Source organism: Barbus barbus (genome assembly GCF_936440315.1).
Source record: "Barbus barbus genome assembly, chromosome: 12".
Classification (NCBI taxonomy): domain Eukaryota; kingdom Metazoa; phylum Chordata; class Actinopteri; order Cypriniformes; family Cyprinidae; genus Barbus; species Barbus barbus.
This window is the reverse complement of record NC_136740.1, coordinates 23,781,335-23,925,513: the sequence shown is the minus strand read 5'-3', so window position 1 is coordinate 23,925,513 and position 144,179 is coordinate 23,781,335. Positions and strand designations below refer to the sequence as shown.

At 36.9% G+C, this 144,179-nt stretch overlaps 1 protein-coding gene across 1 annotated transcript; it reads left to right on the top strand.

Annotated features, from left to right (window-relative positions):
* Positions 1 to 45,717: 45,717 nt before the first annotated feature.
* Positions 45,718 to 113,839, top strand: LOC306877912 (adhesion G protein-coupled receptor B1-like; the record flags this gene model as incomplete). Its single annotated transcript, XM_079429951.1, has 31 exons — positions 45,718 to 46,435; positions 58,907 to 59,065; positions 59,300 to 59,374; positions 59,837 to 59,941; positions 61,280 to 61,447; positions 62,841 to 63,020; positions 63,383 to 63,712; positions 67,133 to 67,234; positions 67,444 to 67,550; positions 67,636 to 67,830; positions 67,925 to 67,993; positions 68,439 to 68,547; positions 70,622 to 70,765; positions 75,999 to 76,074; positions 76,892 to 76,994; positions 77,800 to 77,843; positions 87,483 to 87,609; positions 92,190 to 92,293; positions 93,587 to 93,689; positions 93,841 to 93,991; positions 94,202 to 94,271; positions 94,513 to 94,579; positions 95,411 to 95,496; positions 98,955 to 99,053; positions 105,320 to 105,491; positions 105,602 to 105,697; positions 105,785 to 105,824; positions 107,945 to 108,597; positions 112,414 to 112,449; positions 112,548 to 112,706; positions 113,645 to 113,839. 31 exons carry the CDS (start codon positions 45,718 to 45,720, stop codon positions 113,837 to 113,839), a joined length of 4,842 nt encoding a protein of 1,613 aa, XP_079286077.1.
* Positions 113,840 to 144,179: the final 30,340 nt, after the last annotated feature.

Below are 144,179 nucleotides of genomic sequence, written 5' to 3'. Positions count from 1 at the left end.
ATGGACCAAAATCTCTGAGGAATGTTTCCAACACTTTGTTGAATCTATGCCATGGATAATTAAGGCAGTTCTGAAGGCAAAAGGGGGTCCAACCTGGTACTAGCAAGGTGTACCTAATAAAGTGGCCAGTGAGTGTATGTTGCCTAGAGGTAACACGGTAACCTGGAGGGTTAAAACAGTCCATGTGACATCAGTGGTTCCACCATAATTTAATAAAACTACGAGAACACTTTTTTTGTGTGCAAGGAAAACAAAAATAATGACTTTATGCAACAATTAGTGAGGTTACATTAATCCTAGACACAATTATATTGCATAGAAAGTCATATGTGTTCTGAGAACGGAATGTCATTTGGTTAATGAAAAATAATAATCCCACTGATCGCTTTCTAAATTTATCCAGATCCCCCCCCCCCCCCCCTCTTCGTTTATACCACCACAACTTAAAACTTAACTACATCATTGCTCCTGTTAGCTCTAGATTTTCCTGTGTAACACTATGAACAAATCATCCTTTTCAGTTATATTTTTGGAACATTCTTGTTGGAAGTGTTTACTGAATCATGTCTATATAATTAGAGTGCCTGTGATGCAGCAAAAATGGCTTTCTGTGGAATTGCACAGGTAGATGATTTCATTAGTTGTGAGGATCATTAGTGGGGGGGCTCTGATTGGCATGTCAGGAAAGGGGAGGGGGTTGAGCTGCAGACGAGGCATGTCTGATTGGTAGCTTATAAACATGGTCTGCTGAGCTGCCTGATTGGTTTGATGATGCCCAGGGCCACAAAGCCGAATCATATGCATCTATGAATGGGACTCACTGCAGAGGTTTCGATTGGCTATTAAGATTATACGTTGACTATTTCTCATAAAACATCCCTTCGATTCTATCAGCAAGGATGCTACTAGAAAGATATTGATGCATTTGTTTTACTTTGTTTTCTGTTTTTTATTTATTTTTTATTATTATTATTGACTGCTGTGTTTTCTAAAATCACGATCCTCCAGCTAGCATTACCATTTAAGAAAAATAAAAATTCTCAATTGTTTCTATGTGAACTATGTTATGCAAATTTCATAATACAATACTTACTGTACTGTATGATCACAATTGTAGGCTATAATTTGTTTTTAACGTATTTTTGAAGAAATATCTCATAAGCATTGACAAAACAACCTTTAAGTGTTAAAATGGTCTTCTGTGTCTGTTCATACTAGGTTATCTGTGTTCAAAAATCTAAATGTACACTTTTCTTTTGACGTCACTCCTTTTTGTTTGCCTCCACAAAGACTCTATAAACATTAATCTTTTATCAGGTTAGAGCATCTTGTGGTGAATTATGCAATGTGCAGTCCAATTCTCCCCAGGCGGCTTCACCTTGCTTTAATGGATGACATCTCAAACTGGCCCCACTTGTCATCTACTGAGAAGCAGAAAGTAGTGAGAGTGAGAGAGTGTGTGTGTGTGTGTGTGTGCGCATGTTTTTGTGACAAATGAGGACATAAGTTTGTATAATAACAGGTATGGCATAGGTATTACAAGGAGAAGGTGACTTTTCAGGACATTGCCCCATGTCCCCACTTTTCTTTTCAAAACTCTTATAAATCATACCGAGTGAGTTTTTTGTTTTGTTTTGTTTTTTGAGAAAGTAGAAATGCAAAGTCTCCTGTGAGGGCTAAGTTTGGGTGTAAGGCTGGTGTAGGGCAATAGCACATACAGTTTGTACAGTATAAAAAGCATTACGCCTATGGGATGTCCCAACTTTTCACAAAAACAAACATATGGTCTGTATATATGGTCTGTGTTTATTCCACATAAAGCAAATTGTATTATTTATTTTAAAATAAAATGTTAATATGAATTTTATTGTAATATTACAAAATGAATATCTAAATATTATTTTGCTGAAAATTTGCTAAATTCTTAGGCTGTTCAAGGTGAGTTTGTTTCTTCATCAAAATAGATTTAGAGAAATTCAACACTACATAATTTGCTTAACAATGAATCATCTGCTGTGAGTGGGTGCCGTCAGAATGAGAGTTCAAACAGCTGATAAAAACATCACAATAATCCACAAAACATAGATAGAGAATATACATAGTTCAAGCACTGTTTATGTGGCAAAACAGTCAAATACATTTCTAAACTAATATGTTGGTGTATTTTAATGTGAGAGGATAATAGGGGATGGGCTTGGATTATGGACTCCAGAAAAGATGGTTTAAAGTTAAAAAGTATTAATGATGGATTTGTTTCTTACAAACAAGCATTTTTTTCATTTCATTAGACATTAATTGATGGAGTGGAGTTGTGTGGATTACTTGTGGATTATTGTGATGTTTTAATCAGCTGTTTGAACTCTCATGCTGACGGCAGCCATTCTCTGCAGAAGAAATGTTGAGCAATTGATGCAAAGCGAAATTTCTCCAAATCTGTTCCAATGAAGAAACAAACTCATCTACATCTTGAATGGTCTGAGGGTGAGTAAATTTTAAGCAAATCTTCATTTTTGGGTTAAATGTTGCTTTTAAGTTTTATTCTAGCGGCTAGAATAAAGTCTAGCGGCTACAACGAGCTACTTCATGACGTAACTTCTGTTACGTCATGAACCCAGATAAACCCCGCCCCCAGGAACATGCAGTAAATGGGGTGAGGCCATGCTGTGCTGCTTTAAAGTAGAGGAAGAGAAAACTAGGGGTGTACGTAAAAATCTATTCATATATAAATTGCGATTCTGTCTTCAAACGATTCTAATGGATTCACAAGTTTCAAAATCAATGTTCTTAAGCAGCAGTTCTCAATCCTGTTCCTCGCGTCACCCTGCTCTGCACACGTTCTGCTCTGCATCTCTCTCATTCAGATCATCAGCTCAGCTCCAAAAATTAAATGTTCCATTTATACACTTATTTTCACTAAGCTATGAGAAGCGTTATACATGGACATGCATTCGGTTGCCGTACTGTAAGCTTTAATCAGGATAAAACCGTTTATTAAAATCAAACAGAAGCAGTAGCATTTACAAATAACAGCATATCTAAAAGTATGAGACAACAACAAACAAAAAAACATACCATTAAAAGCCGTGCTTGCACAGGTTCGGCGATCCTCTTCACTAATATCCACCTCAATCGGGCTCAAATAGATAAGCAATATAGACAACGCCATTGTTTACAATACAACCGGAGCACATACCGCTGAGGTGAGGGGAGGGACGTTCAGAGGCGCACTAGAGGTGGTTTAGCCAGTCAAAACAGACTGGAACAGATAACCAATCAGAGCCCATCGCGTAATTCTGAGGGAGGCTTCAGATGACTTTGAATAAAGTGCACAAATTGTATGGACTACTTTAATGATCCTTTTTTGGAACACTTGATAAACATCAATTTTACAGCAGCATGAACATTCTTCAAAACATCTTTTGTGTTCCACGGAAGAAAGAAAGTCAAATGGATCTGAAGCAACATGATTTTTTTTTTTTTTTTTTTTTTTGATGTGAACTATCCCTTTAATATTTCAACAACAACAAAAAAATCCCTTGATCTTTATTTCTCTTAATTTCTGTGCTTCTGGACAACAGCCTACTTCATTTCCATTGGACTGTTGCATTAAAACAGGATGAACCTGATTTAATCTACACAATTTCACTCAACTATATCTCAACCCAAATTCTCTCAATGAACAGACCAATTTCCATCAAGAGCTTTGAGAATTGCAGACTAGTTTCTCATTAGATAAAACATCTACAGCCGTAAACCAAAAGTGCAGGTCACAGTCAAATAACCTTACACAGAGACACAAGAAATTATCAAATTTAGAAAAGCATGAAAAGTTTTCTTTCTTACTGTGTGTCTGTGAGATTGAAGTGGATGTGAAAATGTGAGAGGTGCTAAAGCTTGTGTTTTGAAGCTTAAGGAATTGCACAGCAGCAAAATGGCAGTGTCCTGTGAATTAGCTTTGGCTGACTGATCCTGTTTAAGATCTGTTGTTAATTAAAGGTGTGGAAGGGTTCCGTACCAGCCTCTCACTGCATCCATCACTCACCCAACTCCAAGAATAGGAAAGAACAGGGCGAGAAAATCCCTCCTGAATAGCTAAAGAGAGACAGAACAGATTTTTTAAAAGACTCTCCTTGTTCTCACATTTATCAAGCTGTTTTACAGTCAAATTAAACAGCACTACTCTTCTCCATGAAAAAAGAGGAATCAGAAATGATTATTATTATTTTTTTTTTTTATGTTTTGCCTAGATGGCAGTGAGCTAAATGGAGATTTATTTGAAGAAATAGTTAAGCCAAAGATGAAAATTCTGTCATTGTTTACTCATGCTATTCCAAACTTGTGTCTAGTAGAACACAATAACAGAAGCACAGCAAAAATATTTATGCTGCATTAATTTATGCCATATAATTAAAGTCAACAAAGACAGGTGCTGTTGAAAATGACAAAGCTCCAAAAATGACTAAAACTCTTTCATTAAGTTTTATTATTTTGATTTAGCATCATATTGATCAAGTGTCAGTAAAGACTTTTCCATTGTTAGAAAAAATTCTATGTTCTTTTGAGCTTCAAGATTCAAGATTCAAGATTTTTATTTGTCACATAAACAATTATACAGAGTATAACCAGCAGTGAAATGTAGGTCAGGTCCGCTCCAAGGACAGTGCAATTATATAGTATACAAATATTATGAAAAAGAAAAGTAGAAAAAAATTAAAGAATAAAATAAAATAAAATAAAAGATAAAAAAATAAATATAAATGTAAATATAAATGTGCAGGTCAGTATGTTGTTGACTTAAATAGTAATAAAGAGGAATGTGCAACAAAAAAAAAATGTGCAAAAAAGTTGTACAGGGTATGTAAATAGCAGCAATATGAGGTAGAGAAAAATTATGAATTTCTTATTGATATAGTGATATTTACATGGAGTCAAGTGATGTTATGACACAGAGTTAGAGTTTAGGAGCCTGATGGCCTGGGGGAAGAAGCTCCTCCTAAGTCTCTCAGTTTTTGCCATCAGGCTACGGAAGCGCTTACCAGATGGAAGCGAAGTGAATAGTCGGTTACCAGGGTGATTAGAGTCCTTAATGATTTTGAAAGCTCTATTTTTGCAGCGTTTGAGGTAGATGTCCTGCAGAGAGGGGAGAGCAGACCCTGAGATGCGCTCAGCTAAGCGCACAACTCTCTGTAGTGCTTTGCAGTCCTCATTGGAGCTGTTTCCATACCACACTGAGTCAATACACTTTCTATGGTCCCTGAATAAAAAGTTTTCAGGATTGCTGGTGAGACCCTGAATTTCCTCAGCTGTCGCAGATGGTACAGTCTTTGCCTGGCTTTCTTAACCTGTGTTTGGATGTGTGTAGTCCAAGTCAGGTTCTCGGAGATGTTTACACCGAGGTACTTGAAGCTACTCACCCTCTCCACAGGGGTCCTACTGATCATAAGAGGAGTGTAGGGCTGCTGCGGTCTCTTCCTAAAGTCCACGATCAGCTCTTTAGTTTTGCTCACATTCACAGAGAGACATTTGTCCTGGCACCATGATGTGAGTCTCTCTACCTCGTCCAAGTATGCGGTCTCATCGTTGTTGGAGATGAGGCCCAGAACCACAGTATCATCAGCGAATTTGATAATGGATGTGGAGCTGTGAGAGGACACGCAGTCATGCGTGTAGAGAGAGTAGAGCAGGGGACTCAGGACACAGCCCTGTGGGGCTCCTACGTTCAGAGTGATGGCGTTTGAGGTGAACTGGCCAACTTTCACCACTTGAGGTCTGCCGGTGAGGAAGTCTTGAATCCAGTCACAGAGTGAGGAGTTTAGGCCCAGGTCTGTGAGTTTAGAAGCCAGCTTGATGGGGACTATAGTGTTGAAAGCTGAGCTATAGTCAATGAATAGCAGCCTTACATAATTCCCATTGTTGCTGTCCAATTATGTGAGGGAAGAGTGGAGGACGTGAGAGATGGCATCGTCAGTAGATCTATTTGGGCGATAGGCAAACTGAAGAGGGTCCAAAGTATCAGGGATAGAGGAGCAGATGTGGCTCTTTACAAGTCTCTCAAAAACCTTCATGACTATAAATGTGAGGGCAACTGGGCGATAGTCATTCAGGCAAGAGGGTTTATTGCTCTTTGGCACAGGGATAATGATGGATTTTTTGAATGAGGTGGGAACCACGGAGGTAGCAAGGGACTCATTAAAGATAGAAGTGAACAAACCAGCGAGCTGATCGGCGCAGGACCTCAGAACACGGCCGGTTATCCCATCAGGTCTGGCTGCTTTCCTGACATTCACTTTCTTTAGCGCCCTCCGAACCTCATCCTCTGACACGGTGATTACAGGATCATCACTGCTCTGCCTGCTGCTTCCTGATGCGCTGGACGGCAGAGACGCGCCGCCGCCGTTGCAATCGAAGCGGCCAAAGAAGATGTTTAAATCATCGGCCAGCAACGGATCTGCTTTCACCTCCGCGGAGGATTTGTTTCCGAAGGCACAGATGGTCCTCAGTCCCTTCCACATCCGTCGAGAGTCATTGAGCTGGAAATAAGACTCAATTCTCTCTCTGTATCTGTGTTTAGCGGCTTTTACTGCGCGTCGGAGAGCATAGCACGATGCTTTGTACTCGCTCATATTCCCGGTCAGAAGAGCCTCATTGTAAGCGACAGTGCGTGTGTTAACCGCATTACGGATTGTTCTGTCCACCCACGGTTTCTGATTGGAGAATGTCCTTACAGTTATTGTTTCTGTGGCTTGCTTGGTTAATGTGTTTACAAAGCTTAATGCTACATCTGTGAACTCGCTGACGTCAGAAGAACTCGCCCGGAACATGTCCCAGTCGACGTCATCAAGAGCCACCTGCAGCATAGCCTCTGAGTGGGAGGACCAGTGCATCACTACTCTCTGCACTGGAGGACCCTGAACGAGCCTTTGTTTGTATTCCGGTGTGAGGAAAATGGCGGCATGGTCTGATTTGCCAAAAGCTGGTAGTGAGTGGGCTTTGTAGGCATTCTTGAACTGAGTGTAGCAATGATCCAGTGTATTTGGTCCTCTAGTTGGACAGGATACATGTTGATGAAAGTTTGGCAACGCCTGCTTGAGGTTGGCTTTGTTAAAGTCTCCCGCGATGATAAAGGCACCGTCAGGATGTTTGTTAATGTAGCCGCTGAACATATCGTGAAGCTTAGACAAAGCCAAGCCGGTGTCTGCCTGTGGTGGAATGTACACAGCAGTAACAATGATCGATGAAAACTCCCGGGGCAGATAAAATGGGCGGCAAATAATGGAAAGATGTTCCAGATGAGGCGAGCAGGAACGCGACAGAATGGAGATATTCCTGGGATCACACCATTTCCTTTTAATCATGAAACACACACCTCCACCCCTGGATTTACCGGCCTCTGCTGTTCTGTCCGTCCGAAAAACAGAGAAGTTATCACTTGGCATAACAGCAGTGTCCGGGACCATGGATGAAAGCCACGTTTCGGACAAACAAAGGATGTTACAGTCCCTAATGTCCCGTTGGATATTAATCCTGGCTCTAAAATCATCCATCTTATTCTCCAAGGATTGGACATTTGCGAGCAGAATGCTCGTAAGAGGAGGACTGTGAGCCCTTTTCCGGAGTCTCGAATTCCAGCGCGTTTCCCGCGGCGTTTCTTGATCCTTCGCCTCGGGGGGTTATTGTTCATCTCTGCGTTCTGAAAAATCTCCAATGGCCACTCTGGATTTGTGGCTAAAGTGTCCTGGAACAGGTTAGTGTAGCGGTTTCCAATGTCCAAAAGTGTTTCTTTGTTACAGGTGATCAGTGCCGACGTGAAATGTGTAAAAAGAGAAAGTAAAAGTAAGTAAAAAAGTAAATAAAAACACAATCTTAGCAGAGCGACCTGGACGGCGTCCGAACTCAGCGGCGCCATCTTGTCAATGAGGTTTATATTTATCAAAGAATCCTGAAAAACTATTAACCTGACTATAATTAAACTATTAACTATTATTAAACTTTTAACTATTTTCAACACTGATAAAAACAAGAAACGATACATGATTGCCAGCATATTAGAATGATTTCTGAATGCTCATGTGATCATGTGACTCAAGATTGGTGTAATGGCTGCTGAAAATTAATCTTTGCCACAGGAATGAATTGCATTTTAAAATATATTAAAAATAGAAAACAGTTTTTTTAAAGCTGTACTAACATTTTACTATATTATTGCTTTCACTTTTTTTAATAAAAAAATGTAGCCGTGGTGAGACAAATCTATTCTAATTGAATTAATTTATATATTACATGTCAAATTAGTTCAACTAAACAGTGTCTCTGTTCCATTTTCCAAGGCAAATCAGTCAGCAGGTTTTACAGAAAAAGGTTAAAAATAAACTCCAATTCTCCTGGTACAATCAAGAAAGGCCAAAGGTACGCAGATGAGGAAAAAGTCAATGAAGGAGATTAGAGACTCGAAATGAAAGGAGATGAAGTGAGCAAAGAGAGGAAACAATTATTAACATACCACATTAAACACTGTTCCTCCCATCAGAACTGATCGGTAGATGTGTCTACTTGCTGAATTTAGTGCCACCATATGTTTGCCGTTTCAAGTCTGCAAATTGATCTCATCTGGATTATTCTCATATTCAAAGCTATCAGATTGTTTCATGTGGAACTGATTCGTTGAGTCTGTTGAAATTGCAAGATGTCTTTCATGTGAAATATGCTAGCTTTTGAAGTTTTCTTGTGTGTTGGGAATAGTAGATCAGCAAGATTAATAATATCCATCCATAAAAAGGAAGTCCGGTGGGTTTAACCCTGAGAACCGTCCATATGCATAGTGTGAAAGTGTTTGTTATTTTCAGCTGTGACAGCATATGGCCCGGCTGTTTGTTTATATCTATGTGTGTGTATATATATACAGGTTTTCCCTGAGAGAGCGAGGATTGTAATGACCTCCAGGCTTTCACAATCGCACATGAAATGCTTACTCTGTTTCCACAGCCATGACCTTTAAAGCCTGAGGTCAAACTGTCTGACACTCATCCGAACAAGGAGATTCTCTTCTCTCGCTCTCTTTGGAGGGAAAACAGTCAGAAAGGGATGCTGAAGCAAATAGAGCAGAGCGAGCATTCAGCTGAATGACTAGTACAGCACATTTCAGCACAGGAACAGAGCTACACCCTGCCAAGTTGCATCTGACCCATCCACAACATGCTGGACTCAGAAAGAAGATTTTTTCCTCTTTAGAGATTATTTTTCTTTTCTTGTTGCATCAAATCAGGGCTGCAGTTATCATTTCTTGGGCCCCGGACAAAGCGGTCATCACGGCCCCCAGCTAAATCGTGCCCTCTAAGTTGAACGAATCAGTTTGTTCAGTTGAATTGCTCAATCACTTTCTGAACCTTATAAACCGGTTCGGTGAGTCAGAGATTTGAACTTGGACTCTTGAACAAATCCATCCGTTCTACTGAACTGTTCAATCCGATTTGTGAACTAAATCAATGATTCAGTGAGTCAGTGAGATGATTTCTGATTCTTGAACAAATAAGATCATTCAGTTGAGCTGTGGTTAGGGTTAGGAACAGTTAGGTTAACAAATTAAATTAAACAGTTTAATCCATTTTTACCAAATCATTGAGTCATTGAGTCAGTGGACTAAAATTTGATTCTTGAACTAATCTTGAACTAATTTGTAAACCAAATCAATTGATTCCTTGAACCAATGAGCTGAATTCTGATTCTTGAACAAATCAGTCAGTTCAATCGAGCTGTTCAATCCGATTTACAAACCAAATCAACCAATTCATTAGATAGTGAACTGACCTCTAAATCTACAACAAATCAGTCAGTTAAACAGAAACTGCCTTAGCCCAGTCAGGTGTGCCGTGAAAAATTATCCATACTTCATATCTGTATTATAATTCGTCATTATTATTTTAAATCAGAGGGTTTTAAAATGTTTAACCAATGCCAATCATTAAAAAGAGCTTGTCAGTAAAACTTCGTAACGCCATTGGATCCTCAAGCTCTCAGCGAAAGCTCGTAAATCCACCCCGCCTCCTTTCAGATTGAGTGCCGCGCACAGCCTGGAGGAAACAGATCTCCACTTTTTCGCAATGCAAGAGTAAATAAATAATAACTGATGTTTGAATAGTACAGCGTTTTCTTTACTCAGCATGCTCGTCCAGGGCGCCCTGGGCACTAGTGACTCACAGGGCGGGCCAGGCCCCCCATTGCCCGCCCATGGCGCCGGGACTGCCGATAGACCACCCCCCCTTCTACAAAGACTTTAGAAAAGAAGACACAACATTAAAAACTGAATGCCATGAATTAACAGTTTTCACGTTAGATCCATGTATACGAGAAGTAGAGAGTTCCATCAAGATAATGGCCAACAAATACACAGTCCAAAGTCCAGAGATTACACTTAGGAGAAGATGACAGGTTCATATAAAAACTTTTCATTGGAGTCAAGTAAACCCTATGCAGCAATTTCCAATGAATCATTTGGTGATTAGTGTTTTAAGAAGACAATTTAAACATACCCCATACCTGATCAGAAAATAAAACATGCACATCCACATTAAGATCCTTAGCCCAAACAGTAGTAATAAAGGTTTGTATGAATGCTCAAGAAGATAGATGACTGAAGCAGAGGAGGGAGATTCCTCAGAAGGAATGATTAGTTTGCGCAAAGGGTGAACAGGCAGTTGAGAGATCCAAGGCACCCCATACGCCCGTAGGGCCGATCTATTACGCAAATACATAAAAAAGGTGGTGCCTGGCAGATTATATTGAGTTTTGGAAGGATTTTAAACCACTATCATCATAGATATCTCCCAGAGTGTTTACTTTACTATGAGTCCATTGGGGACAATTAAATGGAGTACTGCCTGACAAAAGGTTATTATTGTGGAAAATAGGCAAATGCCTATGCCATTTTGTAGCTAGTTCTGAACGTCTTTCAACATCCCTCCATGTGGAGAGGAGGTGGGTTACAATGGGACCAAACTGAGATTTACACTGCCTAAGCAGAACTCCCGAAAAAACAAGATGCTTCAATTTATAAGGATAAACAATAGATTCCTCAATTGCTCTCCAAGACACAGAAGCGTCAGGATCAAACCAAACTGCTAAAGGGCGGAGGGAAAAGACTTGAGCATACAGTCTAAAATTAGGGAAAGAAAGACCTCCATCATTGCAAGGTAGTCAGTTTAATACGAGGACGTTTCCCATCCGATATATACCGTGAAACACATGCATCTAGTTTTGTTCCAGTGGCCAACTGCTCTGGGTGTGTGTTCACGGTGTGTGTTCACTGCTGTGCGTGTGCACTTTGGATGGGTTAAATGCAGAGCACGAATTCCGAGTATGGGTCACCATACTTGGCTGTATGTCACGTCACTTTCACTTCAACCGGTGGAGCGAGAGGAATCATGGAAGAAAAGAAATTGATACGTGGGAGAACATTCATTTTAATCACCGATATACGGGCCTGAAAAGAAGTAGGAAGACGAGACCAATTTTCCAATCATACCATTATTGTTTTTTGAGACTATTTCCTGCAGGGAAGGAAAAACATCTATCCCCAAGTACCAAGTACTTAAACTTTTGAACCAATGGAATAGATCAGCAAACAAAGAAATATGATGATGAGTATTCTGTATATTTATGGGAGAAATAGTTTCAGATCATCGTACCGCTTGAGCTAAGGGTTCAAAGGATAGGGCAAATAACAGAGGAGACAGCGGGCAACCCTGACGAGTACCTCAATGTATAAAGAATGGGTTAGAGCGAACAGCACCTGTGAGAACAGTGGCTGCTGGATTGGCATACAGAACTTTTATCATATTTATGAAACTTGATCCTAGACCCAGATGCTGTAGAACTGCCCATAAATAGTTCCATTCTAGCTGGTCAAAAGCTTTCATCACATCTAGAGATAATACTGGGCAAGGAGAGGACAAACTTGTCTTTGAAGTTATCCGAAGCTGAACGAGATTGAATGAATCCTGTTTGGTCATGATGAACTGGCCTATTCTTAAATTTCTCTAGACGACGAGATAGTACTTTAGCATATAATTTAACATCAGTCCCTATCAAAGAAAGTGGCCGGTAACTAGAACAGGAAGTCGGATCTTTAAATTTTTTTAACAAGAGAAAAATAACAGCTATATTAATGGATGGGTGAAATGAGCCTTGAGTCACTGAAACATTTATCATATCTAACTTGAGGGGGCCTAAATCCGACCAAAAAGTAGTATACAATTCCGAATCTGAATCTGACAGCCTAGGTAAATCAAGGTTGGACAGAAAAGATGCAAAAGAGTCAGGGTCACCATCAGCGGAAGAAGCATAGAGGCAATATTAATGTCTTTTGGGTCTGTCATAATGAGCCCAGATTGGGATTTCACAGATTAAATATTAGCAAACTTTTCATTGTTGCGTAATCTTAGGGCTAAAAGGTGGCTTGGTCTACTCCCTTGAAAACAGTAATTCTGCCTGGATCTTTGAATCAGGAATTCTGCCCTGGATCTCAGTAATGAATTGAGTTCAGACCTAACGTCATGCTTTTACTGAGTATATTGTCTGAGAAGCAACGCTGATTATCTCTAGTCAGATTCTGGAGCTGTCATTCCAGTTCATCTATCTTTTTGTGTCGGTTTTTCTGAAGGAAAGAGGCATATGAAATTGAGTTATTCCTTATAAATCCTTTAACTGCATTCCAAAGTGTTCGAGGATCATCCACTGAACCTTGGTTAATTTCAATAAACTCAGCAAATTTATTTCTGAATTGACTGCAAAATGTTTCATCCTGTAACAATTTAGGGTTAAACTGCCATCTAGTGGCACGAGATGGCCAAGGGATCAAAGATAATCTGCACAAATTTCCATCATAATCTGACAGATAAGGAACAGATATCAGCATCACGAACAGCTGAAGATAAAGAAGTATAAATTAAAATATAGTCAATTCGCGAATAGGATTTATGAGTAGCAGAAAAGAAAGTGAAAGATTTAGCTTTAATAAACACCAACTGTCCACCAACGAGGATGAGGTTACACATTGCCGAAGTTTGTCAGAACACAAAGCTTGAGAGTGTGATTCCTTTGGTCCAGATCTATCTAGGATATGCAACATTACAGAATTCGTATCTGCATCCAATACAATTTCAAAATCTGAAAACTTCAAGAGATAGGTTGACAAAGCAGAGAACAAAGTAGGGTCAAGAGTACAAGGGGCATACACTGAAAAAAATACAATATTCCTATTCTCCACTATTGTTTTTATGTGTTATTCTACCATTTGTATCACAACCATTCTCTAAAATAGTAATATTTAAAATCCTCCGCACCAATATTAGGACACTATTGATTTTAGTATCCGAAGATGAGTGAGATACCACTTCATAAAACTTATTATTACACCTGTGTATATCCTCCTCTTTCAAATGGGATTCTTGAACTATCAATCTTTCTTCTTCGCAAAAACTCCTGAAAACCTGAACGCTTGTGAGGGCCATTTAGCCCATTAATATTACAACTCAGAATATTAAGGTCAGTCATAGGTATCAAACAGAATTACTGCATAATAAGACAAAATACAAGTTTGAAAATAAAACCAGTTGAGTCTACAATTAAACCACCCCCCACCCTCCCCATTACCATTCAAAAAAACATTAACACATTCCCATGAACTATGGCAGATCAAACCAAGAACAAACCTTGATCTGCCAGCACACCTTAATATGGTCCGTGGCATCAACAAAAACCTGCACATTACTGTAGCACCAACATTTGCCCCCCATAGTCACATATTAACTGTGTAGTATTTCTATTTAAAGAAAGAAAAAAAAAAAGCAATGAACTATGAATTAAGAAGTGAACAGTGAAAGACACAGTCACCTAACCATTTAGAGCATCTCTTCTCCGATTAGACAGCAAATATCCAGCTGGAGTTCACTGAGAGTTGGTGGATGAATGGGATCTGAGAAAATCTCTTCCTTCTTCTGGGGAGTGTAGCATTTTAGGTTCACCTTGATTGAGAATGACCTTCAGCATTGCAGGATACAGGATACAATTCTGGATGCCAGCGTCTCTCATCTCCTTCCTAATTGGCGCAAATGCACTTCTTCTTTTTGCGGTAACGGAGAAAAATCTGGAAAGGAAGACAGCGTTGCTCCGTCTGAAGTTTTCACCGGGGCATGAAGTCTGGCAGCCCGCAAAATGAGCTCCCTGTCCATGTACTGCATCAGTTTAAAGATGAAAACCCGTGGTTTAGAGCGATCTAAGGAGAGCCTTGTGTACACGCGATGCGCTCGCTCCACTTCAATCTCTTTGCCCGCCAGAGACGGGAGCCACGTCAGTAGCGATCTTTTCAAAAAGCCCATAGGGTCGTCCTTTTCGGAACCTTCAGGAAATCCAACCAGATGCAGATTGCTGTGCCTATTGCGATCCTGTAAGTCCACAACCTGTTGCTCGAGCGCGGCAACACGTCTATCGTGATCTGTAACAACTTTCTTTTGTTCTCTCATCTCCCCTTTAAGAAGATCCAGTTTAGAGCATATCGACTGAACAACTGACATGTGAGAAGCGAACTCGTTCCGCATCGCTGTCAACTCGGTTCTTAAAATGTCCTCAAAGTGTGTAACAGTGTTTGCCATTTTGTTCACCGTATCACTCGCGGTCGGTGGCTTGGATTTCTTCTTAATCGGAGAAGCCAATGGAGACAACTCCTGCTGTTTATGACTGCATGCCATCAGGTAAAGCACCACCAATTAATAAAACTTAAAACAAGACGAAAAAATCAACAAAAAGAGGCCAAACGTACGGAGCTCTACTCAAGTGCGACTAGGTTCATGAGCATGTCACGTGACTCCCTCTGAATTTTGATTCTTGAACAAATTCAATCGAACAGCATAACAGAAGCTGTGAACCAAATCATCGGTAACACTTTATTTTGATAGTCCACTTTAGACATTCTACTAACAGTAAGTAACTTTGCAACTACATGTCAACTAGCAGTCATTAGTGTATTAGGAGACTGAATGCTTAATATCTTCTAACACTTTATTTTGATGGATCCACAACATAGAACATACTGACTATTAGAAACTTTGCAAGTATATGTCAACTTATTCTACTAACCCTAAACCTACCCTACTGAGAGTTAGTAGACATGTAGTTAGAAATTAATGAGAATTAGTTGACATGTAGTTGACATGTATTTACAAAGTCGTCGTCTATAAAAAAAGTCGTGACGTATTGTCAAGTATGGTGACCCATACTCGAAATTGGTGCTCTGCGTTTAACCCATCCAAGTGCACACACACAGCAGTGAGTAGTGAACAAATCAACACACACACCGTGAACACACACCCGGAGCAGTGGGCAGCCATGCTGCAGCGCCCGGGGAGCAATTGGGGGTTCGGTGCCTTGCTCAAGGGCACCTCAGTCGTGGTATTGAGGGTGGAGAGAGCGCTGGACATTCCCTCCCCCCACCTACAATTCCTGCCGGCCGGGGGCTCGAACTCGCAACCTTTCGATTACGAGTCCGACTCTCTAACCATTAGGCCACGACTTCCCCACTTTTTTTTTTTTTTTTTTTTTTTTTTCTTTTTAAAATAAAGATAAAGTTACTTAGTTAGTAAAATGTCTAAAGTGGACTATCGAAATAAAGTGTAATCAAATCATCCAATGCATTAAATCAGTGAGTTGAATTCAAATTCCTGAACAAATCAATCCATTCAAATGGACTGTTCAATCTAATTTGCAAACCAAATCAACAGTTTTTTGGATCAGTGAGCTAAACTATGATTTCTGAACAAATCAGCACATTCAACTGAATAGTTTGATCCAATTATTTAACCAAATCAAATGGTTTATTGAATCAGTGGATTGAACACTGATTGTTGAACAAATCAGTCAGTTCAATCCAATTTGTGAAATGGATCAACTGGTATATTTAAAATAATAAATCACAAGGAAGAACCATTAACTGATCTGGTTCACCAGTTCAGTTTATTCGATAATCCAACTGTTAATAAGTGCAAATACTATTTTGCTAAAGCTATTATGTGGCTTCAAGTCTTTGGTGTACTTAGCGCTTTTTTTTTTCTCTCTTTTTTTTTTTTTTGTAGAATTACATTTTCTAACTATTATTTTAACTACTTCTCTAACAAGGTGTTATATGTGTGTTTGTGCATCTGACGGTCCATATACGAGATGTGCATGCAAACACTCACAGGCAGAGGCAGATGGCTGCATTACTCATCTGAGACTCTAAAACTGACACGTATTTTCATCCCCCTCTCCTTCTTCCTTTCTCAGCAGAAACGCAGCCCACAGTGCTGTGCGTTCACATGTCCAAACCTCCCCCGTATTCCAGCAAGACGAGACGCTTAGATAGAGCAGGGACTGCTGTCCTAAAGCCTCACCATCTTTGCAACAGCCATACCAGTGAAAAAAACAAACACCTTGGCTATAAGACAAACAAACAAACATGTCAGCAAACCAACAAAGCCACTTGCTTCATAAATAAGGCATGATTAAAACGCTTTTTTGATAAATACCGAGCCATGTTGTACATGAAGGTTGTGGTATGAACATTATACTGATGGCAACAGATAACAGACAGCATTTTGTGTTGCAGTTGTATTTTTTATTTGTTTATCCCCACGTCTCACTAGAGTTTTTATGCACCCTAATCTGAATCCAAATGATTAAAAACCTCAGGGTATGGTTGGGGGATTTTTGCGCAAGTATGCCAGCAGATGTGCCTTTAATGTCTATAATAGGATTTCTAACAGGATGTGAAAATGACAAGTTAGATGGTACTAACACAGATAAGACATAATTCAAAACTGATGCCCTTTCTACATTCCTGACTCATCCAGGCCGTAGTTATCTCTCTACTAGATTATTGCAGCTCACTCGTTTCTGGTCAGTCTGCATCTGTCATTTGCCCCCTTGAGCACAACCGAAACACTGCCTGCTGCCCGACTTGTATTCAATCTGCAGACATTTTCACACGCTATACCTTTGTGGTAGGAATAAGACTCAAGACAGCTTTTCTGGCCTCCAGTGCTGCAGTCTCTTGTTGCCTGTGAGCTGTGATTTACTAAAAGTTGCTTTTCAATGTGAGAATGACCTCCCAAAAACTATCAACCACCAACTCACTGGCAAAAGGTCTGGGCTATCCTTTCAAAGCACACTATTGAAAATAACAGCTAAAATAGTATTAATCTCTGCTGAAGCAGCACATGCTGTGGTTTTTGGAAGCTGGTATCCCACCAACAGCATTGTGCGTCATTCAGAATTGAATTGAGAAAGTTGAATTTAATTTGAATTGAGGCTGAAGAATTACATCTTCTATAATTCATATAGCATGCATAATTATTATTGCGGTTTTTGTCGAAGCACAACATCAGCTGCACCTTTTACTTTAAGCTATTTTAGGCATTGCTCATTCTCGTGGACATTATTTTTATTTCTGTCTACAAATCAGAATACACTCTTAAAAATAAAGGTGCTTAAAAGGTTCTTCACTGTGATGCCATAGAAGAACCATTTTTGGTTCCACAAAGAACCATTCAGTCAAAGGTTCTTTAAAGAACCATCTCTTTATTACCTTTTTATAATCTGAAGAACCTTCTTTCACCACAAAGAACCTTTTGTGAATCCGAAAAGTTAAAGGTTCTTTATGGAACCATTTACAAAATGGTTCTTCTATGGCATCTTGAAGCACCTTTATTTTTAAGAGTGTATACACGTGAAAGAGTACAACACTGACATAAGATCCTGTGTTTGGATTAATCTGCTTTGTTAAATATTTTAACAAAGACAAATTTATGGCAATATGGTGATTAAATTGTACCTTATATAGATTGATAATACAGATGCTGTGAGCTGAAAGTGTATATAGATTTGTCTGGGTTGGTGCAGGGGATTGAAGTTGACATTACAAATATATGCATTTCAGTGTATCTCTATTTCATGTGAGAAAAGATCTAGAAAGCTTTACTCATGCTCCTGCTCACGGAAACACGTTTTTCTCCTTCAGTCTCACATCAGAGGGTTTTCCCAGCTGTGATGTCCAAGCCACTGGTATAGATCTATATCTGAAAGGTAAAGTCGATCAATGAACCCCAAAAGGATATCTCATGGGGGTAATCCCAAAGGGATTTGGGATTTGTACAGAACTATCCACCCAAAAATGAAAAATCTAGAAATATTTACTCACACTCATGTTTTTCCAAACCGTTGTGACCTTTCTTCTGTGAAACACAAAAAGAAGAACGTTCTAAACTGAGACAACTCTCAGTATTTTATTGTAGCTACCACATGAGAAAAGAATAGGAAACCTTGTTTCTGCTGTTCTTCTCACATCTCACATCAGAGGGCTTTCCCAACTATGATGCTTTAACCAAGGGCAAAACTAAAATAAATAAGAGTTATTGGAATATGAAGACATGACACGTTGATGTTAATGGCTGGACAAATATACAACAGTGTTACAGTGTTACAAATGCCTTCTTTCTTTGAAAAACAAACTTGCAAGGTACTGCAGAGCACATGGTTTAGAAATGCACATAATTCATCATTTCTATATTGCATAATGTTGGTCTTATACAGATTATGTTGCAAAGAGTTCACACTTCCCTACATGGCACAGGTTGCCCTGAATGCCAGATGATCATTTGCATCCTTTGCGCAACAGGAAAGCGCGTCTGGTGCCATGACGACATGTTTTTGCGTAATATTGCTCTCTCCGCTTCTGTCAGATCCTGATCGGTTCCATGAAGAGCAGCTTTAGCATCAGAAGCCTCCCACTCCACGCCCTCGAGCTGGAGAACCCAGAGTCTCCAGCTCGAGCGCGCGCGGTGAGCAGGTGGCCGCCCACGACCCTAACGCTGGAGAAACCGCATTTTCCAAGCTCACCTCCGGTGGTTTGGCGCCAAAATATCTCTTGCGAACACAATTTACATTGAAATTGACGTCGCATGTTGCTGTATATCACGTTTCCCCACTATAATTTCATAAATGTTCATAGAAGGGCATTTTTGTCATTCTTAAGTGAGGTAGAACCCGGCTTCGTTGAAAGATGTCTCACATACCCACTCACTAAAGCATAATGAAATAAATTACAATAATTGAAGATAAAAAAATTATATATATATATATATATATATATATATATATATATATATATATATATATATATATATATATATATATATATTGTTCCTTTTATTTTTCATATATACATGCATGCATACATATACGTATATCTATATTTTGTCATTTTATTTAAATTTATATACACACAAATGTATTCACTCTTTATCTAAATCTAATATATTTTCGAACTAAATATATACATAATTTAAATATAAATTATAGTAGAATCGGCTCTGAATGGGTTAAACAACTGCCTCCGTGTGCGCTCTCTCTCTCTCCCTGCCTTTCTCTCCGTGCGCTTCATTTTCACTTTCTCATCGTTGTGTCTCCTTCATTCTGGTGTGACCCACGCAATGCTGTTGCTCCACAAGGGGGGGCTGCTGGATATATCCTTTAGTGCCCAATTGCCTGCCTTCAAACACTGAATCCAGTTTGTGTGGACAGAGCGGGCGAGGAGAGGAAGACTCTCACTGCCTCGACACGCACCAAGAGACCACTCGACCCGAGCCTGGGCTACGTTCTCCGCACACCTCCCTGGAGCCTTCACACACCACTTCAGGACTTTTTATCCGGAAAACGGGACAATCATTACGACTTGCGGGTTGGATTAAATAATAAACATTTGGGAGACAGAGTAACATTATCAGAAGTGACAGAACAGAAACACTCATTAACAGGATCCGCTGTGAATTTATGGATGCTTGTTGCTTTTTTCGGTCCTATGAGCACCTCTCTTCCACTGGAGCAAACAGACCTTCTTTTGTGTCATTGTTCAAGCAGATATTGCCTGTTGAAAAAATGAATACACCGAACTTATTCTGAACAATTTGAAGGAATAGTCGAAGGCTTTTTATGTGCAGACAAACAGATGGGACATGCCAACTTTTTCGAGGTAAACCCTCATTATGATCTATCTTGAATGTGATTAGAGACCCTACGTTTGCCCCATTTCAGCGCCACTTGACATTGTAATTAAATGAAATGCGTTTGCTTACACATCATAATATATTCAGCAATTTAATCACAGCCTTATATCAATTATGCATTTTCTACAATAATTGAGTGATATCTCCTTTTACGCACACATTGATGGAGACTAGGGTCATTCTCATCAACTCTGTTGCATCTTTTGTGTACTCTTTATAAGTGTTACATCAGAGAATTACACGACAAATCTGTATAATTCAGTTTGTAGAGGATTTCTGAACTCATATCAGTGCTTGTCGTTCTCGTCAGACAGCGTTCGCTCTCCAAGGTACCAAAACTGCGGTGTTGACCAGTCCGGTGTCCAGTGGACAAAACAGTTTTGACATAAGAACATGATCTTAGAACAAACATATTTGACAATTTTAGCTTCGCTGGAAGCAGCTAAGCATGTAGTGTCTGGTTTTTATTATTATTATTATTTATTTTATTTTTTTTATTATGTTTTTTTTTTACATTGGCTATGCATTGTGCGCAATAGTTGCTGCTCGGATCTCCCTTGTGGAATGGGAATATACCTTCCAGTCTCGTGTCTCCTATCCCTCCCCTGCACAACAATACTCGCAAAACTCGTTCCAACATAAACCTGGAAGTTTTTATAGTTGTTTTTTTCCCAAAACTTAAAAAATATATATATATATATTTGTGTTGGTCACTTAAATCGATTTACCATACAACACGTTGCATATATTACAATGCCGATGAGATGGGACTCTTGTATGCGTTTGGAGCATTTTTATGGGATATGACACATATTCCACTTTAAATATTATTACAGAACCTGTCACTTGATATTAAGAGCAAACCACTTGTGACGTAGAGCCACTAGTGCAGCGTTCAACAGCACATGGAAAGAAAGAAAAGGTTGATAGCTCGTGTTTTGTCCGCTTCAGTGACGATGCAAAGTAGTTGATTTGCACGTTCTTGCATGCAAAATCACCAGTAAATAAATAAGATAATTTAAATAAAGATAAATTTAAAATTTAAAATCAATAAATAATGACAAAGTAATATGTCATTATTCTTATTAAAATAATACTTGCAATATACAATATAAAACCATGAACAATGACTCCACTGCTGCTTCTCTTTTCGGCTCTCTCTATCTCTTGCTTCTAAACCGTCTTACCATATGCTGCTTGCAAAGTCTAAAGCAAGCTGCATGCGCCATTACACACCGACAGTATGGAAACTTCTCGTTTGGTAATAATAGATGTGGTTTGCTGGTGTTTGGCGGAGAGTTACTGATGCTGAGTGAGTAGAAGTTCCGTATTTGTACAGTAGGGGGGACTGTGCCAGCGCTCAATTCCCTCCGTGGGAATAGGGGAATAAACGGCGATCACGGAGCAGGAGATGCCTCACTGCGCACTTTGAGACTCACCAGAGCCTCTGACTGCAGCACACGCGACCTCAGCCGAGCTCCACAACAACAGGTTACGATGCTGCTCGACCTGTGTGCTCTACTCAAAACCATACGAAAAATATTTATAGTATATATTCTATCAGCATCACCACAGCAAAAAGAATAGGAATGATTAGACACATAAAAAAATGCAATACTAGTAATAATAAGTGGTGAAATAATATTGTTAAACTCGCTGCCAAAATGTTATCATATGCCTTTCTTTGGTATTCCCAGCACGGTTCATTGGCCTAAGTCAAAAGAGCCCACCTCAATGTGTCTGTGATATTCTGGTGCGAATATATGGCTAGTGAACATTGCTATATGGTTGCTAGGGTGTTCTGACTGGTTGCTAGGGTGTGGTTAGGAAGTTGGTAACGTGTTATGGGATGGCCTGAGTTAAAAGACTCACTTCTAAGTCTTTATGACACTTTGATCTGAAGATATGCCCCCTCTGATCTCCATTTGGAATTGTTAGCCTTTTTTCTAATTCCTGATAATTTTCTTCAATAGGCCATATGATTTGAGCTAAAATTATATGATTTGAATAAAAAAGCGTCAACAACAACAATAATAAAATAAGCCAAATGAGTTTAGCTCTCAACAATATTAATAATTTTAATAATAAAAAAACTAGAAAATGAGCCATATGAATTGAGCACTCAATAATACTGATAATTAAAAATAAAAATAAAAACATGATTCGAGCTCTCAATAATATGAATAATAGTAAATAATAAAATAAGCCATATGGGTGGATCTCTCAATAGTATTAATAATTTGAATCATAAAACAATAAGCCATATGATTTTAGTTCTCAATAATATTGATAATTGTAATAACAGATACAAAAAAAAACATGATTTGAGCTCTCAATAATATTAATGATTTATAATAATAATAATAAAATATGCCATTTGATTTGAGCTCTCAATAGTATTAATCATTTTATAATAAAAATAATAAAATCAGGCATATGGTTTGAGCGTTTAATAATATTAATGATTTGAAAAATAAGAAAAATAACAAAATAAACCATATAATTTGAGATATCAATAATAATAAAAAATAATAAAAACCTTTTTGCATTTCTTTGTGTATCATCACCACAAAAAACACGTAATGATTCTGTCTGATTTCGGTGAAATATGCATGTCACAATCGTTGTGTTAAATCTAAATGGCACAGTCATATCAGTTCTGCCCGACTGCTTCTTTTAGATACATGTCTGCCGTGAGTCTCCGGGGAGTTTTGAGCTTAAGAGGCAAACACAGAACGCAGCGCTTGCCCTGTGGCCACAGATATTTGGACGGCAGGGTTTTCTTCATCTGAGGAAAGGAGTAGGGATGATACATTGAGAATAAAAATAGATCATGCCGGAGCAGGCTGACAGCATAGTTCTGAATCATGAGCTGGGGTGAAATTGAGTAAGCTGGCACTATTGGCTTTTTGGAGGGCAGCCATGCATGCCTTTTAACCTAGATGTCCACCTTTTGTCTTTCTCCTGTACATCCTTATTCTGTCATTCACTTCCTCTTCTCTTATAGGCTATGCCTTTCTCAACTACCATTCCTCGTCAAGCCAACATGCATCAGAAGCCACATAGCACATTTCATTAAGCAATCGCAGCATGTTTGTGCATGCATAAGTCTCTCAACTAGCCTGTTTGTGACAGGTTTCTCTTCCCAACATACACAGAAACATTTCACACGCTCTCTGCTTTGGTTTACACAACACCTCATGTACTGAAAATACTGTTTGCGGTTTTCATTTACAGAAACTTGGAAGGGAATTCAATCCATAACGACAGTCAATCAACAATGAAAAAATGCTGTCATCACTGTCTTCTGATGTCTCACTCATTAAGCTACAATAAACATTTTGGTCACACTTTATTTTAAAGTCCAATTCTCGCTATTAACAAACCATTAACAACTACTTTTGCCTTAATAAACTCCTAATTTGCTTCTTATTAATAGTTAGCAAGGTAGCAGTTAAGTTTAGGTATTAGATAGGATTAGGGATGTAGAAGGTCATGCAGAATGTGTGCTTTATAAGTACAAATAAAACAGACAATATGTTAATAATGGCATGCTAATAAGCAACTAATTAATGGTGAGAATTGGTCCCTATACTAAAGTGTTACCACTTTTTTTTAATACACTACAAAAGTAATTGTTTTTAACGAAAAGTATCTTCTGCTCACCAAGGCTGCATTTCATTGATCATAAATACAGTAAAATATTGTTAAATATTATTACAATTTAAAATAACTCTTTTCAGCTTGAATATATTTTAACATTAAATTATTCCCGTGATGGAAAAGCTGAATTTTCAACAATCATTACAGTAGTCATTGTCACATGATTCTTCAGAAATCCTTCTAATATGCTGATTTGGTGCTCAATATTTTTTTTTATTATTATTATTATCGATGTTAAAACAATTTGTGTTGCTTAATATTTAGAAAAAAAAATCTGTGATACACTACCATTCAAATTTTTGGGGTAAGTTTTTTTTTTTTTTTTTTTTTAAGAAGAAGAAGAAATTATTACTTTTATTCTGCAAAGACACATCAATTTGATTAAAAGTGGCAGTAAAGATGTTTATAATGTTAGAAAAGATTTTTATTTTTAATAAATGCTGATTATTAAACTTTATATTCATCAAAGAATCCTAAAAAATGGCACACAAATATTAATCAGCAAAAAGTCCTTTCAAAATTGAAAATAACAAGAACCATTAATAACTCAGCATTCATAAATGATAATAATTGAGCACAAAATCGGCATATTAGAATGATTTCTGAAGGATCATGTGATGCTGAAGACTGGAGTAATGGCTGCTGAAAATCTGGGAATAAATTACATATTAAAATATATTTAAATCAAAACTTAAAAAAATATATATTACAATATTACTATTTATTAAATAAAATAAATGCAGCTTTGGTGAGCATGAGAGACTTTTTTAAAAAAAAAACATAATTCCAAACTTTTGACCGGTGCGGGAGAGATTAACAGGAAATATTTGGAAAATGGGGAATAGAATTGGAATACTTTACAGACCAAACTTCAACCTGCTCCGGCCACATGAGCACCACACTCAGTGCATCCTATGCTATGAGTCCAATCAAGGCTAGATCCCTTAAACTAGGTTATTTTGACCTCCTGTGATGGAGTTGGTACAGAGAGAGGGGCAGGTGTTGAGGGAATGAGGTCGGTATGTTTACAAGGTGCTAACCGATTAGTGGTGTGATTGTGCACAGGAGCCTGTGGCCCCTGGCCATCCTCGTTGAGCACAATGATCAGGTTTGGAACATTGTGCATTTGGCCATTCGCACTCTAATTAGAGTCAAAATCAGAGCCTGTGCTCCTGCCTAATGAATCTTAGACAGAGAGCTGAGAGACAGGGAGAGCAGGTTTGGAATGAGGTGGCGAGAAGGACACAGTTCCCAGCATCCCATCTGAGCTCCTTGCCATGAAAGTGTATTAATGGCTGGCTTTTCAAACGCTGCACAGATGGCTTTGTGACTGTGTGTGTGTTTGTTTCGGTGTGGGTGTGTCGCATGATGCAACTTTGGTCGCTTAAGAGTAAAAGAGTAAATGTGTGTGTGTATTATGGATGTACAGTGAAGCCATTTTGTATTTATTGCAATGACAAAATGATCCATATGAGATTCGTGTGGAAGTGTGTCAATACTGATTTAAAAAAATAAATAAATAAAAAGAGAAAGAAATCAGCCTCATCAGTCAAAAAACATGCTGCAAGCTAGACATTTGTAATGTTGAAAAAGATTTTTGTTCAAATAAATGCTGCTCACTTTTTATTCTTGAAATTAATGAACAAATGAATGAATGAATGAATGAATGAATGAAAAAATGCATCACAATTTTAACAAAAACAGTTTTTGGATAATAAAAGAACCAGTGTTAATAACTGAGCGCTAATAATAATTGTTATCGTGTTAAACTGAAGACTGCCATCACAGGAATAAATTACATGTTAAAATATATTCAAACAGAAAACAGACATTAAAATGTGTAAAAATATATCTCAATATTACTGTTTTATTGTATTTTAATCAAATAAACAAAGGTTCTATTCTAGGTTAAATCTTACTTTTTTTAATTAACAGTTTCTTTTTAGGAAATAAGCATAGTATAAAATTAATAAGCGCTAGAAAGCAAGCGAGACATAGAAGCATGTTATTGTGTATCTCACTCTGAATATTATAAACATTAACAGATATTTCAAAAACAATAAAATACATATGATATTGTATCTTAGTTCAATGTCACTCTTGGCAAGACATGCACACACACACACACACACACACACACACATACACACACTAAGGAGAATAAAACATGGCTTAAAACATGGCTCAAATTTGATTTGAGCCTATCACAATGTGCACATTTCCAATTCCTGGCTTCACAGACTCACCATTGCTTTGTAATGATAGATATGTTCATTAAAATCACCTTGTCATTGTGCTTGTGTTTAGTTTTTTTCTATGATTATATATATATATATATATATATATATATATATATATTTTTTTTTTTTTTTTTTTTTTTTTTTTTTTTTTAGTTAATTAAAAATAATTATATTCTTGTCTTTCTAAATAGGGCATATTGTACAAGGCATACCTTGTAAAAAATAAAAATAAATAAATAAATAAATACAAAATCATCCAACCCATCTTCTGAGATCCAACACAATGTCCTCTTCTGTGATTTTAGGCAATCTGCTCTATCTAGGACGAACAACTCTCTCTACCAAAATCAACATGCTCATTGACTCGTTCACTAGCTGTCGGCCCACATAAAGGTGAAGAACATGGAAAACTGGTGAGGCCTTTGTGCCTTGACTGAGTGCAGAGTCAGAGGGGCTGGATGGTGTTTCTCCGTGAAGCAGCGATCTCACAGATCTGAGCACAAAATAAATCTGTGATTGCTTCGGGGAGGGAAACACCTTGTTTGAGAACGCTTTTCTCACACACATACACACATCTCTCTGTGCATTGTGTTTTTGTTTTTTTACCTAAATTATACAGTGAAACTCCAACAGTGGAAGGATGGCAGATGACACAATGTGTGAGGACACCGGAGCTGTATGGCACATTTGTCAGCTAATTATAGACGGCAGAGTACGACTAGAGCAAGATGACGGAAAGCTTTTTCTTGGCTATGCATGTATTCATATTTTTAAATGTCAAATGCATGTGCACAGAGGCATTTCATTGTTTCAGTGGCATCCATATGGATGTCACAATCAAACCACCCCTACACACTGTAAATCTTATTTGTCTGCTCTCCTCTCAGCAAAGCATCAAATAAGGCCACTGTTCTTCTAATGTGAAGATGATATAGTATGTGTCCTTTCAGCACACGGTTAAGCTGTGATATCTTTCTCACTATTTATGAAGTGAAAATTAGCCTGGCAGACATTTGCAGGACTGCGCTCTGAGATTTTTGTTGTTGTTGTTGATGATCTGATACATAATTGAATTGGAGCATCTTCCAAAGCCATGCTATTGAGATTTTCCGTGAAGAGTGAGATTGCGAAGTTACATTCAAATATACAGCGCACTCCAAAAATTAGTGTAATTTTAGTGGATGCATGTCCGTTTCTCGAGTTCACGTAGTAATCACAATCATATTTATGATATTTACAGATTTCCTTTGCTTGAAAAGTATGCTTGTGCAACCTTTCTTTAAAAGAAATGCTACACACACAAAAATACACATATCTATACCACTATATACAACGAAGGGCCAAATGGGAAATAATAATAAGAAATCTGAATATATAAATGTATATCTGTCTACATAGATACAAATCTCAATAAATGCAGATTGTGAATACAGAAGTAAATCCGAATATATAGTTATAAATGTAAATCATGAATATACAATTATAATTCTTAAGAAATATTTTGAATATAGAAGTAAATCGGAATATATATTTCTAAATCCTGAATATCTAAATGAAATCTGAATATATATTGTCTAAATCTCAATATAAAAATGTGTTTATTATCACACATGTCAATACACAATGTTCTTATTGATTTTTTTTTTAAAGAAAATAGTATGCCTATATATTCTGTATACATGTATCATGCAGATATTGTGCTATATTATATTTATTTATTTTTTTGGACAAAATCAAGTCCCATCCTATTTTTTCTTGTTCAGGAAGCTGTTTCATTTGCATATACGTAACTAAGTCACAGTAGACAAGACAATCACAATTTCCATTTCATGCTGACTTTAAAAAGATAAAATGAGTCAGTTAAACAAACGTTACAAGAGAGAGAGAAAACACTACAGAGACAAGGAGAAAGCTATGATACATATCACAGATGGCAAGCATTCTGCTCCTTTGTGATTTAATTTCAAATATTCGTTTGACCCTTTGATTCGTTTGAGCAACCAAGAACATTAAAAAAAAAAAAAAAAAAAAAAGACAATAGAAGGCAAAGCGGCTTGCTTTTAACTCTAGCTCACTTTTTATCATTCTTTTTTTCCTTTCCTCTTCAGTCATTTGTTTTCAGAAAAGACAGAGTGTTATTCATGCTAAAACTGTTTACACAAAGGGAGTCCCTGTCTGCAAAACTGAATAGCTCAAAATCGTTACATCCTGGAGTGCCTACACAATTTTGAACAAGAAATCTCTTTTAAAGACTTTTCGGGGCTTTGTGCCGCATCAGTTTAAGGCCATTTTGTGTACAAACTTCAATCAAAGGGGTCTGTAATAGTGAATGAATGAATGAAGTCGCTCTTTTTCCGGCTGTCTATGTTCTTTTGTGAGAACAAAGCTGTCTTTGATGTGAAGTGCATGCATAATCCTCAGTATCTGACATTGCATCTCTGTCGCGGTGTAAAGCCCCCTCAAATCTCAGAAGGCCTGCATCTCCGGAGCCGTGTCGTTAACTTCCCCACTGCGCTGGTGTGTCACTCTCGGCACCGCTGTAGCGCTTGAATAGCTGTCAGCGCTGTGTGTTTGCTATTGTGATACCCGACTCCATCACTGTAACTATTTGTTACCTGAAGACATGTTTGTGACTTTGAGTCACTGTGCGTCAGTGTTCTCTTTTTGTTCTTTTTTTCTTCTGTTCCGTCGTCGTTCGTTTTTCAATTCCGAGTTTATAGTGGCCTTTCAGCATATCTGTTACTACAACAAATTTAACAAACTCACATTCACAACTTTTCGACAATTTCTCAGAAACCCTGCAGTTGTCACCGTTATTTTTGGCCAATTGGTTAATTTTTGGAATTAAATTTGTCACTAGAACTTTATTTTTAATGAAGTTCCAGACCACGTCAGTAAGATCTGTCACTACAACAAATTCCTTGTATGTGTAAACATACTTGGCCAATAAAGCTCATTCTGATTCTGATACTGATTCTGATTCATATTGCGGCAGACGTCCTTTCTCTCGTAGCTTTTTATCAAGTCAAGTCTGCTTTATTGTCAATTCTTCCACATGTACGGCACATACATACAGAGAATTGCATACAACTATACAGATATACAAATGTGGACATTGTAGAAAAATAAAGAAAGTTGTCTGTGAAAAAAAAATAAAGATGTCTGTGTAGAAATAACAAGCAACAACAACAGATGAACCCCAGTGTTCCTCATCTGTGATTCTTTTTAAATGCTATAACCGAATCAGTCTTTTGAACAAAATACATCTGCAAGTAATTAGACTTGCTTTTTTCTTTGTGTTTATAGTAAAAGTATTTTGTATTTTTCTCCTTCGATAAACAAGTAGAAGGATGAGAAAAGGAGAAGAAAAGTGAAAACATCTGCTCTCTGAAGTGCAGACTGTCCAATCTGGCCATGTCAGCCTTTCTGTAGACTCTGGTGAAGTAAAGCGTTTATCTGTGGCAGTGAAAACTCTTTCTTTCCATCCCATTAATTTCCAAATTCTGCACAAGTGTGTTTTTCCTCGGGCAAACGGCAGCTGCAGCTACTGTTTACTCCACATACGATGCAGTGTGTATGAATGTACAGGCCCCAATTTAAAGGGCTATGTGTCTGTTCAAAAGTCAACGTTAAAAATCAATTTTAAGACTGCCAAAATTAACGGTGACAACTGCAGGGTTTCTGAGAAATTGTCGAAAAGTTGTGAATGTGAGTTTGTTAAATTTGATGCAATGAAAATATTGTGTACATCTTTTCCTTGTGGGCTGCATGCAAAAACAAACATAAAACACAACCAGTGTAGTCTGATTTATGAACAAATGACACTTAAGAGTCAATTATTTTAAGCAAAATAAACATGAAAATTGAAATGTACGCAAATGAATCAGAGTCGTTTGAAATCAGCATAAAATCGAATCGATAGCTTGAGAATAGCTTGACAGGTTGTGGAATGTGTGTTTTTATAACGTAACAGTGTGGCTAAATGCCTCCTCTGCAGAAGAAGATCAACGCCTGCTTCTACATCACTGCCTATTTAGCCCCACCCACCGATCTGCGCACTTAGTGTAAATAACAAGAGAGACAAATGCAGGTCTATGCAGAAACCAAACGATAAAGGTGACTCTGAAGAAAACAAGACACTGTGCAGTGCCAAGCTGTGGAAAAACACAAGTCTTTGCATTTCCTTCCTTCTGATCCCAGTATTTGGAAAGAGTGGAAGAACTTTATTTTTAATGAAGTTCCAGACCACGTCAGTAAGAACTTGGTCCTTTGCTCACTTCATTTTACCAAGGATTCATTGACAAACAAGGCACAATTCGACGCAGGGATTTCAGAAAGATTGAAACTAAAAGATGATGCTATAAATTAGATCTGATGTCGCACCACACAAGTGCGAGTAACTGTTTTTAATACGTGATCACTATTGCTTTTTTATACATTTTTAACCTAAATCACACCATCTGTGCAACTATGAAGGATGTAGGCTGTCAAACACAGACACCTGTTAGACAATCATAGCAATGGGTGTTTACTTCCGAGACTACAACCCTAAATTATGATGTTTTTCATGTAAAAATCTTGATAACATTATAAGTGGACCTCAGAGAACAGTACTTAATTAAAACAGAACATAATTAAAAGGCAGTTCATGGCCCCTGTAAACACAAAAACATGTTCTAGCAATAGAGCAAAGTAAATTATACTTTCCCTTGCACTCATACACCGCCCATGATAAAATGCATTTCTTTAATGACGCTGAAAATTTAGCATTATATAATATATAAATATTGTGTATCGGTTTGTGATTGAACCATACCAGATTAACCTGGTGTTCAAGGTTGGCTAAAATGCACCTGTTTTATAGCTACATTTTTTTTGTGTGGTTTGCTTCTAAAGGGCTTATTCCCCACTTCGCTCTATCTTGCAAATGTCAATCTGTCCACATTGTCCATACAGATTCTTATAATAGGACTATATATCTTTTCTAATGAGTGAGAACGAGGGAGATTAAACCAGCTGTAATCTCTCTTCGTCTTTCTCTCGCTCTCAGGTTGGGACAGTTTGATGGATGGAGCAGGTCATCTCTCAGGCATTGACAGTGATAGCCTGTGTCAGCCCTCAGATAGTGACATGGCTCAATTGCTCTCGTTCCCTCCCCTTGTCATTCTCCTGCTCTTTTAGTATTATCATTACTGTACTGCGGACAGATAGGGTGGAGTTAGAAAGAGGCTTTGGATTACTCTGTATGTCTTTGCTGGCATGAAATAATGTCCCACCGGTACTGTCAATGCGTGTAATCATCCATATTCCCCGGTGGAGTCTGCATGACTTGGCTTCTCACTCACAGCCCTGCTGGGAAAACCAGGTCATACAGCATAAGGTGGTCAAGCTGGTTTTTGGAACATGGTAAATAGTTTTTTTGCTGGTTCAAGATGGTCTACGAGCCTAGCCAGGTCTTCACCAGCTGGTAGTGCAGCTGGTCAACCACCTAAACCAGCTTGAACCAACAAATGACCAGCTAGTAACCAGCTGCTCTGTTCAAAAACACTGATACTGCACAAAGCTGGTTATAGCTGGATGTTCGTTACAAAAAGCAGTAACTTTACCATGATGCTTCAAATTAACAAAACACATTTTTACATTGAAAAATGGCAGTGCAATGGGAAAACATGCTAGGTTTTGACACATTTTTTTAAAAGTTGAACTTGTTATGAACTTGTTTAACCTTAATGCTGCATTTTCGTGTGAAATTATGTAAAAGACACAAGAAGCAAGCAGTCAAACTCATCTTGTCACAAATTTACATACACCGCAATGCAAAATGTGTTCAGTGTGAACGGCACCACAAACCATTTTTCTTATGGTTATTATGAATGACTTTTTAACATACCTTTGTTTATCAATTTTCAAATGGCTTTTATGTGTAGATTTTATTGTTTTACCAATGTCAAGACTTTTAATCAAAATCACTTTTAATTAAAAAAAAGCATTCATTTCCACAGTCATTTCCACTACATATTTGGCCCTAATAAAGTATCTTAGGGTACTTGGTTAATATGAAGAAGTGAAGAGAATGGCTGAGGTGAAATATGAAATGTGAAATAAAACCAGTGTAAATATGACGTGTGAATCTAATATTTCTATTATGCATGATTTCCAATGAAGCTATGGTTTAAACAAAGTTATGAAAAAATTTAAAATTGTATTAATTTGTGTCTATTTGGGAAACATAAAATGTAAACTTGAACAAGACAAAGTCTTGGCCATTTTATTTCAAAATATAAATATTCCAATACATAATTTCAGATGAATAGAATTGTCATGTGATGCAATATGCAATGTTGAACAATGTTCACTGATAGATTAAAGTAGGTAGATTTTGTTGTTAGTAACTCTTAAAAATATCATCTGTATACTGTATACTCAGAGCTGAAGAAACACCAATATATTAAGGCACTGAATGATCATATTAATTTAACAAAAAAAAAAAAAACACATGGCATTGGCTCAGTACTTTTTTTAAGTGAGGTTAAGGATACAAGATCCTAGGGGCTCCATATGGACGAGTGCATGCCTTCAGAGACCCCTCTGTGAAGTGTCTGCACGGAGAGCTAATTGTTGACATTGGGTAATTGTGCCCTGAAGGTCTGTTGTGTTTTATTTAGTTTTGTGATGAGCAACCACGGCAGGGCCCTCAGGCTGAGCAGGGCAGAATGGAGACAAATAGCAAAAGAGAGATGGAGAAAGACAACGCAGGGATAATTCCATAAACTTTTATTGCTTCGATGGCACCGCGATCAACTCAGCAAGCGGTTAATGTAATTATCCAGTGAGCGTAATGTTAACACACTCATCGACTTTTTGTTTGTTTGTAAGACATCTGCATGCCAGTGCCATTGACCCCACGAAAGAGCTCACTCTCTGCCTCCGTATCCCTCGTTCACGTCTCGATATTCATCCGCCTTGTTTATGTATTCATTTATTCATGCCCATGTAGTGAGATGTTAGCCGCCGTTGGCCTACAGGTAAAGCTCGTAAATTTCCTGCCATTGATTTGTAGTAGATATGGATTTCCTTTCTCTCTCTCTCAAGTGGTGAGGTGAAATAAGCTTTGTTTTGTGGGCCGGCCTTGAGTAAATCTGCCTGTGACATTTTGATAGCTGAGATGTACTGGAAAAAAAGCAAATATCATTAGAGAAGGGGCCGGATTAAAAGCTGTCTCTCAAACGCTCCATCAAAACGGATGTGCGAAGAGAAGCTCAGTTATCTGCACAGATAACTTGAATACAAAGAGAAACGATGAGGGATGGACTCGTGGGCTAGTCAGTCCGAGAGTCTTTCAGTAAACAGCGAGTCGTAAATATTTCAGCCGTCACGGCAAAGTGTCGACAGCTGTTCCCATCTGCATGTTAATGAAGGCAGAGGCGAAGGACCCCGGCTCAATGGGTCCCTTCAGCTCCCACACTCTCTCTCACGCACACACACTCCCACACCCAAACTCTCTCTCTCTCGAGGTCCACCACGGCTCTCTATCACTGGATGGGCATTGTATGCCCAGAGCACCCTCAGTCCCACGTATCTACAAACACACTCGTGCGCTTGTTTCTCTAGAGCAGCCGTGAGGTCAGTAGGCTATAGAGACAGAGAGAAAGAGAGACACAAAGAATGGAATGGATCACAGGTGTGGTTGAGTGTGAGGTCAAGTCTAGGTGAGTTAAAGATACACAATTTTCCTTATTACACTCAAAAATATAAATTTTTAAAAAGATTTATGTATTTGAAATGCATATACAATTTGTATTACACATTCTAACATATATGTGATGCATGTTTGTCAGTCATACTTAAGTTAAACAAGTAGGATTTCTGTAATAGAAATAAACAAGGTTTTTTTTTCAAACTTAATTAAATATTGCTTCATCCACAGCTAGCCATTTCTGAACTATGTTTGTACATGTTAACTGAATAAATGTAATCGTTTTCGGAGCGTAGAAATCTTACATGTTTCTTAGCTGGAAATGTTCATTTGACTATTTTAGTTACTGAAATGTGGACATTTTTTAAAAAATAAATAAAAATATAGTGATTCACTGACCATCCACTTTTAATTTTCCTCTTTGAACATAGATGGCAGTAAATTAACATGCATACTTATTTTTTATTATTTTAAAATTTAATCTAAACATAAAAAAATGTTTAAAAAAGTTTTTGAACAAATAATATTATATTATATTATATTATATTATATTATATTATTGTGTATTTATGATACTAAAATATTGTATGTAATTTTATTTAGATTAATGTGGTACAAATGTTTTTTTGTTTTTTTTAATAGTTAAAAGAATACATTTTTTAAACCAAGAAAGTAATTATTTAAATAATTCGAGTTTACACTGTTTACATTTAGTATTGTACATTAAATAAAACAATACAATTATTATATTTCATATGTACATTACTGAAATATTTATTTATTTCTATTTTTATTTATTTGTGTGTGTGTGGGTGGTAAAACCTGAAAACCACAAGGATAGTAAAACCTGAAATTTGTGACCGCAGGAAATAAAGTATTAAAAATAGTAAATGATGTTTATCTGAAAGTGTAACAATGCAAACAGGTTTTCTGTAAGGGGTAGGTTTAGGGTTAGGGTTGGGTATGGAAAGTCCCCACAATTCACAGAAACAAACGTGTGTGTGTGTGTTGAACTCATTGAACTCATATCTAAATACGTAGTGGTTTATCAGTGGACAAGTGGACGTCTTCTCCTATCTTTACTTTTGTAAGTGGTTGAAGTAAAGGAACCTGCAAATATGGAATGAAAATACAGTGTTTGACTAAAGCATTAACAAAGGCTATTATCTGCAACATTAAGGCCTGATTATGTGTGACATCTCTCCCTTTCTCCCTAAAAGAGTGGCATTTAAACGTAGGACATGTTATCCAGGATAAACAAAAACCATTCAGATATATTTTTTGTGCATCATAGAACCATGATGCAATACTCAGTTACGGTTGTCCTTAGGAAACTGACACCCCCTTTCGTCTCCCGCCGCAGATGTCCCCTATAGTCATTGGGTGAGAACTGTCTCAAGCTAACAGAGTGGGATTGTTAGTTCTGTTATGGAGCTGATGAGAGCCATACTGTGTCTGTGTGTGTATAAGAAAAAGCATGCAATGTTTGGCCTCAATGTCACCCGGAGGATGATGTGAGGTCATTTAGTTTCTCAGCTGCTGGGGTCAAGACCTCAGTCTTGCGTCCCTTATGTGCTATCAGAGCTATGTACAATAATACTGACCGAGTGGATGCTTTTCATTTTTAATTAGCTAGAACGTGTCTTTTAGGGCTCTTTCCCAAATGGCAACCTCAGCCCTTGCGGTCCTCCTCTGAGTCTAAACATTGTTGCATGAGCTGTTGAGTAATAGTCTGCTAATAGGTATGTCAAGCAGAAGCAATGATATACAAAGAAAAATAAATCAAATAAAACAAAAAGAAAAAAAGAAAGGTTGATGCATGGATGGATGGATAATGGATGGATGGATGGATGGATGGATGGATGGATGGATGGATGGATGGATGGATGGATGGATGATGGGCAACTTATAGATGGATGGATGGATGGATGGATGGATGGATGGATGGATGGATGGATGGATGGATAGATGATTATAGAGTTAACCTATAGAAAAAGAGATAGATAATGGACGGATGCATAGATGGATAGATGGATAATGCATACTGAAAGGTAACCTATAGATAGAGATGTATATGGATGGAGGGGTGGATGGACAATAAAAGGTACACTGTAGATAAAGAGACAGATAATGAATAGATGGATATACCAATGGATGGATGAACAGAATGACAAACTCATAGATATACATATAGATGAGTGGATAGATATATACATGTTAAATGATGAAGGATATATTATGGATTGATGGATAGATGGATGGATGATGATGATAGGTAACCTATAGATAGAGAGATAGATAAAGGATGGATGGATGATGATAGGTAACCTATAGAAAGAGAGAGACAAATAATGAATGGATGGATGGATGGATGGACCGATGAATGAATGATGATAGGTAACCTCTTAGAAAAAGAGACAGATAATGGATGGATGATGGGTAACTTTTAGATGGATGGATGAATGGATGAATGAATGAATGATGTAACCTATCGAAAAAAAAATGTATATAATGGATCGATGGATGCATAATTATAGATAACCTATAGATAAAAGAGATAGATGATGGATGAATGGATGGATGATGGGTAACTTGCAGATGGATGGATGGATGATGATAATGAATAATAATGATAGGTAACCTATATCAGAATCAGAATCAGCTTTATTCGCAAAGTGTGCGCAAACACACAAGGAATTTGTTGTGTTTTTTTAGAAGCTCTGGTACATACATGCATACATACATACATACATATCTGACATGAGAACAGAAACATTTAAATAAGACTTAATAATAATAATAATAATAATGTGTAAGATCATTTACTCATTTACTCTATGTATACAGCAATTTAGAAAAATATGCCTTATATATTTACAAAGTACTAGGGAGAGAGTCAATAATTAGAGATGGGGAATGAATTACAGGACACAGGTAATAATTCCTGTGTTAGTTGTTTAGGCTGGAGATGGCATGGGGGAAAAAATTGTTTTTTATGCCTAGATGTTCTAGTGCACAGAGATCTGTAGCGTCTGAGGGGAGAAGCGCAAACAGGTCGTGTCCAGGGTGAGAAGGGTCTGTGATGATGTTACCTGCCTGTTTCTTCACTCTGGAGTAGTACAAGTCTTGAAGGCTGGGCAGCTGGACACCATTAATCCTTTCTGCTGACCTAACAGTCCGCTGCAGTCTTCTTATATCTGATTTGTTGGCTGACCCAAACCATACAGTTATAGAAGAGCACAGGACCGACTCAATAACAGCAAAGTAAAACTGTGTCATGTGCGCCTGTGGCAGGTTGAACTCTTTCAGTTGACGAAGAAAGTACGATCTCTACTTTTTCAAGATGGAGTGGATGTGAGTATCCCACTTCAGGTCCTGGGAGATGGTGGCGCCCAGGAACCTGAATGACTCCACTGCAGTCACAGTGCTGTTCATGATGGTGAGTGGGGGTTTCTCCTGAAGTCCACTATCATCTCTACAGTTTTGAGCGTGTTGAGCTCCAGGTTGTTGTGAGAGAGACAAATAAATATTGGAGAGACAGATAATGGATGGATGGACAGATTAACAAACCCATAGATATAGTTAAAGATGAGTGGATCGATATATACATGTTAAATGATGATGGCTATATCATGGATGGATGGATTAACAGACCTACAGATATACAGATGTATGGAAGGATAGATAAATGTCAAATGATGGAAATATCTATAGATGGATGAATGGATGGTTTAGCAAATATATATATATATATATATATATATATATATATATATATATATATATATATATATATATATATTTGCTAAACCATCCATTCATCCATCTATATATTTGATAGATGGATGGCTGGTTGGATGGATGGACCTATAGACAGAGATCAATGGGTGGATGAAGGATAAATAGATGAATGGATAGAACATCAGACAGGCAGACAGACAGAAAGATAAAGATTGATAGATAAAGAAGCATGAAAGAAGATGATGAAATCAAGCCTATGAAATGTGGTTCCTGCAAAAGTGAGTTCAGTCTGACAGCATAAGGCCTCAGGGTACGAATCCTTTATCCCTGCTCTTAAAGCTCAAATGTGCTGTCTGACTCATTTGCAGTGGACGTGATATGGCTTGATTGGATTTGATATTCACTACAATTCCCTCTCATATGTATCTGATTATGTTCAGGCACAAAGCACTCATTATCTGTGGGATTGATTCTGATGGAGAGAAAAGACGACAGTCTCGACGCCATCTGCAACAGCCCCACTGTGAGATGTGTGAATTATGAGCGATTAGCCATTTCATTTGCTGAACTCTCCCAAACACTCTCTGCACACTGAAATGCACTCTCACACACACACACACACAGAGGCCAGTGTTTTTCCCAGCCACGCTTGATTCATTTTGTCACCCTGCTTCCCGGAAATAAAGGACCCCTTTTAAGCTAACTGAGCCCCTGATTGTAAATGTTTGTGACGAACTATCGCCGCAATGAATGTGTTTATCATTAACAGCCCATAAAAGTGTTTGTAAAGCCACTTTTGTAATTTTCTTTGTTTGGCACCACTATAATCCGAGTTACAGATGTTGTAAATTCTGCCGGCATGAAACCCAATTAGGGTAGTATTCAGCGGCGTATTCTTTCCAAGCCCCTGCTCGGGTGTTGTGTACGGGAGGAGATAATTGCTTTCTTTCATGTGAGGGGATGATGCCACTGGCTATCTTCTGGACGGATGGACAAAGAGCACACAGATGTGGAAGCTGGATAAGAGGACAAATTATTTCTTTAATGAACTGTTGGTTCACATATATAATGAATCGGGAAGGTAATGAAGGGGCTGAGGTTTCAAATCTGCGCATGTTAGCCAGAAATTAAAAGAACTTAAAATAGAGTCACTGGGTTTCATTCACTAAGTCTTCTGCAAAATTAAGATAATTTAATAATTTAATAAATTTAATAATTTCTGCACGCAGAAATTATTCTTATGCAAAATTTTCACCGGATTAACATAGGTTTGGTCTTTTTCTCATTCTAATTTTGATGAACCTGGATTATTGTAATCAAGGAAGTCCACAATTATAGCAATTAAGATAATATAAGCCCAGAACATCTCCATAACTTTCCACATAATTACTCACAATTATATCCTTTTGGTCAAAAACATACTTTACACAAGTGAACAAGTGCAAAGGTCCAGTACTGCATGCACTCTAGGAGGCAATAGACTTACTTTTGAACGTTAATAATAGGATAGAAAAATTTAAAATTATAGTAGAAAAATGTATTGGCAGATATTTATTCTTTTTTTAAGCATAAACTCAATTATGTTCAATTTCTCAGAAAACAAGACCTTATGTCTTCATTTTGCATCTTAAGTAAATGTATCCTGATTTAAGAATGTTTATTTCCACTAGAAAACATGACAAAAATCATGTTTCTTAGGGAAGTCGTGGCCTAATGGTTGGAGAGTCGGACTCGTAATCCAAAGGTTGCAGGTTTGAGTCTCAGGTCCGGCAGGAATTGTAGGTGGGGGGAGTGAATGTCCAGCACTCTCTCCACCCTCAATACCATGACTGAGGTGCCCTTGAGCAAGGCACCGAACCCACAACTGCTCCCCGGGCGCCGCAGCATAAATGGCTGCCCACTACTCCAGGTGTGTGTGTGTTCACTGCTGTGCGTGTGCACTTTGGATGGGTTAAATGCAGAGCACTAATTCCGAGTATGGATACTTGGCCACATGTCATGTCACTTTCACTTAAAAAAATAAAGAGGAGGTTTTTTTCAGTGCACATCAAATTTATAAATGTAAAGACTTCCCGCTAAGGTTTAAGACCTTTTGAAGCCCTAATTTGTGTAAGAGTGAATACATTTTTTTTTTATCAATTTAATCATTTTTAAGAACTACAGAAATGTGTATTAAGCAAAAAGAAATAAAAATTATATTTGTAACATTTCTATCAAATTTATTTATTTATTTATTATACATTTTGGTTTAACACATTCAATGTTTTTTTAAGTTCATCAGGAGGTTTGTTGATGTGTGGTTTGAGCTGGTTCAGAGGTTTTTATTTAGGACCTTAAACGCATCCCAAGATATATTGTACTGTCTGACAAAAAAAAAAAAGCTAATGTCAGCCTTGACTTTTATACAAGATCTCACGGGGCTCATGTCATACACTTTGAACTGCAACAATCGTAAAAGACATTTAAAACAGCACATTGTGCACTTGGTTCAAGAGACTACTAAATATTTTATGTCAGCTTCCTAGCCATGGACATGTCCATTTGTTTATATTTTATCTGTCTCCTACAGTCTGTCTCTGTTGTTGTCTCTGATGTGGCTCTTCAGCTTTATTCATTTCTTCAGACAGTTAGACGCCTAATTGAAATTAGCGTCAGGTAAGCACTTGTCTGTGGCAGAGATGACAGAGAAAACAAACAGTGCTGGAGCAGGCATGCCAGGGGAAAGAGAGCATGCAGATGCAGCCTGTTAGATCATCACACAAACAGATGTTCAGTTTTCTCTCTTCCCCCTCAACATTTCTCCTTCTAACACTCTCTCCATCCCCTGCCAGTTTGTCCATCTCCTCCTCTTTGTCTCTTCAAATTATGATGTCAACCTCTGAGAGATTGACGTCAATTGCATGAGGAAACAACAGGTTTGGTCTAGGTCAAGTAGGTCTGTAACACCTGGAGAAAGTGATCTGTTAGCATTCCCATTCATCTCAATGGTTCATGTGGCACAGGACCTCTTGGAAGTACGTCATTTGAAAACACTTGAAATCTTGAAACCACAGAAGCTTTTGAGCCAAACACATGAGCCATAAATGCCATGTGACTAATCACTCCGGAGCCACAGGAAATTATGTCATGACAACAATGACTGGCTGTTGGCAATGATACACACAGTGACAAAGGCAAGAAACTGGGAAAATTAAATGTTTTAAGAATATTTTAGCCATTAAGAGCCAATACTAAATAAAATAATAAAATTAAATTCCAAATGGTGTAGTCAACGCATCTATCATGCAGAACTACTGTACTTTTAGGTGTACTTAAGTGTACAGCGTGTCACTGGAGCAGTACCCTCAAAAGGTATTAATATGTAATATACTAGTATGCATCCATAACATATTATTATGCATCCTTTGGGGTATATTAGCAGATACTGTCTCAGAGAAAAAAAAATGTTGTCCTAACAATTATGTATCATGTTATCTAGCCCGATCTTGGACCCGTTGGTTTAGGTTAAGAATTAGACATACTGTACCTTCCATAAAAATCTGAGATTAATGGATTATGTGTATGAGATCAATAATTGTGGAGACAAAATAAGAAGTACAATAAATTTAAATACAATAATGCCATGCAAGAGCTGTAAAATTCTATATTCATGGCAATAGTACAAAACATTTCCAGGAAACAATATAGTGTGTTTTTAAGGGTGTGAAGATCTCTTTCCATATCCACTCTCCAAATTAAAAATTTAAAGACCATTTTAGCTTCGTTCAGTAAATCTTCCAGGCAAGCTCTGATCCTATACCTCACAGAAAGCTTGAGACAGCAGAGAGAAGTCTGCTCTGCACCTCTTTCAAGAGCAAGAATACTGCTACCTCTGATCTGTTTACCTAACTTAAGGTTAGCCCAGGAAGCACTGAACGTTGAAATTAAAGAGAGTCTATTCAAACCATATGATTCTTTTTTCTTGCATTGAACAAAAAAGGGAGAATAAGCGGCTCTTTTCCACACAACAAAGACATGATTTACAAAGCCAAGCTCCAAAAATAGTCCCTACAACCCCAAATGTGCTTATAATGTTGGTGAGGAACAGCATTTGTTCTAATGCAAATACAAATTTGTTGTATGATTTTAGAATTCTGTCATAATTATCTATCTTATCTTATATTATTTTACCATGAAAGTCAATGAGATCCAATGTTGCTAGAACCACAACGTTCTTCAAAATATCTTCTTTGGTGTTCTGCAGAAGAAAGAAAGTCATTGAGGTTTGGAACTACATGAGGATGGTTAATAATCATTTGTGGGTAAACTATCACTGTAGGAGGACTCAAAAGGACTTTGAGAACAAAAGCACCTCCATCTGACATTAACTGTTTTCTGATGCAAGATCCCTCCGTATCCTGTACTTTGTCTGATAGGAAAAGCAACGGTTTATAAGTTGATGAAAGAAGGCCTGGCATTTAGCACGGTAAACACATTCATCACCAGGGACAGATAATTATCTCTTTAATTCCACGACCGCGTGAGGCCTAGCGCTTGTTGTCACAGACGCTGGAGCGCAAATAGAGGAGAATGAGGTTGGTCTTGAAAGAGGCAGCAGTGCTTGTTGCCTTCTGTTTGCTCAAATAACCTTGTTCGCTGGGGTGTCATTGTAGCTCTTTAATTTGAGAGGAAGAAAAAATAAATAAGGGGCGGAGCGCGGAAAGAGACGCCGATGAGCGAGAGCGCCCATGAGAAACAACAGCCTGTCTTCTCTCCCTTCTTCTTCTCTCTATCTTTCTCTTCATCTGTCGCTCTCTTCCTCATCCACTTGTCCTCTAACTCCTGCATCTTTTTCTCCCCACCCAATGTTTTTACACAAACTACCAGCAACACTTTAGGCACCATTTCCAGGGACATACTATGATTACATGTTGTCCCTGACAGACAGTGAAAAAGATAATGAAACGACAAGTAACAGGGTGAAAGCTTAATTGAATGAAGGTGGTCTTCATCTTCCATGAGGTTGAAAAATGACGATAACCCTGAATGGCTTCGTTTCTGTTTAATGAATGTTGAAAGCAAGCCCAATCATGGCCTCTCTAATCATGGTATAATCCTGCTATGAGAAAATACCTGTATTTTCTATACTGTCTCTCTTTTTCTTTGCTCTTTCTTCTCTCATAAGTCAGCGCCAGTACGTGAGCCTTTTCTGCTTGAGCAACCTTTCCAGTATATTCAGAATCCGATGCTGCTAACAGTATGTGAGAAGCAGTCAGTGTTTCCATAATGCCTTGACAGCACGGAACTCATCGCGACACACTTGACACGCACATGTGAGATTGACAGATTAGGAAATGCTTTTGACTGTGAATGCCGATGACTTCCAGGGATAGTTCACTCAAAAAAAAAAGTAAAAATAAAATTTTGTGATTTACTCAACCTCATCTTGGTCCAAATCTGTATGACTTTCCTTTTTTTTTGGCATTGACTTTCATTGTATGTTGCCCATACAATGAAAGTCATTGGCATCCAGTGTTGTTTTGGAACTCACTGACTTTAATTAAATGGGGGAAAAAACAGTTGCAACATTCAGTTTAATGACCTGTGGGTGAGCAAATGATCTAAATTTCATTTCTGGGTGAACTATCCCTTTAAATCTAAACTGGTCACACGTATCTGTTTTCTCACCTGGCTCTAGTGAATTATTTTGCATCCAAAATGTACATTTCTGAGCTATTCTTTTCTCCCAGAGTGACATAGTGTGCAAAATCAAGGGTTCAATGAACTGAATAGCAGTTTTTGGTGTGTCACTGCTGCTGATCAATAAACAAGACATGTATGTAATGAGCTGGCCAATGTGCGACACTCAAAAGCCCCATCTAGTGCATGCTGGGATAGTTAAATTTCTTAGGGCAGAATAGAATGGATAAGAGATCATCCCTGCATCAGTCGAGGTGTTTCTTGAGGTTCAGCCTTGAGAATGTCCCGGTTAACGTCAAGGCTAAGTTAAGACACGGATTAGATGATTACACCCTCCAGCTTCATTACGGATACCACTGGCATGAAAAGCACTGTTTATTCTGTTCAAAAAACACCCACTCTTTCACTTAAAGACTTATGCTCTGAGCATCCTGAACAGAGCTTATCTGGAACCAAACAAATATGTGCCATTGTGTGTGTGTGTGTGTCTGTGTGTGTGTGTGTGTGTGTGTGTAAGGCAATGTTTGAGGTCATGCTGAGATCAATTGGAGCTTTTTTTTATATTATCTGCCCGTAAAAAACGAAACCACCTGTGCAGTCAGCCGCATCCATCTATGCTTTTCACCCCAGGCTGTGCCACTAGGACTCCAGGATGCCGTCTGTAGAGAGAAAGGTTAAGATTTGGGTCAGTTTTGTTGCTTTAGTTAATGTTATTTTTAATCTCATCTCAGAAATTAGTCGTCAAAATGTTTGTTTTCTGCACCACTTTGCTACTGCTGAATACATGCAGTCTGATTTGAATGTGATGAGATAAAAAAATAATATACAACATAAAATAATGTCAAGAAAAAAACATCTTTGTGTTGAGTTCTCATGTAGTCGAATTAAAAAATTAATTATTCTTATTAACCAATTAAAATCAAATGACTTCATTCTTTTTTTTTAATTGTTAAAAAATATTCACAAGTTTTGAAACATTGTTTTAAAGATTAACCAGCTTGAATCAGTCTGACAAATGTTTCACTGAATAACTTATTGAATCAATCAGGGGTGCGTTTCCCAAAAGCAACTATGATCGCAAGTTTCATTGCTACTAATAGAGTTCAATGGAACTTGTGACTATAGTTAGCTAACAAAGCTTTTGAAATATTACTTTACTTTACATAATATGATAAAATATGATAAAATATTGACTTAAATTACATTTTCATCGAAAGACCAAAAGTATGACTAAAACAAAATATGGTGCAAAAAATAATACTGACTCACACACTCATTCTTGCACATTCACAAAACTGCATTCAGTGCCGTGGTTGAAATACACATACACATTTCTAAAGAATGCACACTCTAATAGACACACACATCGATCTCACCCACACACATTCATAACAGCATTTTTGTGGAAACTCCTAATCTCCAACAATACACTGCTATATATGCCGATAGGCTGTATTTATTAACAATACCAAGAGGAAGGAGCATACTAAGATTGCTGAACAGATTCATTACACATTAAAGTCGCAATGATTATTATAAATATCACATCACTTCATGTGAATGAAGCACCCCATTTTTCTTCATTCATTTTCAGAATCCACCAGTATTTTGAACCTATATGACTCAGTGCACTTTTTTCCCCTGTCTGGGTTTGTCTCATTTCTTAGCACACTGAATATGGGGAACAAAGCTAATGCCTTTAGATAAGGATGATTAACCTAGAATAAAATCTGCATAGTATATTCTTGTATGGTATATGGATCTCAAGGAGAGCCTGGTGCCGGGGCGCTCACTTTGTAAAGTAACTAATGGCACATGGAAATTTTGCGATTACATCAGAATAGTCTCCAAGATGTCTGTCTACTGCTCTTGCATGTGACCTCACATATTTCTTATCTTTAAGTGCTGTAAAACTGCACGAGACACTAAATTGTCAGGGAAAAGAATGACAATCAGGCCCATCTGAGAGATGATCCAGCCGCTTTTAGCCTAATGATTCGCAGAGGACTGAGGCTATTGATCATTTTGGCATGAAGCAAATGCACTGGAAATAATGAATGACAGCAGGTGTTCATATTTTTGTAATTGATTGCCCCATAATTGGACAAATTATTGAGCTCACTGATGAAATACAAGATTGAGGGTGACGTTTTTGCAGAAAGTGACTGCTTCACAGTGAACAAAGAGTTCTTTTTGAATGTGAAGCACAGGTGCGGTACTTCTGGATCGATACAGCCCAGTGTGGTCATTTCTAAGTACCAAAGTCAGTCATGTCAGTGTCTACACACTTTTGAAGTTATTATGTTCACTCTTATCTGGTCAATGGATAATTGCTGTTGTTTTCCCATCTGGCTTATGCAGTCTTTTTTCTATCTTCTCTAATCCTGCAGATCTCTCTGAGGGCGTCTGGCATCATGGACAGCAAACTGGATCAATGAGCCAAAGTTCCCTCTTATCCTGAGCTGTCAGTTCAGACGGTTCTGCAAACATCTGAGAATATCGACTTGTCAACAAAACGAGGCTGTTGATCCTACATTAACAAGAAGAGGTTCCCAGTAAGAGATATCTTCAGCCTCACACTTTTCTGCACACCGTTCTGCCGTTTACAGCCATGATATCAAAATTCTTACAGAATTGTTCATCATTGGTCCTGCTTTTCCCTCTTCTCCAACTGCTGCGGCTGGACATGCTCAACGCTGCCCCCTCTGGTCCGGAGTCTGACACCTGCTCCACACTGGTCCAGAGCCGCTTCTTTGGATTCTTCCTTTCGTCCTCGGTATTTCACAGCATGCCCTGCTCCTGGACCCTGCAGAACCCCGACCCAAGGCGCTACACCACCTTCATCAAGGTCACGAAACCAACCAGAGACTGCATTCCCCGACAGCACCGGACCTTCCAGTTTGACTCCTTCTTGGAGACGACCCGAACCTTCCTTGGGATGGAGAGCTTCGATGAGGTGGTGAAGCTGTGTGATGCCTCTACCCACGTTGCCTTCCTGGAAGCCGGGAAACAATTCCTGCAGATCCGGAAAGGGCTGCCCAGAGCGGGCGCTGGATCCAGGAATGGCGATGGGGAATTTAAGGTGGAGTATCTTGTGGTTGGGAAGCGTAACCCCAGTATGGCTGCCTGTCAAATGCTGTGCCAATGGCTGGAGGACTGCCTGACCTACAGTACCTCCAACCGGCCCTGTGGCATTATGCAGACACCATGCCAATGTTGGGACCAGCCCCCACCGGACAAAGAAACCAGTGGATGCTACCGGGACGGGTTCTACTTGGAGAACTGCATCCCTGTTGTGAAAGAAGGAACAGCTGACACTGACACAAGCGGTAAGCTAACAGTTTTTGTCTAGTTATAACTCAGCATGGTTCAGTGGTTATTGAATTAAAAAATGTTGTTCTCTGTTCCCACTGTGGGTTTGGTAGCTTGTCTCATTTAGTAGCAAAGCAACAGAACAATCGAAGTTGAAGAAACTATAGTTCAGAGAGAACTGATGGAGGTTTAAAAAAAACAAGGTTTTGGGTTTCAGCTGATGTGTCCTAGCTGGGTGACCTTGGCTTCTTGGCGCCATGTGTGATCCTGTGAGGGTTCAGATAGGGATATCAGATCGGCCCGTGGGAGAGATGATGCGGCAGACATGCTCTGGGAGTGACACGGGATAGCGGTGGTGATGCGCTTGGAGATTGATTATTAGGAAGGGAATGGGGCTGGTTACTGAGTTCAGAGCTATGATGTGATCTCTTCTCAAAGAGTGGATGTAGCACAGAAACTCAACCCCTAAGAGAGGCTGCAGCCATTGGACTGGACGATCACTCACCCCATTGCACTGTGACTTTTCTGTGGATTTTCTGTTCCTTCTTCTCTTTTATGCATTACTTTTTTTCTGCTTGTTAAAAAACACAAAGGGGTGACGGATCTCCACAACTCACAGTGTTCAAAACTATCTGTAAAAGAGCACTGAAGGTGTGTAATTCATAATATGTGTGATTGTTACACAGCTGAACCAAGTGATAAGCGGGCAGTTTTCACAAAATATGTTCTTGCCTCCAAAAACTGCTAAAAATGGAAATTCATTTATTATAATAATTTAGTTTAGTTTGGATATAATGTACATTTTGCTTAAATTCTTATAGATCATGTAAGTAAAAATTGAAATATTATAGAATATATAAAAGGTTAATCGCTTCAAGATTAATCACTTTTTGTATTCCCCAATTGTAAGTCGCTTTGGATAAAAGCGTCTGCCAAATGACTAAATGTAAATGTAAATAAAAGGAAAAAAAAAACCTTCCAACTAGAAATTAGTTCAAATTTTTTAGTTGCCCTGTCAACATGTTCACTGGCCTCACCACAGATTTGTGAAGGATCGTGTGACACTGAAGCCTGAAGTAATGTCTCCTGAAAAATCAGTTTTGCCATCACATGAAGAAATTACATTTTAAAAAACATTGTATTAGAAAAGACAACAATATTACTGTTTTACTATGTTCTTCATAAAGTAAATGCAGCCTAGATGAGCATAAGAGACTTCTTTCAAAAAACATTAAATAAATCTTATGGGCCCCAAACGTTTGAATGGTAGTGTATATATTTGTGAGAAATATGTATATTTATCATTAATAACTAACTCTATACTTTTGCAAATTATGGCATCCAATGGAAAGCATTACTGATTGGTTTCTAGTTTTCAACAAAACATTATAAATGATGCTTCCAAGATCGCAAATTATTTTTGCAATTTCATGAAACATCATCTATTTTAAACAGCTACTGTATATAACATATGTTGCTGATGAATCAGCACTATTTACATTGTAGACATATATATATATATATATATATATATATATATATATATATATATATATTTCAGTTTGCAAGGCATAAAAAATGAACACGATCAATTAATATAAAATGTTCAGCAGCCAGTGGCCCATCCTTAATTCAGATGTGTCAGAACAGTCAAAGACGCTCGTCTAATGTATGAATATACAACAAGAACTTATATGTGAACGGCCCCTAAGACAAGCAAGGCAGATAGAATAGATGTACGTAGGGCTTGATAAAGAGAGAACATCTCATAAATTGATCGTGAGCTTGGGAGGCAAGCCAGGAATGTCCGGCTGGGGCTATTGGATGGAGCCAGAGCAGAAAGGCAAATGAAAGATGACTTTTGAAAGACAGGCTGTGCATCATTACAGTGCTACTCTACAAGACCTATCGCTCCATGGATATCCCTAGCTCAGTCTTAATGGCATGCTGTCCATTTTATGTGTGCCCAATTTGGCGATATGCCTCCTCCCACATCCCCCGTAGGTGGAAATGGCCCACCTCCGTCCGATTCCTAAGAGGGAAAGTGGAGAGTTAAATAGAAGGACACATGAGGGGGCGTGTGCATTCCATCTTAAAATGCTAAAGGCTTGTATTTTTTGTGAATGTGACCCATTGCTCAGAGGCAAGGCATCATGGGAGATGAGTAGATTCATCTCTCACAGCTCAGAGCAGTGACAGATTACAGGCTGGATTTGAGAGACAGAACGGAAAGGGAGTCGAGTGAGAAAAAGTTGGGGAGAGAATTTCAGGTGTGAGGTGATGACAGCGGAAAATACTGTCCTCATGACTTGCACTTTTTCGTTATTTGGGACGATGTGTCTCAGAGAGCTTTGGTTAAGCTAGATGAAAGCACGTGCTTGTTATTTCTCAGCGAGGCGCTTTGAATTGAGAGCGGAGCCGATAATAGCTTGGCTGTGATGTTGCTAAACGAAGGAATTTAAATTGACTGGCCCCATAGTCCTCAGTTGTTCATCTTTAGGCGCAATAACAAGATTTAACTTATTACTGTTTTGTTGTAGTCGTGTCTCTTTTCTGTTTCTCACACACACACACAGTCCCTCTCGCTAGTGAGCTGTTTCATGCTGAGCCGTTTCATTGTGAATGGCTGAAAACGGTTGTGCGGGCGGCACTCTGTCACTGCGTGTGGGGGTGTGTGTTATGAGCATGTTTGGCCACCAGTAGCACACACGTTTTTAGCGTACGGCTTATAAAATTGCTCCCACTGCTCTGGGAAGGATAAGCACAGCGCTTATCTCTGTTGGACGGATGGTCTGTGTCTGTATCTTTTTCTCTCTCTAGCTCTCGTACTCCCACCATTGCCAGTGCTAGCTCATGGCCCCTCCATGCTCTCCAGAGCTCATAAAATATTCATGTTTTAATTAAGCAGTTTTACTGCCTCTATGCTTGATAATAAAAAATGCCCCAGGTTGGGTGTGCATTAGGGTGTGTATATGTGTTTTAAGAACGTATGTTAGCCGTGAGACTGTACTAGTCCATTGTAAATATACACAGGGGATGGGGGGGGGGGGGGTAAATTTGTCAGACATCTGTCTTGCTTTAGGGATTCATCGCTATTTCATGCATACTTTCAATGATGGATTTTTGAGGGTGTTTGTTCCAAGGGGGTGTTACATTGTTTTTAAAGAGAATATCAGTTTTTCATTGTTTACTTCGCTGTTTCAGTTTTATCATCTCTATTTACAACTCATGTTTGTCATGATAATGCTGTCTTAATAGCTCTAAATCTGCCAAACCCCCAAAGAGGTGCTATGCGGCAATTTAATAAAATAAAATAAATGTCCAAGCAGGTTCTTGCAATCGAAATTTGGAGAAAATGTTTAATTATCAAAGAAAACAATAATGACACAATAAAAAAAGGAAAATTTCACACCTCACCACACACAATGAATGAATCACACAACTGCACTGAATAGGGACGAAGGCTTTCAAAATTGAAAAATGATGTATCGTAAACGTAGTTTACGTAGCACGTACTCACATGCTAAATTTCAATCATTAGGCAGCCTGAAATCTTTGTTGTGCTTATTAGATAAGATTTCCAATTTGTTCTTTTGAGTTGAAACTTTTCAATGATATACTTCAGGGTTCCTTAAATCTTTCCCTGGAGGGCCAATGCAGAGTTTAGCTCCAACCCTGATCAAACTCACCTACCTGTAATTTTCTAATGATCTTAAAGACTCTGATTAGCATGCTCAGGTGTGTTTGATTAGGGTTAGAGATAAACTCTGCAGGACTGGGCCAGATTTGAGGATGCCTGATTTACTTGATCCGGTTCACAACTCAGGTCTAAATAATGATTAGTGTTTTGAGTTCCATCCAACACAGACTTCAGAAATTCTACGTTTCTTTTCGACGAAAGAACGAAAGCCGTACGTGTCTGGAATAATGTGAGGATGAGCTCGTTTTCTTTTACAAAATGTAGTATTTATTAAACGTATTTCCTTTGATATTGCGACTTGGCCATGTAGGTGAGTTGACGTGCATGAGCATCACGCAGATCGACCATTCCCCGCTTGACCCAAATGATTCAGCCTAATGTTGTTTGTCTGGAACTGCCTAGAATTTCAGTGGGACTTGTTTGGTAAAGATTGTTTATTATTGTTAACCAGCTACTGTAACCATTAGATGACTGATTATTAATGTGTTTATGGGCTAATTTCACTCTCTTCCTCTGAACACTTTTTGTCTGGAGATGCCTGCGCTACAATTGCACAAATGATTGGCCCCTTCGATGTCCGGTCTTCGAAAATGATTGGTTGTACACTTCAAAGCGAAGCAACGCATAGCACGGATTGGATAACAGCAAGAGTGTTTGTTCACTCGCTCTGATCGCTCGGCATTCGTGGAATTGAACAGCACTGACTGAACTTGAACTTGTTTAAATTTCCCTCAGAATTCTTTATTACAAAGCTCCTTTGGAAGTCAGACACCCTAATTGATTTTAAACATTATAAGAGCCATACACCGCATGAGTTTTGCTGTTCCACGACCAGACTTTTTGTGTGTAAGACTGACATTTTTCTCCAATATTGCTGCCTTTTCAGCGTCTCGCGCATCATCGTCTAGTTTTTACATTTACATGCGTTGCAATTTTAGGCCTATATTTACATTTATTCATCTAGCACTTTATTCAGAGCAACTTGCCACTGAGAAATACAACTGCTTAAGTGAGAAATGCAACAAATGATTAAGATGCTAAGAGGATTTTGAGTAACGTTCAAATTTTGCAATAATATCATATTGTTTGAAGCTTGTCAACTTGTCTTTCTTAAATTGCTTGAAATAAAAACAAGTTTAAGGTTCATGAAAAGAGAACACGTAGATATAGATAAGGCACCAGAGAGTTATGTTGACTCAACCACTGATATTAATTTATTCAAAGGTACAGTCCACCCAAAAATTAAAATTGTCATTTACCCACCCTCATGGCATTCCAAACCTGTATGACTTACATTTGTAAAACACAAAAGAAGATATTTTAAAGAATGTTGGTAACCAAACATTTTGAGTTTATCAACCTCCATGGTACGTTCCAAAAAATATAATGGAAGTCAATGGGAACTGAAAATGTTTTGGTTAACCATGTTCATTCTTTTTTTTTTTTTTTTTTTTTTGAATTTTCATTTTTGGATGGACTATCTATAACGAACAAATCTGAACTGTGGTATCAAAATGCTAACACAAACATGCACACAGATTTGTGTATGGCCCTGGTTGAGCTTTAAAAAGTCCTAGGGAGCTGCTTATAAGTGTCTGTAATGGAGAGCAAAAGACAACAGTGCTGTAAAGAGCTCCCCTACCTATTTGTATGATTACCCCCTCTCACATCTCTAGAGTCACATCTAACCCACGGTCCAAACAAAATAGAATCTATAAAAGATGGAAAATCTCTTTTAACATGCTGAGATTGACCCAGTGAAAGCGAGCAGGAGGTATTGAGAGAGGAGCGATGGATGGTTTGATTAGGGGTTATTTGTCTGAAAAAGCCTCATACTTCTGAGAGGCACCACAGATGGGCATGTAGGAATGTTTATTGCACATAAGGCTCTGCAACATACATGTGCCACCAAAGTGGTTTCCATAGGAACATTGGATCAGCGTGAGACACTCCGTATGAACACTGTCAATTCCCAATCTGAAAGCTGTTTTAATCAAGTTTACTAACCATATGGGGGCTAATGCATATTCTCTCCTTCGCTCTTACTCTCTCTCTCATTCCTCCTCAACCTGATATTAAAGTGTAACTGCTGTTGCAGTAAAAAAGGCTCAGCACCTGATATTCAACATGTGGAGCATCCAAAAGTAGTTCAGGTGTTTGTTTTAATTTATATTACTTTATATAAATTAATTGGTATAAAATGACGTATGGGCTATTTTATAACAATAAAGCACATTCTATTTGCATATATAAATGCAAAGAGAACTAAAAGATGATTTTAGTTTTTAAGGCCACAGACCAGAAATTAGCTAAATTTATTGTAATGTTAAAAGTTCAATATATAAAAAAATCATTCATAGCCAGCCATTTATGATATTTATAAAAATTTTATTTAGTCCGAAGCTGTGCTTAATGTCAAAATTAAAAAAGCAGCATTCATCAACCAAAGGCATATTGCAAAGTTGACAGCTGTGATTTAGTTTTGTCATTCAGTGCAGTGGTATTCATACTCATTTTGTCAAAAGCCTTTTATGATTTTAGATTGCCACCTTAAATGCCATATACCATAATGACATGTGTTTAAGTTGAGATTAAATAATAGACTTTGCATTCCACATACCATAACATCTGGAATAGTATCATCGTTAAAAGTCTGTCTGCATTTTTAATAGTGGACAGCTGCCAGTTTGGAGAATTCTATTAAACTAACTTTCTGCAGTTATAAGGCTTGTTTACTAGATGTACCCACTAAAATTCACAAAGTAAATCATTCATAAGTAGCATTTTTAAGTAAAACAATTCATTACAGTTGACTGCTGGAATGATTATGCTATTATTCATTATTTGTATTTTAATCAACCTCAATGTATAGTAAATATAATGTAATCTCAGTATCAAAATTGCAATTTCATATGCAGCTTTAGTATTTTTGCTTTTTAGCATTTAAAATTAGATTAACTTATTTCTTTGTAAAGGTTTTGGAAAGTTTGATGCTGTTCCGGTTAGTTTGGCCCCAATGTGATGATCCATTTTGGCGGTCACTGATCTGAGAGCTGAAAGTGCATGGAAGTGAGGGCAATATGGCGTGTTCTTTTGTATGTTTGTGTGTGTGTGTGTGTGTGTTCTCATGCGCACCCACATCCTTTTAGTCTTCTGAGCAGATGTTTCTCTGCTGAAGATTGATGTGCAAGAGGAAAATAAAAAAAGCCTGTTATTTTTCCACTCATCTGTGGGCCTGTGAAAAGTGGGAGGCCCATCTGATCCTTTTAGTGAAGGTGTTTTTGATTCAAGCTAGATTTTTCCCCTTTTGTTCCTGCTGAGGAGAGGCATCCATCTTCGGAATTGAAACGTCGACTTCTCTGACCCGCACCTGCAACCAAAGAACATTCAACCAAACCCCTATTCATATCTCTTTCGTACTTTTGATCTGTTTATCTACTTGCTCATCAGTAAACAGTGCAGACTCTGAGCTCCCCACCTGACACAGGCCGTAATCTTGTAGCGTATGCACTCCGCTGATGAGAAGTCACTGGTTTTGTCATTGTGTGACCATTGAAAGACAGAGCAGATGTAGTGATCATCACTAAACATGAATCGCAATCACCAGGATGAACTTAAGACTAGTGATCATTAATGAGCCAAAGAGAGAGAATGTGATTGAAGAAACAACAGAACAAAATGTTTAATTGTGTTAGACTTGCTTTGTGTCAGTTAATAAATCTATTAATAACCTTGGATGATATAGAGAGTTGACAGCTGTTTTTGTGAATATTTATACTATTATTTTGAGATTAATAGACATAATGACATCTGACTCTGAGCAGTATAGTGTCCTCAACTTCCGCCTACATTTTTGTCAGTGAACAGTTTACTGCAGCACTCGAATATTACCTGGGAAGATATGCCTTATCAGTTGGAAACATTAGCCCAATCACAGCATACTACTTTTTTTTTTCTTTTTTCTTTTTTTTTTTTTATTTTATTTTTCCCTTTCGTTCTAGAAGCCACATTGTATTTTGAATACTGTTGGATGACAAAAAAGTAGAATTTTTCATTAAAGTAATAATGATTCTAAGTAAATTCTTCATCCATAAAGTAAACATACAGATTTTTTGTAACCCTTTCCATCACTGAAATTTATGAAACGGACATTCATAAGATGAATGAAAGACCTCCCTTTGTTTATTTTTACTTATTCTTCCTAATTGTATTGGTGTTTGTTGCTTTATTTACACTTATAGCTAGTTTACTACCACTACTATTCATTTGAAGTGAATTAAAGTGAAGTCAATTATGAATTATTCATTATAATTTTTTATTATATCTGGTGACATGATCAGTTACGCTGTTAAAAGGCATTTAATAAATAGTAGCAGGATACACTTATTATTAAAAAAAATGTATGCAATGTATAATGTGAACAATATGTATAGGGTTAATATTCATTAAAATTAATTCTTGAAAACCGCTTATCCTCTCCAAAGGAGGTAGAGCTTTTTCACATTTGGTTCCCAAACTCTGAAATAGCCTTCCTGATAACGTTCGGGTTTCAGACACACTCTCTACGTTTAAATCTAGATTAAAGACACATCTCTTTAGCCAAGCATTCACATAATGCATCTTATAATCTTGTACTGCAGTTATATCTGATCAAATGTACATTATTATTATTATTATTATTATTCTTTCGCTTGGGTTGAACAAATCATTTTTGCTTAGATGGAACAGCAGCTACACTAATTATGTCTCTACTTGTTTCTCTGTTTCTGCCACTGGATTAACATCCCGTGGTAACTAGGAATTACAGAAGCATCAGTCTGGATCCAACCCTTAAATGATCTGAGATGACCGAACACCTGAGAAAAGATAATGCCAACCCCTCAGAGGACTTCAGAGGATGCCAATGCTCAGACAACATACAGAATTACCAAATTTTGCCATAAGTTAAATATATTAAGGTTCTGCAATATACAAATGTATTGTGGAAACTTAATTTCCTGTACAGCTGCTTTGCAATGATTTGTATCGTAAAAAGCGCTATACAAATAAACTTGAACTTGAAACTCTCTTGCAGGGATGCTGGAGCTTACATTTTAATATAAATACAATTAATTTATTAGTAAATAAAGTGATGACATTTCAGCGATTTTTCTTTCAATCTCATTTGCTGCCTTTATTTTGATTTATGGTCATATCTGCATTAAATACCATGTCTAGATACAGTATAGTCGTTTGGAATCAGAAAACCCAACCAGACCACTTCCAACCCACCAACTGCTAATTAAATACACATCAAAAGGTTTAATTGAGAGCCAAATACTTTACATAACCTGCTGCCTGAATGTCAATTAAAATCTCAAAGGAAAATTGTGCAATTATTAGGAGCTTTTGGTCAATATAATCCCCCACATATTGACAAACCATGTTAAAATTCATAGGTAGGAAATGTGTGGTCACTTAATTGAGTTGATTTGTGTGGGCCGTTTTGAACACTGTGGCACAAGACGTGAAAAATTATGCGAAGCAGCAAGGGTGCAAACCAAAGTCATGTTTCCTGCCCCTGGAGTGAGGTTAATCAATGAGATGTGTAAGCACAGCTGTTCAAATATTTATTCTAAGCAGTATACTGACAGCAGAAATGCACACACACAGAAGAGTGGATTAGACCTGTGAGCTGCAGTCAGCAGAGGGACAGATAGAGACGGACCGAGAGAAAAAGGTGTGAGATGATGGATGGCTCATTTCTTTTTGCTCAAACACTTCCAGAAATCCATTTCATTCCAACATTTAAAAAAAAGTTTTTTTTAAAGAGATCAGACATGAGATTTTATCGGTAAGATATTTTTTTTTCTATTTTTGTAATTTCTCTTTTTTATGTATTTTTTTTTTTTTAAGCCCTCTCTTGTTTTGCTTACACACTCTTTTGTTGCTGGCATGGATGTCAGTGACTAGTAGCATCCTCTGGGTGTCAGCACTTCCCATGTTTCGCTTTCCATCACTGACCCACAGTCTGTGTTTTAATGCACGTAAGCAACCAGAAAACAATGCATGAAGTCAAATGTAGGGTGTACTTTAGATGTACCGACTGCCCTTGGGTTCCTAGCAGATACGCAGTGGGCTGTGGCGGGTGAGATTATGGTCAGATCTTGTATTGATGAATTCAGATCACTGTCACTTGAGCCGTTATTAGACCTTCTGCTCCCCACTGAGGGAAAGTGAAGGTCACTTTGAGGTTTTCGTAAGCCAAGATGATATTTGCTAATGGGCAAAATTATGTATATCCACACACTCATCCTTTGAAAAGCAGGTGCATGCTGCAGCTGCAATCTGAAAAGCATGCGAAAAGACAGAATGATAGAGGAGGGGCTGATGAATAGAAAGAAACATCCTAGCAGAGGACAAATATGAGAGTTTAAAGATGATATAGCGTCTGCTGCAAAGAGTCTGGATGTAAGGGAGCAACCACTGAACAAGAGAAGCACACTAAATTATTGAAAGCATAATAAAATGTCCTTGGGGACAGAGAAAGAAAACACTATATTATCTCCCCCCCCTCCCCCTTTCTCCTTCAGCCTGTGATTATTGAGCCAAAAAAAGGTCATACTCTCCCATCGTTTTTCACAAAGAGAGATCTTATCTCCAAATTAAGTATTATTTTTTCCTATCTGAACTTTTTTTATTCTTATTTGCTTTTCTAAAGATTGTTTGCCTTACGAATATTCTCACAATACTCATTCCACTGTTCCTTATACGTATTTGTTTTAAATAAGGTTGAAGTCATTCAGAATAGAAGCTGAGAAGCTTATTTAGGACTGATTTTTTACCACTTATGGTCCCCCGTGGAGCAGGGATTGGCTGTGCATGCTGTTTATGCCACGTGCGATTGGTTGATGAAGCCATCTGACTTGAAGCGTGATTGGTGGATGAGATTAATCAGGGCAGCGCACTGAGAGCTGTCTCGGTTCATTTTGCAAGCGATTGTCACTTGCTGTGCAAGGAGGACATTTGATTGTATATTCAAGGCCAAGGCATTGAAGATTAGAATCCGTTATGTTTTATCAGGTGAATGTGTCTCACGCAACATGCAGCAAAGACAATCTCAGCACCCCAAGTAAACAATTTGCCATTAATCGCTCATCCTGCTCAAACAAATAGATATTGATTCTGCTTTTCAGCACTCGCTTGCCAGCAGATTTGTATCAGTGCTGCAGAAAAGGCATAAATTGTTTTCATATCTGGCCTTTATGTGGCATAATGTATTAACTTGGGCTTTGCATGAGGGATGCTTCGAATGTAACGGTCGGAAGGGTTCAGTTGATATTAGGGTCAATGGCGTGACACCCATGTTCTTTTTTTCTGGGTTTATTAAGGTATTCAGAAATGCATTAAATATACAATTCATATATATTATTGCACTCCTAATGAACATGCTTCAATTTCTGAGTTAAAATTGTTTGGTGATTAAATTAAATTGTATGTGTGTGTTGTCTACTTTTGTCTGCTACTTTTAAAATGTCTACATTTACTTGAAAATGTCATGTTTAATTAAATGTCACTCGTCATTTCTTCATAAATATTTGTGAAATTTACTAGAATTTTCTGAGTGAAAATTGTAGTGAAAAGTAAATCCTACACCTTTTTTGTGTATGCATGCAATAAATATTCTGTGAATAAATACTACAAATACAATACAAATACAATACAAATTCTTACCAAACCTTTGACATACATTTATTGTGATTTGTTTAAAATGTTATAAACTTTGTGATATTTATAATACAACAATTGAATGAATGAATGAATGAATGAATGAATGAATGAATGAATAATTAAATAAATAAACGAAATAACATGATAACATAATATTTGACATTTATTTTCACCTTCTAAAAAACTGAAGGTTTAAGTTTTTTTTTTTTTTTTGGTTTATGTGATGCGTACACCACTTGACATTTATTTAAAAAAAAAGTAATTAAAAAAAAAAAAAAAAATATATATATATATATATATATATATATATATATATATATATATATATACATTTTAAAAATATATATGAACCAACACTTGGTGTTTCCTTTAACTAGATTTTTAGCATTTATTTTTTTAACTAGATTTTCTTTAACTGATTTGTCGAGTTAGATTTCCATCTTTTATCTAGATTTTAAGCATTTCATTAAAAAAAATAGGTTTCTTTTTTTTCTATTTTGACTGGTTTGTTGAGATTTCTTCTTTTATTATCTCTGACATTTAGCTAATATTGGCTCCATTAAGTGATCTTTACATTGTCTGCATGAACCATTCTCATGTAATATATGCTAAAATCTTCTGATGGACATTTTAAATATAGGCTGTATCTGATTCTTTCTCACTTTCATTTCAGTTTTCATTTTCCGGGTAGAGCGGCACTGAGTGTAGAATTACATACCCTCCCCCGTACAATTGATTTGTGAGTAATTAAAAATGTCTGCAGCTGGACATGGTCCAGCTTCATGTTCTATTCATGCAGATTAATACATATTTGTCGGGCCTCCGGGATCAGATAGGCAGCAATGTCTGCTATTAAACATTCATGAGGGAGCAGAACACAGGGACTCATATCCAACTGGTATTTATGGGTCCATTTCTACTTCTTAGTGCCATCATAATGGATTATGAAATCAGAACATTATTGCTTAGCAGGGATGGAAATTTAATTTGTGTCACAAAAATGTATTAATAAATGGCTTTTTCTTGGGAATTAGGCTCACATGGACATGGGTCGTGTCTGTGTGTGGGTTTAATACAGGTGGCTGGAGTGGGTGGGGCAACTGGGCGGAGTGCAGCAGTGAATGTGGAGGCGGAGTCCAGACGCGCACGCGCACCTGTCAATCACCACCTGAGGAGGCGTACCTGTGCGAGGGTGTTCTAGAAGAAGGTCGTCCCTGCAACTCTCAGTCGTGCATCGGTAAGTTGCATTCTAGACTCATGCACGTTGCACGTGACCGTTTGCACATCCACTTCTTCTCTAGCTTTCTCTCTCTATCACTATCTGACACCTCATTTTTTACATTCTTCACATTTCACTGTGAAAAAAGATGTTCTGCTTCCTGTGTGACACAATGATAGAGCAATAACGATTATGAAATGTTAGACTGATGATAGAATGAGCGTTTTTGTGTGCTTTTCATTGGACCCATAGGCTACAGGCAGTATTCCTCTAAAGGCAAGGGTTTAAGTCCAGTGAAATACAAAGGAATGCAAGAGGCCATGCTTGGTAAGGTCAAGTCAGTTTGAATGTGACTGTAGTGAGTAGATCTTCACTCAGTTTGGATGGAGGCCATGAGTAAATAATCCACTCCATGGTCAAGGCCATCGGCTGCAGATGTCTTCACCTCTATTGTCTGTGTCTCCGTTCCGCATGATCTGCTTATTTTTTCATCCGCCATCCACTGCTCGCTCCATCTCGCCCTCCTTCTGCACACTTCCTGACGTTTTTTTGGTGTTCAAAGCACACGTTTTCGAGGTCACATAATCCTAGAAGTGTCCAAACTCTCACAGAGTCTCGCTTTCACATGGAGAGTAGTATCAAACCAAAAACAGGTTCACTTCTCAGCTATGTAACCTTAAACTTCACACAAAATCCCAAGCATGGCTGATGCTGGTCTAGATGTTCAGGTCGCGCAGCACTGCCCAATCAGAATTCGACTGTAGTTGCTAACCCCACCCCATCCTGCAGGCAGAGGCCGACTTGGCACTCGTAGCCAATCCCTACGCTCGGTGGACAGCCGTAAACGAGAGGACTCTGATAAGACCCACAGCGGACAGCAGTCTTCCCAAACAGGTAAGAAGACAGGTGGCATCAGCCTCCTCTGCAGCTTGGGGTCACACACACACACACTTGCAACCATTTCACCCACTAGTCCACATACAGGGGAGTAGACTGGATGCGTATGTGGCTATGGCCTTGTTTTTTATGCTCCTGTCAATGTGATTTATGTTTTGTTTGTCTTTGTCATGTGTATTATGGCATGGTTCATGGAGGAACATCGAGATATCCATGAATCATGGACACCATTGCTTACAAGGAAGTTAAAAGCATTTTGAAAGGGTCGTAACCTCATATTATGAAACAAACGAGAACAAGACACACCTTGCTTGGGGGTGGTGATGTATGATTTGCATGCTTCAATATAAAAGACATATTTGACTAATATGATGTAATCCCTAATATGTTGTCTTTTCTTTGTGAGCACTGCATGAATTTGTCTTTAATTTTTACAGTTATAAGTGAGCTTGTCACTTCAAAAAAATACAATTAAATACAATAAATACAAATTTCATTCCAATGTGTTACAAATCAGAAATCACAGTGAATCCATAAATGGAGGCTGTGGCTTCACATTTAAGTTGTACATCAAAAAGAAAAAATCTGTTTTTCTATGAATCAAAAAGTATATTACAAAAATGTTGTGCATGATTTTACCAATTTTTATGTTACTTTCAGAAGCAGCATTAATAATATTTACACAATTTTATGCAAATTGCTAAACTAAATGGTACACAAACAAGTTGTGTACTGATGGTTTCAGAGATTAAACAAAACGCTCATGTATATGCATATTATTAAATATGTCTATGTAGGGTTTTAGTATGAAGCCCCTAATGTTGTCAGAATGAGGTGAAATCCTTCCCTCCTTTTCACTTTTCATTTTGACATTCAATATCATTTTATTGCACATTCTTGACTCTTCATTTTGTTCAACTTGATGGTAATGATAGCCTAACTCTTTCTATTGGACAGCGATGTCAGCCCATATTATCTATTGGACTGTCAAGACAACCAAGTGCTTCCTATTGGACATTTATTATGTTCCCATTCCTTCGGGATTACATGATTCCTTGGCTTTCCCAGTTGCTCAGATAGTAAAGTCTGATCTATTGGGTAGCCTTTTGACATCCTTGTAGAGATGGCTGACTTGCATATCCCAAAACTGAAAGCATGAACTTCTATTACGGGTAAATGCTAAGGATATGGAGTCAGCGACGAAAAGATCGTCCCCTGTTAAATAAGGTGGTTAATCCTGCATGCTAATTAGTTTTGGCCCTTTTCCTACCCTTTCCTCTGCTCCCTACCCTACCCCATCCCATCCCCACCCCCACTTCCCCCCGTCCCTCTCAGTGGATCCTCCGTCGGGTGGGGAGTGGTCTGCGTGGAGCGTGTGTTCGACCACGTGCGGTGAGGGCTGGCAGAGCCGCACACGCTTATGCGTCTCGGTGCCATACAGCACACAGTGCAGCGGGCCGCTGCGTGAACAGAGACCCTGCAATAACACTGTTGTGTGTCCAGGTAAGCACAGCCCACCTCAGGCCTCTCCTCACCCCTACCATCTTCCTTATCCACTTCCCATCACCCGTCCCACGTCCACTCAGGTCCATTAGCTTTGCCCACTCACCCTCCAGCCGCTGCCCACCTGAGGCTAACTCTTCCTGGGCTTCCATGTACGGCTGCTCCCCCCTCAACCCTGGATGCTGGAGAGCCGTGGTAAGATGTTAATGGGTTTAAGCGCAGCATTGTCAGCTAACTCCCTATAGTTCCCACTGCATGTAGGATAGTCTTTCTCAATCTCTTCATTCTACCATTTCAGCGTCTCAGGGGGCCAGACAAAAGTGTTACCTAGATAAAAACATGTGTCTAGCCAAGCACAATGTTGTATTAAGTGCTAATATCTTTGTGCAGAAAAAAAGAATGATTAGCTCTTTAACATTCAGAACTTGCAGCCAAATATTTTACATTTTGCACACTAAAAGTTCCATGTATATTTGTGTTTTACGCTACCCGTAATTCTGTGTTCACACTGACAGCTATTTTTGCTGTATTGTTGGTAGCAAGTAGCAAAGCCTCTTGGAACGAAAGTCAGTTCACATGGCGGATATTCGCAATGCGCATCCTGACATGCAAGATCTAATCGAATGCAGAAAACCTCAAAAACTGCTTGCCAAACTTATTTTTAAAAAATTTGACATTATCTTGTAAATGTTGTTTCTTACACTCAATTGACATTTAAACGTGTATATTTCTGGTTTGTCAATGCCAATGCACATGTACAGTTGTTAACACGAGTCTCCGGTTTCTGCATTCAGTGTCTAACAGTGCAAAATGACTAACAACTCTTTTATTTTGATGGCGTCACTCCAATTACTAGAGCTGCCATATTGTGTGTTGCACTTTTTCCAATTTATAGCAATACGAGTGAACCGTCATGGGTATCATAGTCTTTCCTAGGCGTTCCTGTCGTAACATCATTTGTGTGCTATGTAAATAGCTGTAGCTTCTGAACATCTGATCACAAATAGGATGTATTGCTGGTAAAAATAAGATGTTCTTCTGTTTGGACAGGGAATCAGTTTTCTTGCTGCTAAAAACGGAGTGGAAAATGTTCATAAAATTGCAGCAATACATCATATCATGAACAAGATGAACAATGATCAATGCATACTGCTCAATGTGCTCCAATGCCTTCACTCCTATTGGTAGTCTTCCCATTATGTGGCCCCTCAATAAAGTTTTGTCAACTTTATCTCATCCTAAACAGTTGCTTATGCCATCAGCAAATCGGCAACTCCTGTTAAAAATAAATTAATTCAGATCGTTGTCAGTGTGAACCCCTCTAGTTTTACCCTAGTGCGTGTGTGTTTGTGTGTTGTCAAGGTGCATTTTCTCTCTATAAATCATACCCTAGCCGCTCTGATTACAGTGCACGGGTCGTGGGATGAGTGGACTCCATGGAGCTTGTGTTCTTCAACGTGCGGCCGTGGGTACAGGGACCGCACTCGCTCCTGTAAGCAGCCACAGTTTGGAGGAAACCCCTGCGATGGTCCAGAGAAACAGACCAAATTCTGCAACATTGCTGTATGCCCAGGTGATCTTTGGGTCTTTAAATACAGACTTTCTCATTCAGATTTAATGACTTTCATCAAGCAGCACAATTAAAGCCTAACGTGAGGCACTGTAGAGAAATAGATTGAAAGGAACCATTGTGAAGTTCACAGCAAATGATGGTGATGAAGTGAGCCTTTAAATTACTGTAGACTTGACTTGAGTTTGGCAACCCAATGCTCCTCTCTCTTTCTCCTGCAATATATCTTTCAGTAATGTCCCCTTATCATGCTCCACTTTAAGTTCCTCTCTTTTGTTAACCTAATATTGCTTTGTATCCTCTATCCTCACATGTAGAAAATGCTTCAGTTTCTTCATATAACTTTTATGTATTTTGCTCTATAGTGGATGGCGTGTGGAATGAGTGGTCCAGCTGGAGTTCCTGTTCCTCGTCCTGTTCAAATGGAACAATGCAGCGCACTCGGGAGTGTAATGGGCCCTCATATGGGGGTCTGGAGTGTCAGGGCGAGTGGCGTCAGACAAGAGACTGCTTCCTCCGAGAGTGTCCTGTGGATGGCCAGTGGCAGCTCTGGAGCTCTTGGGCTGGTTGTACCAAAACATGTGGTGGAGGAAGCCAGCAAAGACAGAGAGTGTGTTACGGTCCCTTTTTTGGGGGGGAGCCATGCCCAGGGGACAGAGAGGAAGTTAGACGTTGCAACGAGAAGAGATGTCCAGGTGAGACAAACATGTATTTAGCCAAAACTCAGGGCCGTGCACAGACATTTTGAGGGGCAGTGGCCCAAACCCAAAAAAGGGGCACTAAGGGTAAGGGGGTGGGTGCTTGTTAACAAATTATCCAGTTGTTACAAATATAGACTACCAGTCAAAAGTTTTTGAAGATTTTTAATGTTGTTTAAAGAAGCCTCTTCTGTTCACCAAGCCAGCATTTATTTGATCCAAAGTACAGCAAAAACAGATTTTTTTTTAAATATCTTTACTATTTCAAATAACTGGTTTCTATTTGAATATATCTTAAAATGTATTTTATTCTGGTGATCAAAGCTAAATTGTCAGCATAATTACTCTTTAGTGTCACATGATCCTTCAGAAATCATTCTAATATTCTGATTTCCTGCTCAAGAAACATTTATGATGATTATTATTATTATTATTACCAATATTTAAAACAGCTGAGTAGATTTTTTTTCAGGATTATTTGATGAATATAAATATCCAAAGATCAGCACTTATACACTATAAACATTCAAAAGCTTGGAGTCAGTATATATATAGAAATTAGGCCTAATACTATTATTTAGCAATGATGCTTTAAATTGATCAAAAGTGATGATAAAGACTTTATAATGAATGAAGAGTTTATAATGTTACAAAAGATTTATATTTCAGATCAATTCTGTTCTGCTGAACTTTCTTCTATTTGAAACCTGAAAACAATTTTACTCAGCTGTTTTCAACATAATACTAATAATAAATGTTTTTGAGCAGCAAATGAGAATATTGCATTGATTTCTGAAAGATCATGTCACTGGAGTAATGATGCAAAAAAAAATCTGCTTGAAATCACAGGAATAAATTACATTTTAAAATATATTCAAATAGAATATTAAATAGAATTAAATAGTAAAAAATATTTCAGAATGTTACTGTTTTTGATGTACATGGGAGCAGAAGAGACTTCTTTAAAAAAAAAAAAAAAAATACTGATAGTGTACAATTAACAGAGAAGACAGCACTGTAATAATTTCAGAATTTATTGTAGATGTTTTGATAGAGTGTGCTCTCCCTCACTCTCTGAGCCTTCTTTCGCCTCATCTTCAATGGAAGTATAAGTATTAGACATCTCATTTAATATTATACAGCATAAATCTATATTATGTAAGGGATAATCAACGGCTAGCCGTGCATTAAAGGATTTTAATGCACGACGTAGAGGCAAAGAACCGCCCGACGCGAAGCGAAGTGTGGTTGCCTCCGCGAAGTGCATTAAAATCCTTTAATGCATGGCTAGCCCTTGATTATCCCGCTTATTCCATGGTCATGGCCAAGTTATAGACAAGTTCAAACTTATATTGCTCTTTGCAGCGCAATATTTGACCGGAAGGGTAAAACTGACAGTTTAATCACAGCGATGAAATAGTGCGGTAAGACCACATTTATTTGAATGAATTATTGTTATGGTATGTGTTGTAGTCAGGAGCGCACGATGAGGAGTAGGAGGAAGAGGTCTTTAATATGCATCAACACAATAACAAACTATTCAAACTTAACATTAACTAACATCAATCCAAGACAAAGACTGAGGGAGAACTGAGGACTTATAAAGGGACCGACCAAACAAGGAAACAAAATAATTAATATAACACAGGTGATGAGGATGAACGATAATTAACTAATGACAGGAAACTAGAACAGGAAAAACCAAATAAGGGCAAAAGGGAAACTAAACAGAAACCAAACCTTGACAATCATAACATGTAGTTATCGATCAAGAGAGAGAGAGATGATAGTTGTGTGTACCTGCTTGCTGTATGCGCATCTCTCTCTACAAATAATTAGCGTTACCTTAAAAACAGCGATTTTATCACCTCGTTGCTGGGGAATATAATGTATCGATCTAGTATCTATCTTTTATTTTAGTAATAAAAATGGCTGGGAAGCGTTGACAACAAGTTTATGTGTGTGTGCAGCACAATCTGCGATCTCCGACCTCTTTCTGTCTCTCTCCGTCTGTGTGTGTGTGTGTGTGTGTGATGTGCGTTGGTTAGTGTGCATCAATTAAAGCTGCGCATTAATATGGAATGGTGATTAAACTGACTTGGAACTACCTGTGCATTAAACAGTTATACTGCATACATGCTAGCCAATCAGAATCCAGTATTCAAACAGACCATGGAATAAATACTAATAAACAGCTCATTTAGAACATTTACATCGCCTTTTTAAGTATTACCGGTCTATTAATATGGTTTTAATCAAAATCTTATAAATGTGTTAATTACTAGTAACTAAGACAAGTGATTATAATGGCAAATATAATTAATAGCAATAATTAAAGTGTGACAAACTGCTAAATATTATATGATGATATACCTGCTGGCTTGCTGGAGCTTTGAATTCATGTTTACGATGTTGAACTGCCTTTAGCAGCCTCCCTTTGCTCTTTCTCTCTCTTTCTTTCTCCTTTTTTTGTGAAGGCATTTTTTTCTACAAAGTGTGCCAACAACAGCAAATTTGGTGTTATTTATATTTGATCTGACCGGGTACAATAATTTTATTAGACATTCTAAGAATGTGGATATTCTGTTCAAGTTGTCAAAATGTCTGTCTTAAGTTAGAACATTAGACCCGTGTATTAGGTCTTAAAGTGGCAGCAGCCTAATATAACTGCTTCATGTCTTCAGTAGGCTTGAACCTTTTGCTTGTATTAGGGTTGGGCCGATAGACGATGCCATTGTCACAATGTTGAGCCAGCATCGTGATTCATAGCCCCACCCCTCTCCCGCTATCCGCTGCATCCCATTTCCGTGTTCGGAAAGGAAATGACATGTCCTACGGAACCCCTAAAGGGAATAAATATGAGATGGGAGGGGAAAAAAAATATTTCAGTACTTTCTCTCGAAATTATATCGTTGTGTAAATTGCGGGCATCAGGGAGCCACTATTAATATGCAGGGCATTGAAACCGCTTTCCGCTTTTTGAAACTGCTCTTTTTTTGCTTTCACTTTCGAGATTCGCGATCACATGGACCCTATACTACGGAGAGGCAGTACTTACCACACATTTTACAAGATTAGATGTTTGTCAGTGGTGCTCAGGAGACATCATCTGATGCCAATTTGGTAGACATGGCCCAACACTAACTTTTATTATTTAGGCTAGTTTTGTTTTTTTGCTATGGCATTGACAATTAAAAAAATAATAATAATAATGGCATCTAAAATGTTGTCATTGTAACAACCTTATTTGCAAAACTATATAATATTATATACACTTATAGTAAAATACAGTTACTCTTTTGGTCAAATCACCTAACCCTACTTATAGACTTAACAAGAATCATTTTGTAATTCTGTACCTTACTTTGTGGCATTGGTAAGTTATTTGCATTTTTTAACTTCTTCGGTTTTATGCAGAGCCGCATGAGATCTGTGATGAGGAGAATTTCTCTAATGTAGTTTGGAAGAAAACTCCTGCAGGGGACACTGCAGCTGTCCGCTGCCCTCCGAATGCTGTAGGTAAGACATGACTCATGCAAACAGGAACACGCTGCAATAACTTCCTAAACAGTCATCACCCTCTCAGCTATACTGAGACATTTTCAGGACCATGGACAGCTCCACAAGCTTGGTTTAAAGAAGAAAACCAACAAGACAACATACAGTATACAGTTTTTAACCAATCCTTGTTCAAAATCTGGTAATGACGACCCATTTCTTTGACGCAGGACTAATTCTTCGGCGATGTTCGTTGGATGATGAAGGCATTGCATACTGGGAGAACCCAACATACATTAAATGCGTCTCAAATGATTACCGAAGTATCCAAACACTGGTAGGTGATGTCCAAAGCTCTAGCTAGGTTACAACCAAGATGGTTTCTGCAAAGCTAAGCATGTTTTTTTTTTTACCTACTCCAGACCAGAGATCACCTGTCCAAGGCTCAACGAGGGCTTGTGGGAGATGGGGTATCTGAAGTCATGACCAAGCTGAGGGTAACATCAAGTGATGGAACAAGCTACAGTGGAGACCTTCTGGCTATCATAGACATACTGAAAAACATGACAGAGATATTTAGGAGATCCTACTACAGTCCCAGTAATGCAGATATGAGGGTTAGTGAAGCCTTATTTGCTTAGTTCTAAATTAAAAACCGTTCTGATCCAGAATGCCCCTGAATGTTTCTCTGACATATGGTTTTGTTCACAGAATTTTGTGCAATCAGTGAGTAACTTACTGATGGAGGAAAACAGGGAGAAGTGGGAGGAAGCACAGCTGGTGAGTCAGCCTTCACTCTCTCTCTCTCCATGTCTGTGTTTATTCATTCACTCATTCATTCTTCCACTCACTCATTCATCTTTCTCTCATTCCCTCTTTTAATGTTGGCATCATCTAACTCTCTTTCATTTAGTAATTATGCAAGTTTCAGCTGGTTTTAAAGGTGATTAATTGGCTAATTCTCTTCTCTTCGCTGCACATCTTTCTTTCGGCTGTTTGTCTCCTGCTGTTTAGTTAGATCATTAGTTAGTTTACAATTTATGTCTTAACGCAAGCTTCAGTTTACATTCTGAAGCAAGGATATCATTAAGCTTCAGCAGTTATTTTTAGAAAAATATAATATTTATTACAATAGCATTTAAAATCCACTTACAGAACCACATAGCCTATTGAAAGAAGAACTAACAACATTTTTAACACGAAGCTATGTTTTTCTTTCTGGCAGCTTGGGCCCAATGTTAAGGAGCTTTTTCGTCTAGTGGAGGACTTTGTGGACGTCATCAGTCTCCGCATGAAGGACTTCCAGGATACTTATGAGGTCACCGACAATCTGGGTCAGTTTCCACTGACATTTAGCTAGGTTCACACCTCTGCAATAATGTCAGAGGATGATGGTCATGTACGTAAGGGGTTGAATGTTTGGACAGGCAGCCTAGAAGTTGAAGCTATCCAGAAAAAGAACTGGAGAATATAAAGCATATTACTGAAATCTAATTAACCATCGGATGAATGATGTCCAATACTGTGGAAAGGTCTTTTAAAATCCATTTTTAATCATTCAAGGTGTGGTGATGTAAATAAATCTTCATGGGTGATTACCTATGACCCTTTCTCATAGTTTTAAATGGCTGTCATCTTTTTTGTGCTTGTGCTTTTAATTTTAATTTTAATGGTGCTGAAACAGATGACACATTGAAATCACCACCAATACTATTACTCACACACCTTGAATATTTTCATACTCATCAGAAAGCAGTAATACACAATATTCCTTTGGAAATCATGAGCTGTCCCTGTCTCTGATATGCTGCTCACGCTGATTTCCAAACATGTATAGCTCTAGGCATTTCTATAGCTTTGGAATCACACTCTAATCCATGCACATTTCTCCTGCACACAGAAAGGACTATGGTTTACTCAGCACCCAGGTTCACAAAAACAGCGGGAAGATGAACCTTCATGGTCATACATTGTGGGCCGCAGCTGGCAGAGGTTAAAAGGGGGTGTGAGAGGTTCGGTTTACCTCTGAATCACTGAGCTGCCCATGAGCTCAGATTCTCCCTTAGTGACAACACCTGTCCTACAGCAATGACCCATCAATCCCAAACAAAGCTTTGATATGCAGATTTATATGTAACACCACACGTTCATCAATAGATGGAAAATAATGCACAAGAACTTGAACATAAGAACATGAATAGTACTGTACAGACTTAGTAACAATTAGCACACACATACATTGATCAAATCTAGCCTGCCAGTTCCCTTCTTTTTCACCAAGCAATTTAATGTCTCGGCTCCAACCTAGATTTCGATGCAAAAATTTAACCCTGGACCACAAAACCATCATAAGGGTCAGTTATTTGAAAATTAGATTTATACATGATCTAAAAGCTGAATAAATAAGCTTTCCATTGATGTATGGTTTGTTAGGATAGGACAATATTTGGCAGAGATAATGTACAACTATTTGAAAATCTGGAATATGAGGATGCAAAACAATCGCCTTTAAAGTTGTCCAAATTAAGTTCTTAGCAATGCATATTACTAAACAAAAATTAAGTTTAAATATATTTATGGTAGGAAATGTACTAAATATCTTCATGGAACATGATCTTTACTTAATGTCCTAATGATTTTTGGCATAAAATAAAGATTTATATTTTTTTACCCATACAATGTGTTGTTGGCTATTGCTACAAATATACCCGTGCTACTTATGACTGGTTTATCATTTCTTAAGCATTTCTGGTTATACAGTGTTGAAAACAGTTGAGCTGCTTAATATTTTTGTGGATATTGTGTTAACATTTCAGTATTTTTTAATGAATAGAAAGTTTAAAAGATTTTTTTATTATTATTATTTGAAATATATTTCCTCTGTACTGTCTGTCAAAAAAAGTGAAACTACTCAGTTACTTTATTTAGTTAGTAGAAGAAAAACACGATGTCTAACAAGTCATTATATTAGCCCTGTATCTTGTAAACACTAGTTCTGAGGCTGAGATTAATTAGTTGGTTACTTGGTTAGTTTGAAAGTCTTAAGACTGTATAAATCATAATTAAAACCATCGGTATGTAAATTTTTCCATTACATTGATTTGAAAAGTACAAATGGCTTTATGAAAGTACAAATGGCTTTATTTTTCGAGTTTCATAAATAAAAATGGCTCCTTTACAAGTTTTGGGAATTCATTCAGTGATTAAAATGCTGTCGTCGTGAAGAGGTACAGAGAATATGGCTGGCAGCAGAAGGTTGAGATCATAAGAGAATGAAAGCGTTTGAGCTGAGAGAGTTTGTATGGGGGAGTCGTCTGACAGTCTGACTTTCCCTAGTTGAGATGTGATCGCTGTGCAGTGATTAGTGTTGCCATGGATCTTACAGTTCTCTCTGGATTCTCTCTCCAGTTTTGAGTATTCACAAGCGGCCTGTCGCAGGAAATGCAGATATCACTTTCCCCATGAAGGGGTGGAGGGGGATGGTGGACTGGGCTCGCAACTCAGAGGACAAAGTCAGAGTGGCTAAAAACATCCTTGTCACTGGAAAACCAGGTAAGAAACACACGGATCTCACACAACTGCACACATATATGTTTGTAAGCACAGTAGCCTAATGGCAAGTCTTGGTTCTCATATGGGATGCACAGGTTTGAATCTGGCCTGCATTGTGCACTCATCTAGGACACTATGAAATCTTTTTAAATTTTTTCCTGAATTCAACAAATGTAACGATTTAATCAGCAAATTCCATTTTTATGCCTTGATTCTACTCATCTACCCTTTTTTCTCTCTGAATAATTTAATGTCTCTTCTCTGCTGTTTACTCTAGTAAAACAGCAGAAAATTGCATTTGTAACAAATCTCTGTTTGTTTGACGTATTTTATCTCCTTCACTGGAGAGCAGATTGCTGTAGGCAGTTTAATCCTTGCCATGTCCGACGTTACAGGCCATTTAAGATGCTTCTTCCCCCGCGACTATGCTAATAGAGGAGTTGCTACTCAATCAGGAGTCGGCAGGAGCCAATCAAGCACAATTAGGTTTAATTCCCTTTCCCATTGGGAGATCTGTTGCCATGCCACCAGTGCTGGATTGACAGGTCGTCAAGCTTTGGACATGCTGAGATGAGTTGTTATATTAAAGATGCTGTAGAATGAGGCTAGTGAGAGAGGAATTTGATAGACTGAATCAAATGAAACACATTGTAAGAGAACAAAACACTTTCATTCTTACAAAGGATCTGCTTCTGAAAAGAACACTTTATGATTTTTTTCACCAACATGATTCGTTCACAAACAAAACACCACTATTAAAGTTGGCATGAAATTAAAGCTCTATTAAAACCTGATTTATTTTCTAAATGAATGTTACAGATCTTATTGTTACTGGAGTAAGTTTTACAATATAATATTATTTCCATCTTTCTACTTCAAAAGTTCACATTTAATTCAATGTGTTACTTTTGTAATTCTTTGTAAAAATTTACTAGCAATTTCTGAGTAAAAATAGTTTCTAAGTAAATCCTACACCATTTTTTAAAGTTCAATGTAAAAAAGAATTCTTGAGAAAACTTAATTTCAATGCAACTTGATATATTCAAAATGTAACTGTTTAATTTAATGTAAAATATAATTTATCTTAACTGTTTTAGACTAGTCAGAACAGTATTTTGGGCAATTATGTTGGTCTAACATGGGTTTTTATGTAGTTTCAAGTAATTCACATTTCTTTGTGACTCAAAGGTCCCGTAAACTGGAAAATATGTAGTGTGGACTTGAAAATCTTAATTTTTAATGTTGGAAACATGTTTTTTTTATTTTATTTAGCAATGTACATTCCTCTAGTACCATGTGCTGTCCATAAACGCCCTCTCGGGTCTCATCTGGTCGCATTATCATGGCTTTGGCATATTAGTAGGAGGGGAAGAGGGGTGGGCAAGCAGAAACCCGATTACCCCGAGGGAGCTCGAAACTGTCACACCCCCAGCCCCCTGTCCCCCTCCATCGGTCTGTGTTCTTGCCCATGGGACCTCAGCTGCAGCCCTGGAGCTGTGGCCTCTGCCCGCTGCCTGGCACCCCTCTACAGACTCTCACTCTTTCTCTCCCTTACAGCACATGCCACATGTTTTGGCATGATTTAGTGCAGTGTAGCTTAAAGACCAGATGGACTTTATGTGTGTGTGTGTGTGTGTGTGTGTGTGCATTGTTTCAGGTGGTTTTGCTGACAGTGTAAAAGGCTGGACCGCTGCCCTTTCCCCTCGCTCACGCTTTTTCAATCCTGTTGCTCTCTTCATTAGCACAAGAAATATCAATAATTTCAAACCAACAGGCCAATTATGTGTATCTGTGTATACTTGTGTGAGCGATATCTGCAAGTTACATCACAACCATGATTTGCTATATATATATATATATATATATATATATATATATATATATATATATATATATACAAACCCGATTCCAAAAAAGTTGGGACACTGTACAAATTGTGAATAAAAACAGAATGCAATGATGTGAAAGTTTCAAATTTCAATATTTTATTCAGAATACAACATAGATGACATATCAAATGTTTAAACTGAGAGAATGTATCATTTTAAGGGAAAAATAAGTTTATTTTAAATTTCATGGCATCAACACATCTCAAAAAAGTTGGGACAAGGCCATGTTTACCACTGTGTGGCATCCCCTCTTCTTTTTATAACAGTCTGCAAACGTCTGGGGACTGAGGAGACAAGTTGCTCAAGTTTAGGAATAGGAATGTTGTCCCATTCTTGTCTAATACAGGCTTCTAGTTGCTCAACTGTCTTAGGTCTTCTTTGTCGCATCTTCCTCTTTATGATGCGCCAAATGTTTTCTATGGGTGAAAGATCTGGACTGCAGGCTGGCCATTTCAATCAGTACCCAGATCCTCCTTCTACGCAGCCATGATGTTATAATTGATGCAGTATGTGGTCTGGCATTGTCATGTTGGAAAATGCAAGGTCTTCCCTGAAAGAGACAACGTCTTTCCACCTCTTTCCATCTTGACTTCTGAGAGACACTGCCACTCTGAGAGGCTCTTTTTATACCCAATCATGTTGCCAATTGACCTAATAAGTTGCAAATTGGTCCTCCAGCTGTTCCTTATATGTACATTTAACTTTTCCGGCCTCTTATTGCTACCTGTCCCAACTTTTTTGGAATGTGTAGCTCTCATGAAATCCAAAATGAGCCAATATTTGGCATGACATTTCAAAATGTCTCACTTTCAACATTTGATATGTTATCTATATTCTATTGTGAATAAAATATAAGTTTATGAGATTTGTAAATTATTGCATTCCTTTTTTATTCGTAATTTGTACAGTGTCCCAACTTTTTTGGAATCGGGTTTATATATATATATATATATATATATATATATATATATATATATATATATATATATATATATATATATATATATATATATATATATATGTATACGTATATGTATATATATACGTATACATATACATACATATATATATATATAAATAAATACACACTCACTGGCCACTTTATTAGGTACACCTTGCTAGTACCGGGTTGGACCCCCTTTTGCCTTCAGAACTGCCTTAATTCTTCGTGGTATAGATTCAACAAGGTGTTGGAAACATTCCTCAGAGATTTTGGTCCATATTGACAGATTTGTCGGCTGCACATCCATGATGCAAATCTCCCGTTCCACCACATCCCAAAGGTGCTCTATTGGATTGAGATCTGGTGACTGTGGAGGTCATTTGAGTAAAGTGAACTCATTGTCATGTTCAAGAAACCAGTCTGAGATTATTTGAGCTTTGACATGGTGCATTATCCTGCTGAAAGTAGCCATCAGAAGATGGGTATACTGTAGTCATAAAGGGATGAACATGGTCAGCAACAATACTCAGGTAGGCTGTGGCATTTAAACGATGCTCAATTGGTACTAAGGGGCCCAAAGTGTGCCAAGAAAATATCCCCCACACCATTACACCACCACCACCAGCCTGAACAGTTGAGACAAGGCAGGAAGGATCCATGCTTTCATGTTCAAATTCTGACCGTACCATCTGAATGTCGCAGCAGAAATTGAGACTCATCAGGCCAGGCAACGTTTTTCCAATCTTCTATTGTCCAATTTTGGTGAGCCTGTGCGAATTGTAGCCTCTGTTTCATGTTCTTAGCTGACAGGAGCGGCACCCGGTGTGGTCTTCTGCTGCTGCAGCCCATCTGCTTCAGGGTTCAACATGTTGTGCGTTCAGAGATGGTATTCTGCATAGCTTGGTTGTAACGAGTGATTATTTGAGTTACTGTTGCCTTTCTATCATCTCTAACCAGTCTGCCCATTCTCCTCTGACCTCTGACATCAACAAGGCATTTTCGTCCACACAACTGCCGCTCACTGGATATTTTCTCTTTTTCGGACCATTCTCTGTAAACCCTAGAGATGGCTGTGCGTGAAAATCCCAGTAGATCAGCAGTTTTTGAAATACTCAGACCAGCCCGTCTGGCACCAACAACCATTCCATGTTCAAAGTCACTTAAATCCCCTTTCTTCCCCTTTCTGATGCTCGGTTTGAACTTCAGCGAGTCGTCTTCACCACATCAAGATGCCTAAATGCATTGAGTTGCTGTCATGTGATTGGCTGATTAGCAATTTGTGTTACCAAGCAATTGAACAGGTGTACCTAATAAAGTGGCCGGCGAGTGTGTGTGTGTGTATATATATATATAGCCTATATATACACATTACTGTTAAAGTTATTTTTTTATGTTTTTGAAAGAAGTCTTTTGTGTGCTCAACAGAGCTGCATTTGTTTGATTAAAAATACAGTAAAACAGCAATTTTGATCAATATTATTATTACAATTTGCTGTTTTCTATTGTAATATATTTTAAAATGTAATTTTTTCCTTTGATGGCAAAGCTGAATTTTCAGCAGCCATTACTCTAGCATCCATTGTCACATGCTTCAGAAATCATTCTAATATGCTGATTTGCTGCTCAAATTATATTTTCTTATTTTTATCGATTTATTTATTCTTTACTGTAACTTTTAATCAACTTAATGCATTCTTGTTGAATAAAAACATTAATTTCTTTAATAAAATCACTCTGACCTCAATCTTTTGAACACTAGTGTGTGTGTGTACACCTGGGATTCGCTACATTATGTGTACCTAATGTCCCTTAGTAATACCAGTAAATTTTTATCTTGTGGGGACATTTTTTGGTCCCCATGAGGAAACAAGCTTATAAATCATACAGAGTGAAGTTTTTTTTGTTTTGTTTTTTGTTTTTTTTTTATCTAAAATAGCAGAAGGTTTTGTGTGAGGGGTAGATTTAGGGGGTTCGGTAAGGGGAAAGAAAATAAAGTGTGTACAGTATAAGAACCATTACTCCTATGAAATGTCCCCATAAAACATGGAAACCTGTGTGTTCATTAAAAAAGGATAACTCTTGGAACACGCTGTGTATTTGTGTGTAATGAAGGTCTGTGCAAGCATATGTTAAGTGATTAGTCATGTTGCCCAACTCATAGGTGAGAAGCTGCAGGGTAAAATAGCGAGAAACAGAGAGAAGAGAGAGAGCAACCTGCAATCTCACCTCCAGTTACATTACAGGGCTCTAAATAAAGGGTTTGATTACACACCAATTAAGTCTGTATCTCAATGACCTCTTATAGCATTTAGTTTCCTCATCGCTTTGCTTTCTGCCTTTTTATTTAACAGGAACTGAGGTGATACTGTATATCTGTTGTGTGTGTGTGTTTGTGTTATAGATGAAGATGACGCCTCAGCATTTGTGACTGGTATCGTACTGTACAGAAACTTGGGCAGCATTCTCTCTCTACAGAGGTGAGACTTTGCTTTCATTTTATGTTGAGACTTTGTGCATTTCAATTGGATTCTCTCTCTGTTGCTGTTTTCTTAGTTTTAAAGAAAGAACAACCTGCTACACTTTTTCAAGTTTTAGCATTATTTGAGCTAAAGTAGGGATAGTTTTCAGACCATTATTGTCAGATTTTGTATTTTATTTATCTTGGCAAACATTTTCAGAGCTATATTTGTATGCCTAACCAAACAGTTAACACTGACTGATAAATAGGGAAAAAGAAAAAAGAAAAAAAAATCTCAAAATGTCTTTTATGCCCATAGAAGAAAAAGTCATAAAGGTCTGGGATGGCATGACAGTGAGTTAATGACATTTTCATTTTTGGGTGAACTGTTCCTTTAAAGGGACTTTTAAAAGGACACTCTGCAATATCAGAAAGAACTACATAAAAACAAAAACTACACTCTTTACCTTGCAATAGTTTTATAGCCTTTCTGAATAGTTGAAAGATGTCTAAATGTATTGAAATGTCTTTAGGGTTCAACAGAAAGGTTGGTACTTTTTGTTCAGTCTGTTTTCCGTCTTTCTCATTTTTGCAATGCGATTATTTTGAAACCGATATCTGGTGACACAAAAAGTGTCAGAAAAAGAATATACTCTTTTTCAGTGCAAATGACATGAACATTTACCACAGCACAAAGAGAAGTGTCTCATACTATATATTTGTCACATGGGAACATGGCAGCTTCTTAGAAGGGGGAAGACGAGAGGAGGTCATGACCTTCAGTTTTTTTGCAATCCTCCTCATGTTTTCTCTCATCTCTCTCTGTATTTTCATAGAAATAGCACAGTGCTGAACTCCAAGGTGATCTCTGTGACAGTCAAACCCACACCCAGCTCCCTCTCACCTCCACTAGAGATTGAGTTCTCACACCTTTACAATGTAAGTCAGTCTGCCCTTTAAACCCGCACGTTGCATCAAACTCAATATGTGTGCAGTCTTGTTCCAATATTATTCAAACTATGGCTTTGTCACTCTGACACATTAAAATGAATTCATTTTTCATTTTATTCTTGTATAAGAATTCTTAAAGCATGGAAATTTCACATCTCACATACTGTAAGATGATATTTAATTGTAATTAAAGTTAGTAAAATCGATTACTTTTACTTTATTTAAATTATTTTAATTACTTTCTAGTTTTAAGAGTGTTTAGCCATTTTCAAGAATTTCACTATTTTGAGGATTTTTTAAAATAATTTTCATTTTTGTTTATCATTTTATTTATTTTTTAAATTTAATATTATTATTCCATTCATTATTTTCAGTTAAGGTTATGTTTATGTACATCGATCTTATTTTTAATTTAATTGTCAGTGTCCTCAATATTGCTGCTATTCCTGTCCTGCTTACCTTTTTTTTTTTCAATTTGTATAAACTTAATTGACTGTTAGAAAACCCAAGATTTCAACATTTTTGCTAAATAAATAAATAAATAAATAGAGATTAACATCACTTCTCATTACTATCACATACAGCAACAAAATCCACTTGAAAAAGTCAACTTAAAAGCCGATGGCTATGATCATAACTTGAAAAAAACTGCCTTCAATTTAAAAAAAAAATGTTTTGAGGAAGTTTAATATATTAAGATTTCAGGTAGTTAAAAGTGCCCCTATAACTGAAGAATCACCAATACATATTTGCAAGGCAAAATCACTAAAAGTGACTCTTACTCTCTCCACAGGGAACCACAAACCAAACCTGCATTTCCTGGGATGAGAATGACAGGTGAGAAGCCGTTTATTGACTTAAATCTGTTTTTGCTGTCTGCTGAGTTTTGCAGGAAATCTTCAGTCACACAGTAGGGTGTATTTTCCAATGCTTAAGGAGGGGTGTGTTTATAAAGGGTTAGAGACAACATGCTGTAGTATGTTAAAACATTGATGCAACGTTGGTGACAGGAGATGTTGAATCCTGCAGATAGCTGCCTTGATCTTCACTTGACCCAGCACTGACTCCACTTTGACACCGGATGATTTTTGCATGCCAAATTCCTTCTGTACTGTATACACATCAGCAGCAATTATGGAAAACACACTTCCAATTAAAGCAGAGAAGAGACACACAAAGCAGGCTACAAGAGAAAACAGTTAAAAAGAGCAGAGAGAGGGAAAGAGACAAGAAGGTTCTGGCTGCAAACATGCACTCTCTGTAGAAGAACCAAAATATGTTGCAAGGATAATGTTGTATACGTGTTTTAGCATGTTAACACGAGGTACTTTGATGGCTGTGGACATTTTATTTTTATATTTATGTTGGTGTATATATTCAAGATACACAGCTAGTATTGGTAAAAGCCAAATGTGCATCAAGAATATTTAAACTGATTGCTGTGATACCAGCCTTGCAAACTGAGATGCAATAGACCAAGTGCTTTTGAGGGCCACCAGTACTGTTGGCTATTTATAACTAGTTTGGTTGCAGATTGTCCAAAAATATTGTTAAAAAAGATGATGGTAGAAAGATGATGTTAAATAAATCATACTACCATATGAAAACTTTATTGTCTCGGTAGCACTTTAAGGCTCAATTTCATAATCCAAGGTATCACAAACCTATTGTGAACTTTTTTTGCAGCAGCAGCAGCATTTATTAATAGTGCTGATTTATAAATATTGTATTGTTTGCCATCACTGGAATCTTTAAAATATATTTATAAATATATTAATATATTTTAAAATATATTAAAAAAGAAAGTTATTTTAAATTGTACTGTATTTCACAATTATTGTTTTATACTGTATTTTTTAACAAATAAATAAGGAAATTAACATATGAGAACTTAAAAATGTTAACTGAACCCAAATGTTAAACACTGGTGTATGGTAATTTCTAGAACTTTACATGTGAAACGTGTATTAGTATATGTAGAAATTAACATTAACATAAAATGAACCTTATTGTAAAGTGTTTTTAGCATTTTAGTATTCTAAATGCAGCATTATTTTTAGTATGTATTTAGTATGTATTCTGTGAGTGTGTTAGAGAAATAGCAGTTACACAGATATAGAATTAATCAAATGTTTCCTTTATATGTTTCTGTTTATCATAAAAACACAGTCCTTCTATGAGCTGCATTCAGATCTTTTTTATACACTAATCATAAATTGAAACCTTCATACTTTATAAAGGATTGGCAACTGACATTCAAATGCAAATCCATCCTGTCATCTCAATAATCATCTCAATCATCTAAATGATTACGTCTTTACCAGTGCCGAGAAACGTAACAGGTAAATCCTGACAGCGTCACTCTAAGTGCTTCAGCTGCGGAATTTACATCTGAATTATTATTGTCATTCAAAATACACACTGAAGAGCTGAAATAGGAGAATCGTTATATTACCATGAGAATAAGTTCGGTTTTATTAGCCAACATGAACAGAAACTTATTTCTTTTTTTCCTCTGCAGAGAGAGCAAGCAAATTGAGACTGTGTCTCTGAAGCCAGATTCTATTGAAAGAGACAGACAGACGAACACCAGAATTATGTTGTACTTTAACAAAGATCCATGCATGGGCCTCCTGGTCATGCTTGTACTTTCACCCCCTACACATCCATCTGTTTGCGCACTCTTTAGTGACTAGTTTGTGCCCATAGCATTTAATGCAGTGTGGGTGGAACATTTGCATTTAGATGGATACATATAGATATGTTAAAGATATAAAGTTTTCTGCCATTGCCTCAAGGGAGAACAGACTGAGAACAATAGAATTTAAAAATCCTGTTAAAAAAATATGAAAAAAGTGCAAAACTCGCTGGTGTTGTTATTGGTTAGTAGAGCATTGCTGTGCCAGTGCTAAAGTGCTTGATGTGGTTTTTAGTGCATTGCTGGAGCATCCTGTGTGGTTTCTTACTGGTCAAAAGATCAAAAGTTTGGAGTCGCTACTCATTTTTGTTAAGAAAATGTAATACTTTTATTTAGCAAGGATGCTTTAAATTGATCAAAAGTGACAGTAAAGACTTAAATAAATAATGGTATTTTTTTATTTTATATTTGTCAAAGAATCCTGTGGGGAAAAAAACAATAACAAAAATAGTAAGCAGCACAACCATTTTCAACAACAGAAAAATTAGATTTATTGAACACCAAATCAGCATAATACAATGATTTCTGAAGGACCAAGTGACAATGAAGCCTAGAGTAATGGCTATTTATTTTTTTTATTACATTTTATACTTTAGTTAAATTGCCTTGGCTATTCCTAGAAAGAAAACTACTTATGGTCGTTCCGCCCCAAATGATTGGAATATGCTACAAAAGTTATTGAAATTAGAGACAAATATTCCAGTGTGTGCATTTAAACAATTACTAGTGAGTGCTTTGACCTCGACCTGTAAATGTTTTAACTGACATTTGAATTTTTTTTTTAATGTGATTTATGTATTGTGATATGTTTATGTCTCAGGAGATATTAATTCTCCTGCCAGGCTGTTATTGTAAATAAGAACTTGTTCTTAATTAACTTGCCTGGTTAAATAAAGGTTAAATGAAAATGAAATTAAATTAAAAACTGTTATTTTGAATTGTAGTAATATTTGACAATTTTATTGTTTTACTGTATTTTTTATCAAATAAATGCAGCCTCAAAAACATTAAAAATGTGTATATTGTTTTAGTCATTATAAGTAGTATATACAGTAAATAAGACTATTTCTTAGAAAAGTAATAGAACACCAAGCACCATTTATAACACAAGAATAAAACACAATAATGCAGAGAAATGAAAAGAAAAGAGAAGACAAGACAAGGAGAATGGTGACCGAGAGGAAGGAGTGAGATAAAGGGAGCGAAAGAGAGAGTCTGAGACACAGGAAGAGGACAGTGAAATGTAATCTGCCCGCATTGAGCGAAGGAGAGCCGGGGCTGGTGTGTGTTCGGTGCGAAATTAAAATCCATCTTGGACAGCTGCTATGATTAATGAGTTCATATTTGGGAGAGAAATTGGAATGTGAGGAGGCGTCCTTGTCACTGACTGTCTTTTAGTTAACAGCTTTAAAGAGTGTGGGCTTTCTGTTGACTCGCACTTCAATCAAACGCTAGCGATACAAGCCAGTCTTTTTTTTTTTTTTTTGCTAGTTCTTACATGATCCTTCTCATTCATGGATGTACTTGAGGAATTTTGCATGGATTTTCTTAAAAAAAAATCTTTGAAATTTACAATAAACAAAAAAAAAAAAAAATCAGCAGCTGTGGTTGCCAGATTTTACCATAAAAATACAGTAGCAACATTTTAGGTTTTATGGATTAAACAAATTTACAGTAAAAAAAAAAGAATCACACATGGAATTCTAGGAATTTTAATTTACATTATGCAATGAACATTAATAGATTACTTGTTCTTTTTCACTTCCATAAACTACATTAACCGTATTTTACTGTAAATACATGAAATGTCCAATTATTTATTGCAGTTTTTCAACATATAGTTAGAGAACTTACCTTTAACCAGTTAACAGGGTTATTTTTGTTAATTAAAACTAAAACTTAAAATATTTTTGTTAACTGAAATGAAACAATTTAAATGTTAGATGAAATATTTTTTGTAACTTGCTAAGACAATATTTCATATTATATTTAATCATTTCATTAAAATTTAAATAAAAATAAATTAAACCTAAATAGCAATATTTTTTTTAAAAAGCCCAAAACTAATTAAAATGACAAAAGCACATAACAAAATTACTAAAAATCTAACAAAATTTAAAATGAAACCTGAAAGTATAAAAATAAAAGCTAATTCAAAATGTGGATAAAAGTATAATCGCATATAAATAATACTAAAATATTCATTTTTGCAGACTTTTACCATTTAAAAAAAAAAATAATAATAATAATAAAAAAAAAATATATATATATATGTATATGTATGTATGTATGTATGTGTGTATATATATATATATATATATATATATGTATATATGTTTTTCGAGCTTGCTTTTCACATGCATCTGCACTTGGCATGTTCTCTGCAAACATGCACAGTACAGCTGGACTGGAAGCCCATGATCCAATTACACAGCCGTGCTGCGCTGTCTTTATATTTGTGTGGTCGACACAAAGTCTTAATCGTATCACGCACAGTGTCTGTGCAGTGGGTGATAATATATTGAGTTTCAGGTTTATGTGCTAATGTTAACACTGAGCCCTCCCCTGGGGCTGCAACACGCTGTGCTTCCAGCGCTATACTGTTTGGCCCTCAGCACTCTTCAAGCCCCAGTGCATTATGGGTATCCCAGACTGCAGAGCTCTACCGCACAGTGGGTTTGGAATGGTGCCGGTAACCCCGGCTTTGTGTGTGTGTGTGTGAGAATATTGACTTCATGTTGCAGCTGCATGAAGAGGATGCTACGTGATTGATGGTTTGCTATTAGGATCAGTTGTGCATGGAGTGGGTATGTTTTGATATTAACTTCATATCACTTTCACTGATGTCATTATGAGGTTTTTTTTTACAATTATTTGAGCGTTAGATCAGACACAGCCCGAATCATGCTGTCAAGAGGGTTCCTCATCAAGATTATGAGATTCAAATTTGTGTAGGTGGTGGAATGGACTAATTATTGAGTGGCTTTGGGCAGCGGCACTAATCGCAACCTAAAGGTTCACTTGTATTTATGATATTCATGCTTTAATTGTCATCTGCTTTGGTGCATGCAAGTTGCATGGGAAGCATAAAACAGACATTTCTTGCAGAGAATAGAAAGATGTGGATTAATGTTCCTTTGGCTCTTATGAAAAGTCAACTTTTGACATTTTATTTTTAGTGTATGAATTAGTGTGTGTAATCTCTCCATATATATAATATTATGTGATATTTTAATATCATTCACAGTTTTCTATCACAGTCAAACTGACACTGATTCAGAAATTCAGAACATTTATTCTTCATTGAGTAAATGTTAAGACTTTGCAGTAAAATCGAATGAGTTAATTAGTAAAACTAGCATTAACTACCAATGAGCAAAACAGTATTTTATTAACCTTTGTTATAATGTTTGTTAATAAAAATACAACTGTTTATTGTTCATTTGTGTTGCTGTAGCTCATGTGCATTAAATAATATTAACACAACATTTGATTTTAGTAATGTGTATTAGTAAATGTTGAGATTAACATGAACTAAGATTAATAAATTATAAATGAAGTTTCGTTAACTACTATTAACAAATGAAACCTTATTGTAAAGTATTACTAGTAATTGATTGGTTTGTTCATTATTCTGTATCTGAACACGTGAGACATCATATGCATATCTGACATTGATAGTAAATATAAAACAGAAGACACTTTGCCCTGTTCTGAAGTTTTTTTTTAGTTTTTTTTTCCTTTCATGTTGTGCTCCAGGTCTCAATGTCCCAGTGCAATATCCGTCCCCTGCTACATTGCACTTTTCCTCCACGCTTTATAAACTTACAAAGGAAAAAATGTTTTGACAGGTAAAAGAGACTTCTTTACTCCACTTGGAAGGCTTGCTGCAGGCTAAACACAGTGTGAAAAGGCTACCCCAAACTGTCCTTTGGGAACTTTCATTTCAAAGAGATTCTGTGTAGTTTGGTGCTATTGTGTGTTTTGAAATGCAAGAAACTAGTACTAGGCTACAGCTATTGCAACAACAACAACAACAATAATAATAATATTTTATTTATTAATTTATATTAATATTATTCAACATTCTAAAATTATCCAACATTATTATTATTATTATTATTACTATAAAATAATGCACCAAATTCCTTGTCAACAATGGACCCTTTTCACAAGACTGTGATGACTCATTTCAACAGTCATCAGTATCGTAAATCCTCGAAAGTTTGTTATATTTATATTTTTATTTAATTTTTTTAAATGTATGTGCATTTAACACTATACTTTGTATTATATCACCTTTGCATCAAAATAATGCAGTGTCCATGGGAGGGACAGTAAATTTGACATAGTTCTCTCTTTTGACAGCCATTATCATTCTGTCTTTTTTTTCCTTCGATTGAAAGTCGTGAAAAGGAAAGGGAAGGGAGTGTGGCCAAGTATGGTGACCCATACTCGGAATTTGTGCTCTGCATTTAACCCATCCAAGTGTACACACAGTAGTGAACATACACCCGGAGCAGTGGCAGCCAATGCTGCGGCGCCCGGGGAGCAGTTGGGGGTTTGGTGCCTTGCTCAAGGGTCTCACCTCAGTCGTGGTATTGAGGGGTCATCGGATGCAAAATTCACTTTACAAGTTGTTTGAACATAAATGTGTGTTAGAAGTGTGTGTACACATCTATCCTACAATGATAATAATCCACCCAGTGTTTTTTTTTTTAAGTCCCTATTTTAAAATCCCTTTTCTGAAATCAGGCTGTTCTTAGATTCCTGTCAGAATGATGTAGCTCTGTACAGGCCCCTCCCACGATAGTTGATTGACAAGACCGTCTTACCTTAGACCCGTCCTGAGTGAGCTGAGAGCTGTCCGCCTCCAGTGCAGGGGAAGACAATAACGTCTCCGATTAAGCGACTGAAGTGTTTAGTTGTTTGATGTAATATTGAATATACTGCCATGCAAAGGCAACAGACCGTAACTTTTTACAAAGGCAAAAGACCGTAAAAGATTTTTGTCGAAAATTAGTTATTGATATTTTAGGACATTCGAGACATCCTTTATCATGTACATAAGTATCTTGAGTCAATTTCGTTGTTTTTCCGAGAAAATAATAGGTCGTCTCAACTGTAACTTCAAAAAGCCCCGGAGAAACCAAGGCAGAACACCGTATAACACCAGTGACGGCTCTTTCGCTTTGTTTGGAATGCTCAAATTGAGTTACGGCATTCTGCCTTTGTTTAGCCGCACGTCAAAATTAAGTTACGGTGCCGGCTTGGAGTTATATGGTGTTCTGCCTTTTTTTTACTGTCCATTAAAGTCTGCTGCATTTTAATTATGGTGTAGACAAACGAATTAGATCGCGATCTACCAAACAGCTCCATATAACAAAGCACTGTAAAGACTAGACACCTTGGCAGCAATACATAATTGTTAATAACCTTTTAAAGATTTTTTTCCCCCCCTTTTTGTAATGCAGATTATTAACCAGGCTGTCGCTTCTAGTTGGATGCATGTGTACTTGAATGCCGTAGCATGTAGCATGATCAGTCATCAAATCAGTAGGGTTCGCAAACAGTTCGCAATTAAATCCATATCCTACCTTTTCTTGTAACCCTATAAAATCAATCCATAGCGCTGAACGTCTTCTGAGATGTTTAATCCACACGCATTTCTGAGCATGCCTGCTTGCTGGCATTCACATAAATCCACAAGTCGTTCTTTTAGGTCAGGCTATTTCATTCAAGTCAATATAAGCAATTATGCTGTCTAGAATTCGTTACTGAGCATAGCAAATAAATTGGTTGCAAAACGGTATCCACTCACATGTTTAACTTTTAGTCTGCTTGTTACGGTCAAAAAATTAAAAATAAATTAATACAGTTACATTACCATATGCAATAGCCAATATGAGATAGCCCATGATCAGTATATTTTATACAGGTGTTACTATAACGATTTTGTAAATGGTGATCAATCAAATATTGATAACTGGGAAGTTACTGCCTTTTGCCTTGGTGTGACTTCTCACTTTTTGCAGATAATGCAAAGGCAGAGTACATTAACTTCAAAATAGGGGTAAAAATCAAGTTTGAGCTCACAATTTTTTAATGTAGATAATTTTCATTACTAAAACATCTAATTGCCAAATTTCCAGTGTCCTACTTATAATTTATTTGGCTGGTCAAGTAAAAAACTTTAAAGTCATTTTTCTCAGTTTCACACTGTAGCGTGTTAAGGTCTTTTGCCTTTGTAGGGCGGTATAGCAGTCGTCATTTACTCCCGAAATCTGAGCGGCTGAAGACGAAGAGGATTAACATTACTTTCATTTTGAAGTGAATGCGCCGATCCCCGATCTACATAAATGCATCTATGTTCACCCGAATCATTCGTGATCCATGCTTTACCTACAGAAGAAGTGAGTATAAGGATTTTTATGAATCTTTGCAAATCGCCTTTCCTAATGTGCTAGTTAGCCAGTTTTGCAGCTGAAATTTAGCATGCTCCATAGATATACACCTAGATGCCTCATTATCGACTGTTTCTATGAGCCGCGATACGTAAGCCATCCGCCAATTTTGGAACGACCTGCAAATTTTTCAGCACATTGACTTTGTGTGTCTACAGCTAGTTATACACTTGTATATCTTTGAATATTCATTGATTATTATGGTGAATGCAATAGGGATCTACACACATCTATGGTCTGCTCGTCACTCCATGGAACAGAGGGGCGGGGTCAGCAGGGCTCACTGGCATTTAAAGCAACATGGACTAGAACAGCAAAACAGAGTTTTTACACTACCATTGAGAAATTTTAACCAAAGTATGTTATTGACTTTTCATTAAGAATTTGCAGACATATCAACTTGTGTAAAACGGGCATCCGATGACCCCTTTAAAGTTAACCCAACTACTGTATGATGGCTTCAGCTGCTGAGAAACCCGGAAATGTGAAAAAGGTGGCGGTGCTTGATTTGTGTTGTACATCAACAGACCAATCCGGAGTCAGCGCTTCCCTAATTAATTATTCATCCTCTTTCTACAGTGCAAAGAAACTTTGGCGCGGTTTTTTTTTTCAGCGTTGAACGTTGAAAATGGCGTTGAGCTGTAATGATAATGTGTTATCGACAGTTTATAGACCTATAGTCGTTTTGTTTGTGCTTTTCTATGCTTCAGTAGACTTAAATCAACCACTGAATTTATTTGCCGACATCTTTAATTTCCGCGTGCTAGTCGCATTCTGTCATTGAATGTTTTTAGTTTCATAAATATGCTGGGTTTAAATGAAGGATTTACAAATGTAGCCTACCATGTGAAAATCGAAACCTGCATGGCTAGAGAATTAATTAGCAACTAGCCCAGCATAAAATGTGACCAGTGTGCAAGAGGAACGATAACCCAGAATTATATTTACCCGGGGTTAGAATTTGCAGATATGCACTCTTTGTGTGTGGCTGCATGTTTAATAATAATAATAATAATAATAATAATTTAATAAATAAAATACATTTATTATAAACTATTTTTATCTTAAACAGTAAGTTTTGCTTTATTTTATTTCAGGATGATTGTTTTACATTTTTGTAACTGTATTTACATCAGCTAACCTGGCCATGCAGAAAGCAGAGGTGTGCGCTGCATCACATCATCCATTCATCTGTCTTTTCTCGCGCTCCGGCTCTCATACGACGGGCTCAGTGTGCGCTGGATTAGAGAAATAGCTGTTTTATCGCAAGGGATTTGATCTCATTCCGCGCTCTTGTCTGTCTCCGCTCCGCAGCTCGTCGTTGCTGGGCTCCTGGTCTGCTCGAGGCTGTAGAGCCGTGCCCGTCGACTCCAGCACAACCAAATGCTTGTGTGACCGACTCTCCACCTTCGCCATTTTAGCACGCCTCAATCCCGATGTGGTAAGTCGAGCCATTTCTATTGTCTCCTTTAACGCCGAAGAACGTCAAAAGACGCGTTTGTGTGACATTGTGTGATTTAATGTACTGCTTTTTTTTGGTCATAGGCGTCATTGTCATTGTGTATCAACAGATCCCTCTCTCACTCCCCCCTCTCCTCCTCTCCACGGCATGCCAGAGCCATACAGCAGATTTAATGCAAACAATTTAAGACATGTTAAAACATTTTTAATGTGTTCTGAGTATATAGACACAATTATATGTGGCAAAAAGGAACGTTTTGTTAGCAGTGTTTAATGCTAGAATGCAGTGCATGAAACATGCTGGCTTTCATTTTGGATTTGCATACATTAAATGTTTGTACAGAGAAAATGCATGTGATTAATAAAATAATAGTTGAAAATAGCTGTCTTAACTGCCTACATTACATTATCTATTATTTGTAAAGAAATGCAGTTTGATTAAAAAATACCAACATACACATTTCCATATATATATATATATTATTCTGTTGGATTTTGCTGTGTGGACACCTCAGATACATTTTTCCTGATACATTCAGATGTGCTTAGGGGATTTGTTGGCCTTTCTATGAGTGTAAAACATATATCTTAGTGACACACCATCCGTGCATTTGGGCCTTCGAGGGTTGTCTTTGAGTAAATCTATATGTCTTTTTTTAAATAACATCTTTATTTAAAATGATGGGATTTGGTTCGGTTTAATGCAAGAAAGGGCAGTGTCTTTGTGTGGAATTTTCATTCAGTGTGATTAGTTATTATTAGACTGGAAACTGCCTCTGAAGCAGTTTATTCACCAGTTGCCGTGGAAACAGCATGGGCAGTGGAAGTTCTTAAAGCTATAGAACACGCTATAACACTTTCTTTGTGCAGCTTGGCCCAGATATGAGCCAGAGAGCCCCCCCCCCCCCAAAAAAAAAGAGGAAGAGGAAGCTTGACACCCTACTGGCCAAAACAATGGCCAAGTCTTCTCTCATTTGCTCTGCCAAGATGTTTCAGATTGGCTGCTTCAGGAACAGAAGTCACTGTTGTGACACTGTTTTGATTTGGGAATCCAAGTGAAAAAGTGACATCATAACAAAGCAGAGTTAGCATTACATACAGGATACTATGCACAAAGCTGCAAATATGGGGTACAAAAAGTGTACAACAAACATGAATTCCTTTTTGAAGAACATTTTACTGGCTTAATGTGGTTTGTTGCAATGCAGTGCCTACTTCACTTTCGGAATCAGTTGGATTGGAATTTCTGTTCAACAAAAACCGAAACAAGTGTGAATTGCCTTTTGCAACAAATTTTACTTGCTTGAAGGTATAGTTCACCCAAAAATTGACTCACCCTCAAGTTGTTCCAAACCATGAATTTCTTTCTTCTGCTGAATACAAAAGATGTTTTGAAGAATTTGGGTAGCCAAACAGTTGATGGAGCCCATCGACTTCCATAGTTTTCCATAGTATATTTTATTGTTAATGTGAAATTCCTATTTAAACAGGATATTCAAGGAAAAAATTTAGGATTCTGCTACTTCACTCTTTGAATCAGCTGGATTGGAAATGTGGGCTTCAGGAGCCATAATTTGCTTAAATTCCACCAAAATATCTACTATTGTTTAACATTATCAAATTGTTCTCTCGGCCTAAGTTATGTAAGAAGATTAAAGATTAAAAAGACAAACTATTTTTATTTGGGATGATGTGCACTGATTGGTTGTTCACAATAAAACCAGGAAAGTGCATTAAAGTAAATAGGGTTATATTTATTTCATGCTGATTAAGGCTGAGGTTACAGTACATTCAAGCAATGATTTTAGGATAGCCCGTTTACATTTTACACTTTTTTTATCGGTGTTTCAGAGGCCTCGTGTGCGCATTTATGTGCTGCTATTTGCTTTCATTTATGTGTGTGTAAAGACCGCATGATCTGCATGTCTCCTCGTGGTGATCCAGAGAGCTATAGCTGTATGCTAATCGCTCGCCTTATGATGGTTGCCTGTCCCGCTGTACCTGGTCAGATGGACGTGGAATATTGTAGTGTCGCAGTTAGCTCATTCCATGCCTCATGGGAAGCATATTGTGGGGATTTCATTTGTGTAGCCGTGTGCCAGCAGAAGGGAGGACCACTCCTCCCCTTGGCTCCACTCCCTGTCTGTCTCTCTTTTTCTCTAGCCTTCTTGCTCCAGACCCCCACTGCTATGCCGCTAATTATTCCTGCAGCTCCACTTGCCACCTCAAAATGGCCCATCCAACGGCCCCTCCGCTGGCAACTAACGTCCTACAGCTTCAGAATGATAAAGAGCCAGAGAAACACTTCCCTTACTCTCTTTCCCTCCCAGATTCTGAGTCTGAATATACAATCAGCTGCAGTGCACATGGAAAGAGAAAAAAATAAATAAAGGGAGATAATACACTGCAGCTATTTTAATCGCACTCCAGTATTTCTACAGATGTTTCCAGCTTTGAACCAGGCTCTGGTTTACATGGGTCAGATTGTCTTACGCGTTATAAGCAGTTTGATATGAGAAAATTGCTGTGGTTTTGCCCAGACTGAATATTTATGAGCTAAAGCTTGTAGAAATGCACAGTTACGCTGCAGTTGTGCTTGGATGAAGCTCTGAATACATCATTCCCAAATATGGGTCAATGAAGATGGCGAGAGAAAGAAACCGCACACTGTGTTGAGATGTTTCATGTTAGTACATTCCTCAGAGGTAGGCCATCATCTTTTTGCTTGTCACTTGTAAAAGATTCAGGATTGCCTTTGCAAGTCTATTATTTGTTTGTGCAGTCCTACTTAATTTGCATACAGTTTGGCAAGTTTTAAAATATTAATAGACCAATGTCCTTAGTACTTAGTGAATAGATTGTTTAGCTTATAGCTTTTTAAATAACCATGCATTTCCAAGTACATTGTGGCTTATTTATATTTATTTACTCATTTCTGTCAGGACCACTATTGTCAAAGATGATTGTCAATTAGCATATAGTTTAGATTGGCGGTATGGTTCTGTTCTGGGCAAGAGAGCACCGATAACCCTACTAGGGTAAACAAAACAGAACCAACATAAATATATTGCAGATATCATTACTATGCAATAACATTTTAGAAATTAATCTGATTTAAAGGAGAATCAGAAGGCCGAATCATGACTGGATGAGAAGAGGAGCTGGGGATGGAGGGGGGTAATTAGCTATTGAGCAACACGAAAGCTGCAGATTATACTTAAGGACCTTATGTATGAATGCTGAGATAGGCGTCATATTCGTATAGATGTGGATCAGCTGATCCAAGCTTGACTGACGTGACCTGCCAGAACTAATGCTACGCTTGATTAATTGAATATATATATATATATATATATATATATATATATATATATATATATATATATATATATATATATATATATATATATATATATACGTATGTATATATTATTTTGCATATTGATCAATTTAGTTTTAAATGTTGCCAAATTTTCTCTTACCTCTTATTGTCCTAATACCAATGGCAGTACGCTTGCAAATGAAGTGCACCAACTTTCCAGAACTGACTTCACTGTGACTTTCTAAGCCTCCTTTTGCCTACTGTCTCACAATCAAACATTTCAAAATTGACAGGACTTGATACTTGAGATTTTTCGTTCCCAAATTGCTACGGGTCACAGTCTGTGCTGATGGACTAAATAATTCCCTTGGTTCGATAGTGGTTGTTCTGAGTACTAGCCTGTCTTCCACAGCTTAGGCTTAGTCAAGTGTTTGATTGAACATGAGAAGACAAACTTAGTCTCAGAGGATGCATTTCTTTCTTGAGTGTCAGTGGGGACCTTACTGCAGTGCAGATTAATCAGAGGGATTTAATTAACTTGGCCCTGTGCGCACATTAAACCTGGAGACAAGACAGGCTATAAACTCAACCAATTATCTTTGTGTGTAAGTGTAAGAGTGTGTGTTTTCGACTTAAGGTGAGATGTGCACACCTCTATGAATATGTAACACCTATGGACATCCTTAACTCTGCTGTACCATATTTACAATGTTTAACAGATTTCTAGATGTATATTATAGTGGCGTAAGTCTTAGGCAAGGAATGCAGATATTCACAAACACACAGGCATGCATACTCACACCTATGGTACAGTTAATGCTGCGTACACCACTGCAGTGGCCGCTGTTTCTCCACCACATCACCATGGCAACCAAGACAATGGTTGCACAAGCCTGCAAATGTGTTATATTCAAGGCTTTTGGTTCACAATCACTGTATGAGTAATTCACAGCATCAGGCATTTCGCTTTTTTCCGGTGGTCTGTATGTCATTAGAAACAGTCATAGGTTGTTATACTGTAGCTCTCTGCTGCGCCCTCTGGATATCTCAGTCCTCAGTATCAGCTCTTTACCGAGTGACCTTCATCTCACCTTGTTCCTTAGCCGGAGCCACACGGACAGCAGTCCACTCTCCCCAGCTCTCTTCTACACAGAATCGCATGAAGGACAGCAGGCGGCTAGCCTGATGCACCCTTAGCATCTGTGAGCGCTAACTGAGTCTATTTCTTGTGTTGACAGAACATGGATAAGACCCAGCTTCCATCTGTGACTCTGATTGTGGGCTGCGGGGTCTCGTCCCTCACCCTGCTCCTCCTCATCATCATCTATGTGTCTGTTTGGAGGTAAGCAAGCTCTTCCGTTGATGAAACGCAATCTGGCTGTTCACCAGTAAAAGAAACTTAATTTATACTGAAACTTAAAGCAATAGGGGTTTCAGCACCATGGACAGCGACATGTATTAGTGTGAAAAGCTTTGGGATGCTTAAGAGTTTGAGATTCAAATCAATTGTTTGACGTGATGTAATTTTAAACAAGTCAGGTTGTTATTTACTATTCAGCATGGTTAGTAGAGAAAGGCTGATCAGCTAGGTCATTTAATGCCGATAATTGTTCTCGATTGGCTCATTCACAAAAGTGGTCATTCTGTCTAGTGTCAGTTCCAATAACTACCAACAGCCTTGTCCATGGTCAGTGCACATTTTTTAATTTTGTCATTTTTAAAAATATTTTTTAAAAGTTTTTTCATGAAGAATCATGAAATAAATGGATCACATTTTCCAAACAATTTTTAAGCAGAACAACTGTTTTCAACATTGTAACATAATGATAAATAATATATTTTTTTGAACAAAATAAGCATATCAGAATGATTTCTGAAGGATTATGTGACACTGAAGCCTGTAGTATTGGCTGCTGAAAATTAGGCTTTGCAACACAGTAATAGAAGAAGGGGCAGTCGTGGCCTAATGGATAGAGAGTTGGACTTGTAACCTGAAGGTTGTGGGTTCGAGTCTATACCACGACTGAGGTGAGACCCATGAGCAAGGCACCGAACCCCCAACTGCTCCCTCCCCGTGCGTTGGCTGCCCACTGCTCTGGGGGTATGTTCACTACTGTGTGTACACTTGGATGGGTTAATTGCAGAACACAAATTCCGAGTATCGGTGACCATACTTGGCCACACACACCACTTCCCTTTCCTTTCCCTAAATTACATTTTATATATTTTTTAATCGAGAGCAGTTATTTTAAATTGTAATAATGTTACCCAGTACTCCTGTTTTTACTATTTTTGATCAATTAATGCAACCTTGAGTCTGTATATACAGTAAAAAGTGTAAGCAATCTTTGCTTATACTTATGATTGCATTGATAAATCCCCAAAATATTTAATGCAAAATATATTTGAATTAAGTGAAAGTTTGCAAAAACACCTCCTTTGCATCTTGTGCTTCAATGATCTTTACAGATGCTTTCACTTGGTCAGTGTCACATCTCGGTCGCCACTAGAAATTATATATCAGTTCAGGTTCCATTTATGTGTCCAGCTATTGAAAGCATGGTGGCTGAATGATAGCGAGCAATAGACGTCATTCACATATATTGGCTCAGTGTTTCCGTGTGTTTTTCTTCAGGTACATCCGCTCAGAACGCTCTGTCATCCTCATCAACTTTTGTCTGTCCATCATCTCCTCCAATGCACTCATACTTATCGGACAAACTCAGACACGGAACAAGGTATGACCATACAAACACAAATAAATTGATAAAACCCTTGATCTACAACAAAATATTCTTAATCCTCCTCTTTTTCTCCTTTTTACATTCCTTCCTTACATTTGATGGATGGACTCTCTTTCTTTCTTTCTTACTATTTTCTTGCTCTTAGGTTGTTTGTACTCTTGTGGCTGCATTTCTGCACTTCTTCTTCCTGTCCTCTTTCTGTTGGGTTCTCACGGAGGCATGGCAGTCTTACATGGCTGTGACTGGCCGTCTTAGAAACCGCATAATACGCAAACGTTTCCTCTGCCTTGGTTGGGGTGAGGCTTGTCTAGTATCTTCTAGGCTTGTATCTTCATTTATAAACTCTTTCTTCTGAAAAGTTACCCAACTGGGTAGTTGATGTAAAATTTCACTTGGTTTTAGCAGCATTGTGTGGTACTATGTGTTATAGTCTAAAATCTTAGATGAATTTTAACTGAATTTAATCCAAGTACTACTTTCCAATTATTTCTGTTCCCTTTTTATAGGTTTACCTGCTCTCGTTGTAGCAATTTCTGTTGGATTTACAAAGGCGAAGGGATATGGCACTGTTAACTAGTAAGTATGATCATGATTAAGTTGATCAATCGTCTATTTTTGCCTATATACAGTACTTCCTAGTGCTTTCAATGGCCCCTGCCTTACATTCTTCAAGTGGACACTTTAAAATGTTTAAAATAATTAATGACCGCCACATTATCTGACAACCCCATCACTGATTTTTCTTTCCCTCTGGTCTCTTTATCCTTTATCTATCTTCTGTCTCTCTCACTCCCTCTTTCTTTGTGTTTTGTGTTAGTTGCTGGCTGTCTCTGGAAGGCGGATTGTTGTATGCATTTGTGGGACCAGCTGCTGCTGTCGTCTTGGTACAATTTCTCTCTCTGTTTGATTTATTCACCGAAATCTTCTGTCCCTCATTTCCAGACTCGATGTTTAATGTTGCTAGCATCGCTGCACCCAAACATAGAATTTTACAATAAATAAACCACCACAAGCTCTTATGAATGAGAATGCAGACAGTTCCAGATTTCACCCTCATAACTCCACAACATAATATCCAGCAAACACGTGTTTCAGTAGATCTGTTTAAACACAGCGTATGCTAAGCATGCCAAGTGTGGACATAATAATCATTACACCACTGCAGATTAATTAAACGAGATCTGGGCTTAGACTATATTAACATGGATTACAGCAATATCTATTTTATTCAATAACAGGTTTCATTTTGTCAGACAACATAATGGTGAATTTTCTATACAGTCTCATAAGAAATGTCATTCCACTGCAATTTTTCTCTGTTCAACCAAAAACATCTCTCAGTAGCTAGTTTTTTTTAATTGTTCTGAAGATTCTGTACATTTTTTTAATTGTATATTAATATTGGTTTACATTTAGTATTAGAATTTGCTGTAGTGTCAAAAATTGGTATTCAAAATTATAACGTTTGGAAATTGACTCCTGAAATATTGGTATCATTACAATCCTAGTGCAGAAGCAGCTTGAATAACAACATATTCAGATATTTTTATTGACAGTACTGTTACAACATATTAAAATAGAACAAAACCATAAGTTAAATGAGCCTTTATAAAAATATACATCACGGTGGAGACCATAGGACCATGTTTCTATTGTGAGACTGGGCTGGATCTTAATATGCACATGTGTTCACCTTTCTCCTCTCTCTTCACCAGGTTAACATGGTTATCGGGATTCTGGTTTTTAACAAACTGGTGTCTAAAGATGGCATAACTGATATGAAACTCAAGGAGAGGGCCGGGTATGCCTCACAGCACTCATTCATCTCATTGGCTGACCTCTAACCAGCTATGAGAAAGAGATTCATTGGCCAGACCTTTCATAACATCTCTCCCCTCTCCAGAAGGACACGTATTATCATGAATGAATTAGAAGCACTACAAAAAATTACTTTCTTATAATAGTCATCTTAAAATGACCTTAACATCTTTAAAACAGGAAACATCAATTATGATTGTTTTCAGAAACTATTCCTTGAGTTCTTCTATACCTTGCATTTTACAGATAAATTGGCAATCAAAATTAGCAAGGTTTGTGCTTAAAATTTGAATTTTTCATCAGAAGAGAGGGGAAGAGATCGCAGGACTGGTTATTGGTCCCGTCAAAAGCAAGATGACATTTCTGCTAACTCATTGCATTTCTTTTACATTTCCGTTGGTGATTTGCCATGTCGCTTAATCATTTCTCCAGCTTCTCTTGATTTTTAGGTGTTGCTGTGCATCTTGATACAAAGCTGTTTAAATCCATGTGTGCCATGTTTCTGTGTGTGAAATGTTTATTTGAGGGGCAGTCGCAAAGGAGCCGGCAAAGGAAATTTGACATAACACGTCAGCTTCATGAGTCTGATCGATAGCACTCAGGCTGAGCGAATTTCTCATTTTATATCCATTGATTTTGACAAGTTTTCAGTCGTGTGAGTTAAATGTCATTGAAGCTGGAGTATGAAGCGAGAATTGTTATTATAGACCTCATTATAAGGGTTTCACAATCGTACACTGTCCATCTCCTTGCCATGGACCATCAATTACACACTGGAATTGTTAATCTTCCAAGATTCACATGCCTTCTACCAATCAGGCTTCAGAGCGGAAACATGGCCTGAGATTTATTACCGAGAAGACGAATATTACTCATGTTATGACTCATGATTGACTGTCTGTGTTTCCTTTTCTGGGCTGTGCTCCACTGCCTGCAGGCTGACGCGTGCCCTTACTGGCATCATTTTTGCATCCGGCTGTTTTCTTTCCCTTGTCCTTATCTTTCCTTTGTGTTTTGAGATTATTATTCTGAATATTTTATTTCAACTAAGTTGTGTTTGCCTCTGCTATGATCTTTCTGATCGACTGTGTTTGTTTTTGTGATCTTTGAAACATTGTATCAGAGTTACCACAGCATCCCCTCGCTCACACTCAGGGCTCTCCTCTCTGCCCCGCCCACCCGACACTGATTGGCTGAGATGCAGGTCCGTCCACCCTCTAATTCAGCCTCTCCCACAATACACAGTTTTAAATTAGTGCTTAAATTTGCCTGGTGCCTTCATAATGGGCTTTTAGGACTGTCTATTTTCTGAATAATTCTGAATAATTCTGATGGAAGCATGCTGGTTAGATTAAATGTGCTTTAGATTATACATTTAGATTTAGAATAGCTTTAGATTCAGTTTTCTGATTCTTGTGTGGATCCATAAATTAGTGTGTGTGTGTGTGTTAAGAGTGTGCGAAAGAATGCTTGCATGTGGAGTTCATTGTCTGGACATTTTTGGATCGGATTGGATTTTTTTTTTTTTTTTTTAAAGTCAAAAGTTCTGTTTGTGCTTAAGTAATAATGGGAACTTTTTGCAATTCCAAAACTCTTATCAACACGTTTGCTTGAGTATTTTCCAGCCACATTGCATTCTCTGCGGAAACCGATTAACTCAAGGCTGGATGCAGTTGTTTGGTGCTGATAGATGGGAAGGGTGAATTAGATTTAGAGGGAGGATTTTTTTTATTCCTTTTCCCTCCCTCCCTCGCCCTTGTTCTTAAACACAGCATTTTTCATTAGCCTAATTAATAAGCGCTGCTGTTAATTACACTTAGTTAAGGAGTAGCACTTTGGATAGTCTCTGTTCACCTGTAAATCTTGGCATTTTCTTCAGTTTTAGAGTATCAAAATGCATGTCTTGGCTCTCATCAAGAATTTATGCATTGCTTTATTACCTGCGGCAAAACAAAAGATGAAATGTTTCAAAAATGGAGGGTACAATAAATGAGAAAGATTGTTTCAATATTTGGTAAAGGATCATATCAGCTCGGTCTTATCAAGTCCTTCCACCTCCACGAGGACTAGCATATAATTTAAAAAAATGCTGATTGCTTTTCAATATTACTGCCTCTAGTGAGGTTTTATTGGTCACATTGGCATTTTGCTTGGAATTGAATTTCTTATGTGGGATTTAATCTACATGTCTGCCAGTAGCGGAATCAGCTTCCTATCCGTTGGGCAGCCATGCCAAGCTGATGGCTTTAATTGTTCTTTTGCAGGTGGCTGTTTTGTGTACATTACATTCACTACCGTTCAAAAATGTGGGTTTTTATATGTCATAGAATTCATTTTTGACAAAAATATTAAGCAGCACATTGATTTCAACTGTAATAATAAGAAATGTTTCTTGTGCACCAGATCAGCACAATGATTTCTGAAGGATCATGTGACACTGATGTCTGGAGTAATTGCTACTGATAGTTCAGCTTTGCCATCACAGAAATACATTTTATTTAAAAATATATTAGAAAATAGAAGACAGTAACTTTAAATTGGAATAATATTTTTAACCAAGTTAATCTTTTTACTGTATTTTGACTAACATTTTGGACTGTTAAACAATGCAGCTTCTGAAAAGGGAATGCATATTTTGCAAATTTTTCACATTTCATAAGCAAATATTAAAATGCATTTAAGATCCTCTGTAGAAGCATATTTTAAAAATCTCAAATATGGTTGTATGCTGTACTGAAAACATGATTTTGTGCTGCAGTTTATGAAACAAAAAACAAGCCACACACATATATATATGCAGAGCTTGATATTGACAGTTATGGCTGTGGATGACTTTAATAGGTCTCCTAAAATGACTGTGATTTAGCTCGAGTCTGTGAATGCACGATCTCCGGCTGTCAACATGCATGAATGTTTACGTGTATGTTTTTTAGCCAGCTTTTTTCGAGTTCCCATGTCTCTCTCCAGGGCCCAAAGACAGATGCAGAGTGGGACGGATAAACCGCTCGCAGCCTAAATCAAGCAAATTCCATATGGCATACTAATGCAAAAGAAGATTTTGATGTCATTGATATGACAGAATCAAAATCTTATGTAGAATTTTACATAGACTGTCAGTGGAAATAAATGATGGTAATCTATACATACATGCACTGCATATAGAGTTTCTTTTTTTCTCGCTAGCTGATTGTCCCACATGTTCAATCAGGCCTATTTAGATATGAAACTAACGTGACGGCATCTTTTCCAATATCCCCGCACTCTTCCCAAAGCCTTGACAGAGATCTGCCCTGAGTGAGAGCTGGAAGGGGATTCTGTGGCCGCTAGTTGTGTGTATCTGCTTGGATATAGATGTATGTGTCTCTGTGTGTGTGCGAGAGCGTGTGTGTAGTTAAATGTCAGCGTACATGTGTATTTCAGTGTGTTGATTTGACTTTGCAGTCAGATGACAGTGCCACTGTACAATATGACGCTCAAATGTGCCAAGTGCGGAGTTATCTCGTCGGCTGACGTTTCCACCACAGCTACCAGTAACGCCATGTTAGTCCCGCTAATTATTTACCAACTCTTTGATGCTCTGCCTTCGGTTCTGTTTTCCTTTCTTTCTGCATATTTCTTACCTCACCCTTCTTTTTCCTTTTCTGGTTTTCTCCCCCATTCATTTCCCTCACCCTGCTATTGCTCCTTAGCTTTTATGTCAAAAGTGATCAGCAGAGAGAGAGCTTTTATGTTGTCGCAATGCTAAATCATGCAGATGCAATAGGAGCTCATCCTGAAGCCCTGCTGTGTGTTTGTGTGAGTGTGCAAGTGTGTTTGACCAGACAGATTACCATGGTAACCATATTTTCTGTCAAAGCAGCATAGTTTTAGTTATAAAAAAAATAACTTTTAGGCATTTGGCAGATGTTTTCATCCAAAACAACTTTCAGTGCATTCATTTTGTGCATTATCTTCAGGGACGTGCAGAGAGTTCCTCAGGGGCAGGGGCTCGAATGTAAAATAGGGCCAATGTAAAAAATAAATAAAAATTATAGGTCAAAAGTCTGGATACATTACTATTTTATATTTTTGCAAGAAGTCACTTATGGTTATCAAGCCTGCATTTATTTGATCAAATTTTTAAATACTTTAAAATACATTTTATGCAATTCTGATTTATTATCAGTGTTAGAAACCTGTGATACTTTCCGGATTCTTTGATTAATAAAAAGTTTAAAAAGCACAGCATTTATTTAAAATATAGCTTTTGTTACTATATATGGTGAAAAGCTTGAGGTCAGTTTTTTTTTTTTTATTATTATTATTAGTTTTCATTCAGCAAAGATTTGCTAAATTGATAGAAACAGTGATGGTAGATATTTACATTATATTGTTAGAAGACATATCTATTTTGAATAAATACTGTTCTTTTCATTTTTTATTTATCAGTGAACCCCAAAAAAGGTTCCAAAAAATAATAAACAAATGAATAAATAAAAAGCAGCACAACTGTTTTCAATATTGATAATAAATCAGCATATTAGAATGATTTCTGAAAGATCATGCACTGAAGACTGGTGAAATGATGCTGAAAATTCAGCTTTGAATCACAGAAATAAATTATATTTTAAAGTATATTAAAATATATTAAAAATCATTTAATGTCACCATTTCGCAGCCCTACACTTCACATAATACGCCTGTAGGTGGCACTTGGGCTTCATTAACTATGATAGTTTCATCAAATACTAAACGTTGCATCATACATAAATGTAGTGAATTGAATACTGATTACCATTATTGCATTGTGCCATGCTTTTGTAGTCATTTAGCATCTATTTTCTCAGCGATGTAATTTGATTTATAAAATGAGACAAACCGCAGATCGCTCCACAAATAAGCTTGTCGGTCCCATGCGATTTTCAACGGTTTTATGAATAAGAATGAAAAATGACCGCTCCACTTCACATTATTGTCCAATGAAATTTGAACTTGTGCCAGATCCTGATTGGTTGGTGTATTATACATGACAAACGGGCATTGATGAATTGTCATATTCTAAAATATATAATATATGGATTTGTAATTAAATCGACACACTAGATTTGATTATTTTTTTTTTTTTTTAAGTATTGTTTGGTTTATTTTTTTCCTTCCGTCGACCCACTCACTGAACAAACTATTTCTGAGAGCCTAGGTTTCCGAGCAGACTGTGGAATATCAGTCAGTAAAACGCACGTGGCACGCATCCCATAGCAACACCTCAGATTGACAGATATGTAAAAAATAAACAGTAATTTTCCAACTTTTGAGCGATTAGTTACCGTTTTGTACACGTTGTAATGTTAATTATAATTCAAATGCATTTTGTTTTATTAACTACAATATCTTTGCTATTTGTCTGAGAAGGGCACTTTTGAATAATTTTGAAAAAGGGCAGGGGCTTGAGCCCCCAAAGCCCCCCCTTCTGCACGTGCCTGATTATCTTGGATTCAAACGCATGGTTTTGGTGTTGCTAGCATCATGCTCTACTAGTTACTGGGTTAGTGAAATATCAATATATATATATATATATATATATATATATATATATATATATATATATATATATATATATATATATATTAGGGCCGGGACTTTAACGCGTTAATTTAGATTAATTAATTACACAAAAATAACGCGTTAATTTTTTTTAACGCATTTTAATCGCACTTATTTTTGCACCGCGGAACGTTTCTCACTGGATGAGTTTCGGCGGACCGATTATACTGGAGCACCAACTAGCGTTCAGAATTCCAAGAACGCAAAGAACGGACTTGCGTTCTCGTGGAGACCGGTCTTGCCAAGCTTCCTTGGAAGAATGAACTCGGAAGGACGCGAGAACACAGAACGCACACTTATGAGAGTAGGCCCTTTTCACATGACGTCACTCAACGTCCGTTTTGAGTCGAAGCAGGGTATTTTTACTTCCGCCCGCATAGTAAAGCGCTATCGCTACCAGTATGGAGTTCAACCAGACACTTATACATCTGCCACAAATACGATTAAAGGGTGACTGCAGCTTTCTACTCTCGTCCTCATTCAAGACGAGGCGTCTGGCATCTCAAATGAACTTACCGAATACCTATCAGCGAGATTTGCCGCTTGAAGTCGAGGGAGGAGTTATGAACGGAGAAGTTGTACTTTCTGATTTCCGCGACTCTTACGCAGTGTTTGCTGTCTTTATTGCTGTTAGATATATTTGTCAAATACGTTTTAGATATTTGCATGTGGTAACAGAAAGACTATACATTCAATAATTTATGTATTGCTTAATACAGCGTCTGTGTGTACAAGAATATTCAACATAAGCCTGTACTATTTAAATATCAATAAAATGGGGTCTATATTTTTCCACTTTATTTTGATAAACATGACACAATTTAATTAATAAATAAATAAATGTGTCATTCTATGGAAATGTCCATTTTTCTGTCCCTAGCCTTTACAGAAATATTACACTTGAATATATAAAAATTATTATTTTTATTTTACAATGAAACAATGTTATTTGAACAGTTACACCTTCTTGAGCCATCAATGTGGCAATATTTGTTTTTAAATTAATTATAAAGAATTCCAAGCACCACAAAACTGCTTGTAACTTACTGCATTCCTGCTTAACTGGCCGCATAGTCTCAGCATAAGAAACGGCCAATGAACAATAAATATTACAAAATGTCATAACTTATTAAAACATTTCATACTATTATAGATATTACTTTCATATAATTGTATTGTTTTATTTTACAGCGTTATATGTTTTATTGTTAAGATTCATTTTAATATGCCAATAAAAATGCAGACTTTCTCCGGGTCTTCTAACTTTATTAAAATTAACCAAAACAAAACGATAAATGTTTACTTTCAACTTGAAGAGCCGTTAAGTATTTGTGAGAGCGACTTTAAAGCTTACAGGCTTCCGTACACTGGCCACCCACAGCGTTTTCTGGGATTTCTAACGGCTCGATTCTCTCAAGTCTGCACTCGATGCATCCTCAGTTTCAAGAACATATCCGGGCACTTTCATGCATTCTCTGTACTTGCGTTCCTGAGAATTGGAACTGAACTTTGACGGTTAATGATGACGTAGAACGAGAACACAAGGACGCAAGATCGCTGAAGAACGCATATTGAGAAACAGCCAAAAACAAACCACAGTGAACATGGACAAAGAAGCTGATGAGACCGCTTTGGTTGGCCCTGTGGATGGGAAATTTAAAAATCCATATAAAAAAACTTACTTCTCACTGTTCTCAGGTCAAATATTTATATGCGATTAAAATGCGATTAATTTCGATTAATTAATTACAAAGCCTCTAATTAATTAGATTAATTTTTTTAATCGAGTCCTGGCCCTAATATATATATAATCTAGGCATCATCTATCACCTTTAAATCAGCCATTTTGAGAAATCTGTCATGTGGTTGACAGATGCATTGGCACTTTCAGATATTTTTTTGTAAATTGAGTAATATTCAGTGTTGTTATTGGTAACTAAAACTAATGGGTTTCTGTAATTGAAATAATGCTTTAAAAACTAATTTAAATGTTAGATTAAAAAAATTAACATTTAAAATATTGCCTTGGCAACTAATTGAAATAAGTTAAAATTACCAAATCTAAGACTTAAGTATAATAAAATAGTGAATATATATAGATATAGATATAAATATAAAAAATACAAAAGCACATAAAAAAAAATTAAATTAAAAAGGAAAACTTTGTTGAAATATAAAAATAAAATTTCATTCAAAATATGGCTAAATACTATAATAATATATAAGTAATACAAAAAAAACCACTGGTAATATTCCAATAAAATGTGCTAATTTCTGCACATTTATACACATCTCAGTTGGTATGATTCAAATGAATTAGATTATATTACTGTATATAGTGTATATAAGAGATTTGAAAACTTGTATTGGTCAATCACTATACTAAAAAAGATGTATAACAGTTTTCACTCAGAAATTGCTATTCAATAACACAAAGTAGAAAAACTCAAATAGTATTTTCTTGTAAAATGTCCTCCAATTATCTTTGTTTTACTTTCAACTTCGAAATATTATAGATATTTTAGATTTTTTTTTATGGTGTAGCCTTAATATTTAGCCTTAATAATTTTTCATGTTTCTCTTGTGAAGACTCTGGTGGCCAAATATTCTAAAGTGACAGTAACTGTATGGTATGTTGCTTGAACTCTGTGGTATTTTGGTGGAAACTATGGTTGCCATGAGACATTTTTGTAAGGGCTATTAATAGCAGCTATGTCAAGAATGGCTTATCTGACTGTGAGGCTTCAATGAGCCATATTTATCAGGTCTCTGTCATTAGCCTGTTGCTGGTACTGGCCGGGTGTTTCACTCAGCAATGTGAGATAAAGTAGACCATCCCTTTATTAATGTTCGCGAGTATGTGTAGGATGGTGTTGTACGTGGCAGAAGCTAAGAAGCAATAAGAGAGGCTAAAATCATGCAACCTTCAATATAAATTCCAATACATTTATTTATTTTGCTGGTGAATTGCAGCAGTTTCTCAGCAGATGAGTAGAGTTAAAGGTCAATGACCACATTATGTGTTTGCATACATGAAGTGACATTCTGCCAAGTATGGTGACCCATACTCGGAATTCGTGCTCTGCATTTAACCCATCCAACGTGCACACACACAGCAGTGAACACACACACACTGTGAACACACACCCGGAGCAGTGGGCAGCCATTTATGCTGTGGCGCCCGGGGAGCAGTTGGGGGTTCGGTGCCTTGCTCAAGGGTCTCACCTCAGTCATGGTATTGAGGGTGGAGAGAGCGCTGGACATTCACTCCCCCCACCTACAATCCCTGCCGGCCCGAGACTCGAACCTGCAACCTTTGGATTACGAGTCCGACTCTCTAACCATTAGGCCACGACTTCCCATGTATAGATGGGATAGATGTATAGATGTCTGAGGTTGACTACATTTGCGGTTAGCAGTGCTTTTTTATAGAATGTCAGATGAAAGCTTTATAGGACTGAGTACTTCATAAAGACAATCGTGTACATGTCTTTTGATTATTTACCACAACAGTATAGCCACTGCACTCTTTTTTGTGTTTATATGAGCATCCCTGACATGTGTGCATGTGTGCTTGGCAGAATGTGTGTTTGTTGGTGCATTAAAAAGATACAAATGCAGTAGAATGGAGCAGATAAATAATTAAATATAAAAAAAAAAAAAAAGGCAGGAATAAAATAGAATAGTGAGACATAGGACTTGCTGAGCATGCTGACCCTTCCTCCAAATCCATGATCAGGGGAGAGTTCTTCTAAAGACCACTGAAATGTCCACATTCCTTCATCTTTCATCCTCTCATTTGTCTTCCTCTTTTTTTATAGTCCACTGCACCTTTTTTATTGCTTTTGGATTATTTTTACCTGTTGCACCTGTTCACATATGTTTTGAACTGTGATTGAACCTACATGTTTTGAGTACTGGTGTACTGTGGAGTATAATCAACAAAAAGGGCAACTCTAGCTCATATTGAACACCGCATTGATCTGTGTATTCATATATTGATGCTCTTTAGTGCAATACCACATTCATATTTACAAAAAACTCCTCAGTCATGCAAGAAATCAATGTGTCTGATAAATATTAATTAGTTCTATAAGAAATTCTTAAATATCAACCAAAGTCACTCCGAAAGAGAGGCTTATCCTTTAGTTTTGCCCTCTTTGTCATTTTGTATGGCAATTGTGATATGAACAGTCACTCAGTGTAATTCTACTCATGTCCTGTAGGGCGTCGCTGTGGAGCTCATGCGTTGTACTGCCACTGCTGGCTCTCACTTGGATGTCGGCAGTCCTGGCCATCACTGACCGCCGTTCAGCCTTGTTTCAGATCCTTTTTGCCGTCTTTGACTCCCTCGAGGGCTTCGTTATCGTGATGGTACATTGCATCCTACGCAGAGAGGTGAGAGAACCTGTCTGATATCTGGTTTCAAATTGGCGGACTTTCTAATTATAGATGCAAATTACTTACTTAGACATGTATTTTTTGTTTTTGTTTTTACAATCAATTAGGTACAAGAGGCAGTAAAGTGTCGTGTTGTTGACCGTCAAGAGGATGGAAACGGTGACTCTGGTGGATCTTTCCAGAACGGCCATGCTCAGCTGATGGTGAATTGCGACTAAATATCTGTATTTCTGTTGCACTTTAAGCATAAAATTGGGGTTTAAAACTCTCATTCTCATTGTTTTCTCCAGACTGACTTTGAAAAGGATGTAGACATGGCTTGTCGATCAGGTGAGTCTCACACAACATACGCTTCGGTCACTTAAAGTTGTTGTGACATCCCTCTGAGAGGTTAAGACAAGACAAGTGCCATTTTACAGGCCACACAATGCATCTTCAAGGAGATTCAGAACACGATCTGATAGCTGGCGTGAAGCAAAATGCAGATAAATAGACTTGTCTGTTCCCCTGCCATGCCTCAGATCTGCCGGCCTGTCCTAATTAAGTCCCTCACGACATTTCATTATCAGATAGCAGCTTTCTTCTCTGATAACTATCGGAAATGGGATTCTGATTATTTGTCAAGACGACATATCAAGCTAGCATCTGGAAATAGAGACTTGTGATGTGATATTTTTTGCTTTTTTGAAGTGTGAAGGACTAAAAATTAAGCCTTCAATCAGCCTTCCTTCAGTTAGTTGCACTAAAGACTTTTTCACATGTCTTGCTGAAGCTAAAGTTTAATTCTTGGCTGGATTATTGTGCAAAACATAATGCGACCCTCAAAGTTCGCACAATTTCGCAACTTTGCTTGCTCCTGTTTTCTACTGACCTTTTGTAACATAGCCAATTATTACCTGATAATTCACATAATGTATAATTAGCTTGCTGGTACTTATGGTAAAATCAAAATAAGAAGAGAGATTTATCCTTTGTGTATTTACACCTTTATGATCCCACCTTTGATTCTTTTCTTTTTTTTTTCTGAAACATATCAAAACAATCTTTAGGACTCATCTGTTATAAGTTAAAATACGTTATATGTTTCATTTGAATTTTACTGTCTACCCTTTCAACTTTCTATCTCATAAAATTGCTTTTCTGTGAGGTCCAAGTGTTGTCATTAGAGCCTTATAAATTCTGATGCGGGAAACTTGGGTGAACTTGCAGAATCCAGACATAACGATAGAATTTACTGTGTAGTGTGGAATGTCACCAAATTTGCCAAATTTTGGATTAATAAATCAAAAGTAGGGCTTTAATAAATTTAATAAAATTTGAAGTGTTGACTAGCATTAAAAACCACAACTAATTCCTTGTGTGTTTGCGCACACTTGGCGAATAAAGCTAATTCTGATTCTGATTAGGAATTATTAAACAGGAATCTGAAATATAGAATCTTGCCTCTGAGTGAATGAGCACCATGTTTTCATCTACTGCACATACTTAACTTTTATAATTGTTTCCAAATGTGTGATTATGTTAAAATGTTAAAAACTCACAGAAACTGTCTTCATAGCAATCTGCCCAAAAAAATCTGGTGAACTCGAAGAAATTATGAAAGAAATATATTACTATAATGTAGTAAAATGTACTTCTGAAAGTCAAAATAATCATCATCATCAAAAATCAATGTTTTTATTTTTTATTATTATTATGTAGTATTATTATTATTGTTAATAATGTCATAATCAAGAGATTTTTTTTGTGACAATGTATGCTGTGCAAAATTTAAAAACATTTATTGTAAATTAACTGTTATATTTGTATGTGATTTAATTTATAAAAGATTGATTAAATTTTATTGATTTAGATATGCTGTTTAATAACTAAAATGTAATGGAATGCTTAAAATGGAACACAAACTCAGATTACTACAGAATACAGAATTTGGAAAAAGTCAAACTTATTTTTAAGGCCCTGTGCAATCAGCTGCATTTGTTGGTTTTTAGTCTTTGTTTTTGTTCTATACTATGTTAGACAATATGCCGTTTTATTCTTATGATTCAGCAAAGTTTTATTTAAGTGAATTGCTTCATAATTTGGTAACACTTTAGAATAGGGAACACTTATTCACTATTAACTACGACTTTTCCCTACATAAATTCCTAATTTGCTGCTAATTAATAGTTAGTAAGGTAGTTGTTAGGTTTAGGTGTTGGGTAGGATTAGGAATGTAGAATACGGTCATGTAGAATAAGGCATTAATATGTGCTTAATTACTACTAATAAATGGCTAATATTCTAGTAATATGCATGCTAATAAGCAACTAGTTAAGAGACCTTAAAATAAAGTGTTACCCATGAGCTGATAAAAGAGCGGCACATTATAGCATCGCTTTATCAAATCAGCATGTGTTTTCTCTGCTGTGATCTTCACTTACTAAGGCTTTTTCCCTTCTGATTTGCAGGCACCTTAAAGCGTTCCTCCCAGCAAGGCGAGGAGAAGGTAGCTTCACAGCAGATCACGGTACAGAAAGGCTCCAACTTCAACACCCTTCCTGCCAGCATGGCAAAGGTCCACCTGCAAAATGTCGCAGACTACGCCAGCCACACTCTCACCATGCGTCGCGACAAAGGCGGTATTGCTGGGGTCAGTACCGAGCTACCCGGAGCCAAATCCATTTACATCTGTGACGGCGAGCTCTTCAAGCAACTGGATGGAGCCCCGGGAGACAGTGGCGGTCCCGAAGGAGGAGGAGGAGGTGGGTCGGGCCAGGGTTACGTGCTCTTGCCCAACAACAACACCCTTAGGCCCGCAAAGGGCGGTAAGGACGACCAAGCCACCAAGTACAACATCAGCATCGAACAGTTGCCCCAGACCAGGCTCATCCACCTGGCCAACCCCGCTGGCACTGATCCCGTGCCAGGATTCGGGTTGAAGAGCCTGCCCACCGACCGAGTCAGCGTTTCCTGCTCAGAGAGGGACTCCCCAATGCAGACAGTGCAGAACATATCCAGCGAGTCCCAGATGACAAACACGTGTGAGCAAGGGGACTCTGGGAACTGTGGAATGATGTCTAAGAGTGAGACCATCTCAACACTGTCTATGAGCTCTTTGGAGGTAAGAAACAATGATAAACATGAGATCAAACAATGCAACCCTCTACATTTCGAGTAAATCACTCGTATATGTGACAAATGTTTGCCCTAGATGACTAAATTATGCATATGGATAACAATAATTGAAGTAACAAATGTTTTTTTTCACTCGCCAATGATTGAGTTAGAGAACCAAGAATGTTGACGATAACTATATCAGTGTCCACAACATCGCACGATAACGTTATGGTTATTATTTTAACGTTTGCTGCTTTAAATGCTCGAGCTCTTTAAAGCAGGATCGATTCTCATTGGCTGTCAATGTTTTTATCGTTCATTAGCTAGAAAAAAAAATCATTGTGAAAGATTCCAATAATATTTTTCCTTTGTGTCATTATCGTCATAGTTTGAATATAGTGGTGTAAACTCTATTCTTTTACATTTAGAATGATTTTAAAAACTATATAGTTTCCGTTAATGTTATAGTTATTGTCTTTTGGTGTTATATTTTCACTCACGTACACAAACATTCTCAGCATTTGAGAGGTTTTCCTCTTGCCCTCTTTATAGTGCACTATTCTTATTGATATCATATAAATGGATGCGAAGCGTATTCTGATGGACTGTAAACTCCAGTGCGTAGGTGTCCGGCTCTCCATTGTATTGCTGAGAACGCTCTTTTTCTCACATGCACTCAAAGAGAGGGAAAGCGAGAGAGTTGTATATATACCATTAAGAAACAATGTTCTACATGTAAATGATCCCCTTGTTTTTTTCTTGTCAAAATTAGTTTGTTTGGAATTATTTAAGCTGAAGCCACTCCCAGTTCCTTCAGTAGTGTGTGGAGCTAATGCACAACCGGCAATCTCATTGGCTAGCACTCACGTATTACCATCTCCGTTTTGATTTCAGCAAATCAGTTTGAGCGAACGCTATGTGATTAATATTCATGAGCCCAGCAACTCATCAGACCTCAGTTCATTATATGATTAGTAGTATAATTAGTACACTTTAACGAATGATTTTTAAAAGTTGTAGATAAAACAGAATAATGGTAGTACATTTTACAATAAAATGCAATTTGAGTCTTTCTAATGTTGTTTAATTCAGTGTTTCTTTGTAAATATTTCAAAAATTTTGCTATCAATTTCTGAGTGAAATTTGTTATCAAAGTAAATTTTTCGTTAGTATTACGTTGTTTTTCTCAGTCGCTTTGGTGCATTTCTCAGATCAGAAATAACATTTTTCAAAACTACTTGTTCAACCTCCACATCATCTAGTCACTTGTGCACATCATAAAAGCAGTTTCTCATTGTTTTGAACAAATTGCGATTTCTTTGGTACATTCATGCAACTGATTATCTATATTTGTCTGCGGTTTCCTACATTTTCAGTTGCTAATATCATGTTGCTCAAAATGTATTATATAGTTCCCTGTGCTATAGTCTTTCCCCTCAAAACATCTAGTCATTAGTTCAACGTATAAGTCATTAGATGCAAAATGGTTGATCTAGTTGTCATAAACTGTCAAGCATATTTTCTATCTCTATTAGACTTTTTGTAAATTTGCCATGAATTGTGCAAGTGAATCTTGACTTTCACTAATGAAGGGAATATAGATCAACCAATTATAAACCAATTCTCTGAAATAGCTCAAAGGTGCATTTCATGAACCTTCAATTGGAAAGCATATAAAGACAGAGGACAACACAAAAGTTACAAATTCTGACGATGGATGCACATCCAGAAAACGATCAGGGTCAACAGACGAGAGGAAGAAGAGGAGTAAGGATGCATGGAAGTGTACAGAGGCAAAACAGAGGAAGAGGAAGAGGAAGAAGAGGCCATGGACAGAGGTGCATATCAGATGAAATAAGGGCCACTATTGTGGACCATGTTGTCAATCATGGCCTTACAATAGCTGAAGGCTGCAGCTAAATATTGGGAGATCGACCATATCCTCAATAATTCAAACATTTCGAAACAGTCTCTTTCAATCAATATCCCACATACAGTAATGTGTAAATTTGTACTTTTGAAAGGAAATATGGCATACATACTTTGCAAATATTAAGGATGATTCAAGAAATGCACCAAAGCGGCTGAGAAAAACTGTAATTAACGTTATTTACAAAAACATTAAATGGCACAGTCTGGCAAGAAAACAAAAATTGGCGATTCTTTTGCTAAGCTGTTTGTAGAGGGTTGCAAAGTGCTATACATCCTCATTGTAGACAAGCTTGTTTGACTTCATTTTGTCTAAATAATGAAAACAGTCATCACAGTTTGTATTTAAAGATTCACAGCCTAAATGAATCAGATCCACAGTGACACAACAGCTTTCTAAATGACTATTCATTAACATTTAATGGCTATCAGTGCAGATGTGCGTGTGTCTTACAACTCTGTAGATGCTGGTTTTGCTCTTCTTCTTTTTTTAAATCACAATATTTTTTCATCCTCATCTTGTACTTTTTTTTTCTCAGCTGTGATTATTTCTAATAACTGATGGACACTTTGGTTTCTGGTCCAAAGAAACTTGCTGTAGACCCATCTGCCTACAAGGCTGTGAATTCACATCAATGTTTGTCATATCTGCCACAAGGGAGCGAGTGTCCTAATTTATGTGCGGAGTGAAAAAAGCATGTTTGTGAAGAGTGTCTGCATAGAGGACTGTCATTACGTGGCTCAGAGTTACATTTCAACTGACAACAGCCAGTGCACATGCACTCGCCTTCAATAAAAACCGCGCTTAATGGAATAAAAACTATGCCGTTTCAAAAAGGAAGGAATGAAGGAAGGCTACATAAATTATGCCTCTTTGCATTTGCAATTATCCCTCTTAGAAAAGAAAGTACTGCAAAGGTCAGATTTTGCTCGTACTTTAAAAGGGAGCAGATGACAATGGATTCATCCTCACCTCAGGCCAAACATGCTCCCAGAATGCATTGCGGGCGCACAGCTGCAGCCACGCACAGCGCAGGCAGAATGTCAGACTGCCCTCAGACGCTCTCCGACAGGCTAAAGAAAGGCCATTCGGTCACAAGCTGTTTACCGCACGCTCATGCCAGGAGCTCGGCGGAAACGTGCAATATAAAAGCAGCACAATGCTTTCACAAAATCTGTCCAAAGTGCCTGAAATTTTACAATCGATTTTTCTCCACTTACTGCATTTGGGTCGTTCTCAAACAGTATTGACTTACAAAATATTACAAGATGTTGAGTGTTTAAATTAAATTCAGTTTGCTTTCCCCATATTAATTAAGGATTTATTAAATTTAATTTATTTATTATCTTGACATTACTACTAATCACAAGACAACCTGATTTTGTTACTTTCTGTATTTTCTAAGTAAAAATAGCTTAAATTCATGCCAATGATATGAAATTATAATATTAATTGCTTTTATATTAGTTGCTTTAAATGTTAATTTAACACTTATTTAATATAAAATTTTGTACTGTGCACTGTTTTATTATTATATTGTTATATTAATAAAATATATATTAAAAAAAATTCATTTTTATTTGCTCTAAAATTAACTTTTATATAAAAAAGTTAGCTTTTTTGCACTTAAAGAAAAATTTAATTAGTATAAATAGTAAATATATAAATAATGTATACCAGATAAAAGGATTGTTCAAGATTAAACTATGTACAGTATTGAAATTGTCTTTTATATGGGGTTTCTTGAAATATATTAAATATTTCTTATGACTAAAAAGTCTAAGGACATGTTTGTCTCTATATTTTGGGAATGACCCATTTGCTGTTTTCCCCCCAAGACGACTCTGAAAAGGACACACAATAACATCCTTTTCTTATTTGCCCTTTTAGAGACGAAAATCGCGCTATGCAGAGCTGGACTTTGAGGTCAGTGTAATGTAAATCTTTCCACAAATGACAGCAGTCTTGTGTGGTGCAGTTTCATTCATCGCTGCAAAGGTTTAAATGCGGGTTTTGTCTTGCAGAAGATCATGCATACACGGAAGCGCCACCAGGACATGTTCCAGGACTTAAACAGGAAGCTGCAGCATGCAGAGAAGGACAGAGATTCTCCTCCAGTGGACGGGAAGACTGGGAAGAGATGGAGCGTGTCGTCAGGAGGCAGCGATAAAACCAATCTTAGTGTACGAGCTTATATTAATTACTCCCCCTCCTTTTCTATTTATCATTAAGAGGATCTCATGAAAAAAACGTTATTCCGTACCAAAATCAAAAGAAAATATACACTACCAGTCAAAATATTAGATGAAATTTATGATTGATTGAAAGAAAAAAGACTCTGATGCTCACCCAGGCTGCATTTATTTGATCATAAATACAGTATAAACAACAATATTGTGAAATATTATTACAAATGAACATTTTCTATGCAAATATTTTTTTTAAATGCTATTTATTCACGTGACAAAAGTTAAATTGTCAGCAGCCATTACTCCAGTCTTCAGTGCCACATGATCCTTCAGAAATCATTCTAATAAAACATTAAAACATTGAAAATTATTTTAGACTTATTGTACAGCCTTCGTTTAGTATAAACTATACTTTGCATTGAGAAATTGGAGTGTGCAGGTTTTGTGAAATTTTAATATTATATTATATTATATTATAAATCAAAATGTATTTAAAAATAATCATTCCTGTTAATGCAGGGGAAGCAGCATTTAATTAAATTCAGTTCAGTTTTTCTATATTAATCTTTTTATTAATCTATTTGAAAATGTATTAAATTTGATTAGTTTAATTTTGTTTTATCCTGACATTACTAATTACAAGACATACTGTAGCTTAATTTGTTTTTACTTTTTGTATTTTCTAAATCAAAATATAACTAACTTTATATTGACCCAAAGACATGAAATGAATTAATAATAATAATAATAATAATGTAATATGTCCTGATAATAATATTAATTTTCGTCTAGGTCGATAGCCTCATAGGCAGTACTTCGACAAGTATAGTACAGTTGCACTTCGGGTTACCTGATTTTGCACCGAACTAGGACGTTACTTGACATTTTACAAAACAAATCACCCTAAAATATCATTCTTCTTGTTAATGCAGGACAAGCAGCAGACCCCCAGTAAGCGGGCGTGGGATGGCATCAGGAAGACCCACTCGCCACCATCATGGCTGCGTAAGGAGCTGGAGCCCCTACAGGCCTCTCCTCTGGAAATGCAAGCAGTGGAATGGGAGAAGGCCAGCGCCACCATCCCTCTAGTGGGCCAAGAGATCATGGACCTGCAGACGGAAGTCTGAGAGACCCCCAGAGCATTCAGAGAAACAGAACAAACTCTACTCGCAAGGAAAAGGGACAAAGAAAGGGAATGAGATTTGAGAGTGCAGACAACAACAGTATGCAAGAGAGAAAGAGAAAGCAACATGGCTGTGCAATTTTTATTTGTGTTGTTTTGTTTTTTTGTAATCCTGGAATGGCCTTTTCCTTCATGTCAAAGCGAATCATAACACTTTCGAAAATCCAGGTCTGATCCTGTTGCTGTGGTAATGAGCTGGCACTACCAAGAACAGCTGAACTGGGCAAGTTGAATGCTGGGAGTGACTGACTAAAGGGAAGGACTGGAATTCAGACTAAGAGCAGATGAGCCTTAGTGAGTGGCCTTCAATTTCTTACACCTCTGGATACACACGCATAACACACATATTATTGATCATGTCACATTTATGGAAGAGAGAGAAGTAGTGCTACAACAGAAAGCTTTCAAACTGCCTGGTAGGAATCAGGTGAGCTACACGTCATTCAAAATTACATTCTTGAATATTATTAGTCTTATTATCATCGTTGTTGATCAGTGTGACACTGGGGTGCAAGAGACGACGTGATTGCCCAAAGCCATTTGACTGTTAATCTGTCTCAAATGCCCTTCTGAGCCAGTACAGCCCACTGCTTAGCCACTGTGCTGTCCCATGCACCGCACCGACCTCGGGATCCTTCGAAAGTCGGTCCACACCGAAAGCGACTTCAGCGTAAGATTCAGCGGGGCAGCGGCCCAGCTGGTGGGTTCATGAGAACCGACACGTCTTCATTCGCTTGATGTTTTCATCAGAATCACTGGAGCTGAGAGACCTGAAACAAACTGCTGAGTTGCAGAATACGTGCAGAATCATGTTTGAAAGAGAACGGAGATGAATACGAATATATAAATATATATTATAAATAGTCTTATATATGAAACTGCAGAGGGGTGTTATTCTCTGGTTAGGTTGTGGTCGCACACAGAGAAAGCACAAGACTCACTCCTCAGAGTCCTGTTGTACAGCACTGTAATTATTTCCAGAAGAGTTCTACAAAATGAATTTTAACCTATAAATATCTTTCTTACTGTGCTTGGGGAATATTGTTAACATTATTATAGATATCATTGCGATTCTGAGGTTTATCCCCCCACCAAATCTCATTGGGTTACTGGACTTTATCAGTGTTCTGTAACATCATGTAACAGTGTGTATTTCGGTATCACTGACTGTCACTCCAGATGATACGTACTTGCCTGAATCCTCCACCATCAACCCCTCCCTGCCTTTCCACGCTCCCTTTTTTAAGTTCACTGGGGTTTCTTTGTTATTGTACAGTTTTCAGAGCACAAAATGAATGTGTCATATTTCTAATAAAAAAGTATATCTATATAATAAAGGGTTAGATGTCATATTTTTGGCACTCTGAAACTTTTTTTTACTTCTCGTCGGCTGCAGAGTCCAGATAGACAGACAGACAGATACTGTAGATAGATAGATGGATGGATGGATGACGGACAGACAGATAGAACAATAAAACGATAGACATATGGATGGATGGATGGATGGATTTTAGTTGATTGAAATAAAGCTTAAAAAAATGTAAACATAAAATTAAAACTTTAAATGAAAATGACAAATGCTGCCTTAAAATCTAAACAAAAATTAGAAATTTTTAAATATGATTACTAACTGAAAAATGTATCTACATGAATTAATAAAAATGAATCAAACAAATGTAAACAACTAATAAAATTGCACATAATGATTAAAGCTTCAACTGAAATTCAGACTAAAAATTAATAGTTTATTTGCAGAAACCGATAATGTAACTTTTTTTTTTCTTTTTTTCAAAAATCGTTCTTTGTTATCATGTTTTTATTGTGTTAGTCAGCTGTATTTTTAGTTATTTTTTAACCTAATCAAAATAACCCAACTGCAATTTGACTGAGATTTATTGGAGTGCACCGTGAAAAAACTTGATTTTTGAAAATGTAAAAAAACAGGAGTAATTTGTTTTTGCAAATGAACTCTTCAAATATATCAATAAAAGTTCATTCAAAGCATTAATAAATACTACAGTATATAAATTATACTAAAATAACACTGTGTTCTTTGCGCTGCATTTTCATCTGATGAACCTATAAATCCACTGATAAAGATTTAACCAATCATAAATGCTTGTGATAATGAATGTGTGTTATTATTCGATTAAAAGAATACATTAAGATTGGAGTCACGGGAATGTAGTGGGAGGGAAAATGTGGCCATGCTGCAAATGGAGGACATTAATTTCATGTCACCACAGAGCGACCCAGTGTCCTGAACCTAATTATTTCAGCATTAGTTACTCAACACTTTTTTATAATACATCGCTGCTTGTAATAAACTAGAAAGATTAATATTATAGAAAATAGATCCATAAAATGCATGTTAATAGATCCACTGCTGCTACAATAACAAATAGTATTGATGAATTATATATGAAATAAATTGTAAATGAATAATAAAACATAAGAAAGAGACGAGGAAGAGAAAATATTAGAACTGTTATATGTATTAGTTGCAGTAGAAAAATTTAATAATAAATAGTACATAAAAATATATCACATTGATGTTATAAACATTGGACAATTTTATTAACATTATTTGAAATTTAAAGTATACGGCCTAAAATTTAATTTGTGAACACGCTCAATTATTTTTTTAAAGGTCCATGTATTCTGCATATATGATTTGTGTAAACAAAATTATACACAAACTTAAACACAGCTGAGAGGGAAAATAACAGCAGAGGAATATCAAAGTAATAATTAAATGAACATAACCCCACTGGCTTTGTATCATTGCTGTGTGTTAATTTTTTATTAAGGGTTCACTAATGCATGAGGACATCTGTTTTCAAAGTTTCACCATATACTGAAGCGCAGTAATCAGAACTGTTTAGACCAATAAACAAGCCCATGGAGCTTGTGTAATGCAGCAGTTACAGTACTGCTAAACACCTTTCATACGTTTATGAGATGTTTGCTATAGGACCTCCGTAACCTGTGTCTGCTAGAAAGATGCGCTGGCTGGAGAACACGATATTCTAATTAAACACTTAGAGCTAACGAAGCGTGTTAAGATACAACTGAACCAACAGCTGGATGTTTATTTCATAGGGACATAAGAAAGCATATTCTGCCGAGATAATTATGCATTGACCTTTGATTTGGACAGAACCTTATGGAATGTTTTGATTCCACAGTCTAATTAAATAAGCAGTAGAAATCTGCACTTTATGTACTGAAGCTTCAGGTTGTTTAGTTTGAAGTGATTGGTGGATACTTTGATTCATTCATTTTAGGCTGTTGCACATGTCAGTCATGCGAGTTAACTTGGCAACTTGCATGACTGGCATTTTATCATAAACATCCAATAGGCCAACAGCATTAAAAAGCATAATAACCCATGTATAGAAACTAAATGCAAGTCTGGATTCATTTTTAAATTGCATGGAGTGCAGCACTATGGGAAGTCAGATAATAGACTCCAGTTTATCACCCATCCGTCTGTCAGTCATTGCTTTTGTGTACTGTATATTTCTCAAACGCTTTCCACATATTGCTAAGAGAGAGATTTGCCATTATTTGAAAATACTCTGTATAGTGTTTTCTGCAACAATGCATTATTTGAATAATTGACTTTTTGGACTAGTTTATTGTAAACAGTCCTTTAGCAAGACAAATTATTTTAAATATATATCAGTTATATGAGGCCATAAAAGACACTGGCATTAAATATGCATATAAATGTTATATGTGACCCTGGACCACAAAATCAGTCTTAAGTCGCTGGGGTATATTAGTAGCAATAGCCAAAAATACATTGTATTGGTCAAAATTATTGATTTTTCTTTTATGCCAAAAATCATTAGGTCATTAAATAATGATCATGTTCCATGAAGATATTTTTTAAATGTCCTGCTGTAAATATATTCAAACTTAATTTTTGATTAGTAATATGCATTGCTAAGAACTTCATTTGGACAACTTTAAAGGCGATCTTCTCAATATTTAGATTTCTTTTGCACCCTCAGATTCCATAAATAGTTGCATCTCGGCCAAATATTGTCCTATCCTAACAAACCATATATCAATGGATAGTTTATCTTATCTATTCAGCTTTCAGATGATGTATAAATCTTATAAACTTATAGGCAGATAGGACTTGTTAGTACAAACCCGATTCCAAAAAAGTTGGGACACTGTACAAATTGTGAATAAAAACAGAATGCAATGATGTGGAAGTTTCAAATTTTATTCAGAATACAACATAGATGACATATCAAATGTTTAAACTGGGAAAATGTATAATTTTAAGGGAAAAATAAGTTTATTTTAAATTTCATGGCATCAACACATCTCAAAAAAGTTGGGACAAGGCCATGTTTACCACTGTGTGGCATCCCCTCTTCTTTTTATAACAGTCTGCAAACGTCTGGGGACTGAGGAGACAAGTTGCTCAAGTTTAGGAATAGGAATGTTGTCCCATTCTTGTCTAATACAGGCTTCTAGTTGTTCAACTGTCTTAGGTCTTCTTTGTCGCATCTTCCTCTTTATGATGCGCCAAATGTTTTCTATGGGTGAAAGATCTGGACTGCAGGCTGGCCATTTCAGTACCCGGATCCTCCTTCTACGCAGCCATGATGTTGTAATTGATGCAGTATGTGGTCTGGCATTGTCATTTTGGAAAATGCAAGATCTTCCCTGAAAGAGACAACGTCTGGATGGGAGCATATGTTGTTCTAGAACTTGGATATACCTTTCAGCATTGATGGTGCCTTTCCAGATGCGGAAGCTGCCCATGTCACACGCACTCATGCAACCCCATACCATCAGAGATACAGGCTTCTGAACTGAGCGCTGATAACAACTTGGGTTGTCCTTGTCCTCTTTAATCCGGATGACATGGCGTCCCAATTTTCCAAAAAGAACTTCAAATTTTGATTCGTCTGACCACAGAACAGTTTTCCACTTTGCCACAGTCCATTTTAAATAAGCCTTGGCCCAGAGAAAATGCCTGCGCTTCTGGATCATGTTTAGATATGGCTTCTTTTTTGACCTATAGAGTTTTAGCCGGCAAAGGCGAATGGCACGGTGGATTGTGTTCACCGACAATGTTTTCTGGAAGTATTCCTGAGCCCATGTTGTGATTTCCATTACAGTAGCATTCCTGTATGTGATGCAGTGCCGTCTAAGGGCCCGAAGATCACGGGCATCCAGTATGGTTTTCCGGCCTTGACCCTTACGCACAGAGATTGTTCCAGATTCTCTGAATCTTTGGATGATATTATGGACTGTAGATGATGATAACTTCAAACTCTTTGCAATTTTTCTCTGAGAAACTCCTTTCTGATATTGCTCCACAATTTTTTTGCCGCAGCATTGGGGGAACTTGCCATCTTGACTTCTGAGAGACACTGCCACTCTGAGAGGCTCTTTTTATACCCAATCATGTTGCCAATTGACCTAATAAGTTGCAAATTGGTCCTCCAGCTGTTCCTTATATGTACATTTAACTTTTCCGGCCTCTTATTGCTACCTGTCCCAACTTTTTTGGAATGTGTAGCTCTCATGAAATCCAAAATGAGCCAATATTTGGCATGACATTTCAAAATGTCTCACTTTCAACATTTGATATGTTATCTATATTCTATTGTGAATAAAATATAAGTTTATGAGATTTGTAAATTATTGCATTCCTTTTTTATTCGTAATTTGTACAGTGTCCCAACTTTTTTGGAATCGGGTTTGTATAATACATTACCTGATGTGTGTAATACAATTACTACAATTTTTTTAATTTTTTTGTTTAATCAGGAATGGGCTATAATTTGTACGTTTTTAATTCTATCGTTTTCTGTAGTATGTCAGTAGGAAATAACAGTTTACATTTCCACTTAAGTCATAATATAACATCTAAATAGCAAATTAGCTTCTTTGAAGCCTTACATGGCATATGTGTGTGTTCCAGGGATGTGCTTTCAGTCATGCCAGATGAAGCCTAATTAAATATCATCTGGATTCAATTATATCAAAATCACCATTCTCAGTATTCCAGCCATGCAATTTCGCTCCATATGTGTTTGTTCATCAGGTAAAATTGACAAAATTACTTGGAAAGCACTCACTGCTGTGATTCTCATTAGTTTTCATCTGATGCAGCTCCGTCAATAAATCCATGCAACTTTATATTGTACCTTTCATGCAGTGCAATAACAGTACCAAAACGGATTTAAAATGAATCAATAAATAACAAGAAAATGTGTCTAATAATCAACATTTATCATTTCAAATAATTACATGTATACTCCATAAATTGTATACTCCATAAGTACTCAATAAGATTTATTTATTTTTTTACTCATTTTATTAATTAATGCATTAAATGATTAAAAAATAATAATTAAAAAAATGATGTTGCAAAAAACAAAAACAAATGTTAGTCCTGGACTGTGAAGGCAAAATTCATCATGCAACATTTTTAAAATAATGAAAGCAATTAGCTATATTAAATCATATTTAGGTAAGATCTGGTGCAGTATTTGTTTTGAACCTGATGAACAGTTTCTATACAAAGGCCCAAAGCAAATCACTTTCCTCATTGCATCAGGTTTAACAACATTAAAAACTACTAAATTAGCTTCTTGCCTTGGTAAATGATACAATAACAGTCTCAAATGCACTATTTTCAAAGATTCTGTTTATATCCAGCCTAACTGTTGATACTTTTCTAGGGAACACTGCCAACTTATCACATTTAAAGCCTGGGATTATGTCAGGATGACTTCTAAGAGAGGCGTTTAGAAGTTTGTCAGTGGTCCAGAATAGCACCCTTGGGGTGTTCTGGTTCTCAGAGACCAATTTAGTGAAATGAGCGTACCAGCTCGATCTAATTGCATTATTAAAAATAGATAGGTGCTGTCTGAAGGTATCAAAATTGACTTGCAGCTTCATCTTCCTCTATTTATATGCAGCTCTTAAGCAGTTTCTCCTGAAGTTGATATTTTAATTCATTAATTTACAGAGTTTGTAAGTAGGGAGCTGGAGAAGTGGTATGTGGTTGAGACTGTTTCGGTCAAAACAAAATGCAAAAATGAGTCTGCTTCAAAGTAACTGTTTACAATGCACACTACTGATCAAAGGCTTAAAATAATACATTTTTTATTGAATTCTTTTTTTTTTTTTTTTATAAGTCTCATGATCACTAAGGCTGCATTTATTTGAGCAAAAATGCAGTCAAAAACAGTAATGTTGTGAAATACTGTAGTTTAAAAGAGCAAACTTATTCCTGTGATTGCAAAGTTGAATTTTCAGAAATTACTTTAGTCTACAGTGTCACATAATCTTTCAGAAATCATTCTAATTATAATGCTCAATTATTAAGAATGGTTCTTACTATTAATGTAAGAACAGTTTTCGCTGCTTATATTTTTGTGGAAACTGTGATATTTTTCAGGATTCTTCAATAAATAAAGATCACCTGACATATTTGTAATACATGTATTGTATAAATGTCTTTATTGTCATTTTAATCAATCAAATGCATTGAATAAAAGTATTAATTTCTCTTTTTTAAAATCTTAATTACTCCGATGATGTATCAAAAATAGTCATTTAAAATTGTAATAATATTTCACAATAATACTGTTTTTACTCTGTTCAGAAATATTTAAAACTTCTTATTTTATTATTCTTAATTATTCCAAATTTTTGCTTGGTAGTAGAAATGGTGTAGAATTGACTTTGAAACAACTTTCACTCAGAAATTGCTAGTAATTTTCACAAATAATTACAAATAACAGCAAGTACCACATTGAATTTGACATCAAATATGAAAGACTGAAATAGTATATTCTTGTAAAATGCACTCCAAAAATTTTGAATTTTGAAAAATAATTTTACAATATATTACAATTATGTTTTAAAAGAAAAATTAAAGATGTTCGACCTGTGGAACGCCAGCAATGCATCACACATCCATTTACAGGTTAGAGGGGATTTTGCATGCTCACTGATTCTTGTTTGTTTAAGAGTCTGCTCCCAACCTTTCTAAACCTTTCCAATGAGAGGAAAAATGAGAGCTTTCAAAAGCAATTTTTTAAATTTTCACCCTTGGGATTTATCCCTCTGTCCCACTCAGCGTTTGTGTCTGTGCTTACTGACCTCCCTCCAGCCTCCTGGTCCGCTCCGGTGGTAAATCTGTCTTGAATCCATCTGCTGTGACAACCACAGACAGGCCCTGATTTAAAGCCTGTCAGTCTCACTCTCAGACACTGAGGTCTGCCAGAGACGCCCGGCCACGGCCCATCCAAACTGATCTGTGTCTGCTTCAGTCAATGATTAATGTTACCCTATTTTTAACACCTTCCTCAGAAAACACACTCACATCCATTCATGCACACTCATTGATAGATGGGGATACACAGACTCGCACGCAAGTCTACAGGCTCATTCATACTTGACACATGACACAAAAGGCCTAAGTGAAGGATTGTGTATTACAAAATCAAAACCGCCACAGTAACAAACAATTTGATACAGTACTAAAGGTTTTATCTACAGGAAGTGTGTATAAACATAATGATCTACAAGTTACTACCACCCAGATTTAATTAAAGGAATAATTCACCCAGAAATGAAAGTTTGCTGAAAATTTACTCACCTGCATTCCATCCAAGATGTAGATGAGTTAGTTTCTTCATCAGAACAGATTTGGCAAAATTATTATTAAATCACTTGCTCACAAATGCTCTTCAGTGAATGGGTCTTGTCTTCATCAGGAGAGAAATATGCACAGATCAAGCACTGTTTACGAGCAAAAATAGCCCAAAACAGTTCTTAACAAATATGTTGGAGAATTTTCATGCTAGAGGACAATTGGGGATGGACTTTTTCACTGAGAAGCATTATAATGGAACATGGCACCATATTTTGGACTTAATGTATTTGTTTATTACAAAAATGCAGCTTTTCACTTCACAAGACATATATTGATGGACTGAAGATGTGTGGATTACATGTGAATTATTGTGATGTTTTTAGAAACAGTTTGGACTCTAATTCTGACGTCACCCATTCACTGCAAAGCATCCATTATGAGCAAGTGATGTAATGCTAAGTTTCTCCAATTCTGTTCCAATGGAGGAACAAACTCATCTACATTTTGGAAGGCCTGGGGGTGAGTGAATCTTCAGCTTGAACTATTCCTTTAAGATTAGGGGCCAAGTATTTATTTAGAAAGGGAGTACAGATGTCAGGAAGAAGCAAAAACTATCTAGAGCTATTAAAAAAAGTGTTGAGTAGGACAATGTCTGCTAGTCTTGGCTGTACACCAGCAAAGGAGAAAATCATCTTTGGTGAAATCATCTTCAGCGTAAACTTCAATAATAAACATAAATTTCAACATGAAGTCCAATTGCAGCATACACCAGCGATGGCTTCTAATGGATATTGTTGCTTGCATAATTGGAAAAGCTATTAAAAATAAATGAAGAATACTTAGTTTGCATAGTGTTATTAGTCAAACATCAGTCACTTTTTTAAGATACTGTAGCTGAGACATGAGCATCCAAAATAGAAAATGAAACTTTGTGATGTTTATTTTACATAAGAAGAAAGTGTATTTTTATTTTAGTCTACAGGAAGTGTGTATAAACATAATGATCTACAACACTGTAAAAAAAAAAAACTTAAAATTTTAAAGCAACCCGCTTTTTGCAATTTTTTGAGCTCTCTCAACTTCATTTTGTAGGAGATTCTCAACTTTTTGTTGTATAAACTTAAAATAACAAGTTGCGAAAACTCAAAAATCTGCTGAAGTTTGTTTCCTTCAAATTTTAAGTTGAAGTTTTTTTCTTTTTTTTTACAGTGAAGTTACTACCACCCAAATTGAATTCATTAAAGGAATAATTCACCCAGAAATGAAAGTTTGCTGAAGTATCTGTTTAAAGATACTGTACTGTAGCTGAGACATGAGCATCCAAAATAGAAAATTAAACTTTGTGATGTTTATTTTACATAAGAAGAAAGTATCTTTTCTTTTAGTCATTTAAGGAATGAAAGAGATGGAAACATTCTATGCCCTTTTTTATTCAATAACAATAACCTGCCCTTGATGTATGTTGTGTACGTGCATGGAAAAATTGAATAAAAAATATATATTTTCTTTAATTAAACAAAACTAACAATGAATTCCAACGAGATTATCTCTAAATAGGTATATTGTTGTTTTATCCTGCATGTATTTCTGTTATTTGTCTTGCCTTATGAACAAACACAGAAATGTTTGCGTTTGAGAGAGCCCGGTCTCATGAAAATGTGTAAAATACTATTTATATGCAGAAACTGACTTTGGGGTGCATACACTATAAAAAATGCTGGGTTAAAAACATCCCAGCATGGACAAACCCAGCTATTGGGTTCTTTTGACCCAGTGGTTGGGTTACTACCCAGAAGGTTGGGTTAAACATTTAAGTCAAAACAACCCAATTGCTGGGTTTGTCTATATTTCACCCAGTACTGGGCTGTATTTAACCCAGAATTTTTTAGGGTTATACAATACGCACGTTTTTGATGTGCATTTAATACACTGTAAAAACAACTAATTGTTTCAAAAAGTTCTTTCAACTTAAAATAATTTGTTACCCCGCTGCCTTAAAATGTTTAGTTTAGTCAATTTGAAATTTTAAGTTAACTCCATGTTAATTTAAAGGACAACTGGAATATTTTAGTTGACTAATTTAAAAATTGTCAGCGGGGGTAACAAATTATTTTGTTGAAACAACAATTTTTATTTATTTTTTACAATGATTACAGAAGTTAGCTACAGCCCCCAAATTCAGCATTCAAGGAGTGCAGATATTTGCCCCAAACACAATTAAATATTTGACTTTTGTGAAACTTGGCTTGTTTTACTCTGGTTGAGTCTGCGTGTTGCTTGATGACACACAATATTTAAAAAATAGGCTTCTTCGCTGTAAAAAGTGATAAGTTGACTTAACTTAAAAAAGAATTAGGAAACCCGTTGCTTTAAAATAAGTAATTAATAATAAAAAAGTATAAGTTAAGTGAATTGTCAAGTGAATTTTCTCAATTTTTTAAAATTAAGTCAACTTTTTACAGTGTAGCAGTTTTTGAGTGCATGTGATACCACTTTGTTGACGTGCATATAATATGCATTTTGACGTACATATAATACGCACCTATTTACCAGTTGCATATCATATGCATGCCAATGTCCTTTTCTGTGTATAAATAGTATGCCAAATAGAAACAGAAAATCATGCCACTGAAATGCACATTCATGAGATCGGATTCGTTTGAGAGTAGAAATAGTTTTTGTGTCCGAGGTGTTTAGTGTTTACGTCTTACAAGCAGCCTTGCCATACACCTTCTGAACCTGAATGAACCATGATTCATTCATTAGAGGCACACAGTATAGACATATGACCAGAACTCTATGAAAATGCAGTGTGCATTTAAACATTTGCAATATACGAAGCACAAGTGGCACTCTCTCTCCAAGCCAACATTCTTGATCAGCTTACACTAACTCCACAAAATCAAAATAAAATGCACTGCATGAGCAGTCAATTACTAATAATGACGTCTCTACCTTCCCGAGGTGTTCGAATAATGCCGTCACTAACGCTACAAATGGATGCCTTTGCAAAGGGAGCTCTTCAGAGAGCGTGATCTGCCAGAAAAGCTTTCATGCTAATAAAGGAGAGTGGAGCGGTGGCGTTCGTTCACTCACTGTAGAAATGAGTCACAGGGCTGCGGTCAGACTAGCACAGCTAGGCTCTGGCGGTAATGAGGAGCAGCAGAGCCAGCCTATTCCCCGTACATTTTGTTACCGTCAAAGCCCAATTTCTACCTGGAAAAGGGGAGCTGACTTAAAAGGGACTTCATAAAGACACAACGATATTCCATTACCACACCCGGTTAGTCAACAGAGCGGAGATGTGGCCAATAATCAGCCGGGCATGCCTGTGAAAGCCTGTTTACATGGGGAAGAAGGGTCGTCCTTATTGCTTTTAGAGACGGACATGGAAGTTGTTTTAAAAATATGAAGGTTGAAATGTAATCTTTGAGGGTACATTTTTCATCTTTTGCATTCTGAGTTTTTCATTTCCTGTTGAACACAATATCCTGTCCAAAGGGCAATTGTTCAACCGCCTGAATGTCTGTTTACTAGCATTCAACACACATAGATGTAAGGAAAATTACTATAACCTTAGAAAAGATGTTTAAATCTGGAATTACACACAGATGTAATTATGTATTCATACAGTATTTATATTTATAGTTTCAAACACATCTTGGGAGCTATTCTGAAGAGGACATTTTTACCTGAAGAGCAAGAAGCAGTGTTAGGTGAGTGTCTAATTGAGCTCATTTCATCATAATTACTACTTTTTAGGAACAAGAACACCATACACCAGTTTTTAATGCACAAGTGGCAGGAAGTAAATTGCATTTGCACACACTTTATGTATTTAATGCTTAATAATTTCAGACTGCAATAAATCCTAATGAATGGAATTGAAGTGCAGAGATTATAGATGATAGCAAGTAGCACGATCATTAATTTTTATAAAGGGATTATGGAACTTTTCGTCTCAACAACTAAGCATTGTAAATTCAGGGTCTGTTGATAATGTTATGACATCTAAAGAAAGGGTCATCATTTCACAGGTGGAGCATCACCAAACGGTACTGCTATAAAATTACTGTTTTCAAACAGTTCTCTATTGGTCAGACAAACAAGTTGTTGCACCAGTTGTTTTTTAGGAAAATCAGGCTAGAAATGACTTGTCTCTGGGTATTAAACACAAGGGAAAGTTTTCAAATATCTAATAATGGCAAACCATTTAATATACAAAAAAATGACACTTCATCAAATGTATTCTAGAAAGCTTTAACAAATTAGTTTGCATGCGTTCCTCTTTTGGGCGTACATAAAATGACGGTCGTCACTGTACACATAAAACAGATTTATCCTTGCCGAGTCAGATGAAGACATTTGTCAGCTCACAACAGACATTTTAATTGCATTTTAAATGGTTGAAAAACATGTGAGCAATACACAGAGCAATGTTGCAGAGAAATGACGTAAAGCAATGTTACAGCTATAATATTGTCTGCCCTAACATGGCAAAAGAAATCCATTTGTTGCATCCTTTTACCTACAGACAGCAATGTTATTGTGTTCTGTCAGATTGCTTGTACGTGCCATCTCACATAGTGAGACAGACTTAAAAGGGCCTTTCAACGAAAATATCAGGCTGCAAGATGCACTGCCCCTGTATTTAGGATATATTGAGGCAGTGTAGGAATGTTTTATTGTCATGGCGCACTTTTCTCTGAAAGTCATTTTTATTGTTCTACTTTAATTCTCTTTTTTGTCTTTCCTTTCACCTTGTTTTCCACAGAATCCTATAAGAGAAGCATCTTGTAAAATTAAAGCTTTTTTTATTTAGACTTAATAAAAGTAGTTAAATAAGTCATATTGCATAATTGTATCTGTATGCACTTAAATATAATTATATCATTAATTATTCAAATGTGAAAGTGATATATTATTTAAATGATTCATTTTATCTTTTAAACAATTAAATATAATTATATCATTAATTATTAACTAAATAGGTCCAGTTGATGTATAATTTATATTATATAACTCATTGTTATATTTGTTATTTTGTGTGATTAATTATATTCTTATTTTTTAACTCATTGTAATACAGTTTATTTGGATAAATCATTTTTATGGTCAATCTGACTTTTGGATTACTTTGGCAACTTATCATTGTGGAAAATACTAATATATATATATATATAATAAAGGTGCTTAAAAGGTTCTTCACAGCAGTGCCACAGAAGAACCATTCAGTCAAAGGTTCTTTAAAGAACCATCTCTATCTTACCTTTTTATAATCTGAAGAACCTTCTTTCACCACAAAGAACCTTGTGTGAAACAGAAAATTTCTTCAGTTGTTAAAGGTTCTTGACTGAACCATTAGGGGAAGTTGTGGCCTAATGGTTAGAGAGTCGGACTCATAACCCAAAGGTCACAGGTTCGAGTCTCAGGACTGGCAGGGATTGTCAGTGGGGGGAGTGAATAATCAGCGCTCTCTCCACCCTCAATACCACGACTGAGGTGAGACCCTTGAGCAAGGCACCGAACCCCCAACTGCTCCCTGGGCGCCGCAACATAAATGGCTGCCCACTGCTCCGGGGGTGTGTTCACTGCTGTGTGTGTGCACTTTGGATGGGATAAATGCAGAGCACTAATTCTGAGTATGGGTTACTGTACTTGGCCTCACGTCACTTTCACTTTTTTTTCACTTTCATTTAGACAAAAAGGTTCTTCTATGGCATCGTGAAGCACCTTTATTTTTAAGAGTGTATATATTTTCTTCTTCTTTTTTAAAAAACTATTTTAAAGACCCAAAACCTTCATGCAGAGATCATCTGTCATAAATCAGCACTACCTCTGTGCTTTTAAACATTCCTGATGGCATCACACTCCTGAATGATTTGATCTAGATCAAAATTTCACATTAATGGCTCATTGTATATCCATAATATTTATAACCTCAGTGTCAACTCAAACAGTGCAAAACACTTCCCACTAGTTCATTTTACTCCTTCCTTACTCTCAGAGTTTTCTGGTGGGCTTAGAATGGTGTTTTGACAGTGGTGCTGAAAGTTAAGTATGTGTTGACACACTCTTCATCGGATGAAGGTCTCGGGCTGACGCTGAGGGTGGATGACAGTCTGGGGGTGGAGCGGATGTTCTTGTGAATAGCTGGTGTTAGTGAGTGGCGTTGTAGCTAGGTGTTCTCTATACCTCAGTCATTAAAGCTGTTTAATTGCTGCGGCACCTCCCACTCAACAGATGGCTACAGTTCAGGAAATCACGTTAAGAATAACAGTAGACTGATGCCGCTCTTTTATTACATCATTCCCATTAACTTTTGTAGAAAAGTTACTAATTACCAAAGAAAGCCAAAGAATAGATCTTATACACTCAAGTTGTATAGCTGAGGCAAAAATGATTCATTACATAATTTGATATTGTATTCAAAGCCAAAAAGTAGACCTGCTTGGCAACAGAAGCACACTGCTGGGATTTTAGTAATTTTCAGCTTTACAAAGGTTTGAACCTGCAACCTTTAGCTTGGCAGACAGAATCCTAAAAGGAATAGTTCACAAAAAAATGAATCGATTACAAAGTTTTCAGCGAGCAACAACTTAAATTTTATCTATTCATCACACAAAGCGATCACGAGGCTTTGGATGACAAGTATGGACTAGTTTTATGGTATGATTTGGAACCCAGATCTTCATTCATGGTCATTATATACGTAGTAAAGAGAGGCCAGGATATTCTTCAAAAATCTAAAGAATTTGCTAATTTTAGATAGGAAAGCAGTATAACATTGCATCACCATATTGAGCCCTGATGGATTTAACTGATAATCTATCATAGTTTCTAAATTTGCACACGTCGGAATATTTCACGCACCTTTGTAAGATGGGGATAAACAGATTTTCTTCCATTATGTCAAAGTGAGTTTGTCTTTAAAATGAATTGCATTGTAATTCAGGTCCTTCCTACAGGAGATTCTCTTTCAGAGCAGGTGATGAGGGATCTCAGACTAGAATGGCCTGAATAAATGGAATAATTATATCGACAAAGTGTTGAAGAAACCATGCAGAGGGAAAATGGCAGGGGGAAAAAGTGTTTCTACCGCTCAATACACAGAGTCTCTCTCACAAACAAAGAGGACACATTACTGCCAGCTAAATTCTGTGTATTGGACACATAGTCAATCTTAGAAATCTCCTTACTTAGAGTAAATCTCATGAATGACCCAGCTCCCTTGGGGTTTTTCTCGTTTTTTATGGGTGTATCCTGCACAAAGTAAGAGATCAAGAAAGTTTATTTTCCATATCTCAGTAGCGTTGATGTGGGGTGGTGAATCTCACAAAATCTGACAAAGTTTTATTTATAAGAAATGATATATTCTATTCCTATTTTCTATTCTTTTTCAGGAAATACACATATTTGGTGACAAAATAATTAAAGTAATAATTAATAAATTATTTTATTTTTTACTTTGTTTTCCTTATATATATATTATTTCATTCAATCTTTAAAATCCCCATACTTAGATTAAATCTCATAAATGACCCAGGTTTTTTTTTTCTTCTTCTTTTTTATGGGTGTATCCTGCACAAATTAGGAGATTATAATTTTTCCAAATATTATTCCATGCCTTTTGTGTTGATGTGAGCTGGTGAATCTCACAAAGCAATATTTCACACCAAAATAATAATGATAAAAATCAGATATTATATTTTCCTTGTACAATAGGAAGCCTATTTTAGGACCATGACTAATTTGTTTAGGGCTATGTCCATCTGTTTCAGGAAATGCACATTTTTGCAGTTCAAAATAATAATTATCATAATATATATTTGTTAAATACATAAATGTTAATAGCATTTTATTTTATTTGACTTTATTTAGTTTTCTTTTATTTAGCTCAGTATAATAGTCTAGAGGGAAACCTTTTTTAACCTCTTATTTAGACTGCCTCTCAGACATCACGTAAGGTCACAGCGTTCAGTGTTAAATGCAAATTGGTCTGTGAGTGCCATTGACCTATCAGCACTACTCAGAGAATAACCTCTCCTTGTACGACACTGAATATTTCACTGGGACCTGCAGAATGGTGCCAGAAGAAAGGCTCCAATGGGAACACAGCATCCGGGCAATTATATGTGGCAGTCATCTTCAGCGATCACAGCTTTCTGGATTCTTGATGCAACCAGTATGTCTCAGGATTCCATGTATCGCTGTATATAACTTGAGCATAAATATATGAGGTCTTCATGTCAGACTATAGGGTTTATTGTTTAGAATGCAAGTGAACACAACTGACAGATATTCAGTCCAACTGATCAGAGACAATGAATGACAGGTGAGAGGGAAATGCCATGGCTTAAGAAAGAAGAAAAACGCACAGAAGGGTTCGATTCTCTGTGAAGAGCTCCAGCCAGACCAATGAAGAGGCGTATTGATCAAGTCTATTGTCTGCAACATCTTAGCAGGATAAATCATTTCTTATTCAGCGCACCTGAAAAGAGAGACTTTTCAGAATTCTAGAGCATCATAGGTGTGCTTAAAATATGCTGTTCAAAAGGAAGGCAAGTGAACTATGCCACCTCCTTAAATACCTCATTTTTTAATCCATATTGTAAGGCAGTATCACATGTATCATTAAAAATAATCCTAGAATGCATTACAAAGAGCTAAGAGAGTAAAACGAAATCCAAGAAAGTAAAATAATATTTTGTTCAATAATTATTCATTCATTCATCCATTCGTCCATTTAGACCATCATCATCATCATTAAAAATGAATAATAATGAAAAATAGTAATTGTTCAAAAATGAATCAAAGCAATCCCAGAATGCATTGCAAAGAACTCTGAGGGAAAAAAAACAAATTAGCAGGAAAGCAAAACAAATCTTGATGTATATATGTATATATATATATATGTATATACATACAAATAAATATTAGTGTTACAGATCGGCCAGGCTCTATCACCGGCCAATGACAGCGCACTCCCTCACCAGGATTCTGATCACACGCACCTGCACATCGTTTGGCCACTAATCACCTCTGCCATAAAGACACACACCTCACTGTCCGGTCTCGGTTTGATGATCAGGACTGCTTATGATACCACAGCGAATTACCTGCTACTTACCCCCTTGTATACTTACCTCCAGTGTGTACCGTCTCGTCACACTTATACTGGTCTATCGAACTGCTCTCTCACCATATCCTGATTCATCTGCTCTGCTGTTCATTAAATAAATACCTGTTATTTCACTAATATCTCTGTTTGAGTCCTGCTTCCGTAACAATTAGTGTATATATATATATATAATCATCTCAAAATAAAATTATTATTAACAATAATTTAAATATTATTATTATAATTTTTATTTTAAAAACACTGATATCAACAACAATAATTATATTAATAATAATAATAATACAATAAATGAATCAGTAAAATAAGAATGACATTATTTAGGCATATATATTTATACACAAACATATTTATAAATATATTTATACACAAATATATTTATATTAAATGTATATTTGTTCATTCATTCATTTAAACATCATTCTTCATCATCATCATTATAATAAAAAAATTAATAATCATGAAAAATAATAATGCATTCAAAAATGAATGAAAGCAATCCCAAAATGCATTACAAAGAACTCTGAGAAAAAAGTAACCCAAGATAGCAGGAAAGCAAAAGAAATCTTGACTAATAATGTTTTGTTTAATATTTTTTTCAAAATGAAATTAAACAATCTATAGAAATTATTTTTTTCTCAAAATAAATTAATAATTAATAATAAAATTATTATTAATTCTTTAAAAAACCATTAACAACAATAATGCTTCTAATTCTTCTTCTTAATAATAATAATAATAATACAACTATTTTTAGATCAAATAAATGAATACATTAAAAATAAAAATTGTACATCTTATTTATTTCCAATAATTATTATTGTTTTTCTGAAAAAAATGAGACTTTGGATTGTATTTGTGTGGCATTGATTCGATACCTACGTGCACATCTTTACAAATCGGTCACATGTAAGGTTGTCTTGAAAGGAAGCCGCCCATGTAGGGAGTAGGCAGAGAGACAGCTCACTAGATTTTGAAACAAGAGTTTTTTTCAGAACTGAAACCAGCATTTCACCATGGCAACCATAGTTGAGTCAGAGTCAAATAACTGCCTCGACTTGTGAGTCTCTCTGGATCATTCTTTATTCTCAGTCATAAGAGCTTTTTTTCATCGTTTTAGTTTTCAGTAACCTGTGAGTCACTGGCTATAAGAGATGAGGCATTCTTTAGCACCCTCAGCATTCTCCTTTTCAGAACATTTCCATATGTGAGAGGTGTTTGCATATGTGCCCCCGTCATCATGATGCTCAACATCTGAAATAATGTGGCCGTGAATGCCTCTCAGGCAGGCTCTCCACGCAACCCACACGAAGGTCACTCCACCATTCCTTCCTTATCTTCTGCTTCACTGCTTTACACCAGGCTTAAAATTCCCAGACAGTCCCTCCCAATGTGTTAACAGGACATATTACAGACTGTCCTCAAGGGCTGTTCACTCAACAGGAATATCTGTTAAACGTGTTTAATGGATCTGTAGGTAGTTTGGAAGAATTGTATATTCTTTCTGAAATTCTTGAATAATAATATACTGACATAAGAAAAATATTCTTTCTGCATGTCAGATGGAAACGCCTATAGGTGGCGACAAATGACTGCCTTTAAGACTGAATCACTGAGTCAAATACAAATCCAGTTCCTTGTCTCAAGTTCAGTCATAAATGAGTCATTGAATCATTCACTCAAATGATTTGTTCATACAGGAATGAAACACAGCTTTGTGTTGCTTGGAGATTCTGAGATTGCAGGGGGGGGGGGGGGTTCCCCCTCACAATGGGAGGTATGTTTCATGTGTAAATTAAATTATAATTTATTTTATATATATTTTTTTTTATAATAAAGGTTTTATTTTGGATGCGCGCATTACGAAATAGTTATGTCGTCCTGGGCCTGAAAGGACATTATTTCGCAGAAATTTGCAATTTAACGACTGTTGAGAGTTGGGACAACATGAGGATGCTAAATATTCCCTCAACCAGATATTTCCGTATGTCTTCAAAAAAGACTTATGTACTACTCCATAGGCCTTCCTTAAACTAATTGTTATTGTTTATTTTTTTCTATAAAAAAATTTTTCAGCCTTCTTGAGAAGTTTTTCCTCTGCTATTTCACTTTGTCATGCAGGATGTTGTTGGTTGGCATTTCTGCAGTGCTGCATGAGCAGGATAGGACATTGTAACTGCCTCAGGCTCTGTCAAATAAATCATGTTGTAGCAATTAAACTGCTCTTCTCTTCCCCAGATACCTGGAGAGAGCAGGCTGGAGTGACTCAGTGCACTTTTAGCTTCGGAAACACCCTATTTAAAAAATTTTAAAATAAAAAACAAAAAGAAAGTGGGTGCATTAAGGCTTTCAGCACTTAAAACTGAGCAAAGAGAAAAACATTAATAATTCAGTGACTCAGGACTGTGTATATTCCACTTTAGTGTGTATTTCTAATTTGACAAAAGAATCGAAAAGAACACAATATAACCTATACTTCCTAATATTAACTCCTATTATAATGTCTTAATTTCTGCCACCCACATACTGGAAAAGAATATTCCATCTGTTTTATCACCTTTTCTTACCACCTTTTTTTTTTTGTTGGTTAAATACACTATGGTGGGCTTGGCAACCGATTGTAAGACCATGTTTAAACTAGCTTCTAGTCATTACGAGGACAACAATTACAATGGTTGTCCGAAGTGCAAATTATCTCATACAACATTAATCAAAGTATATTACAGTTTTTCTCGATTGCTTAAACACATTTCTTGAAACTATGCCTTGTATTCTCAAAACAGTAAACATGAATCCATAACTTCTAACTCAATTCCCCAAACTTCCTATATTCAGGTCAAAATGAAGCTATCCACTCATAACAATTCAATCTTGCTGAAAAACCCAACTTTGCTCTCAGACACGACACACAAACAGTCAAAAACACACACTACAACACAGTTTTACACACTGATGAGATAAATTCAAAACAATACTACAAAATCTGGTAATAAGTGTTGCTTGTGGTACTCCCCAAATGTTTTATTCCTCAATTTAATGTACTGTAGAGTACAGTACAATACAGCAAACAACAAAAATAATTATTCTGCCCCAGTATCCTGTCTTTGGTCTGGGACAGGCCAAAGAATCTCTTCAACATCACAGGCTATACTGGCCCTGCATGGCTAGGCAGCGGGGGTAAAATCCTCTCGCATGCCTGATGTCCTTGTGTTATTGTTCACAAACAAGATAGGCAACATGCATATTACTGTGTGTGGGATATTGATTGAAAAAGACTGGATATAATTCAGTTACACTTTTACTAGTGGTATTTCAGAGAACTGGTTTGTCATTGGTTGATCTATATTCTCTTCATTAGTGAAAGTCAAGATTCACTTGAACAATTCATGGCAAATTTGGCAAAGTCTAATAGATAATTCAACAATTCATGGCAAAGTCTAATAGATATGTGTAGAATATATGCTTGACAGTTTGACAACTAGATCAACCATTTTGCATTTACTGTAATGATTTATACAATGAACTAATGACTTGAGGTTTTGAGGGGTAAGTCTATAGCACAGAGAACTATACATCTTGAGCAACATGACAATAGTAACTGATAATGTAGGAAACCGCAGACAAATGTACATGCAGTAATCAGTTGCTTGAATGTACCAAAGCATCTCAACTTGTTCAAAAGAATGGTAAATTTTTATGATGTGCACAAGTGACTAGATGATGTGGAGGCTGACGAGTAGTTTTGAGAATTTCATTTCTGATTCGAGAAATGCACCAAAGCCACTGAGAAACACTGTAAGCTGACTTTGGCCCTTTATCCATCGAAGGTTCTGATTGGTGTGGGATACATGTTGACTCCTAGTGGTTCCACTTGGGTAATTGTGTGTTAATTGAGCTCAAACTGTGCAGACTTAAGTGAACAATACTGAATGCTAGTGCTTTCTAAATGACCACATGGTGTAAGCACTGAGAAATGTAGGGATTTGTGTGTAGAGTTTTGCAGTAACAGTTCACCAAATCTGACTCATGTGTTAAAGCAGGGGACTAGATTTTATAGTTCAGCAAAATGGGTGCTTTTTGAAAAATGGCATTATGATTTTGAAATTTTCGTTCAAAAACCTGGTTACAGTGTTTTAGCAATCGAGAAAAACTGTAAAAAATTATATCAAACAAAATATGCTGAATAGTGCCCAATATTGTGGTAAACTATAGTCATCTCAAATGTGATATCCTACAATTTAATAAATTAAGTGATGCACTTTAATTACATTAAACGAGGAGGTATATTAAAAGCTCACGATGCACACATTATGATATGATTTGGTCAGTCTCAAGGAGACAGATTTGTTTCTTTTGCAAACATTAAAATAAATCTAGCATCAGCGTTAGTTTTGCCAGGTCACGTTAGTCAAGCTTGCATCAGCTGACTCTCAGCTGATCCCCTATCACCTATCACAGCACTCATATATAAGGTTCATCAGTATTATCACCAGCTTCGCATTGCTCCATAGCTAATTACCCTCCTCCATCCCCAACTCCTCCCCTTGTCAGTCAGGAATCAGCCTTCTGATTATCCTTGAATCAGATTAATTTCCAAACTGTATGCTAATTGTCAGTCATCTTTGACGATAGTGGTCCTGACAGAAATGAATACCACTATGCAGAAGGATGAATGCTGTTTCCTATTTAAAAAGTTTCTGTTTAGCTTTTCCCAAAGCATCCTTCATCCTCTTTTACTTTTGTTTAGGTGAATGAAGATGAATGTGTTGATTGTAGTACTAAAATGCTGTGTATTAAGTGGCAAAAGCAGCAGAAGAGAATAACGAGAAAAGAACACGTCGTAGCATACTGCAATTCATAAGAGCTGTATTCAGCATTTAAAATTATGGTGTATTTAAATAGCAAAGCACTCCGTGCATCTTCAGAGAATCTGGAATATTGCACATCTTTCCATCATATTTGTTGAATTTTGGGAAGTTTTGACAAACGAACCAGTGTGACTGAACAGGAACAGACGGATTGGCTAGTATTTATCAGTCTGTTTTCGAGTACATCCACCGGAATGAAAAGCAGTGACAGAGAGAAAGGTTTTGGTTGAGATAAATCCGTCAATCTCCTCCATTCACTCATTTTGGGATGCAGGAGTTTTTAGGGATTATTTGCCCAACTCTGCAGTTAAAGTCTCTGATACTATCTGACTCCTTCCCCAAAGTCAATTTGTCGTGAAGTATCACAGAAGCACTCCCAAAGAACGGGATAAAAGATTTATAAAGGCTGTCACAGTATCTAATAGCACTGGTTAACGTGAAACCTTCACTCTTCTCCCCAGCGCAAACCAGAGAAATTCCCTGGAGGGAAGATGCCTTCTGGACCGTCTGCTGTGTTGTTAACACTATAAACTGGACGCTGCAGAAGAGAGCAGCAAAGTTCACTCTCAATCAAAAGGGTCCGATCAAAACTGGCCTGATTGCTTAGATCTACCAAAGCGCTGTAACCTTTTTATTGACCTTTCTGTAGCTTTCATCCCCCCTTACTGGATTCATTTACAAAGGCTTCAAAGATCCCAAAGGTACAATACGAAGACAAATATCCCATGCTTTGATTTTCCTGTTTTGGATGTTTGATCATCTTGCAAATGGATCAATATACTATTTATATATAAAATCAGAGCTTTATGACAATATCTCGCAAGCCAAGAGCAAGTGAGATGTTATTAGATTCACTGTCATTACATAAAATTGTGAACTGAGACCTGACATAACTACAAGAGGCAGCATTTGATTTGCACAAACTCGTCACAGGAATAATCCGTTACAATTATTGAGCAAGACAAAATTTGACTCGGAATTCATCCACTTCATATGAAAACGCACACAAACAGACCATGCGTATCATAGAGGCTGCCACTGAAAATACACAAGACAATAATGAAAGGCACAGAGCTGACAGAAACAGAATAAAGTCAACATACACAGAAAATTGGATTTTGCTTCGCTTTATTATTAATGCATTTGGAGATTGAATGCTGTCATTCATTTTTAATTTTGTATTAACTCTTGTTGCTCATGAAGGCTTCATTAACTGTTCAAGCAAACATTAAAATGTTTTCTGCATGAAGCGGTATATAGTACTGTGATGATTGCTGCTCTGTCGTCTCGTCTAGGCTTGTCTGACCGACACATGTATTGAATATTAAAGAAATAGTTCACTCAGAATTTTCATTCTTGTCATCATTTACTCATTATCGTGTTGTTTCAAACCCATATGACTTTCTTTCTTTCGTAGAATACAAAAGAGTGCTTTTTATGGTTCTTTTGTATCCTTTTTGATGCTTGAAAGCTTCACTCTCCATTCTTTGTAATTGTATGGAAAGGAGCAACGAACTACATTCTCCAAAATGTCACCTTTTGTGTTCCATTGAAGTAAGGAAGTCATAAGTTTGCAGGCTAGCCTTTTTTCTGTGCACTTCTGATTGTTGCCTCTTCTAGTTAGTTCATTTTAAATGTTAAAAATTTTGAAAGTGCTGTCCTTTCATTTGAATACATGACTAATGATTCTCAAAAATCTCCCACTTACTTGAGGTGGAACTCAGAAACAAGTCTTGAAGAAAAGGAAGTTTAATAATAGACTGAAGGTTCTAAGTAGAGATTGAAAACAGCTAATTAAAAGTTATAGTTTGATACCAGCAAACCTGTTTGCCATCTTTTAGACACTGACAATGATAAATGCTCTGTGGAAATTGGATGCCACATTTTTAGCTCAATAGCACCACCAGTGGTAAGACTGTGTTTAGTTTCAGGAAGAGACTCTCTGCAAGAGATCACACTGTTACACTTGACCAGTAATGACTAATAGATAACCTTCTCTATATTTCTACACATAAGACTAAAATAAGAAGTTAATTATTTTCTCATTTATATCTGATTTATTTATTTTTTTGTAATTTTAGGACATATATCCTAGTTTAATATCCTAGTTTAATATTCAGTATTAATTTAATATAAAATGATATGATGTATTTTCGGATTTAACTACTAAAAAAATAATATATATATATATATATTACTTGAAAAAGGAATGTGAATTTCAGAAATGTACTTTCATATTTGCTATGGGAAAAAATACTGCTTCCAAATGAGTGCACAGAAACACATGCTATATGCCACAATGTCCTGTTATGCTGTACTCCTTAATTAATTTAAATGACTTTATGATGTGACAGGAATGTTATCTCAATTCTTGAAAGTTTGTGAGGTGACTCTGCTGACTTTTATGCACATAAAAACACTAAGTCACTTGTATTCCCTTTATTGGTTTCAGCCTGCCTGCATATGAGCACATATCAGGCCTTAATTGCCCTCACTAAAATCTGCATAGCATTGTCTGGTGTAAAATACAGCCTAAAATGTTGTAGTAATTTGGCCAGGGGGAGCAATATAGCTCCCTGTTTCCATGGTACTGATGTGATTTTAATCACCAGACCTCAGTCTATTGTGGCCAAGTGTTCTAGAGGCGTCTCTGCCCTGGAGGAGCCCTTTCCATCATCAATGACTGAGACCAAACTGCCTCGCCCTGCCAGCAAGTTACGAGCAGAGCAGGTGCGGGTGTAAAGCCTGACTTGTTACTTTCACGGTTATACGGCACCTGTGTAGAGGTTGTTGCCAAGGTCAGTCCATTTTGCCTTGTAGTTCTGACTCATGTTAACAGATGTTGATTTGAAATGAACCTTGAGAATGTGTGAATGCATTTTGATTATCTAGGCAAGCGGCATTTGGAGGTCTTTACACAGCGTTGACATAATTACAGAACTCAATCATGTGCATATTTCTAAATGATGCACATTGTATTTTGGAAAATATGTTTATGTGAATCCAGTAAGCTCAGCCTATAAAATGGTGTTTATTCTGCATAAGGCTGGTCAGACCCTCATAATGACTTGCCGTGCTTTAAAATTCAAGCTAATAAACACAAATTTACAACAAACTGGCATTTCTCAGAGAATGTCAACTTATATTGCATAAGTTCTATGTATAAGTTCTATCAGTAAGGTGCTATTCAGAACCAGAATGACGTTTGCTAACTGTTCTTGCATGACTGTTAGATATCTAGACATCCTAACACACAACCAGTTTATTCCAATACCCAAACAAATTACTCTTATGAGCCATTGCAGAAACAAACACTGCAGTGTGTAACAGTCCACAGAACAATGGATTATGTCCTGACAGAAAACTACAAGTAACTTTTCCATTTGCTGAAACACAACACAATGAATTGTGTAATCTATAATAAGTGTAAAATACCTTTGAAAAGTCAATGGGAAATTCCTTCATATCAACACAGTACAATGGGTCCTGTTTTTACAGACTTTTCTTAGTGTACAGTGTCACTAACCCAGTTACATAATGAATGACTCTCATGAGCTCAAGTGCAGTCTGATTCCTGAATGAATGACTCTAATGAGTCAATTCATTTTAATGAATCAAACATGCATTAGTCCTAGTGTGTTTTTGATGAATTAAATGCAGCTTTCAACTATGAAAAGTAGATTTGTATTTACTGATTGGTTGTTCATATGATAATGTATATTTAGGAATGTGTATTATGTGGTTTGACAGTGGTATTTTAAATTGAATGAAAAAACAACTTTTTTGTTTTAGTATTGTTCGTCATTGCCAATTATTGGATTGCATGTGTCTTCTCTAAACAGACCGTGAAATTATATTTTAAGTGTAAAATGTTTTAAACAAAATCATTAAATATCAGAGAATCTGATATATTAGACAAGATAAATAGTTATTTCGTGATTCGGTCACCAAAACAAATACTTTGAAGATCACAGTACAAATTCAGCTCAATTAAGCAGAATTTCCAGAGACCGCAGTCAGAGGTTAAGGTTGTCAATTTCCTTGGTGTGGCTGCAATTATGACAAATGATGAGCATTTTACAAGGTCAGACGTCACTGTTGGTGGAATTACAAAAATATTCACTACGGGGGTGCAAAGCTAGCATGTAATGTCAGTCTAACCTTTCAGCATTGTCAGTGCATAAATTCCTGGCAAACATCAGTGCTGTGTTTTAGGCCAGGGTGACTCAGAATGCCCTTTGAAATTCTTGCTGGTGATCAGAGGGAGCAAACTGCTGCCCTTTTCTCTCTCCTTTAGAAGGAGGCTGACCAAGAGATTGGCCACTAGTTTCTCTTGAGCCTTTGTGCTCAGTCTGAGCGGCTCTCATTACCACGGCCTCTGGTTCACTTGTAGTCTTTTAGTTCAATTAGCTCTGGAGCCCAGGAAACTGTTGAAGGGCATTTTGATCAAGCGTGGCTTTGAGGGAGCTGGAAAGGTCAGCAAAGAAATCTCTTCCAACATGCACTGAGAAAAAAAATCTCATAGTCAGAGCTGCAAATGGATTTAGTTGTGCAAAACAAAAGTCAAAGTTTATATAGGCATTAGATAATATGCTGTTTCTAGTTTCAATGAACTATTTTCAAACTATAATACAAAAGGCGCTATTTTTTCATACTTATGCTTTGTGAAAGCTCATTATTTAGGTTAATTGTGATTTGCTGTTGTTTCTCCCCATGTGTCTGCTTCCTGTGAGGATGACCTTGGTGGGCAGCAGGTGTCAGCGAGAAGGAAATAATATGCCTGAAATCACCTGCAGGGGACATAAAATTCCCAATTAAACCTCACAATGCCTGGATGCATGCAGGAAACTCTGCACGTGCCGAGAATCGAAAGAACTGCCTGAAAAAAACAGAACTTTTAACCCTGTTAATGTAATAAGGCAGGCTGAATGAAAGAATCACTTCGAAATATGGTTCAAACATTTATTATAACACAAGCAGGGGAACCTGTTTGTCACTGCAAAATTCTCATGATGTGCTAAGTTCAATATGTGCAATGATTAAAAAAAATACATTTTTAAGTAATTGGAGCGAACATTCATGCTTATATTTTAAACATTATTTTACAAATGGCAATTGCTGAAATGAACACACAATATGAATCTAAAGATTTGATTATGAGTTGTTTCCAAAGTGATACACAATAATATTGTTTATGATAAGTGTGCACTGCAGTTATGTCGCTTGCTACTTTAAATGCTAGAGGTCTTTAAAGCATAATTCTGATTGGTTGGTGATGTTTTTATCATTCATCAGCTGGAAAAAAAATTGTCAACAAATTAACTCTGTCTTGTTATCATTATAGATGCTGTGTGGACATGCTTTTAGATTTACAACATTTAAAAATGTATCTTTATATGTTATAGTTATTGTCCTTGGTGTGAATGATCCTTAATAAGCTTCAGAACATTTTATCTATATAATCCACCATCAAAAGAAACGAGCCAACATAACATTTTAGTTCCTCTTCAGGAACTCGGGCTGCATCCGAGAACGTTAGGGGAATGCCTTCAGCGTGACCTGGGCTCTGATACAAGTGTAATCTGTCCAATGGATGGACGAGACGTCACGGGCGGGTGACGTAATGGTCAGGAAGCATAAAAGCACGTGCGGTGGAACAGGCGTCAGCTTTTGTCAGTCAGCAACCTCTACTCTGTGTGTGTCTGTCAATCTGTGTTGTGAGTCTTATTTAGTGTTGTTTGTCACTTGAAATAAGCTCCACTGTGTCTAAAGAGCAGAGAAAATAGCACTTGAAGGGCGAGAGCAGATGGCATTACAGGCTGTGTGTTCTTCACTGCTGGGGTACACATGAGTGAGATCGCGGGGATCGCGCATAGATCTGGCGGACGGGTTGGAGACGGGTTCGCCCTATCCACCAGCATTCCCCAGATCTAGCGCTCTCGCTCGGGGCTGGAAGCCCGCGGTGCGGTTCTTCCCCCTTTGAGTGAGAGCTCGCTGTTGCAGCACACTAATGTTAAGTCCTTTCCTAGTAGTGTTGTCAAAAATAACGATATTTCGATAAATATCTGAACAGTACCAATATTAATTTCCCGAAGTATCGATACACGGATACCAGCCGAGTTGTCACTTTCACTTCTCTCCAAAGGCGCGTGGACAAGCACCACACGTGACCGCACTCGTCTCCTTTGCTCTGGTTAAATAGCAAAAGTGAAGTGAATAGAAAGATGACTGCTCTGGTTGTTAAAGAACACAGCAGGAGCGCTATCTGTAGGGATCTATGATCTCCGCGATGCAGAGAACGCGCACGGAATCCAGTCATAAAAACAGAATTTACAGTTTAACGCGGAATGTCACGGAATTTGTCAAAGTTTGGATGAATTAATCAAAAGTAGGTCATTACACTTAAATCAAATCGCGATATGGACTAGTATCTGTAAATATTAAGCTGCAAAAGTCGATTTAAATATGAATTCTGCATGTCTGTGTGAATGTGCTGCACGTGCGGTTTTGTTTACTAATGTGGCGCTCGCGGTGATTTCAGCATCTGCTGTCTCAATGAGGACATAAAAACATCTACAATATCTCCAGAACTGATCTGAAAGGCACTTTACGAGCATTTTACAATTTAATTTGAGTAAAACTAGGGTCATATCATACACACACAGAACTTTAAAAGTATTCACGGCAACCCGTCAAAATAAAAGTTCGGTTTAACTTAGCCTATTAAAGACCGTGTGCCAGAAATAGGCTATATTACTATTATTTAGTAGAATGTACATAATACTACTACTTACTACTACTGTTAATTTTTAAAAAAGAAATAATCACAAAATATTTTAATTTTAATAGTAAATCCCCTTCATTTGCCAAAAATGTAAATGTTTAATTTTCATTAATTCAAATATAAATTAATTAAAATTGTTTTATGCCTTCATCTTATATCCAGTAAAATTTAAATACACAACACAGAATTTCTGAGGGGGAAAACACATTTCATAAGGCTACTGTAAGAATAAATAAAAATTGTTTGTATGCATTGAAATAATAGACATGCTAAAACACAGAATATGGTAACAATAAAACATAAGGTGAGAAAAAAATAAAACATTTCATACGGCCCTAAACGTGTCATTTTTGTTACACTTTTAATAAATTAAATGTTAAATTGTATAATTTTCATGATTTTAATGAATTAGACATGCTTTTAGATTAATAGCATTTAATTTGACCATTAAAAAAAAAGAGTCCAGAAAAATTCAAATGGAAAAAACGGAATCCAGAAAAATTTAAATGGAAAAAATTGATGTAGAAAAAAATAAACGGAATTTGGGGAAAAATAAAACGGATTTCATAGGGCCCTTATGAAGCAAATGAGAATATCAACAAATAGAACTTTGGATTTTAATTAGTACATGTATTAGTAAAACGTTAGTTTCAATTAACATTTAACTAAGATTAATAAAAGATTAATAAATAAATCAACAAATGCAGTACCTCAAGACATTTTTTTGTTCATGTAAAATATACCGCATGTTCTCGACTTGTTACATTTCTCTTTAAATTAAAAAAAGTACCCCCTTAATATTGTGGCAGTTTTTTTCTCCATGGTATCGAAAATGGTATCGAATATCAA